The sequence below is a fragment of the Carlito syrichta genome, unplaced genomic scaffold (genome assembly GCF_000164805.1).
Source record: "Carlito syrichta isolate Samal-C Ts95f unplaced genomic scaffold, Tarsius_syrichta-2.0.1 Scaffold301168, whole genome shotgun sequence".
Taxonomy (NCBI): domain Eukaryota; kingdom Metazoa; phylum Chordata; class Mammalia; order Primates; family Tarsiidae; genus Carlito; species Carlito syrichta.
This window is the reverse complement of record NW_007245264.1, coordinates 94,391-222,749: the sequence shown is the minus strand read 5'-3', so window position 1 is coordinate 222,749 and position 128,359 is coordinate 94,391. Positions and strand designations below refer to the sequence as shown.

Below are 128,359 nucleotides of genomic sequence, written 5' to 3'. Positions count from 1 at the left end.
TAGGGTGGGGCCAATAACAAGGGTGGCTCCTGATCGGAGGCTTGCAACTTTGAAATTGGCGCACTGGGGAAAGCTTGAAATTGACACACTTGCGGGAAGTTGACGGGTGCGGGAGGTGCGTAGGGAATTGTGCTTGCAGAGGCCGGACCGAGGGCCTTTGTTCTTCGGTGTGTCGGCGCCATTTTGGGAGCCGCCCCTCTGGTCGCTTCCTGCACCTTTCAACAGGTGCACCAGGATTGATTCAACTCTGTGTGTGGGTTCACAGACAGGCTTAAGCTGAATCTCGAAGGATGAGTTTACTTTGGCAGTCCTCTTAGCATTTATGCCTCTCTGATTCCTAGTCTCGGGGAGAAGAATCTGGTTGGACTAACACATTCATAGTTTGGATACAGGCCTCACTGGTCATAGGTCTACTGGATAACTCTGGATGCTCACATTCGCCATAGTCTGCTGGGGTAGGGATGGGAATGCAGTGACATCACAGTTGAAATAGAACCAATGCTTCCCTCCCCAATAGAGTTATAGACCAGGCAGTGTGGACTGTGCAGGATGTGGTTGACATAACTAGAGATTGTTTTAGAATCAGAAAAAAGACTAATCATAAAAGACTTTTTCCATTTTGAGGACATGGGAGCTATGGAAGAGAGGCGTTACTAGGTTGGTTGTTTGCTTCAGGGATCTGCATCTCATCTTTCCAGAACTTAAAACAGCCACTAAGCTCAGTTCTGGTTTTTCTTTGATACTGTGTAACTTATTGAATAATTTTTTATCCACTGATGTGAAATGCCACCATTGTCAAATATAGAAGTCCCATGACTATTTCTGTTTTTTAAATTCTGTACCAAAACAATTAGTGCTGTTTTGATATTTAATAGGGCAAGTATTAACCCTTTGCGCTCAGATGTCTCCCCTCAGGGGCATAAGAAATTGTTGGTGATTATACAGGACAAACTTATGCCAGTGCAGATTTTTCAAAAATGTATAGTTTTCTTGAAATTTTCCATTCAAATTGCACGAAAAAGCAAATAAAGAGATGGAATATATTCTGAGATGTATGTAGCTGGCATTACAAATAAAGAGATGTGTGAAGTGCTTTCATAGTGGTGGCGACAAATTCCCAGTGCAGCAGAATATACCACATGTTTACTGACAGATATTACACTAGTATTGTCCTAGCGAAAGAGCTAAAGTAAGATGAAGTATCTTATTAGTACAGTCAAATCAACCAAAAGGGAATACCAGCACAAATAAAACAAAGTTTTTAACAAAAAAAAAAACAAAACAGCATATAGGAAAAATAATCTTATGCTTCTTGCTTAGAAGGGCAAAAGTGTCTTTATAATTCTCAGCACTTGGAATCATGCAGATGAAATCTACCACAAAGATACTACGTGGTGAAAATACTGTATCAGCCAAAAAGCCTGAAATGATTCTAATATTTATATTGCAAATATGAGCGGTGTGGATCATGAGGATCGGTGTGCTTCTACATATTTTTTGTTTTGCAAAAATTTTTTAAATGGTGGAGGAAATTATTACAAATATGCGTTATTAACTCCTGTATACTGTCCTAATCATCACCAGAAAAAGAAAGAAAAACTTTTGTCTTCCTTTGAAATTTGTGAAGCTTCTCATTAGTCAGTTGAGAAGTGGTTTTCAGGAAACACAAGTGTGTCCTTCCACATCATCTTTGAACAACTGACTGGACAATAAGGTACATATTATTAATGTAGGAGGAAGAAAACAAGACGGCATTTTCTGCTCTAATAGTATATAATAGAATAGAAAAACACCAAGTGGAAGAAGTCAAACAAATCACTGTTGGACAACATGTATCAATAATCTTGCAATGTGTGTCAGTGACTACCACATGTTAGAAAAATATAAGATATACAGTTTTGATTTTGTTGTCATAAACAAGTCTCAGTGTCCACAATTCCATTATAAGCCAAAAATTACAATAAGATAATTGATTTCAGTGCTGTACTATTTAATATGAAGTGATTCGTTTTTCACATTTCATAAAAAAGTGCAGTTGAGTTGCTGGTAGGTGATCTGTGTGATGTCTCTGGGTGAAAAGGGTTAAGTATTCTTTTTCTTAAATTTTACTAACTAATCTTATACTTTTTTCTTTTCAAGTAAATGTTAAAATCAATCTATCAAGTAACCATATGCAACAAACATGTAAGAAAAATCCTAGAAGGATTTTGATTGGGATTGTATTTGGTTTTCAGGTTAATTTTGGTAGATTATATTTATCCTTTCCACTCAGCATAAGTCTGTCTTTTTATTCAGGTTTTTTTTTTTGTGTGTCTGTCAGCATTTTACACACACACACACACACACACACACACTCACACACACTCACACACTCACACACATTCTCTCTTTCTGTCTCACTCTGTCGTGTCTCATTTGCACTCACATCACACACTTAATTTGGGTGTATTACACGAAACGTTGTAAAGTTGCTTTTGCTATTGTGAATAAGATCTTTTTCTGTTTCATTTCTAACTGGTTATTAATAGTATATAGGAGAACTATCAATTTTTATTATTTACCTAATATCTAATTATCTTAATGAATTCTCCTGGTTGAATATTTTTCAGATGATTCTTTTGGTTTTTTTTCAGATAGCCACTTATGAGCACATGATGATTCTGGCTCTTCTTTTTCAGTATTCATACCGTCCCTCCCTTCCTCCCTCCCTTCCTCCCTTCCTTCTTTTTTTTTGAATTGTTGTCTCACTCTGTCACCTAGGCTGGAGTGTGGTGGCATGCTCACAGCCATTGCAGCCTCCACCTGCTGGGCTCAGGCAATCCTTCCACCTCAGCCTTCCAAGAAGCTGGAACCACAGGCGTGTGCCACCACACTCAGCTAATTTTTTGTTTTATTGTAGAGACAAGCTGTCTAGGCTGGTTTCAAATCCGTGGACTTAGGCAGTCCTCTTTTCTCAGCCTCTCAAAGTGCTGGAATTACAGGCATGAGGCATCGTGCCTGGCTTTTTTTTGTTGTTAAATAATTGCATTGGCTAGACTGCAGTGCTGTCCAGAAGAAATGCATTGAGAGCCATAAATGTGAGCCATATGTATAACTTTAAATTTCTAGTAGGCAGTTGATTTTAATACATTTTATTTAATGTAATATATCAAAAATATTTTCATGATAATATAATCAATATAAAGATATTAGTGAGCTGTTTTATGTTCTTTTTTTAATATGAAGTTGTTGGAGTTCCATTTGTGTTTTACACTCAGAGCACATCTCAGTTTGGACCAGCCACATTTCATATGCTCAATAGCATTTGTGACTGGGCTAGTGGTTACTGTGTTGGACAGTACAGAGTTAGAGCCTTCTTTTTTTTTATTTTTGAGTTGGAGTCTCACTCTGTCGCCCAGGCTGGAGTACAGTGGCACACTTATGGCCACTGCAGCCTCAACCTGCCAGGCTCAGGCAGTCCTTCAGTCTCAACCTTCCAGGTGGCTAGGTGCCGGGTTAGAGTTAGAGCCTTCTTAACGATGTACTATAATTATGATCACAATTGGCCTCTTTGTCTTGTTTCTTACTTGAATATAAATTGCTTTTCAGTATGATATTTAATGTTGGTTTCTGATAAATACAGTTTTAAAAGTTAGATGTTTTTGTTTTCAAGTAAGAAGTTCCTTTAAAAGTTAATAATTGAGGCCAGTCATGGTGGCTCATGCCTGTAATCCCAGCACTTTGGGAAGCCAAGGTGAGAGAATTGCTTGAGTTTAGGAGTTTAAGACCAACCTGGGCGCTACCACGCCCGGCTGATTTTTGATTTATTGTAGAGATGAGGTCTCGCTGCCCAGGCAGGTCTTGAACCCTGGGCTCTGGCAGTCCACTCACTTCAGCCTCCCAAAGGCGCGGGATTACAGACTGAGCCACCGAGCCCGGCTTTTGACTCTTTTTTACCTCTTTGCTTTTGCTTTCGGCAACCTCATTTTTTTTTTTTTGAGTCCAAGTCTCATTCTGTTGCCCAGGCTGGAGTGCAGTGGCATGCTTATGGCCACTGCAGCCTCAACCTGCTGAACTCAGGCAATCCTTCTGCTTCAGCCTTCCAAGTAGCTGTAGCTACAAAGCGCGCACCACCACCCACAGCTAATTATTTTATTTATTGTATAGATGAGATCTCACCATGTTGCCCAGGCTGGTGTTGAACCTGCAGGCTCGGCAATCCTCTTGCCTCTGCCTCCCACAGTGCTGGGATTATAGGCATGAGCCACCACACTCAGCTTTCAACCTCATTTTTTGAAAGCCAATACAATGACTTTTAGTTTAATAATTGCTAAGAACTTTTTCTTGTTTTATTCCTTATGTATAGCATCTTCTATATAAACTATTCTTGTTTCCTAGATAGCCTCTTATCCCTGTGAGAATATTAATTACTTATGTTTAAAATTTTCCCTTATTTCCTACATTTTTTTTCATTGAAGGACCTTTTTTCTGCTGTTTGCGTTTGTCTCTTTTTCTTTCATAATGATAGTTTTTCAAAAATATCAGGAGATTCAGAACTTTATCTTTTACTTGCATTTTTAGTTTAGAAACAGTTTTCCTGTTTCTTTTTGCACCAATAGAATCTCCACACTGCCACCGGATTTTACATTATGGAACACAGATCTGATTATGTCATTCTCCTGCATAAGAATCAGATGACTCTTCAGAGGCTTGGGTAATGTCTCAGCTGTGTAGCACTGCATTCACAGTGGCTGTGAGGGACAGCATTTGGTTCTGAGGGCTGCTGCAACAAATTACCACAAATTTGGTGGCTTGGAACAACAGAAGTTTATTCTCTTATACTTAATAGAGACCAGAAGTTTGAATCAGTGTTCTGGGCTGAAATCAAGGAATCAGCAGAGCTTGGCTCCTCCCAAAGGCCCCATGGAAGAATCTGTTCTTTGCCTCTTCCAGCTTTCAGTGGCTGCTGGCATTCATTCCTTGTATCAATCCAGTTTTTCCAGCTGGCATCTTCAACTCTATCTCCTCCATCTTCACATCTTCTTCTCCTCTGTGTGTGTCAAATCTCCTGCCATTCTCTCCCCTCCCCTTTTTTAAAAAAAAAATTTTTTTTTTTTTTTTTTGAGTTGGAGTCTCAGTCGCCTAGACTGGAGTGCAGTGGCTGCTCCCGGCCACCGGAGCATTGACCTGCTGGGCTCTGGCGATTCTTCCGCCTCAGCCTTCCAAGTAGCTGGAACTACAGGTGTGTGCTACCACGCCCGGCTAATTTTTTTTTTTTTGATTTATTGTAGAGATGAGGTCTCGCCAAGTTGCCCAGGTGGGTCTTGAACCCGCGGGCTCAGGCAATCCATTCACCTCAGCCTCCCAAAGGCGCAGGATTACAGGCCGAGCCACCAAGCCCGGCCCCCTTTTTTTTTAAAGTAGAAGTCTTACTCTTGCTCCCAGACTTGAGTGTAGTGGCACAATCATGGCTACCATAGCCTTGACCTGCTGGGTTCAGATGATCCTTCTGCATCAACCACTCAAGTAGCTGGAACCACAGGTACGCACCACCACACCCGGCTAAGTTTTTGATTTATGAAGTAAGTTTTTTGATTTAGATGAGGTATTGGTGAGTTGCCCAGGCTGGTCTCAGGCCCTTGGACTCAGGTGGTGCTCTTGTCTTTGCCTCCCAAAGTGCTGGCATGACAGGCGTGAGTCACTGTGCCTGGCTTCCGCTACTCTCTTATAAGGACACTTGTGATGGCATTTAGGGCCTACAGGATAATCTAGGATCATCTTCCTGTCTCTGTATCCTTAACTTAATCACATCCTTAAAGATCCTTTTTCCAAATAGGTAATGTTTGCAGGTTCCAGGGGTTAGGACCTGATACCTTGGAGGTCATTATTCAGTCAACTACAAGTACTTAAGAGTCTTCTGAATTTCCCTTTTCTTGTGTATCTCCTTGTGCTTTTACAAATACTGTTGTTTTTTTGAGTTGGAGTCTCACACTGTCAGGCTAGGTCAGAATTCACTACAGCCTTGACTGGGACTGTGGCATGTGTCACCATACTCTGCTAGTTTTGGGATTTTTTTCTTATTCTTTTTTTTTTTTAAGACACAAATTTTGCTATGTTGCCCAGGCTGGTCTTGAACTTCTGGGCTCAAGCAGTCCTCTTGCCTTGGCCTCCCACAGTACTGGGATTCCAGGTGTGAGCCATTGCATCCAGCCCAAATACTGTATTTAAGCCTATAATTACTCTCTACTTGGGCAAAAATGTATGCATCAACTCAGCTCAATGATTTTCTTGACCTTCTTCCTCCTAGAAAGAAGTCTGCATTTGTCTGTTTTCTTAATACAATCTGCACTTCTCAAATAGTTTTGCCATGTTAAGATTTGTCAGGCTCTACCACTTGCCGGAGACCATCTCCAGCCAGGTTCAGGGTACCCCAAAGGTGGAGACGGCATCGGCTATTGGAGGGAAGAAGAAAGAGAGAGAGAGAGAGAGAAAGAAAGAGACTGGACTCTGGTCTAGTGCAGAAGTGATGTGTGTTATTGGGAATTACAATGGATCTTTTATATACAAAGTCAGATGTGGGAGGGGCGTCCCCCACCCACCAGAAACCTTAATCCATGAAAACTTAATCAATGATTGCCTTTAAACCCTTTTCATATGATAATCTTAAAATCCCATAATGAAGGATAACCTAATCCATGACTGACATGTTCTATAAACCTTTTTTATCCTAAGCTGATTGATTTATGCCAAGTTAAACAATTCTATAGAAGCTTAAGTATTTACTTTACAAACGAAAGTGTCCCATCCCAGAATGTTTGGAATGTGGCCCAGTCCAAAGTTCACAGTGGGCTACCTGCAAGTAACCCAGCTGCATTCTTTCAACAAAATGGCTGTCTTCTAAAACTATATTCTACAATTTACACCTTCAATAAATCCTAAGATCATGACCCAGAAGCCTGTGACCAATACTAAGGCTCTTAGATGTGACACGAGTTTGAATTATAAGTTGTGTGAAAGCCAGATCTGCAGTTTGTGGAAGAATGGGAGCAATGAGCTTCTAAAGTTAGCTTGTGTCTCAGAGTTTTTATGTTTTGAGCTCACAGGAGCTTAATCTGGTTAGTGCTGAGTAGAAAGGGGGAGGAAATGGGGTCAATAGCTCCCGAACGCATCCTAGTGGTCTCGGGGTCAACAGCCCTTCCTGATCCCTAACGCTCAGTGGGCCTCCGTGGCCGGCTCCCAACAACCACTGGACTAGAACTTTTTGAGTACCATAGTCTCATTCTCAGAATGAGAAGCATCAGGTCTGGAACTGAGTAGGCATTTAGTAAATATTTGTTGAAACTCTTAGCATTTATTGAGGGCCAATTAAATACCTAGGATCTGTCATACCATTTAATTAACAGAACAAAACAGGGTATAGTAAGTGTGCACATGTGCCAAAGTTTCTCCAGGGCAAATTTCTCAAAAGGGATTTTCTAGGTCATAGGAATCTACATTTTCAGCTTTTGCTAGCTGCTGCCAAATTGCTCCCCCAGCTGGCTACACTTCCCCAGAAGTGCCTGGAGCTATATCCTATTTCCTATATCTTTACCAGCACTTTTTTTTTTTTCATCAAAAATTGATGGGGGAAATGATACTGTTTTAATTTGCATTTCCTTGGTAAATGGCGATGTTGACTTTTTTTGTAGTTTATGGACAGTGGGTAATTTTTTTGGTGAATTTTCTGTTAATATACATAGACTGCCTTCTATTTTTTAATTTATAGAAATTCTACAAGGGCTTCAAAATCCCTGCTCTTTCTTATTAGCTATGACCCTGAAAGGTTCATTCATCTATTTAAAGGGATTAAAAAACATCTTAGAAATGTCCCTGTTAATTTCTTATGCCAGTTACTTCATATGCAAATAAGGATAATAGCATCATGTATAAGCCATATTTAGGTGCTTTTTAAGGTCTATCTTCTTAAAAAATTAATACATACTTAAACATTAATAGTGAGGCTATATTGAATTGATTCAGAATGCTTAGGTTTTAGTATAAGTTAATAACTCTGGTTTGGACTGATGTTAATATATGTCTTTAAAAAATGACCATGTAATGATAGCTAACCTGTTTGTATCACAGGTGATAGAGAAAAATTGAGCTAAAGTATAAAAGTGTTTTTTAAACAATATATCACTGTATACACCTTGGAAATTATTATATTCTTTACTGTCATCATAATGAGTAAATCAACTCAATCTTTATAGCATACTTTGTTTCTGAGTTTTGAATGAGCCATATTTATTTATTTATTTATTTATTTTTAAATTGGAGCCTCATTCTGTTTCCCAGGCTGGAGTGCAGTGCCATGCTCACAGCCACCGCAGCCTCGACCTGCTGGGCTCAGGCTATCTTTCCATCTCAGCCTTCCAAGTAGGTGGAACTACAAGCACATGCCACCACGTCTGGCTAATTTTTAGATTTTTTTTTTTTTTTTTTTGTAGAGATGAGGTCTGACCAAGTTGCCCAGGCTGGTCTTGAACCCATGGGCTTAGGCAGTCCTTTCTCACCTTGGCCTCCCAAAGTGCAGGGATTATAGGTGTGAGCCACCGTGCCCGGCAGGTCTTATTTTTTTAAATATAGACTATTTTTTAGTGCAGCTTTAGGTTTATAGCAAAATTGAGAGGAAGGTACAGAGATCTGCTATATACTTCTTCCCCCACACAGGTACAGATTCCCTCATTATCAACATCCTCCACCAGAATGATGAACCTAACATTGACACCGCATTATCACCCAGCATCCATATACATTGGTGTTGTATGTTCTATGGACTTTGATAAATGTTTAATGGTTTGTATCTACCATTGTAGTGTCATATAGAACAGCTTTACTGCCCTAAAAATCCTCTGTGCTCTGCCTATTCACCCCTCCCTGCCCTAACCCCTGGCAACCACTGTTCCGTAGTTTTACCCTTTCCAAAATATCATTTAGTTGGAATGCAGCTTTTTCAGATTGGATTCTTTCACTTAGCAGTATGCACTTAAGTTTCCTCCATGTCTTTTTGTGGCTTGTTAGCGCATTTCTTTTTTAGCACTGACTCGTGTTCCATTGTCTGGATGTACTATAGTTTATCCATTACCTTCTGAAGGACATGTTGTTTACTTCTAAGTTTTGGTAGTTATGAATAAAGCTGCTGAAAATATTCATGTGCAGGTTTTTTTTTTTGTGGACTTATTGACTCTTGGGTAAATAAATACCAAGGAGCATGGTTGCAGATCATATGTTAATAGTATGTTTAGTTTTATAAGACACTGCCAATCTTTTAAAGTGGCTCTACCATTTTGCATTTCCACTAGCCACACCACTGGCATTTGGTGGTGTTAGTGTTTTGGATTTTGGCCATTCTCATCGGTGTGTAGTGTATGTACCATACTTTTTTGGAGAAAGATTATATGATAAAATGCCATTTGCTAGTGTAATAGATGATGTTTCCAGAAAAATTTACCAGAAAATTTCCTTTGAAGTTTAAACGTAAAGTATCTCCAGGAAAAAGTTGGTATTTGGCTTCGATTATCTAGATTGTGAATAGTAATACTTGTTTTCTTTTTGTGTTTTGGCAGGTATTGTCACAAAGACACTCTCTTGAAGTCACTAGTACCTCCTACCATTGTCAACTGGTAAAATATTTTTTATTACAAAATATTTCTTTTAGGCGTAAAATATATTAGGTTAAAGCCAGTTACAACTAAACTGATAAAAAATTGAAATTCTTCCCCATTTTGTGATTGTAGAATTGTAAAAGTTATGAGAAATTAACTTCATACTTATTTTAATTCCATGAAAACCCATTGAGACATTAAACCATGTAATTTTGCAGTATTATCTACTTTGCTTTCTTCAATTTGAATTTCATTAAATATCTCTGCAAAGGGATTTGAACTCCGTAGCCTCTTTATTTTGAAAAGTTTAGCACTAATTAGACTTATTAATGTTTCAACATCTGATGGTCATTTTAAATTTGTGTTAGTGTTACTGCAAACTTCTTTTTTTCTTTTTTCTTTCTTTCTTTTTTTTTTTAGAGACGAGGTCTTGCTGTTATGACCAGGCCTGTCTTGAATTCCTGGGCTGAAGCAGTTCTCCCGTCTTGGCCTCTCAAAGTGCTGACTGGGATTACACAGCCTACTATAAATTTCTAACTGGACATTTTAATAGAAGTTGTAAGTTCCAGTCAGGAAAGCAGCTGAATAAGTGGTTTTAGAACTTTAGTACATTTACTTATTCTCAGTATTGGGCCCTTAGGACACTTGAAGAGGGAGAAGGACATCAGAAACTGGGGGTCGGAGGGTAGTATATGGGAAAAAGTGATATGGTACAGTGACAGAGCTAACTTTTTCTGTGTTATAATTTTGCCTAGCTTCACCAGGTACCTGGAAATGGAGAGAAAATGCATAATCATTGATATATAGGTTAACCATATGATGAAGTAAAGGGAATGTCATGAACTACTGGGGGAGTCTGGTATTTTGAATTCTGAAACTTAGAACTCAACCCATTCACGCTTGGTAGCTGCCCATGTTAACAAGTCCTGTGACTTAAGTCCTGTGATGTAAAAACTGAAGCTGATTCACATGTTTACATGTCCTTTGTGTAATTGTTGTATTGAAACATTTTAAATTAAAAAAAATCTGGGGGAGCAGATTGATTACAGATTTTTTTTGTTGTTGCAGTGGTATGATCATAGCTCACTGCAGCCTCAAACTCTTTGGGCTCAAGAGATCCTCTTACCACAGCCTCCCAAGTAGCTGGGACTACAGGCAGGTGCCACCCTTGCCCAGCTTATTTTTGTAGAGACAGGATCTTGTTATGTTGCCCTGGCTGGTCTTGAACTCCTGAGCTCAAGTGATCCTCTTGCCTAGGTGTCCTAAAGTGCGAGGTGATTATGAGATTTTTATATTTGTTTTCATGCTTTTAGTAGTCCATCTAAAAATGGCATATGGAATTTGGAAGAGAATATTAACAAATGTAATTTTTTTTTGGGTTAGGATCTCACTCTGTTATCTAGGCTCAAGTGCAGTGTCACAGTCATGGCTCACCACATCCTTGACCTCCTGGGATCAGGTGATCCTTCCACCTCTACCTCTTGAGTAACTGGGACTACAGGTGTGTGCCTCCACACAAGGCTGATTTTTTATTTTTTAAATTTTTTTGGTAGAGGTGTGGTCTTGCTGTGTCATCCAGGTTAGTCTTGAACTCTTGGGCTCAAGTCCTCCTGCCTTGATCTCCCAAAGTGCTGGTATTATAGGCATGAGCCTCTATGCTCAGCCTGAAATAGAATTATATATGAATAAATTTAGATTTTTATCATAGCTACTATTTAATGTTTTAAATCTGTTATGGATTCATAGCAAGTTCATTACTTTTTTTCCTTGATGTTCAATTATATTGATAATAAAAATGTATCCTGTCAGCGATTTTTTTTTTTTTTTTTTCTATTTTGAGTTGGAGTCTTACTCTGTCACCCAGGGTTGAGTGCAGTGGCACAATCATGTCTACTGCAGCCATGACCTGCAGGGCTCAGATGATCCTTCTGCCTCAGCCTTGCAAATAGCTAGATATACAGGTGCGAACCACCTTGCCTGGCTAATTTATTTATTATTTTTTATTGTAGCGATGAGGTCTTGCCAGGTTGCCTAGGCTGACCTTGAACCCTTGGGCTCAGACAATCCTCTTGCTTCCTCCTCCCAAAGTGCTGGGATTACAGGCGTGAGTCATGGTGCCTGGCTCTGTCAGTGATTATAGTAATTTATATTAAATATTTTATAGGTTAGATAGGTTTTGATAGCTTTCAGTACTTAATTACTTATCTTGATGTTATAGTGTTCCTCATTCAGATGGTAGCAGGACATGTTATCTATATTTATATCCTTGCAATAGAGAGATTATTCAGAATGTTTTCATTTGTATGTGAAAATGACCTAGATTAGATGCATGGAAGGAGACAGGGACAGTAACAAGTTTGCTACTCCTTTGGTTTAACAGAAAAGGCTTCTTAGAGTTGGACCAAATGTTTCTCATAGTTATTTAAGGTGAATCTTCTTTTTTGTGCCTTCTATTTTTAAAATGTAATCAAGTTTTTGAACACTTTTGGAAACGTCACAGAGGTCAGAGAATGGAGGTGAGGAGAGGGAACAACACTGTTTATCTTCTTAGTAGCTATGATTTTGAAACATGTTGTTGGAAAAGGTTTTTAAGTGGTAAAATGAGAATTTGTGGGAGGAAGAAAATATATTATGTAAAGAATTAAAAAGGAAAAACAAGGTAGATAATAATTGAATAAAATGTAAGACTAAATACCGACTAAAGGAAATATTGCATGTTTAAATCCTTTTCTTAGCTATTTAACCTTTAGGTAGTGCATATGAAGGTCATGTAATGTTAGTTATGATGCAGGTAATTTATCCTGTAGATATTTTCTCAACATTCTTGCAAGTTCTAATTATGTATGTTATTTGGTTTTCCTTAAGCTTGTTTTTTAAACTGATTTTCATAAAATATAGATAAGAAACTGGGTTTGGAAGTGAGAATGGGAATAGAGGAAGAGAAAAGCAAACACCTAAGGGATCTTAACAATAAATTCTTGAAATTAGAACAAAAGCTATTCTGGATAGACTTGGATTGCAGAATTATTCTAAGCTATTGTAGCTCTTATTTATACATGGAATAAGCAGCATTTTAAAATCATCTTGAAAATCTCACTTTAGAAATTTTAAAACTTTTACATTCTCAAAGGCTAAACTTAAAGAACTATCTTCTCTCAGACACACATTTCTCATTATGCAAACATACTTTTCTCATAAGCACATTTACTTTTGCTAACATTTTGTATGTTTGAGACTGTTACATTTTGTCTCTGGCCTTTGAATTTTCTTTCTCTTTTTTTGAGTAAGAGTCTCACTTTGTCACCCAGGCTGGAGTGCAGTGGCACGCTCACGGCCACCGCAGCCTTGACCTGCTGTGCTCAGGCCATCTTTCTGCCTCAGCCTTCCAAGTAGGTGGAACTATAGGTATGCATATCACACCTGGCTAATTTTTTTTTTTTTTTTTTTTTTTTGCGTCTCAGTCTGTCGCCCAGGCTGGAGTACAGTGTCATGCTCCTGACCACTGCAGCCTCAATCTGCTGGTCTCAGGTAATCCTTCCATTTCAGCCTTCCAAGTAGCTGGAAACCACAGGCATGCACCACCATGTCTGGCTAATTTTTCTTGATTTAGTGTAGAGATGAGATCTGTCATGTTGCCCAGGCTGGTCTCGAACTATAGGCTCAGGCAATCCTCTCACCTTGGCCTCCCAAAGTGCTGGGATTATAAGCGTGAACCACTGCGCCTGACCTTTTGTTTTTGTTTGTTTGTTTGTTTTTTAAAATTTATTGTAGAGATGAGGTCTTGCCAAGCTGCCCAGGCTGGTCTCGAACTCCTGGGCTCAGGCAATCCTCTTGCCTCTGCCTCCCAAAGTGCTGGGATTACAGGTGTGAGCCGTTGGATCCAGATGAATCTTCTTTAATTTTATTTTTTATTTTTCCCTGGGCAAGAAAATAAGTAAATTCAAAAGTGAATTTTTTAATCCAGCTGAAACATTTTTTAAAATTAGACTGTTCACTTTTCTAGGTATAAGTTAATGCTAAATGTAGTACTTAGCTGGATTGAGTTGGAATTATTAAGACCCTGGCATATCAATCAGCCAGGTTGATGTCATTATGTAACGCAATAGTTTATACTCTCCTGAAATAGCTGGTTGTTGTTAATCATTTTGTAGGAAGTGATTGGAATAAATAAGGAATAGTACTAAAACGGAAAAGAGTCCTGTTCAGTATATATTGTCTTAATATAGTCAAGGCATTGAGTTCTTGGCCACTTAGTGCAGATAGGTAAATATATCAGAATAGTGCTTATTGACTAGTGTTACTAGGGCCTAGTTTCTCTGTTCGATCGTGTAGGTAACATAATGATGACAAAACAGGTCTTTCTTCCTCCTCCTTCATGAATCAAACTTGAACAAAATTCTAATATAAAAAGTTATACTTCTATAGAGAAAACTTCTCTTGGATATAATAGAAAGAGCATAAAGTATTAGACATGGGAAAATATTTTTAGTGTGCGTTATTTATTTTACTTTAGAGTTGTGGGATACATGTGAAGATTTACTGCCTAAGTAAATTGCGTGCAGATGAGATTTGGGCTTCTAGTGAGCGATCTCTCCCCTTGGTAGTGGACTTGGTTCTTAGGAGGAAGTTTTGTGCCCTTTATCCCTCTTCCTTCCCTCCCTCCTTTGGCAACATATTCAATGTCTGTTGTTCCCACCTTTGTGCATGTGTGTTCAGTGATCCGGGCCTGCTTGTGAGTGAGAACATGTATTACTCAGTTTTTTTGTTTCTGTGATAGATCACTTAGAATGATGGTCTACAGCTGCATTCATGTTGCTGCAAAGGACATAATTTTATTCTTTATTGAGTTGGAGTCTCACTGTTACCCAGATTGGAGTGTGGTGGCATGATCATGGTTTATCACAGCCTTGACCTTCTGGACTCAGGTGATCCTTCTGCCTCAGCCTCCTGAGTAGCTGGGACTGCAGGTGTATGCCACCACAGTCAGCTAATTTATTTTTATTTTTGTAGAGATGAGGTCTTGCTATTTTGCCCAGGCTGGTTTCGAACTCCTGAGCTCAAGTGATTATCCTGCCTCAACTTCCCAAAGGACTGGGATTATAGGTGTGAACCACCACACTCAACCGGTTTTGTTCTTTTTTATGACTGCATAGTATTCTACCATGTATATGTACCACACTTTCTTTATCCAGTCCACTTTTGATGGGAGTCTGGGTTGGTTCCATGTTTTTGCTATTGAGAATAGAGTTGCAATGGACATAGTTGTACAGATATCTTTTTGGTGGAATGATTAAATAAAAATAAATTTCTAACCATCTCACTGAAGCTCTCGGAGCCAAATCTCCAAAACTGATTAACTAGCTAGAGATGCTAAATGGAATAGTACCAATTCCAAATACAAGATAAGTATTATTATTACTCTTTTTGCTTACTATTAACTTATATTGTAACAAACTTTATGCCTAGACATATGACTTCAGCCTCTTCTAACCTTAAAAACCTTAAGTTTAGTAAATGTGAATTGGTAATGATGAAAATAGCAGCTGAGATTTGTGTGCATGTTATGAGGCCTGCCCTACATACTTTTACATGGCTATTTCATCCTCATAATAACCTTATAATACAGATATTCTCTACCTTTACAGATGAGGATTGTGAGCCTTAGAAATGTAATTTTCCGGTGGGGTGCAGTGACTTAAGCCCGTAATCCCAACACTTTGGGAGGCCGAGGTGAGAGGAGTGCCTGAGCTCAGAGGTTCAAGACCAACCTGGGCAACTTGGTGAGACCTCATCTCTACAATATAACAAAAAATTAGCTGGGTGTGGTAGTGCATGCCTGTAGTTCCACTTAGTTGGAAGGCTGAGGCGGAAGAATTGCCTGAGCCCTGCAGGTCGACGCTGGGGTGGCTGCTGTGAGTGTGCCACGGCACTCCAGCTTGGGCGACAGAGTGAGACTCTGACTCAAAAAAAAAAAAAAAAACAAAACAAAACAAAGCAAAACACACACACATAAAGAAATGTAATTTTCTAAAGGTGACATTTTTAAGAGCTAAGTGTCAAACCCAGTCTGTTTGGCTCACTAGCATAAACTCTCATTAAGAGTACAGTTGAATTGACTTTAATATCTTCAGAATCAGCAGGATGTAAGAAATAATCACAGTTAAAAAATATCCAGTGTTTTGTTTCTGTGATAGCTCACTTAGAATGATGGTCTTCAGCTGTGTCTATGTTGCTGCAAAGGACAAAATTTTATTTTATTTCTTTGAGTTGGAGTCTTACTCTATCACCCACCTAGGTACAAGTTGAGTATTGCTTATCTGGAATGCTTCGATTAGAAGTATTTTGGATTTAGGAGGTTTTTTTTTTTGATTTTGCAATATTTGCATAGACTTACCATTCCTAATTAGTGTTTTGTGAGGTATTTGCTTTTGTCACAACAGTTTTATAGTAAAAAACTGAAGCTTAAGGATGTTAAGGGAGTTGTCTCATGTTAAACAATGATTAAAGGGAAGCCAGTATTAAACCCAGAGCTTATTGTTGTAGTCCTAAAAGGAGGGAATCTCTTGATCATTTAAAAAATGTAATCGACAGCCGGGCTCGGTGGCTCAGCCTGTAATCCCGCGCCTTTGAGGCTGAGGTGAGTGGATTACTTGAGCCCGCGGGTTCAAGACCCGCCTGGGCAGCGAGATCTCATCTCTACAATAAATCAAAAAATCAGCTGGGCGTGGTAGCACATGCCTGTAATTCCAGCTACTCTGAAGGCTGAGGCGGAAGGATCGCTGGAGCCCAGCAGGTTGAGGCTGTGCTGGCCGGGAGCGGCCACTGCACTCCAGTCTGGGCGACAGAGTGAGACTCCAACTAAAAAAAGTAAAAAATAAAAAATGTAATCAAAATAATGTTATAAATGGTAGCACCTTCAGTAGATTATACAAAGTATGTAAATAAAAGCAAGTATCTGTCTGCTTTGAAACTGCATAAAACATAACTTTGTACCCAAACCATCTATACTAACAATTAACTTATTCTTTTTTTTTTTTGAGTCAGTCTCACTCTGTCTCCCAGACTGGAGTGGCAGTGGCACACTCACAGCCACCCCAGAGTCAACCTGTTGGGCTCAGGTGATCCTTCTGCCTTAGCCTTCCAAGTAGCCGGAACTATAGGCACGTGCTACTATGCCTGGCTAATTTCTTGATATATTGTAGAGACAAGGTCTCACCAAGTTGCCCAGGCTGGTCTCAAACCTCTGGACAATCTTATTCTTTTTCTTTTTTTTGAGTTGGAGTCTCACTCTGTCACCCAGACTGGAGTGCAGTGGCCGTTCCTGGCCACCGCAGCCTCGACCTGCTGGGCTCCAGCTATCCTTCCACCTCAGCCTTCCGAGTAGCCGGAATTATAGGCATGTGCTACCACGCCTGGCTGATTTTTTGATTTATTGTAGAGATGAGGTCTCGCCAAGTTGCCCAGGCCAGGTCTCAAACCCGCGGGCTCCCAAAGTGCTGGGATTACAGGCTGAGCCACCGAGACCGGCCGACAATCTTATTCTTAACTGGGCAATCCACTTGCCTCGTCCTCCCAAAGTTCTGGGATTACAGACTTGAGTCACCGCGCCTGGCACAACTAGCTTTTATACCACTTTTGCATTTTCCAAAAGCTCTTTATATCTGTTGCATTTTTTGTTTTATCCTTTAATTTTGTGCATTAAATGATGACGTACATGGGGAGATAAAGGTACAAAAAGTTATTTAAAAAGAACAAATTTAACTTGTGGTAGAGCCTAAGCTATAATTAGTTTGCTGACTCCATGAGATGATTAATTGTAGAGTGATCAGCTCTTCCTGGTTTGCCTGGGACTTTCCTGGTTTTTAGTACTAAAAGCCTTGTGTTCTGGGAAATCCTGCAAATAAATCTTCAGCAAACCAGGATAGTTGGTCATCCTAACTGTAACACTTTGTGGTAGATTGGGGATGGGAGTAATGTTGCTGTATAAAATACAAAGCATCCAGTTAAAATTGAATTTGTTAAATCTGGCAGCTTTAAGGAGGAGTGAAGGGACATTTCAGTGAGTAAAAAGTCCACTTAGCTGCTTTTGTGTGTGGGTCTTAACGTCACACATTTATCTACTTAAGGGAGCACCATCTGACAGTTTCCTTTTCTCTGAGGCACTTGACTCTTGCTCTTTCAGCTGTGTGGAGAGAGATGCAAGAGGTCAGGATGAATGTATGAAACCAGATTGTGTCCAGTGTGTTAAAGCTGGTGTGTGTGGGTGGGAGTGTGGTGGGCATGGTGTGGGAGGTGGTTTGAAGCAGTTCTCCTTTACTTGGCTGGAAACTTAACTCAGATCTGAGATTATAATATCTCACCAGCAAATTCTTTCGGGGCACTTCTATTAGACTTTAGACTGTATATTAAAAAGCATTTTTTGTTGTTGTTAAGGTAGCACATTCACAAATGATTCAAAAGTGAAAAGGAAGCCGGGCACAGACTCACATGATGCAAAAATGAAAAGGAAGCTGGGCACAGAGGTATGTGCCTGTAGTCCCAGCTTACTCAAGAGACTGAGGAGTTTGAGTCTAGCCTGGATGACATAGTGAGACCCCATATGTCATCTCTTTAAAAAAAGAAATGAAGGGAATGAAAGGCTTTCCCTATCCTCTTCTTGGACTTGTTCATTTACTTACCGTGTAGATCATCTAATCTGGTTTGATTGGAGAAAGTTAGAAATTTTTGAAATGAATCTTAGAAATCTTCTTCTTTTTTTTTTTTTAAAGCAGGAGAGCTTGGGTGAGGTGGCTTATGCCTGTAATCCCAGCACTTTAGGAGGCGGAGGCAAGAGGATTTTCTGAGCCCAGGGGTCCGAGACCAGCCTGGGTAACTTGGTGAGACATCATCTCTAAAATAAGTTAAAAAAAAAAATCAGCCGGGTGGTGGTGCATGACTGTAGTTCCAGCTGCTTGGAAGGCTGAGGCAGAAGGATCATCTGAGTCCAGCAGGTTGAGACTGCAGTGGCCTTGAGTGTGCCACTATACTCCAGCCTGGTTGAGAGTGAGACTCCAACTGTAAATGAATGAATGAATAAATCAGGAGAACTCTTTTTCTACTGTTCTCCCAAAGGATTTTTTTAAAAAACTTTATTTTATTGTAAAGATGGGAGGGGTACAAGCCAGGGTTAGGTACATAAGTAATGTATGTGCAGATGAAGTTTGGGCCTCCAACTGGTCCTTACTTCCCTTTATTTAGGATCAGATACCCACCCCTTTCTCCTTCCTCTGGCAGTGTCCCACGACTGCTGATCCCTCCCTTGTGCTTTTGTGATTAATGTTCAGGTCCCACTTATGAGTGAGAACATGTGGTATTTGGTTATTTGCTAGAGCACTGAGTATGATAGACTTTAAATCCATCAAAGTTACTGCAGAGTGCATAATTTTGTCCCTCTTTATGGCTGCGTAATATTTACCACTTTTTTTTTTATCCAGTCCACTTTTGATGGGCAGCATGGTTGGTTCCATGTTTTTGCTATTGTGAATAGTGCTGCAATAAACATATGTGTGCAGGTACTTTATAGAACGATTTGAGTTCTTCTGATTATATTCTCAGGAGGGAAATTACTGCTATCGTTATAGAAGGTCAATTTCTAGTTCCTTTAGATGTCACCACATTATTTTCCATAGAGGTTGGACTAGTTTGCACTCTCACCAATGGTGTAGAAGTGTCCCCTTTTCTCCACACCCACACCAGCATCTATTGTTTTTTGACTTAATGATAGCCATCCTTACTGTAGTGAGGTGGTGTCTCAGTGTGGTTTTGATTTACATTTCTCTATTGATTAGTGAGGCAGTCATTTTTTCACGTATCTGTTGACTGCTTGTATGTCTTCTTTTGAGAAGTGTCTAAGTGTCTTCTATTCATGTCCTCTGTCCTTTTTTTGGTAGGAAAATATAGTAGTTTTTAAATTCTTTTTCTTCTCTCCTTAAAATTTTTTTATTTTATTTTAAAGATGAGGTGTGCAATTCAGGATTAGGTGATTAGGTATATAAGTACTCACCGTACAGGTAAAGTTCCTGGTTTGAGATCAGGTGGCACCCTTATTGATGTTATATTTCCCTCCTCACCCCCCCCCCCGCATCCCCCGGCAGTTTCCCCCCACTGCCAATTCCTTTCTTATAGTATTATGAATGATAAATGTTCAGGGTCGGCTTATGAGTGAGAACATGAAGAACTCAGTTCTTTGTTTCTGTGGTAGATCACTGGTAGATTCTAAATCCATCGAAGTGGATTTGGAAATCCATAATTTTGTCCTTCTTTATGACTGTGTAATACTCCCTCGTGTATATGTACTAGTCATTTTTTTAATCCAGTCCACTTTTGATGGGTAGCACGGTTGGTTCCATGTTTTTACTATTGTGAATAATTCTGCAGTAAACATGTGTGTGCAGGTATCTTTTTAATAGAGTGATTTCAACTCCTCTGGGTATATTCCCAGAAGGGGGATTGCTGGGTCATATGGAAGGTTGATTTTTGGATCTTTTAGGAATCATCACACTGTTCTCCACAGGGATTGTACTAGTTTACACTCCCACCAACATTATAGAAGCGTTCCTTTTTTCCCGGCATCCACTCTAGTGTCTGTTGTTTTTGAGTTATTGATGATGGCCATCCTGACTGGAGTGTGGTTTTAATTTGCATTTCTTTGATGATTAGTGAGGCTGAGCATTTTTTCATGCATCTGTTGGCTGCTTGTACGTCTTCTTTTAAGAAGTGTTTGTTCATATTTTTTGCCCACTTTTTAATAGGGCTGTTTGTTTTTTTTTTTTCCTTTCTGTGGTTTCCTGTAGATCCTGGATGTTGTTAGGACTTTGTCAGATATACAATTAGCAGATTTTTTTTCCTATTTTCTGGGTTGTCTCTCTGTTCTCTTGATGTTTCTATTGCTGTGCAGAAGCTTTTCAGTTTGATGAGGTCTCACTTGTCTGTCTTATCTTTTATGGAGTGTGCTTTTAGGGATTTGATCAAGAATTGATTGCCTACTCCAATATGCATAAGGGTGTCTCCTGCATTTTCTTCTAAGATTCTTATAGTTTGGGGTTTTACATTTAGGACTTTGATCAAAGGGGGAGTGGTTTTTTTTTTTTTTTTTTTTTGAGTAGTAATGTCACTCTGTCACCCAGGCTCGTGTGCAGTGGCACGCTCATGGCCACCACAGACTCAACCGGTTGGGCTAGGTGATCCTTCTGCCTCAGTCTTCCACGTAGCTGGAACCACAGGCATGCCCCACCAGTTAAATTTTTTTGATTTATTGTAGAGACGAGGGCTTGCCAAGTTGCCCAGGCTGGTGTTGATCCCCTGGACTCAGGCAATCCTCTTGCCTCTGTCTCCCAAAGTGCTGGTGTGAGCCACTGAGCCTGGCTGGGGGAGTATGTTTGAATAGAAGACAAGAGTTTCTCAAGTCACTTAAATCTTCATTGTTTGATGGTTGTCAGTACTTCTGAATCAGTTTTGAGAGCACTAGGCTTCAGTAGAATATAATCTTGAAATTGATTCAGTTGAATTACATCAATTTTAATTGTGAGCAAATTAAGATTTAGTGACCTGTTCCAGATCTTATAGGAATTGGCAGTGGAACTGAGTCTAGTGTATGTTTATATGCATGTGTGTTTGTGTTTAAAATTCTTGTTTTGTATCAAACTTAAAGGCATATATATATTCCCTTGTCTAATTTCTCTGTTTTTTATTGATTTTCATCCAGAAGAGGGGATAAAAGTCTTTTTTTTTTTTTTGAGTTGGAGTCCACTCTGTCGCCCAGACTGGAGTGCAGTAGCCGCTCCTAGCCACCTAAGCCTCGGCCTGCTGGGCTCCGTCGATCCTTCCACCTCAGCCTTACAAGTAGCTGGAACTACAGGCATGCGCTACCATGCCTGGCTAATTTTTTGATTTATTGTAGAGATGAGGTATCGCCTGCCCTGGCGGGTCTCGAGCCCGCGGGCTCAGGCAATCAGCTCACCTCAGCCTCCCAAGGCGCGGGATTACAGGCTGAGCCACTGAGCCGGCTAGTCTTTTTTTTTTAAAATAATGTCTCTTTATCAGGTTTGAAGAAATCAAGGGGACAGTATTTGCAGTTCAAGGAGAATACTCAAGAGTCCTGCTGTTATTTCAACTATCGTAATAAAAGGATTGGAAATGTTTAAAGGTTATATTGGATAACTAAAATTTTAAAAGGTAGTTGTCTCTGTTAATCGGCTTAATCCTTCCTCCCCTTCCAATTTATATCTTTAGTGCCAAAATAACATTTTCTGAGCATGGAGTAAATGCATACTTAATAGTTTTCTTTTTTTTTTTCAATAGGAGTCTCACTTTGTTGCGCAGGCTGGAGTGCAGTGGCACGCTATGGCCACCACAGCCTCGACATGCTGGACTCAGGTGATCCTTCCACCTTGGCCTTCCAAGTAGCTGGAACCACAGGTGTGCACTACCACGCCTGGCTAAGTTTTTGATTTATTGTGGAGATGAGGTCTTGCCAAGTGCTGGTCTCAGACCCCTAGGCTCAGGCAATCCTCTCGCCTCCACCTCCCAAAGTGCTGAGATTACAGACGTGTGCCACCGTGCCCTGCAATGGTTTTCTTAAAGTGAGGATACCAAGTTATTTCCTCAGAAAAATTCTTAGTTATAAAGTGAAACTTTATGTAATCCAGATGGTAATATGACTACATCTTCTAATAATGTCTTTAATCATCTTTGCTGTCCAGCAGTTTTTTGATCACTTTATTGTTATATTAAGGAAGTACTTGCATGGAATAATTACCTCAATGTCAGCCTTGTGGTCATTGCAATGTGGTATAGCAGGAACAACTGTGGGGTCAGAGTTTAAATCTTCAGAATTGTTGAAAGCATGTGTTAATATTCAGGGATTTAGAAAGGGAAAATTCTTTGTCTTCGTTAAAGAGTGAGAACCACTGTGTTATCCATAGTAAATTGGCCTACATGTTGATATTTATAAGAATTTAAAACAACTTTTTTAATCTTTGAGTTTGGATTTTTTGGTGGGGCGGCAGCAGTCTATATAGTAAGTGAATGTTTTAAACCATTGTCCTAAACTGATCTGTATTTTTATAATGCTTTTAGCCTGGAGAACCTGAGAACCTGATTAACCATGTTAATCAGGACCAAGGTTCCCCTCTAAAGAATCGCTTTCCTGAGAGCAAATACTAGTCACTGATTGCACTTTTCATTACAACTCTTCAGGGGCTAGTTCTAGGAAGGAAAGAGTTCTTTCTACCCTTCTTGACCTCCATTTCTTATTTCACAATAAAAACTTTGGATCATTCACCTGGGACTATTTCAGTTTCTGTAGAATGTATGTGACAGTGACAAGCTTTGTGGAAAGGCAAATATCAAAAGTAATGTAGTGAATGACTCTTTTTTTTAACGTTATTATTATCTTTTGGCTAACGATGAAGTGTTAACTCCCGAGTTTATTTAGGGAGTGTGGGGGTATTAAAAAGTTTGGATGTGCTTTGGAGAGACACTAAATTAAAATTCCACCGCTCTTGCTAGCTGTAAGTGCCTTCGGGCATGATCTTTTGATGTTGGGTTTTAATATAAAAATCTCCCTCACAATGCTTGCTTGGTTGGTACTTAGAATTGTTTCCCATTTATTGTAAACTTGGTAAAAAATTCTAGGCATGTTTCATGCTAGCAAATACAGATTACTTAATATCAAGCATGGTGCAGTCCATTCATTTATACTTCAGTAGAGATAAAATGCTAAGCAGCATATTTTTTGCCCACATATGAACAGTTATGTAATGTTGATGCATGTGTGGGTGTTGTAGGCGGAAAGGAAAATACGCAGTTGGAAATCAGGTTGAGTAGGGGGGCAGAATTAACCAAGAAATAAATTGTGGAGTATCAGGATGCCCTGTCTGGAGCATTTGTTGTTCCTCCCTTCCTTCCTTCCCTCTGTCCTAGTTTCCTTCTTCTGCTGCCTTGAATTTGTGGGAGCATTTCCAATTATGGAGTTTCCTTCCCTGCCCTGAAAGTTGAGCTTTTAGGTCTCTTTTTGTGATAGAGGTGGGCATGAAAGACCTGCTTGCTGTATTAGTAGAGTGTGACTATAATGGCTTTATGGACCACCTCCGTCCGATTTCCCCGCCCCCCCCCATATGCCTTGGGTTCTGAGGGTAACTCCCATCTTCTTTGTTCAGTCCACCACCTTTCACCTTCAACCTTTGTAGAGGTTTATTTCACAGGTCTGCTGATTTTGAATTGAGGTACCATGCTACATCTCTTCTGAGCTTAAGAGATTCTTGAAATGTCTACCTCTGTCTAGGTATCTGCAACCAGGTGTACGCTGGTAGAACCATTTACTGTGTTAATATGAACATGACCCCTTGACAACCTGCTCACTCCATTTTTCTCTTACTAAAACTGTCATCTGTCAGAAGCTTTTCATATGAGAGTTTGTAGCAATGTATATATATATCTTTTTAAAATAGGGAATTAATATAGGTGGTATGATTATTAATACTACTTCTTAGTAACAGCTTAACATAAAGTTTTAACATCAACTTTATGCCCTCTGGAAGTGTGTCATTTGAGAGTGATTTTGTAGGTGTACATTAAGCTCCATTACTTTAGGTACAGTTGTTTCCAAAAACTCAAGGTCTGTCTTCAGATTGTTGTTAATGACACAAAACTCTGTCTGCCTTCCTTTTCCTTCATTCTTTCCAAATCTCTTGTGATCTTTCTTTCAAATGATGGCGATTACACAGGGAAAATATTTTCCTTAAAACAATTTATTTATAAAACACTGTATTCTTGCATGTTTTAACTTCAGTCACCTTCAAAGTACTCTTCGTTTGATGCAATACACCTATCAAGATGCTTTTTTCACTGCTCAGAAACAGTTTTTGAACTTGTCAATTTTGATGCCTTTTAGTACTTTGGATTTTTTTTTTGTTTCACCTCTTCACATCGGCAAAATGTTTCCCTTTGAGGACTTTTTTCATCCAGGGAAACAAACAAACAAGAAAAGCAGCTTGGCGAGATTAGGTGAATAGGGCAAGTAGGGCATGGAGGAACACCTAGCGCACAGTGTGGACAGGTGTGCTTGTAAATTATCCATCATGAAATGGGTAAACACACTGAAATATTCTCTGTCCTCAAATTCATTGAAGCTGAACACAGCCTCTCCCAACAATGCTAGCTGGTACACTGATACCAATGGGTTCCAGCAGGGGATTTTTTTTTTTTTTTTTTTTGAGTTGGAGTCTCACTCTGTCACCCAGTCTGGAGTGCAGTGACACACTCAACGGCCACCGCAGCCTCGACCTGCTGGGTTCATGCACTCCTTCCACCTCAGCCTTCCAAGTCGCTGGTACTATAGGCATGAGCCACCATGCCTGGCTAATGTTTTGATTTATTGTAGAGATGAGGTCTCCCCAGGTTGCCCGGGTTGGTCTTGAACCTGTGAGCTCAGGTAATCCTCTCACCTCAGCCTCCCAAAGTGCTGGGATTATAGGCGTGAGCCACTGTGCACGCCCAGCCAGTTCTGGGTTTTTTTTGTCCCTCCTTGTTCTTGATTATTATGATTTAAAACAATTGCTAGCTAAAAGGTACGATGTAGTGCTGCCCATTGAAAACGGACTGGATTAAAAAAAAGTGTTACCTGTACACAGTGGAGTATTACACAGCTATAAAAGACAAAATTATGGACTTTGCAGCAGTTCGAATGGGTTTAGAGTCTATAGTACTTAGTGATCTATCACAAAAACAAATAGTTGAGTACTACATGTTTCCACTCATAAGTGGACCCTGAACATTTATCATAATACTACATGAGAGGGATTGACAGTAGTGGGGTTACTGCTGGGGAGAGGTGGGGGGAACGAGAGGAGACATAGCATTAATAAGAGCACCTGATCCTAAACCAGTTGAAGTGAGGACCAATGGGAAGCCCAAACTTCACCTGTATGATGACCACTTATGTACCTAACCCTGAATTGTACCCTGTATCTTTTAAATCAATCAATCAATAAAAATGTAAGGTGTAGATAACTTTTTGGCATAATGTGACTGACAATTTACATAGAACATTTGCAAAAACACATTTTAATTGTTTGAACCTAGCTGTTTATCTCACAATTTGATATTTTAAGGTTTTGTGTTTGTTCCCTCTTTCATTGTATAAATATTGTTAGGGCATTGTTTTTAATTGCTATTAAACTGTAACTCATCTTGTTTTTAATTAGCACTTCTGAGGATATAGTGAAATTGACAGTTGTTATATTCTTCATGGTGAATTTACATATTTCGGTACTTTCTTAAATTTAATAATGTCTTAAAAACCTTGACTTTTACATACCTTTTTCTGTAGTCAGACATAAAACCATGCATACCCATGTATACTTCTCCTCCCACTCCCCACAAGGTTATCATGGAAGTCCTTCCAAGCTGATGCATGTACATGGAACTTGTTTTTAGTGGCTGCATGAGAGTCTCTTGTATGTGCTTCTGCCTTTGCTACCCCCTTCCATGGCCATTCATTCTCCCATTCTCCCAGGCGACTGTACGCTTCTTTCTCCTTAATTTTCACCCGTTCTTTCTGCCTCCCTCTCATCCAGTGATTTTGTTTATTACTTTGAGAAAATAGAAGCACCCAGAAGACAGTTTTCTGTAAGCTCCTATTACTGTTTCTGTCCACCCACACATTGATGTCCCTGTTCCTTCTATGTGGGAGTTGTATCCCACCTTCTCTCCTACTCAAGAGTGTGGCTCTCTTCTCTTTCATCCTTTCCTTTCTTCTGCTGGGCCTTAGCCATCAGTCTGCAGACAAGCTGCACTATCGCTTTTCTTTAAACACAAGAATTTCCATTGTCCTGGCCTATTACCTGTCATGCTTCTTTTTGAGCGCTCTCTTCAGTTTCTCTTCTGGTTCTGAACCCTTTTCAGTTGAGCTTTCATTCTTTCAGCCTTTTTGTAAAGAGGCCTTTACATGGTCAAATCCAGTGTTTCGTTCTCAGGCTTCATCTTTTTTTCTTGGTTTTTTTGTGTGTGATGAAATAAACACAATACTTGTTTATAGTGTACAATTGTAAAGTGTGATAGTCTTTAAGTGTACAGTTTGGTGGCATTAAGTATAGCTACATTGTGTGCAGTGCTTAATATGCACTTGCTTTTCTGTTGAATAGTACAGGAATGTGGAGGGTATGTGCGTTTTTAAAAAATACTGCGACATCATTTTCTTTTGTAGGCTCTGGATATTGTAGTCTTTTATATGTTTATGAAACTATTGGATGAAAATTGATGTGACTTCACTTTAATCTTGATTATAAATTAAGGAAAACATTGCCACATATAAACTGTTTGCAGTGTCTCTGTTTTGGCTCTCCTATATATATTCTTAACCCAATTTTCTTTGTGTTACTTGACTTTTTAAATTTATAAAGCTCTTTGTATATTTTGTTATTATTTTTTTTTTCCAAGTCTTGTTTTAAAAGTTGTGTCTTACCATAAGCAGAAATGTTAAATCTGTACAGTTTGTATAGGTGAATAAAATTTATTTTATTCTGAGTTTTGAAAAATATGGGTAGTGTGGGTCATACCAGATATTTATAGCAGTAGTTCTCAAGCATTAGTATACATAAAAACCACAACTGCTTTTTAAAAATGAGCCTGCTAGCCGGGCTTGGTGGCTCAGCCTGTAATCCCAGTGCTTTGGGAGGCTGAGGTGAGTGGATTGCCTGAGCCCGCAGGTTCGACACCCGCCTGGGCAACTTGGCAAGACCTCATCTCTACAATAAATAAAAAATTAGCTGGGCATGGTAGCGCGCGCCTTGAATTCCAGCTACCTGGAAGGCTGAGGCGGAAGGATTGCCGGAGCCCAGCAGGTTGAGGCTGCGGTGACCGAGAGCGTGCCACTGCACTCCAGTCTGGGTGATAGAGTGAGACTCCAACTCAAAAAAAAAAAAAAAAAAAATGAGCCTGCTACTAGAGTTTTCAGGTATTAGGGTGATAAGACAAAAGTCCTCAGTTATGTCTGAGGACTCATTTTAAATAACCTCCAAGGTAATTCTGATATGATCAGTTCTTGGAACACATTTGAGAAATGCTGCTGTAAATCTACCATCTTTGGAATACTATGGTATTAGCAAAGCAGTAGACACAGAGGTGAGAGAAACAGAATAGTGTTTAGAAATGCATCCAAGTGTGAATGAGACGTTATTAATGAAGATGACATTTTGGTTAATTGGGAAAAAGGTGGTTTATTTAATAAATGGTTTAGACAGTTTGAGAGGAAAGAAGTTAGCTTTTGTCCTCACTGTGTAGAAAAATAAACCTAGTGATTGAAGATCTAGACAAATTAGACAAATACTAGAAAAAAATACAGGAGACTGTTTAACCTGTTGATGGCTGAGGCTTCCTTAAATTAGATTAAAATGTTAGACGGTATGAAAGAAAGGACTGACAGATTTAACTCTTCTAGTTTACTTCTGAAAGTTGATACTTGTTTAAGGTGTGGCCACATAAAAAAGTACCCACAACTAGTTTTTAGTTCTCAAGATTTTTCAGAGCCACTTTAGCAAATAGAATACACCTGGCCAGATTTATTACTTTAACTACTTTATCTAGAACATTTAAAAAAAAAGTCTCAACTCAAAAAAAAAAAAAAGTCTCAGTTATGTGGCTGGTATGTCTACTCTGTATTTGACACCATTGAGCACTTAACTCTGTGGCTCTTTCCTCCTTTGACTTTTGCAGCATTGCCCTCTTCCAGTGTCCTGTTTTATTGCTCTCCTCAGTGGGATTCTCTTCCTCCCAGTCTTGTGGATTGGTTTCCTCCCAAAGTTTTCAGTCCTTGAACTTGATCTTGGAGATTTCCTATGTGTTCTTTCTGGGTATTTCTATCCTTCATCTCATTACGGCTCCAGAATGTGTGCTTCTAGCTCTGATCTCTCTTAAGTTTCCTAGGTTATGTATATTTGTATGACTCACAAGCATCTTAAACCCTTATTTTCAAGACTGTATTCATCTCCTTTCCACCAACCATCCAACCACCGACCAGCTATTTCACTTCTTGTATTTCTAAGTTGAAGACACCAAAACCATTTTTTTTCTTCTTGCATTGCCACTGCTCTAATTCATGACTTAATTTCTGTTCTGTGTTCAGATACAGAAACCACTCTTACTATATGAGGCAGAGAGAGAGAGAGTTTAGTTGTTAGGAAGTGTTAGGTCACACTCCTAGTGGGACCTCCAGAATATTAGGTTAGGCCTGCCAGGGGTGTGGGTATCTGGTGATCCAGTGCCACGAGAAAGATGCAAAGAATTGCACAGAAGTTAAATTAGAAAATATAGTTTATTTAAAAACTAAATTAGAGAGGGGGTGGAGGGGAGAGGGGGTGGAGGGGCAATTCACCTCCCCAAGGTAGGGGAGGGAGGCCAGAGCTTAAGAAAACATGGCCTGGGCCGGGCTTGGTGGCTCAGCATGTAATCCCAGCACTTTGGGAGGCCAAGGTGAATGGATTGCCTGAGCTTGTGGGTTCAAGACCAGCCTGAGCAACTTGGTGAGACCTCATCTTACAATAAATAAAAAAGTAGCTGGGCATGGTAACATGTGCCGGTAGTTCTGGCTACTTGGAAGACTGAGACAGAAGGATCACCGGAGCCCAGCAGGTTGACGCTGGGGTGGCCATGAGCGTGCCACTGCACTCCAGCCTGGGCGACAGAGTGTGACTCTGGCTTGGAAACAAAACAAAAACATGGCCTGGACATCACTCAAAAAGCATATGGCCACATCATAGCTTAGCAAGACAGTGGCCGCTGGTTGCTAGTGTTGAGTCCTTTTAATCCTTCCTTTTGATGGGGGAAGGTTATTAAAGTGATTGGGTGGTGGTCTGCTCCATGTAATCACGAAGGGGCAGGTAAGCACAGGCACTGATGTCAGGTGATGAACAGCAGGCAGATGGGTGGGTTAGTCATATGATTGCTGCCATGGTGGTGGGCTAGATGGGAGGAGACAAGGGGAGGAGTTTTTCCTGCAAGAGACCTGTCAGACGTTTTCAGTCTACAAACTCCTTAGCCAGAAGGTGGTCTTATTGTCATTTCTATGACTTTGGCCCTCTAAGGGGTGATCTTTAACCTTCCGCCTTCAACAAGGAACCTGGAAGTTTCTTATTATGCTAAACCGTGAATTGAAAGGTTGGGCTGTTTGTAATCCCAGCACTTTGGGAGCCTGAGCTCAGGGTTTTGAGACCAGCTTGGGCAACTCGGTGAGACCTTGTCTCTACAATAAATCAAAAAATTAGCTGTGTGTGGCGGCACATGCCTGTGGCTCCAGCTTCCTGGAAAGCTGATGCGGAAGGATCGCCTGAGCCCAGCAGGTCCATCCTGGGCAACAGAGTGAGACTCCTACTCAGGGAGGGAGGGCTCTCCTTGTCTTGCGTTGATGGAGACGGAGATTTGTCCAGGGGGTAGGGCAGTTTGCCAATTTAGCCTGCAGTAAAATGTCTGAACGCTTCCTGCAAAGTTGCCTGTTGGAAATTTATCTATCTGTGTCTAACCTGTGCTAGATTCAAAGCATGTCAGTCTAAGCAAAACTGACTATGCTGAGATAAAAAGTGAGCTAAGTATATTCTTAAGATTCTTGGGATCCCTCCTTTCAGGAAACACTGGAGGAATAGCTGCAGCCTTTGCCACCCTCGAAGCTGCTGGCTCAGTCACACCTCCTTAGCCTTCTGATCTAGGAGTCTAGACTTGTTTCTACTTTTATCACAGTTTCTTGCTTCTAGCTTCTGCTGCCTTTGCATTATCTTCTACATATAGTTATTTTCTGAAATTGTATTTGTGTACATTAGAATGCAAATTAAGTTCCATTTCATGGCATCAAAGAGCACAATAGTTGACTTTGTTATCTCCTCATCCCTACCCTGCTCTTCTGGTTTGCTTGTTTTTTGAACACATGCTGCTTTTGGTACTTGGTCAGCCTGAGTGGTATCATCTCTTCAGTAACCCCCCTCCTACCCTTACTTTTCTCCCCTTGCCCTCACTCGTACTACTTGGTCCAAGACTTCTCAGAAAATGCTAGAACTGGCCTCCACTTTTTACTGTACATGCTCTTGCTGAAGCACTTGTTTATACTCTGTGATTGATACTTACAGTTTTAGCTCATATATTTAGGCCTGTGATCCATTTCGAATTAATTTTTGTATGGTGTAAGAAAGGGGTCCAACTTCATTCTTTTACATGTTGATATTCAGGTGTTCCAGCGTAATTGGTTAAAAAGATGATTCTTACCTTTTGAATTCTTTTCTATACTGTTGAAATTCATAATACAAGAATTTATTTATGCACTCTCAGACCTGTTCCATTGATCTTTATGTTTGTCCTTTTGCTAGTACCACACTGTCTTGATTACTGTTGCTTTGCAGTAACTTTTGAAATCAAGACATACGAGTCCTCCAAGTTGTTTTTGAGAATTGTTTTGGCTGTTCTGGGAACTTTGAATATCCATGTGAATTTCAGATTAGGCTTAACCAATTTCTGTATAAAAGCCAGGTGAGATTTTGATGAGGATTGTTTAGGGATGCTCCCTTTCCTTCCCATTGTAAAGGATCTTGACCGACACCCCTGTAACAACATGTTAACTAGTGAAAAGTGTAGCGTTTATTTGGCGCACTCCTGTGCATGGGAGTCGCAAAATAGAAACTCAAAAAGAGGCCTCCTGGTTGAGGCTTAAATGCTCTCTTCTTGGGGAAGAGGGAAATGGACTAAATAGGCCTGCTGGGGCTGGAAGGCAGAGGAACAAAGCTTGTCTTATTATGCAGATAAAACTCCCCAGGTAATCTGAGCTGCCCTGGGATGAGTAGATGTAAAGTCTGGGCTTTATGAGGACTCGCACTCTCTTCTCTTTTTTGGCGGTTGATCTTTTCTGGTTATTTGATGAGATTTCTAGGGAGGGAGGTCTTAAGATAGTTGCTTTTTTTTTTTTTTTAAATGAGTGAGAGGAGCTTTCTTTTTCAGATAAGGAAATTTCAGAGAATCTCTCCCTGATCTTGGGGAGGGGGAAACAAGACAAGGTTAGAGGGGCCGTGATTCTGAGGCAGCTTCTAAGGCTTCTCAGCATGTCAGAGTGCCAGTCTTTGGTTTATCGCTTTTTGAGGCCCAACAATTGGTTGAATCTGTATATCAATTTTAGGAATGTTGCCATTTGAATCAAGTCTTCGTATCTACAAACAGGGACTTTTTCTTTGTATTTAGTTCTTCTTTAATATTTTTCAGCAATGCTTTGTAATTTTCAAAGTACAAATTTTGAACTTCTTGTTTTATCTGTTCCCAAGTGTTGTTTCTGGTATTGTAAATATAATACCAATGTGTTTTTGTAATTTCATTTCCTAGTCTGTAGAAATACAGTGGATTTTTCTGTATTCATCCTTAAAGGGAGAAACCATTTCTCTAGTCACAACACTTCTGATCACACGTGTGACTTTTCTACACCAAGTTTTTCTCCAATTCTCTGGGCAGCCATCTGACAATAACTACCCAGAGTTATTGCAGATCCCACAGGTTAAGGACTCAGTTCCACAAGACTGCCTCTACTTCAGATGCCAGTCACAGGTAGTGGGTCTCCGGATTATTCATGCTTCTGCCTGACATGGCTTTAAATTGGGGATTTCCCATGATCCCCTGCTCAAGTTTGACAGTTTGCTGTAATGAATGCAGGGAAATACTTTGTCTACCAGCTTATTATAAATCACACAGATGGACAGACAGATGAAGAGGTACATATGATGAGGTCTGGAGGGATCCCTGTGGTATGGGCTACCCTGCAGCATGTGGGTTTTTATGGCTTTCCTGATACATGGGCACGATTGAACTAGTCACCAATGGCCAATGATTTAGTTAATCTCCAGCCCTTTTCTCCTTCTCACACGTTGAAGAGTGGTGTCGAAAGTTCCAGTCATCATTCATATGGTTGATTCCTTTGGCAACCAGCTCACATACTCTGAGTTAAAAGAAACACTCAGACCAGGCGCAGTGACTCATGGCTGTAATCCCGGTGCTTTGGGGGCTGAGGCCAGAGGATTACTTGAGTCTAGGAGTTCCAGACCAGCCTGGGCAACATAGCAAGACCTATAAAAAGTGGCATGTACCTGTGGAGCTAACCAGGAGGCTGAGACGGAAGGATTGCCTGAGCCCAGGAGGTCAAGGCTGTGATGAGCTGTGATTTTCCCACTGTACTTCAGCCTGGGGGATAGAGTGAGATTCTGACTCTAAAAATAAAAAAAAGTCAACAAACAAACTTTAGACAAATTAAATTTAGGAGAGTTTAACCGAACAATGAATGATTCATGAATCAGGCAGCCCTGAACTAGCTTAGGTTAAGACATACTCTACCTCTGCTACTTGGACAGAGATTTATGAACAGGAAAAGAAATGACTTACAAAAACCTGAAATGAGGTACACGTTAGGTCACAAATCCCAGTAGGGAGGGGCCTCCAAAATGTTAGATCAGACCTGACGGGCTGTCTGGGATTTGGTGCTGTGCAAAAGATGCAAAAGAATTGCACATAAATTAGATTGGAAAATACAACTTAATTTAGAATGTAAATTTTAGAGAGAGAGAGAGAGAGAGAGCAGAGAGAGAGAGACAGAAACTCACCTCCCCAAGGTAGGAGAGGGGGCCAAAGCTTAGGAAAACGGCCTGGCCATAGCTCAATGAACACATGACCCAGCCATTGCTTGACAAAGCAATAGCAAATAGCTGCTTGAGGTCGAATGCTTTTAAACCTTCCCTTTGGTGTGGGACAGACAGGTCTTTAAGGTCATTGAGTGGTGGTCTTTTTCAGTCATCCCCATGAAGGGGCAGGTGAGCACAGGTGCTGTTATCTGGTGATGGATACCAGAGAGGTGGGTGGGCTAGTCACATGATTGCTGCTATGTTGATGGGGTCTGTGTCTTGAGGGGCTGATTAGGTTAACTTGTTTACAAAACAAGCTAGGGAGGGAGTTGTAAAACAATTATCATTAGCTGCCTCTGAGAAACTGCTTCTATCTTTGGCTAGTGATAAGAGGGTAAATTGAAGTGAACTGCTATAAAAACATGACAGAACCAGACAGTGCTAAAATAGCTGCACATTGGGTTTATCGACTCCATCTTGCGTCCTTTCAGTACAGAAACTGCTGGGCTAGTTGCAGTCCGGCATTTGCCTTATTTGAACACAGTTTGAAAAGTTGACTGCCTTTGGCTGAAACTCGATGATTGGCACAAGCATAGATCACAGTCTGTTTACATACCCACTTAGGTTATAGCTCACACTATATTTGGCAAAATCTCTAGGTCGAACTTAAAATGTGTAAGGAGCAGCTTTAGACTAAGTTTGACAGTCATCTCAGTAAAATCTCTGGCATCCTCTCCAGTAAACTGGATTTCCCCTCTATTGCATTGGCCACAGGGAAAGGACGTCCAATTGGAAGGGCGATCAGGTTTTTTTCAATGGCTAAAGAGTGGAGAAGGGGTGCTCATGCTCTAAAGGCACCTTCTCCCCAAGCAGGTGTGGGAGTTTTAAGGAGTTGGGTGCAGGGCAGGAAAGGTATGCAAACATGAGCAGGGTGGATGAAGGAGAGATTTGTAGCATTATGATGATTTTTAATAATAACACATATTTAGTATTTGACTTAATAAATTTATTTAATCATACATTTTAGCATTTTAATGTTTAGGTTTATAATTATATGCAAATGAGCTAAAGATAACTGGGGGTCACGTGCTGTAGTCCCCATTGGTCTGCACTGAACACCTGCAACAGGTCTGGATCTCCCCAGGTGTCGGGCAAGGGGGTCATGCAGCCATTTGTGGCATTCAGGCCAGTCAACCTGGCTTCCTTAAGCAGATGTACTTGTAGATAGGGACTACAGAAAAACTTGAAAGTTTCCCCAGGAAGAGTGATTTGGGAAGCTCTGTGCAAGTGAGGCTACATGCAGGTCAGAATTTTTAAGTCTGTGATAAGGCATTAGCTACAGCAAAAATAAGACATGAGAAATGACTGTCTAGGCTTCCTGGTGACAGTATGGTTGAAAGGGGTTTATTATGACTAACAAGACTCTCCTCTTACCCTATCACTCAAAAATGTCAAGGGTTTTAGGAGCTCTGTGCCAGGAACCACTGGGATGAAGACCAAAATTGTGTTTCTTAGTGTATCATAATATCACAGTCTTATATCCTGCAGCGTTTCTGACCCCTTTTTATTAGTTCCAGCAGCATTTTAGTGAATTCCTTACGATTTTTCTGTATACCTGGTCATATTGTCTGTGAATATAGTTTTGTAAAATACTAACATTATTTTGAATTCAAATTACCAACCTGAAAAATTAGATATTTCATTCTCTTGGGCTATTAGAGTATACATATTCTTTGCAATTCTGATTTCTTAGCTATAGCAAGACCACTTGTTTTCATTTTGCCATTTTTCTGTACAGAGGCCTTCAGTGGCTACCATGACCTTTATGACAAAAACCCAAATTCTCTAGAACTGGTCTCCAGAGTACAGCAACACGTTGTCAAAGAAAACATCCTGGAATGGTGAACAGAACCTGGGCCTCAACTGGGAATTCTAACGTCTCACCACCTGGACGAGCAAATTTGGAGGTGTTCCCTAACTTGTAAAATTGAGTTGGAATTTTAATTTTTAAAGCATGATTTCCTTTAGTTTTTGAATATATTTATGATAGACATGTCTTGTCCATTAAGTCTGACACCTGGGCCTTCTCAAGGACAATTTCTGCCTGCTTTTTCCTTCTTTGTATGTCATACTTTTCTGTTGATTTGCAGGTCTCATAATTTTGTGTTGCAAACCAGACATTTTAGATAATATTTTGTAGCAACTCTGAATACTTCTCTCTCCTCTTCCAGGACTTTTTGTTGTGTTGTTTGTTTAGTGACTTGGCTGGACTATTTCACTGAGGTTTATTGCTTCTATCCAGTGTGCACTCTGATATTGCTCCTCAAGAGAATGCACCCTTGGGCGCCCACATAGTCACCCTGAGTGGCCCTCCTCAAGGGATGTTAGCATGTTTTGGCAGGGCTATCTTTATCTCTCCCTCTGATCTCCTTGTTAAGTAAGCTTCTGCCTCTATAGGTATCACACCCAGCAGTTGTTCTTCACTAATTGCTAACTGATTGCTTATTGTTTTGGGCAAAGCCATATATTTTTCCATGTGGGATCCAGTTAGATTAGATGCCCTTTGTAGGGGTTGTGTTTGAGGCCAGTCTTGAAGTGTATCATGAATCTTGGAGGGTTCTTCTTAAGTTTGTCTCTCTCTGGTTCTCTGTTGAACTCCTACTGTAATTGGTTGACTCTTTTTATTTTTTTTTGAGTTATAGTCTCACTCTGTCGTCCAGACTGGACTGCAGTGGCATGCTCCGGGCCACTGCAGCCTCGACCTGCTGGGCTCAGGCGATCCCTCCACCTTAGCCTTCCAAGTAGCTGGAACTACAGGCACATGCTACCACACCTGGCTAGTTTTTGATTTATTGTAGAGATGAGGTCTTGCCAAGTTGCCCAGGTGGGTCTCAAACCCGCAGGCTCAGGCAATCCACTCACGTCGGCCTCCCAAAGCGCTGAGATTACAGGCTGAGCCACTGAACCCGGCTGGTTTACTCTTTCTCTTGTTGCTGTCCTGGAGCTAGCAACCTCATCTTTTTTTTTCTTTTTTTTTTTGAGTTGGAGTCTCTGTCGCCCAGACTGGAGTGCAGTGGCTGCTCCCAGCCACCGCAGCCTCGACCTGCTGGGCTCCGGCGATCCTTCTGCCTCAGCCTTCCAAGTAACTGGAACCACAGGTGTGCATAACCATGCCAGGGAAATTTTTTGATTTATCTTAGAGACCAGTCTCGTCAAGGTGCCCTTGAACCCCTGGACTCAGGCAGTCCTCTCTCCTCTTCCTCCCAAAGTGCTGGGATTACAGACATGACCCACCGTGCTGGCTAGCCAGCCTCATCTTAATTGCCCACCACTAAAGTCTGCATAGTTTGCAACAGTGCCATTGGGCATGAACTTCTCCATTGTCTGTTCCAAATAAAGTCAGTCTTCTTAGATCTTGCTAAGGAACTCTCCATTCTTGAAGCCTCCTTCTCCAGTTTGTGCAGAACCTCTGTGCCATCCTCGAGCTGGAGCAGGGACAGGGACTTGGTTTTCTTGGGGTTACATCTCTGCTCTGTGAGTGGTGTGCTAGGCCATCAATGTAGCCATCAGTCTTCTTGGATTGGTGCTTCTTTGCCTGCACGGAACCTCTGCCTTATAAGAACTGAGGTAAAGATAACCTGAGCCCAGTGTTTTTGGCCTGCTGCACCTGGGGTGGAACTTCTGCCCTAAGAGTGGGGACTGGGCGAAAGAAGGAATTCCTCAGATCGCTTGTCCAGCCACACTTGCTGGAATAGAATTTCTATACCTCGGCAGTGGGGGATGGGAGATGGCAAATACTGACTACTTACTTCTCTTGGGGAGAAACTATAGTCCCGAATTTGGATCTGGGAAAGGTAGTTGGGTAGTAGTTAGCTTCAGTTTTGTTTCTTCAAGAATTGTCTTGTTTAACCCATCTCCCACACTAGGGCTGCTTGCCCTGCCGAGTGCTCTTTCCCGCAGATAAGCAGGGTGCACTCTCTCTCTTCCTTATGCATCTCACTTCAGGTATCCCGTGCCTAGAGCACCTCTAGAGTGCCCCAGTCACTTGCGTTTCCCTCACTTGGGTTTATTTTTCCTCATAGCATTAATCATCACCTGGCATGTATGTGTGCATACATTCATACACACATAGCTGCTTTTCTGCTTCTCCCCAGTGAATGTGTAGGTTCCATGAAGGTGGAACGTAGGCCATTTTGTTCACTGTTATGTCCTCAGTACTTAGAATAGTTATCTAATGGTAGATTTTCAATGAATCTGATGAATAAAAATCACAGAATGATTGCTTGATGTCAGGAGATCAAAACCAGCATGGGTAATGTAGTGAAATCTCATCTTTACAAAAAATAAAAAAATTAGTTGGGTGTGGTGGTGGTGCAGGCATGTGGTCCTAGCTACTTGGAAGACTGAGGCAGGAGGATCTCTTGCTCCTAGGAGTTCAAGACTGCAGTGAGCCATGATAGCACCACTGTACTTCAACCATGGTGACAGAGCAAGACCCTGTCTCTGAAAAAAGAAGAAAGAAAGAACAGATTTCACTGCTTTCTTGCTTCACAATTATCCTGCCTAAAGTGAAAAATATGTAGAGCCACTGTGGAAAGTACTTTTTGTAGGTTTAACGACTCCTGTTGCTCACAGCTGCCTAGAGTGAGCATGGGGCTCACAGGAGAGAGCACATTGATTATTTAGCACTGGCTGCTTAGGGTTGTGAGGGAGGAGGGCGTGGCATGTATACAAAATACTTTCCATCCTTGTGCTGTGAGATGCTAAAGAACAGGAAATGAGCGCACTTTCTTCATTTCTGATCTTGTTCCCTTTTTAACTCCTGGGAGATGTTTGTGAATACTTGGGGTTAGGTTGGAAAGGCCACCTGTTGACGGTATGATATGAAAACTTTCTTATAATTTTATTGTTAATAGGTGTGATATAAATGAGTCTTTTAGAACTATCACGACATTACGGGGGGGGCAGTATACTACTAGCTCTGCCGATTGAAGACAGTCTTCATTTGCCTCTGTAATAGAAATACTTTTTCTTTAAAATTATTTTATAATGCTTTTGAACTAATGTCATTTTTTTCCCTTCTAGATTTTTGCTGAAATCTCTGAATTCTGCTTTTGAGCACTCATGAATAACCACGTATCTTCAAAACCATCCACCATGAAGCTAAAACATACCATCAATCCTATTCTTTTATATTTTATACATTTTATAATATCACTTTATACTATTTTAACATACATTCCATTTTATTTTTTTTCTGAGTCAAGACAAGAAAAATCCAACCAAATTAAAGCAAAGCCTGTAAATTCAAGACCTGGGTCTGCATACAGATCTGTTAATAGTTTGGATGGCTTGGCTTCAGTTTTATACCCTGGATGTGATACACTAGATAAAGTTTTTATGTATGCAAAAAACAAATTTAAGAACAAAAGACTCTTGGGAACACGTGAAATTTTAAATGAGGAAGATGAAGTACAACCAAATGGAAAAATTTTTAAAAAGGTAAGATGATCTTTCACTGCTTTTGAATTTTCTCAGAACAAAATATACTCTGAGAAATGACAGTGACGGACAAGCACAGGCAGCTTCTGTTGGAATTTGCTGATGTTGCAGGAGAAGCAGTATAGGAGGGGGATTAGACTATGCTCTCGTCTCTTTCTGCACTTGCCAGCACTGATTTTATTCTGAATTTTTTGAAAGACATTGAGAAGACCCTCTGGTGAGGAGCTCTTCTGAACATGGGTCTACCTGGGCTTAGAATAGAATGTCGGGGAGTTTTGGGTTTGAAACCATAGTTCTTGGTTTCTAGAAATTCCTGAGTTAGCTGGGACTACAGGCATGTGCCACCATGCCTGACTAATTTTTAAAATTTTCTGTAGCGATGAGGTCTCGCTGTTTTGGCCAGGCTGTCCTGGAACTCCTGGGCTCAAGCAATCCTGCCTCGGTCTCCCAAAGTGCCAGGATTATGTGTCAGCCACTGTGCCAGTCAGAATATACTACATTTTTACGTGCTGAAATTTTCTACTCGTCTGCCTTCTCTGTGACTCTCATGGTATATCTAAAAGATACTCATTTTTGTCTTTTGATCTGGTATGCCATTTGAATTAAAAAATTGGGTTCTCTTATTTTTAGTCTAAGCATATATAACAAGTTTTATAGGAAGGCTGATTTTTCTCTAGTATCCCATACATATTATAAACATTTTTCTGTGCCTAGTACAGTAAGTCCCCAGCATACGGACACGTTCCAGTTTGGAAATATGTTTATACGTCCAATTTGTTGGAAGTCCAATGAAGTTAGCCTAGGTACCCAACTGACACAATCATATAGTATTTGATTTATTTAACAGGCTATACTGCCACCTAGTGGGGAGAAATAATGCATAAAATAACACGTTCACAGCATGAAGTAGAGGACTTACTGTACTATATTTCCGTATTGTTCATTATTTATAGGAGCAAACTAGTTCTCTGTTATGTAAAAAGGAGAATAGCTTGTGGTAAATATGAAATTTCCTCTTATGAACTCATGTATCAATATAGTTAGACAGAATACAATCCTAGAGTTATCATAGTTTTTCCCTAAATGTTGCCAGATTACATAGGAAATAGGAGGGACACAAGGAAAATCTACCACCCAACTGTGTGTGTGTGTGTGTGTGTGTGTGTGTGTGTGTCCTGCCTGCCTTGACCATGGTATCTTTGTATTAATTGATTTCTCAACAAAGCATGCCATATTTGAATTCATAGAAGTTAGAAAATGAGATAAACTGATTTTATTATTTTATTTTATTTTAATTTATTTTTGAGTTGTAATCTCACTCTTGTCACCCAGGCTGGAGTGTGGTGGCATGCTCACGGCCACCGCAGCCTCGACCTGCTGGGCTCAGAGGATCCTTCCGCCTCAGCCTTCGAAGTAGCTGGAACTACAGGCGTGTGCCACCACACTCGGCTAATTTTTTGATTTATTGTGGAGACAAGGTCTCGCCAAATTCCCCAGGCAGGTCTTGAACCCCTGAGCTCAGGCAGACCTCTTGCCTCGACCTCCCAAAGTGCTAGGATTACAGGCTTAAGCCACTGTGCCCGCTCTGACAAACTGTTTTTAGTCAGTAACTTTCTGTCTGTAGTATGTTACTGTGAGGTTTTATTTGGTACAGGAAATTTTGAATTTCCTTGTTAGAAGATCTACTGTTAGCATTTGCTGTCACATTGGCATTTGTGGTTCATCATATTTGGTTCAGAAGGCTCTATCTAGTCCTGGTCTCTGACATGGAAACATGTTGTATTTTTCTTATCTAAAATTAGGTTCATTGGGAAAGTAGAATTAAATTTTAGGTTTTTTAATAATAAATGAAGCAGATATTTTCTCATGTCCTTACTCAGGAAGAAAGTGTGCCACAGCACTGGCAGCTGAGACTTGGTTTCTGCTGTGCTTGTCTTGCAGCTGTGGCAGTGGTCTGTGTATATGAGTGGTTATCCCAGTTGCATGTTAAATATGCTGGGCTCTTTAATTTTCCCCCCTCCATTCCCTGATACACCCATCGAATTGCAGCAGTACTAGCATCTGCCTGGGATATTGAAAAGTGGATTAAGCTGAGTTGCTTCTGCCCTTAGTGTCTCCTAACTGATCAAGCTCAGGAGAGAGGTCAGAAGACATATTTTTGATGAAGTGTATCTTTTTTTTTTTTTGAGTTGGAGTCTCACTCTGTCGCCCAGACTGGGGTGTAGTGGCTGCTCCCGGCCACCACAGCCTCGTCCTGCTGGGCTCTGGCAGTCCTTCTGCCTCAGCCTTCCGAGTAGCTAGAATTACAGGTGCGCGCTACCACGCCTGGCTAACTTTTTGATTTATTGTAGAGATGAGGTCTCGCCTGCCCAGGCAGGTCTCGAACCCGCAGGCTCAGGCAGTCCACTCACCTCAGCCTCCCAAAGGCGCGGGATTACAGGCTGAGCCACTGAGCCTGGCTGATGAAGTGTATCTTTAGGAAATAGATCATTATCTTCAACTGGAAAAGAACGCTAATGATGTGGCAGTATCTAAAACATTTTAGGGAGCAGATTTTTGGGGGTTAACCCTAAGATATATCTGGTGGTTGAAGCAAAGATGCACAAACTTTATTTTAAATAAATGAATGTTGAGGCTTTGTTTTCCATTGAGCTTCATAAGTGAAAGAAGATAGAGTGGTCCCCAGCTTCCCCAAGATGAAACTTTCTGGGGCCAAAGAGAAACAAAAGGCATTCGTGGCATGGCAGGCCTTTTCAGGACTGCTGTGTCTGTGGCAGAATTAAGATTTGGAGTATGGGTTACTATCACCAGATTCCAGTTTTCTCAGCATTAAAAGCATTGCAGTAATGTCTTGGAATGAAGAACCGTAAAGTGATTGATTTCAGAACAACTTTAAAATACATGTGTGTCTTAAATAGAACAAAGTTACAAGAATAAAAATAGCAGAAACAGAAAAGAGCATGAGGCTGGTTCAAATATTTTGTGAGTTGTCAGAAACACTTTGAATTTTTTCTTCTGTATTTTACACACATTAGAGAGAAGAGAATAAGAGAGATTATGTAATTGTAGTGCTTACAGAAGACTTTGCTGTGACATTCCTTCTAAATTGACCCCAAAAGAGGCTGGACATGGTGGCTCACAACTGTAATCCCAGTACTTTGAGAGACTGAGGCAGGAGGATTGCTTTAGTTTAGGAGTTCGAGACCAGCCTGAACAACATAGCGAGACTTCGTCTCTACCAAAACAAGAAAAGAAAAATTAGCTGAATGTGGTGGTGTGTGGTGGTATAAGCCTTGTAGTTCCAGCTACTCTGGAGGCTAAGGTGGAAGGATTGTCAAAGTTCAGGAGGTCGAGGCTGTGGTGAGTTGTGATTGTATCTCTGCACTCCAATCTGGTTGACAGAGTGAGACCCCAACTCAAAAAAAAGAAAAGTAATGGTCTCTTATAGTTGTGGTGCATGTTTAACAAGTTAACCATTGAAATGTACTTAGTACGTAGTAAGCACTAGTAAAGGTTAACTGCCCTCATCATAATTATTATTATAAGTATTTCCAAGCATCCACATCTCTTGAATATTTTCACTCCCTAGGCCCATCACAATTATTTTTTTCATAATGATCTTTAGTTGCAGAGAGAAAGGTTAAACGAAGCCAGGTGTACATTGTTAAAAAAGACAGGGGAGTATATAATTATGAAATACTTCTATTCCCAATAGTGAAAGTTAAAAAAGTCCTGATGCTTAAAGAGGTTTTCAGTATGAACAAGATCATCACCTGGAAGTGAGGAAGTGAGGGCAAAGGATGTTTGTGTAGAGAAAAAGCTTCAAAACTATTTCAGAGGGTCAGAAAACGAGTTTACCAAAATTTATAAAAAATTTACATATTTAAACTTCCCAAAAACCCCAAAATTTATTTATAAAATATTGTGTGTTTATTCTTACATATTTAAACTTCAGTCACCTTCAAAATACTCTGATGCAATACACCTGTCAAGATGCTTTTTCCACTGCTCAAAGCAGTTTTTGAACTTGTTAATTTTGGTTTCTTTTACTGCTTCTGCTGTTTTTTATTTCTCGTCTTCCACGTTGGCAAAATGTCTCCCTCTGACGTCATTTTTCATCCAGAGAAACAGAGTTGCTTAGGGTGAGATCAGTTGAATAGAGGAGGTGGGCCATGGGGGTCATGCCATTTTTGGTTAAAAACTGCTGAATATTCAGTGTGGTGTGGGCAGGAGCCCTTGTAATAAGCAAATGCATTGAAAGAATCTCAAAAAACATCATGAAATAAGCAAATGCATTGAAAGAATCTCAAAACACAAAACAAATTCATTGAAGCTGAACGCAGCCTCTCACAACAATGCTAACTGGTAGATTGATGCTGATGGATTCCTAGAACACTTAGCTAATGGGGGAAGCCTGTCCTCCAAAAAAAAAAAAAAAAAATTGTGTTTTTTTGGGGGATGGAGGTCCCCTTGTATATAGGATTGCAGGATGCTGCAGTCTATAGTTCTGGATTTAATAAAGTCGGGTGTTTTTCTGCAGCAGTGTTCAGTAATACAGGCAGGTAATAAATAGATGAGTTTAATCTTAGTTTGGGCTAACTATAGGGACCAAGTTAGAGTTAGAAACTTTCTTCAGCACAAGTCAGATGAAATTACGGAGTGGGTAGCATCCTCTAAATGTTATCTTTATGAGAAGGATAATTACTAGCAGTAATTATTCAGTGGTTTAAGGAATCAAAGAAATGCAATTCGTATTTTGGTCTGTATTTTGTTTTCTATATATGAGGAAACAAACTTGAACTCATGATTTGATTTATTTGCCATATGGTGGCATCACTGCATGAGCTTACGTATTAGGATTATATATCAAACAACTTTTCAGTGCACACACATTCTTTGAGATTTATAAAGCCTGTCATTTAGATTATAGAATCTAGAAGATAACTCATTCTTATCTTTGGCATGTAACATTCTTAATTTTTGTAATCCAATTCTTGCACGTTTTGGCCAAATTCTCATCTGTCTTCTCACCCCCACAGAGCTCCTTTAGAAGTCATTGGAGCTCCCTGTGCTGAGCATCTCGTGGGGGTGCAGAGCAAGGTGAGAGTTTGGGACCACTAACGTTAAATAAGTATCATCTTCAATACAGTTTGCCTTGTCCATCAAAATAAGACTTTCTTCTTAAATCTGTCATTGAACAGGACACTAGATGGCAGCATTTATCCTTTCTCACTTTTATCTTCACCCAACCTCTTATTTCTAGAAATCTCTTAAATGTTGTTTACATTTTTAAAAAAGAGTATTTTGGGATGGTTTTAAGGTGCATGAAATGTTTATTATGGACACAGCCATGTTTGGGAATTATCTGTATATTTTTTCAAGAGGAGGAACTTTTTTTCAATCGTTATTAATTGGGGATTTATGATCTCAGTGAAGTTGAAGGAAATCTTTAAAGACAAAAATATGTTAACCACCTTGAAAGGGTGATTATTACTAATGCAGGCTGACTTCTGATAACACAAATAAAATGTTGAAAGCCTGAGGGTGCCAGTAAACATTTAAGGCTTGAACAGAGGGACTTTAATGAATAATATAACAAGTCCTCACCTGATTGCATAAGTGAGACTTGTTGACTTTGTTTATCCAGAGTTTGATACAGCAGTTCAAATTGAGCAGCCATAAATATTTCTATTAGCTTAGGGTAGGGCCAGTTTCTGTTTTTGGATCATATTGTATCTATCTGCTACTGAAATCTAGGAATTCCTAAGTAGAGGGAGAGTAAAATTTTGGTTTCAGTTGTGCTCATTCAAGGCTGAATTTTAAATTAACACCTAAGTCATTTAAATAGATGAAATCTATAAGTGAGTTATTTGTATGTGATTATTTGGCCAGTAGGTTGACCTTTAAGAGTCCACCAAACTCTTGAGTATTTTTGAAAACCAAAAATAAAGCCCCCCCAATTACGTTTTAAAGTATTCTATGATTTGAATTGTCATAGATGTCACCAAATAGCTAATTTTCAAAATAGATTTTTCACTTTAAGCACAATTTTTAGCATTTGGTTAGGGAAAAGCTTTATGCAAACTTAAGTTTCTAGTTTGTCATAAAATTAGGAACATATTCTGATTTCTTTCTGTAAGTTAGTAAATTGACTATATTATAAGATATTTGTATTTTTTTTTTTCTATCAGGTTATTCTTGGACACTATAATTGGCTCTCCTATGAAGATGTCTTCATTCAAGCCCTTAATTTTGGAAATGGCTTACAGATGTTGGGTCAGAAACCGAAGACCAACATCGCCATCTTCTGTGAAACCAGGGCCGAGTGGATGATTGCTGCACAGGCGTGTTTTATGTATAACTTTCAGCGTACGTAGGTTTTCTTCACTTCTAAAAGAAAGCTTTTTATTATAATACAATCTCAAGAGGTTAAAATTCTGATATGAATTTTCACCATGCATCTGATTAATAGAGAGAACTCATTCTTATGGCTTGGAATTTTTGGTTTATTTTGGAAAAGGAACCGGTTGTATAACAAATTGTGTCAGTCAGTGTAGTGAGAAGGCTTGAGCCTGTTCACTCATTCGCAACCACTGATAGGAATTTATGTCATTCCAAACCCTGTCCCTGGTTGCTGCTGCCGTGAATTCACCTTATTGCGGAAGGCTGTCTTTTTGGCTTTCTAATCTGATTAAAAATACAAAGTACAGAATGCTAGTCAGTGGTGTCTGAGGCAAGTACTGGTTATGTCTGCAACTTTTGACTGTATTATGAAAAGGGTGACCATTTAGAAAAGACCATTTCACTTGTATTTAACGACAGAAGTCTGTGGCAACCAGCTTCAGGTTTTTAAAAATATCACCCACTTTCAGTATTAGGAAAGTGAAAAATCTGCTGGTCGCTAATTTAACAGGGGACTTTCCAGGTCTGGGGAGCTAGAACTAGACCACACTTAGGTTTCATTGCTCTGCTATCATTTCTCAGATTTCCCCTTTAGAAGTGACTGTCATTTTGTTATGTCACTTCTGTCAGTCACTACAGTTGACTTCTAAAACATGTTCATGCTGAACCCTTGTGCACTTCAAGGTAGTAGGTTAAATATAGAGCATTTTCATATTATAATTTTTTGAGTGGTAATGGTGGTGGCTCAGTCTGTGAGATAGTTCTGGAATTTTAAGCTCAGAGGTCTTGGTGCCAGAAATTGATGATAATTTTGGATGTTGTCTCATCCTTCAGGTGAAACAGAAAATATACTTCTACCATATTTTTTGCTGTCACTGTCTCCACTTTTTCTTTTAAACAAGCATGCCATTTTTATTTTCACTGGCTTGGATTTATATTATGTTTCTTTTGAGAAGTTTTAAAATCATTTTAAAAGTCATTTCATTTCTAACTTTTGAATTGGCAGAAAGAGATATCCACATTATTATTCACACTGTGTAATTTTAGCATTTCTAAGAATATTTTTCTTTTGATATTTTTGCCTTACAATGAGCAGTAGTGCTGCAACTAGTTCGTGCTGTTTTTTGACGTATAATACCTAAAATCTGACATTCAGTTTGTCATTTTATTGGTATATGTTCTGTATTGGTATATGTTCACATTTCAGTACCAGGTATTAAACAATTAAGATTTTGAAATTTTAGAAATCTGTTATAACTCTTTCCCAGTGTGATAGTCTCAGAGTAACATGTGTAGGTGAAACAAAATAAAATGAAAATTTTCATCTTATAAGATTGGAAATCTTGGTGACTTTTTGGGGAACTGTAGGTAGGTATAACATTAATTAACATGTTAAGATATTTTCTAAAAACACAGTAGTTTCCTATAGACTGTGAATTTAATAATTGAATAGGTTCAGAATGCTTTATTAGGATTCATATCCACTTTCAGTGACTTTATGTACACTGGTGGTTCCTGAAATGTTTTTGACTTGTTGCTTCGTTTTCTTGTAGTTGTTACATTATATGCCACTCTAGGTGGTCCAGCAATTGTTCATGGATTAAATGAAACAGAGGTGACCAACATCATTACTAGCAAAGAACTCTTGCAAACGAAGTTGAAGGTAAGGTCTATAGTTAACCTAATAACTGTTTGATACTTTAGACTTATCAGTGTCATGAGTCTTGTTACTTTTATTGTTTTTTTGAGTCTACCTCCGAGGTTCAGATGATCCTTACGCCTCCTGAGTAGCTGGGACTACAGGTGCATGCTATCATGCTTGCCTAATATTTTGATTTTTTTGTAGAGATGAGGTTTTGCTGTGTTGCTCAAGCTGTTTTTGAACTCCTTACCTCAAGCAGTTCTCCTGCTTCAGCTTCCCAAAGTGCTTGGGATTTCAAGAATGAGCCACCATGCCCCACCATGAGTCCTGTTATTGATACTTAGTTCTTTTTTTTTTTTTGAGTTGAAGTCTCACTCTGTCGCCCAGACTGGAGTGCAGTGGCTGCTCCCGGCCACTGCAGCCTCGACCTGCTGGGCTCCGGCGATCCTTCCGCCTCAGCCTTCCAAGTAGCTGGAACTACAGGCGTGTGCTACCACGCCCGAATAATTTTTGATTTATTGTAGAGATGAGGTCTCGCCAAGTTGCCCAGGCGGGTCTCGAACCTGCGGGCTCAGGCAATCCACTCACCTCAGCCTCCCAAAGGCACGGGATTACAGGCTGAGCCACCGAGCCCGGCTGATACTTAGTTCTTTATAACTTCTGAATCCTTAATATCTTTGTAAGCTTTTAAGAGTAGTATACTTTATTCCTTTCCTTTAGAAAATAAAAAGTGAAAGTAAAAAGTATATTCATGTTTAAAGAGTCTAGCATTATGCATTGTTAATATGCTTCTGTCTAAATTGAAGGAATTTGTAACTACTTTTTCCTTTACTGCACTCATCTATTTCTAATCTACTTTTAGTAAATTTGTATAATTTTCAAGGGTTGTATTTTAAACTAGTAATTTCTTTATTTTACTTCTGAATCTTTGAGTAATTGTGAGTTAACAGAATTTTTTGAAAGTTAAAAAGGGAGACAAGAAATTATAGTAAAAGGATTTCTTTAGTCTCTAGACAACTTTCTATGAAAACAAATATCTTTTTAAACAAGTTTACTTGTGAATTTCCTCTTTCTTCTCCCATAAGTTTTTATTTATTTATATATATATATATATATATATATATATATATTTATATATATATATATTTTGAGTTGGAGTCTCACTCAGTCGCCAGACTGGAGTGCAGTGGCCGCTCCCGGCCACCGCAGCCTCGACCTGCTGGGCTCCCGCGATCCTTCTGCCTCAGCCTTCCAAGTAGCTGGAATTACAAGCGTGCGCTACCACGCCCGGCTAAGTTTTTTTTTTTTATTTATTGTAGAGATGAGGTCTCACCAAGTTGCTCAGGTGGGTCTCGAACCCGCGGGCTCAGGCAGTCCACTTACCTCAGCCTCCCAAGGCAAGGGATTACAGGCTGAGCCACCGAGCCCGGCTTCCCATAAGTTTTTATTTAGTCTTTTGAAAACATGAGGGCTTTTGGTTTCTCTGTATTCAAGCAGCCTGTGTATACATGCCCTTTTTGTAAGGCAGTATCCCTCTTGATTAGGGTTTTACCAAAGTATAGGGATATACACAGTAAATCTAGTGGTGTAAAATAGTAATTTAATTCAGACCAATATTTCTCCATATGAAAAAAGTGACATTAAAGTAGAGCACCCTTTCTTCTTTCTGAGACAAGACATTAATAATTTATTGAATGTAGTAAATTACTTTTCTTATGTCCTGAGCTATTATTGCTAAACTGTTTGAAAGGTAATGAGCGTGATCAGTGTTTGTGTATTTCTAGGATATCGTTTCTTTGGTCCCACGCTTGCAGCACATCATCACTGTTGATGGGAAGCCACCAAACTGGTCTGAGTTCCCCAAGGGCGTCATCGTGCATACCATGGCTGCGGTGCAGGTTCTGGGAGCCAAGGCCAACATGGGTATGTCGTTCTTTCCTAATTCCTTACATGTGTTCTCTGGAGTGACCGCATTCTCAGAATTATGCCAAAGAGTTCATCCTGAAATTGGCATACCAACTGTCTAGACCATCATTGACGAAGGTCCCTCTAGGTGTACTTTACCCTTTAAAGAAAGGTTTAAGGACAAATACAAACATTAATTTTTTATGTTCTAAAAACAGTATTTATTTGAAATTAAAATGCTTTTCTTTTACATTATTCAGTTTTGCTTTAAGTTTAATAATGTCATTAAAGTTGGCCTGTAGCCGGGCTCGGTGGCTCAGCCTATAATCCCGCGCCTTTGGGAGGCTGAGGTGAGTGGATTGTCTGAGCCAGCGGGTTCGAGACCCGCCTGGGCAGCGAACCTCATCTCTACAATAAATCAAAAAATCAGCCGGACATGGTAGCGCATCCCTGTAATTCCAGCTACTTGGAAGGCTGAGGCAGAAGGATCACTGGAGCCCAACAGGCGAGGCTGCGGTGGCCGGGAGCGGCCGCTGCACTCCAGTCTGGGTGACCGAGTGAGACTCCAATTCAAAAAAAAAAAAAAAAAAAAAAAAAGTTGGCCTGTAAATATTAATAGGTAGAGCGACATAACTTGGAACCCTCCTTTTATTCCCACCCAACTCTCCCCTTCCTAGAGGAGACAGCCTTCTTCTACTAGCACACCTAGGCATACTGGCTCTAGAAGTGCCTGCTGCCAAATAGGTGTCAGAAATGTTAATGAGTATCGTAGTGTTTAGAGAGATTGCAAAAGTTTCTGGAATGCTGGGACTTTATTTCCTCTGTTGTTGGAAACTTAGTGATGGGGGTTATGCTGGCATTCATTTTGGGCATGTTGGATTTTAGGTGCTGGTGAGACATTCAAATGTGGTATCAGTGGGCAGTGGCCATATATGGGTCTAGTACTCTGAAGTTACATTTGGAATTACGAGATTTGGTAGCTAAAAGCAGTTAGGTTTAATTGTAGCTGTGGAGTAGGTGAGATTACCCACAGGAATGGTTGTCCCAAAGGCCACTGAGGACTAACCAGAAAGGAAAGACGAAAACATGTAGTGTGTGGCTCATGGGAGCCAAGAAAGGAGATTGATGAGTTAGCAGCAGAAGCAGGTGCTTAGAGAGGTCAGATGACATAAGTATTGCAGTTTCCAAGAAGTGGTGGTGAGAAAGGGCGCTAGAAGTTGAAGGAGTGAATGGCAGATACGGAGAAAAGACTTCCAAATGAAAACAGTTTCAAGAAATACATCTGGACGAGTTGGAGAGATGCATTCTCTTGGGAGCATGTTTAAAGGGGTTTTTTTTCCACACTTACTTAGACTTCTGAGTGGTTCTGAGAGTAGTTTAGGCATATCAGCAGCGTCATCTGTGACCTATTTCTCTTTGTCCTTCTGCTCTGTCATCTCTGTAGCATGTTGCCTACTGTCCTTAGGCTTGTAGCCTTATGAGTGCGAGTGGGTTACATTGCTTTTTAGTCCAGGAAGCTAACCAAGTTAACTTCACTGCTGTGAAGCGGTGGGTAGTTTTTAGCAAATATCTAGTTACTCTAGCCCAAACCATATTTCTTAGTTGAATTACTGGAATAGCATTTTATCTCCCTGATTCCTGATTCCTTTTTTCTTTCTGTTTTTTTTTTTTTTTAAGTTGGAGTCTCACTCTGTCACCCATGCTAGAGTGCAGCGGCATGCTCATGGCCACCGCAGCCTCGACCCGCTGGGTTTAGGCGATCCTTCTACCTCAGCCTTCCAGGTGCTGGAACTGCAGGCGCATGCCACCACACCCAGCTAATTTTTTGTAGAGATGAGGTCTCGCCATGTTGCTGAGGCTGGTCGTGAACCCCTGAGCTCAAATAGTCCTCTTGCCTCCGCCTCCCAAATTGCTAGGATTACAAGTGTGTGCTGCCATGCCCAGCTCTTTTTTTCCTTTCTAAAGTTAGAAAGCCACACAGCAGTCAAAGTGGTCTTGTCACAGATGATGACAAGCCCCCTGTTCAAAATAGTATTGCTTTCTATGCAGAGTGAAACCCAAAGTCCTTAGCCTGGCCTCTAAGGCCCTATGTGTGGCCCTGGCAGCCACTTCACCAACATTTCCTGTCTCTCTTCCTCTTGCTTACTACATTCCTGCCACACGCCTCTCTGTCTTTAGGTAGGCCAAGCACATTCCTACCTTAGGGCCTTTGCACTTGCTCATTTCCTTCCAAAAACACTCTTCTCCCAATTCCAGGGTTTTCATGGCCCCCTTCCTCACTTTATTTGGATCTTGGCTAAAGTAACAACTCTACCGAGAGATGTCCCCTGACTCTTCCATGTAAATAGCACCTGCTATCATCCTCTCACCTTGTCTCGTTTCATGTATTTTCGTAGATTAATCTGTTTGTCTATCCCAATAGAATATATGTCTTACGTGCAGAGACTTGATCTGTTTTTTTGACCTCTGTTTGAGTATAATCAATATTTGTTGTATTGAGTTAACAAATAAATGATTATGGAAAAATTGATGATATGGCTGAATTTCTCAAAAGTATATATTTTTTCTTCAATACAGAAAACCAACCGCATAGCAGACCATTGCCCTCGGATATTGCAGTAATCATGTACACGAGTGGCTCCACAGGACTTCCAAAAGGGGTCATGATCTCACATAGCAACATTATTGCTGGTATAACCGGAATGGCGGAAAGGATTCCAGGCCTGGGGTATGTCGTAGGAAAATAACACTGAGTTGTTCAGTATTTATGTCTGTTGTAATGATAACATTTGTAATACTATATTTTTAACTGTCTTTATAGTTGTGAATCCCTTAACTTAAACTTATTTCAATCAGCTGGTATCGTTGCTGCTATAGTTATATTTCTATTTAAATACAATTCACATGAACAGATAACTTAATCTGTCCAGTAAGTATTTATTGAACTTTTGTATTCAGTCTGATTTTTCTTGTTAGGACGAACTCCAGTGGTAGCAGGGGAGAGTATAATGGAGTGGGAAGGAGACTGATGGAGGGTATCAGATGAAGTTTGAGGGACTGTCAAGGGAACGTTGCCAGAGAGGGAATCGTATTCTGATGATGAATGTGGTGCAGTGGTTGGATATTTATGCCCCAAATTACACACACACGTACACACATGTACACACAAATGCATGCACATGCGGGCGCACGATCACTATGGGACTGAACTTGGGAGGGAGGGAAATTTCTCTTATGTGTGCATACATTTCAGGAAAAATTAAGACCAGCAGTGTCCTTATAGGTTTGCCTCAGAGTGTGGGGCCAGTTCTTGAAATATGCATACATACATATTTTCTTATATATTAAGATTAAAATGTATTATTTAATCCTACTCTTAGAACAAGAATCTCTTCTGCAAAGTCTCTTGTAGAAGAATTCTATTCGAATTTCTGTCTGAATTCTTCTTATTGGCAGCCCACTAGAACTAAAGACCATTTCCTCCTTTGATTTCTTCTGTCCTTCAGAGGAACTCTTCATTTATTTTTTAAGCCTCTATTTCTTCTGCCTTAGCACTTTGCTTCTTCAGCATTCATAATTCCCAAGTGCCCTTTAGTAGGGCTAGAAACAGACTCCCTTCTTGAGAGTATCTACCTCTTCACTTCTAGGTTGAGCTGTAGTTCTTTTTTTCCTTTCACATCCCCAGTGTCTGTCTGTTTCTGTCTATCTGTCTCTCTTACATATACACACTCTCACGCTGTCCACCAGCAGATTGATGCCCCGGGGGTCCTTCCATGTGCCTTCAAGCTGGTCCCATTATAGGTCTCTTTTGGCCAAGACAACACCTGACTGTTGCTTCTTCTGTGTCCCTTTTCTTTTTCTTTTAGAGAGGAAGATGTGTATGTTGGATATTTGCCTCTGGCCCATGTTCTAGAATTAAGTGCTGAGCTTGTTTGTCTTTCTCATGGATGCCGCATTGGTTATTCCTCACCACAGACTTTAGCAGATCAGGTAAATTAAATGTCTGTGACTTGAAATACCAATTTATAATTATTTTTAGCACATTTTTTTTTAGTCAGTAGGACTATTTTGTAATGGTGATAGTTTGTTATTTTAAAATAAGCTTTTTCCTTTTAAGTGTTTCTTAGGAGATAAGTATAATATAATGATGAATTTATAGTAAGCTTTTTGATCTAAGAATTGCATTGAATTTTAAAAGTAAGGATCATTTTGTATGGATCACTTTTTTTCTCCATTTCATAGTCTTCAAAGATAAAAAAAGGAAGCAAAGGGGATACATCCATGTTGAAACCAACATTGATGGCAGCTGTTCCGGTAAGAATTGACTATTATTTAATATTGAGTACTAAAGGTGTAGTAACCACCACTAAAGCATTAGTGCTAGTTAGTAAAAAAGATGTTGCTGACAAGCTAGTTTATGTAGGATTTATTTTTTAATTGATTATCAATATTATCTTACGCTCTACAGGATTTAGTCAATCTTGTTTTAGCTTATTTCTTTCTGTAAAACACTCATTTTCAGCTTCCATGCAAAATTATCCACTAAGTAACTTCTTGTTAAAATCATTTTCATGTTATCTGTTTGCTGATTTGTAGAAACTTGAAGCACAGCATGAAAAAGGAGGGAAGAATTGAGATTACCACCCCCTTCTAAGAAAATTGTATAATTATCTCCTGAGTCTTCAGGGAAAGTTTGGTTTAAACACCATAAAAAGTGACAGAGAAGTTGGTGCAAACTTGATTATATGAGAAGTACTGTGCACCCTAATGTGATACAGGGGCCTGAGAAAAGATAAGAGAAATGGGACAGCAGTGATTTTCTGACTCCTCCTAATGTAGGCTTTCTGGAATTATTGTCAGATACTTGAGTGCTTACATCAAGCATAATTACATAGTTATTTCAAAATCAAATATAATCACTAGTTTTGAAGTTTCTGTTACGTATGATTATAGTTTCCTAAGTAGTACCCTACTTTAAATTCTTAGTTCACTTAAAAATTACATATAATTTTAAATTGTAGGATAAAATTATTTTAAGTCATTAAACAGACCTGAAAAATTTCTTGGATGCAGTATTAAAAGATAGTCAAACAAAAATCCAAAAAAATCTCATGGTCCTTTTTTTGTGAGCAAAGAGTGTGTTATTCTGTATGTTTGTAAGATAAAATTAAGAGATTAAAAAAAAGCCTTTTCAGATGTTCATTTATTTTGTGAGTTAACTTTTCAGTTCAGGATAATTCAATAAAAAAGTAATTTAATGTGAAGAATCAGTAATGGTGTATTCCTGCCATAAGGCTTTTGTGTCTTTTTTCTTACTATTCATATGCATATCTAGATATATTTTTGCTGCTAGAATTGTTTTTGCAGAAACCTCATTTTTAAACTAATTGTGGCTTTATTTTTAAAGTTTGGTCCTGATAGGATTCATCTTTTAAAATGCTTAATATTAGCCGGGCTCAGTGGCTCAGCCTGTAATCCCGCGCCTTGGGAGGCTGAGGTGAGTGAATTGCCTGAGCCTGCGGGTTCGAGACCCGCCTGGGCAACTTGGCGAGACCTCATCTCTACAATAAATCAAAAATTAGCTGAGTGTGGTAGCGCGGACCTGTAGTTCCAGCTACTTGGAAGGCTGAGGCGGAAGGATCACGGGAGCCCAGCAGGTCGAGGCTGCGGTGGCCGGGAGCGGCCACTGCACTCCAGTCTGGGCGACAGAGTGAAACTCCAACTCAAATAATGATAGCAGTAGTAATCTGATGTTAAGATTTGAGTAAGGGCAGCTGATAATCATTATTAACTATATTAACTCATTTTTATCCTCATAGGAAATCATGGATCGGATCTACAAAAATGTCATGAATAAAGTGAATGAGATGAGTAGTTTTCAACGCAATCTGTTTATTTTGGCCTATAATTACAAAATGGAACAGATTTCAAAGGGGCGTAGTACTCCACTGTGTGATAGGTAAGTAAAGACCTCCCCTCTTTTCCTCCCTTTCTCTTCCCTTGACGTTTTGCTCATTTAGTTTACATCAATAGCCCGGTTAATTGAGATACTTATAATTATTATAAAAAGTCAAAGGGACTCTTTAAAAATCCATCCTGTGTAAGAATGTGAGCCGTTAGAAAAGAACTACACTGTTTTTTTAAAAAAAAAAATTCATTTATGATTTTGCTATTATTTAATAGTTTATGTTTTTTATGAACATTTAGATAATTTTGTTTTGAAAAATATTTTCTCTTGTAAATTTATTTCAACTTGAATATAAAATGGCAAGTAAATATGATTAAATGTATTGTGTTTAAAGTTTTAAATGATCAGTTTTATTCCAGACCTGTATTTTTGTACTGTTAATAGAGTTAATAGTTTTATGATTTATTATAAATAGTTTAGAAATTAGAAAATGAAAGTATGGCATGTAAATTATTTATTATGAGAATATTAATTTAGTTTTCAGATGCTTCACATTATTTAGATCTTTATAAGTTTTTTTTCCTGCCTTATTTAAGTTATCTCTTCATGAGATATGTTAGTTCCCTATCCTCAGATCCTGCATCTGAATTGAACCAACCTCAGATAAAAAATATTCAGGGAAGAAAAAAAAAAACAATAAAAAAAAAATGCAATGAAAAAGGCCAATGAAACAATACAACTCTTTGCATTGTATTAGGTATCATAAGTAATCTAGACATGATATGAAGCATATAGAATGGTGTACTTAGTTTATATGATATATTACACTATTTTGCATAAGATGTTCAACTTGAGCATCTGTGGATTTTGGTATCTTTAGGACTGGTACAAGAAACGACTGTATAACCTACATTGAGAAATCCTTTAATATTTTCTTTTAAAATAGCTGCCATTTAGTCTTAACCTTTTTCAAAGTTTGAATTTTTAATTTTAAAGACTATCCTCCCCTTTTAAAATCAGAATAGTAAGTAGACTGTATTTTGTTTTTGATTTTTTTTTTTTTTAAAGACGGGTGGCAGGGGGTGGGGTGTCACTACGTTGCCCAGGCAGGTCTTGAACTCCTAGGCTCAAGCAGTCCTCCTGCCTTGGCCTCCCACAGTACTGGGATTGCAGGTGTAAGCCACTATATTCAGACTTTTAAATTAGTGTATTTTCAGAAACATATCGATTAGATATTTAAATTGTTTCCCCCCTCTTTTTTTTCCCTTTTAGTTAGATTCTCTGTCGTCCAGGCTGGAGCACAGTGGCCAACTGATGGTCACTGCAGCCTTGACCTGCTGGACTTGGGTGATCCTTCTGTCTCAGCCTTCCAAGTAGCTGGCACTACAGGCATGCAGCACCATGCCCGGCTAATTTTTTGATTTATTGTAGAGGTCTTGCCAAGTTGCCCAGGCTGGTCTTGAACCCCTGGCCTCAGGCAGTCCTCTCTCCTCCACTTCCCAAAGGGCTGAGATTACAGGAGTGAGACACTGACCCAACCTTTTTTTCCCTTTTAATGCCTTACAGATAATTTATCATTTCTTTTTCAATGTAAACGCTTCAAAAGTTGAATTAGGGAAACCTTAAAAAAAAAGCTAGATTGCTGTATACAAATACATACACATTTCTTTCTTTTTTTTTTTTTTTTTGTGAGTTGGAGTCTCACTCTGTCCCCCAGACTGGAGTGCAGTGGCCGCTCCCGGCCACCGCAGCCTCGATCTGCTGGGCTCCGGTGATCCTTCCGCCTCAGCCTTCCAAGTAGCCGGAATTACAGTCATGCACTACCATGCCTGGCTGATTTTTTGATTTATTGTAGAGATGAGGTCTTGCCAAGTTGCCCAGGCAGGTCTCGAACCTGCAGGCTCAGGCATTCCACTCACCTCAGCCTCCCAAAGGTGCGGGATTACAGGCTGAGCCACTGAGCCCGGCTAGAACTTAGAATTTTTAAAAATTTAAGATTATAAGTAGTGAGTCAAAGGAATCTTCCAAATGGGCTGTGTGACTTGGATAAGTCACTTAATTTCAGAATCTCTTGTATCAAAATTGGGAGATAAATGTAAGTGATTTGGAAAATCTTGTTCAGTTTTAAAATCCTGTTATTCCCTGATTCCCTTTGTTAAAGCTTTGTTTTCCGGAAAGTTCGAAGCTTGCTAGGTGGAAATATTCGACTTCTGTTGTGTGGCGGTGCTCCGCTTTCTGCAACCACACAGCGATTCATGAATATCTGCTTTTGCTGTCCTGTTGGTCAGGGATATGGACTTACTGAATCTGCTGGGGCTGGAACAATCACAGAAGGTTAGTAATGTCCATAAAATGGAGCGTCCATCAGGCTGAGGTACAACTCCTGGCATTTTGGGGGGGATGGGCTGTTTTTTGCATATATGTTGGAGAAGAGTAGTTAAGGTGTTCATGTGGCAGAATAATTATAAATTTCAGGTACTGTGATTATCGGTATCAATTTTTGGACTGTATTAAGTGCATAGTCAGTAATTCATCTAGAGAAGTTTTTGATATTAAACTATGATATGCAGTGTTAAAATCTATTTTTTTTTTTGAGTTGAGGTCTCTGTCACTCAAGCTGGAGTGCGGTGGCATGATCACAGCTCACTGCAGCCTCGACCTCTTGGGCTTAGGCAGTCCTCCTGCCTCAGCCCTCCTGAGTTGCAGGGACTACAGGAACATGCCAGTTGTTTGATTTTTGTCTTGTGTAACTGAGGTCTTGCTATTTTACCCAGGCTGGTTTCAAACTCCTGGGCTCAAGCAATCCTCCCATCTGGGCCCGCTAAAGTGCTGGGATTATAGGTGGTGAGCTATTGCACTTAGCCTAAAATCTTAACATTATAGAAAATAAGCTTTAGTAACAAGAGTTGACTATTTTGTATGTATTCAATTTATCACATTAACTATTAAATTTCTTTTTAGGTAGAAAATTTAAGCTGTTTTTGTCTAGTTGTGTAGGTAAGATATATTAAGGCTCAGATTCAGAAATGTTTATGGGGATCTCTGTGTAAGTTTGGAGAGAAACTGGATTTAAGTCTAGAGAATATTACCACCAGAGTTTATCATGGTGATGTGATTGATAAGGGGATGCACCACCTAATCAGTGGTTCCTGGAATGAATAGCATAGTGCCTCATGTGTCCTATTTTTAGAAGAAAGTTATTTTGCCCTCTACTGTTAGATAAAGCTATGCTTCTCCTACTTGTATTTTCTAGATACTGATAGATACTCAACTTATTAACTGATCATTTTTCCCTGTTTACTTTGAGTACTTCTGTGCAAGGTTTATGTTGCATTAGTTCTTTAAGTTCTATATATTTTTTATATTTTTGGAAGCATTTAAAAAAAATTTTTTTTTTTGAGTTGGAGTTTCACTCCATCACCCAGACTGGAGTGCAGTGGCCACTTCCGGCCACTGCAGCCTCGACCCACTGGGCTCTGGCGATCTTTCCACCTTAGCCTTCCGAGTAGCCGGAATTACAGGTGTGCACTACCATGCCTGGCTGATTTTTGATTTATTGTAGAGATGAGGTCTTGCTGCCCAGGCGGGTCTCGAACCCGGGGGCTCAGGCGATCCACTCACCTCAGCCTCCTGAAGGTGCGGGATTACAGGCTGAGCCACCAAGTCCGGCTTTGAAAGCATTTTTTTAAAAAAAATTTAAAATTGTTTTAGAGACAGGGATCTCTCTTTGATGCCTAGGCTATATAGTGCAGTGGTGCTGTCATGGCTCACTGCAGTCTCGAATTCCTTGGCTCAGTGACCACCATGCCCAGCTAATTTTTGCATTTATTTTGTAGAGATGGTGGGGGGGTCTTGCTATGTTGCTTAGGCTGGTTTTGAACTTGTGGGCTCAAGCAACCCTTCTGTCTCAGCCTCCGAAAGTCACAGCCTCACAGGCATGAGCCATGAGGGGAGATTGAAGAGGTGTTTTTGTATTGCAAAGCTATGAAGCCTGATAAGAAAGTGAAACAAGTGTAAACTATTGTGCTCCACCATCCTTAGAGTCGACAGACTCCTGAACTGGGCAGCTAACTTCTTAAATGAGTGAAATGTGGGCCCTGATGTAAGGAAAGGTGTTGGGTAAGACCTACATGCTGTGTGCCATTTCACAAATGATGTTATGTATGTTTGTCAATCATGACTCCCTGAATTAGAAACTTTGTGAAGGGAAGAATGACAGAGGCGATAAAGTAAATGTTCTTTGCCTCCACCTAGTCATTATTTCTCAAGCTCTACACTATTGATATTTAGGTTGGATGATTTCTTATTTGTAAGGGGCTATCCTTTGCATTGTAGGATGTTTACCAACATTCCAGACCTCCACTCACTAGATGCTAATAACACTTCCCCACCAGTCATGACAACTAAAACCGCCTGCAGACATTGCCACCTGGGAAACAAAAATGCCCCAGTTGAAGACTTTTGGCCTAGGGATTAGTAGTTTATAACTAACTACAAAGTGACAAAAATAATTATAGATTTATAAGATGTTTTAGGACAGAAAACATAGAGAAAAACAATGGCATTGAAATGTACATTTGACAGTGAGACCAGACCCAATTCTAATTTTCAGAAATTGAAATTGTATAATATTAATTTAAGGTTGCTAAAATTTAAGCTTGTCACCCAATTACAAGAAACTAAGTAATAACTGAATTTCACTTTGAATTTTCTGTGAATTGCTCTGGGACCAGGTATTCTAAAATGTTAGTAGAATCAAGAAAATCCATTAGGACAAAAGCATATAGTAAAGATATGAATGGAACATTATGGACTAAATACTGTTATTGGTTGTTGAATGCTTAATAAATAAAATGTAGTATTCTTTACAAAGAAAATATGATGGGCAAGGATTGATTCTGGGGTACCTGGAGTAGGGAGGGCCTGTCTAGCAGGGGCTATCAGCTGTTGCTGTGCCTGAAATGTTGGCTCATTGTTGCTGTATGTATGGTTTTCTGATTTTTAAAAATGGCAATAATTAATTTAGATTTGAAGAAAAGAACCTCATTGTGAAACAAGCAGGACGACTGTGCAGATCTTACAGCCTGTGGTTCACTAGTTTGTGATTTCTGCTTTTAAGGATTCTCTGGGGATATTTAAGCTTTGGGATAAATCATCCTTTTTGATAATTTAGAAAAACAAAGCAATTTATTAACAACTGTTTTCAAATTCTTTTTTCTCCTCATTTCCCCTTAGTGTGGGACTACAATACTGGCAGAGTGGGAGCACCATTAGTTTGCTGTGAAATCAAATTAAAGAACTGGGAGGAAGGTAATAAACTCTTTTAACCACCGAGTGTCAATTTTTATAATACTAAACTTTAAAATTAGAATTGTTCTTCATTTCCTTTTTTATCTTACTTTAGAATATAAACATCCACAAGTGCTCATTTTTGTCTTTTATAATGTTATATTTTATCTAGAGCTATATTAATTCCTTTATTTTGCTTGTTTCAAAGATGGTTCTGAATAATTATAATTGTACTTATTTTGCTTATTATTTTATTTCAATTAAGAATTATGGCAAAAACATGAGAAATGTACTAAGTGAATAATGTGAATAAATTAAGAGCGATCAAAACTTTATTTTTTAGAAGCAAAATCATAAAATATATTCTATGAAATTGAGGACTTTTACATGTTTTTTCTTTTTTCTTCTCCTTGGGGCTTCAACCTTGTATTATGAGAAGGAAATTTTCACTATCATTCCATAAAAGTCTGTTGTTTATGCCATTTAAAATACTAATCACTTTTTGGCCTGGTGCAATGGCTCATGCCTGTAATCCCAGCACTTTGGGAGGCTGAGGTGAGGGGATTGCCTGAGCCTGCAGGTTCGAGGACAGCCTGGGCAACTTGGCAAGACCTCATCTCTGCAATTAAAAAAAAAAAAAATTAGCCGGGCATGGTAGTGTGCACCTGTAGTTCTGGCTACTTGGAAGGCTGAGGCAGAAGGATCACCTGAGCCCAGCAGGTTGAAGCTGGGGTGGCCTTGAGCGTGCCACTGCACTCCAACCTGGGTGATGGAGTGAGACTTTAACTCAAAAAAAAAAAAAAATAATAATAATTACTTTTTTAAAACTTATTTGATCCTATTCAAATATACAAATTATGATTTATTGAGATGCACATTTCTTTTTACACAGAGTAAAGATTCTAAGGCTTAGACGTCATTTTCCAGCTCTCTTTGGCAGAATTAGTGAAAATGTTCAATAAATTTAAGCTAGGAGTCATTTTTAAATTATCTGTAAGAATAATCTTCTAAATGTAGAGTAATTTGATTTTATGCAGAGGTTTGTTATCAAACATGGCTTAGTACTTTGATCAATTTGTTAGCATCATATTTAATATCCTATAGATTCTTTCAAACAATTTAACTCTGTTGTGTTTGCAATTTTATAAAGTAGAGGATGTCGGATTTTAGAGTGTCATTTTTTTGTTGGCATAGTAGCTTAAAAGCATAAATGTTTATTGTTAGCAACTGAAATTTTGCATCTAGTTTTAAACTGGTAAACTTTGTTCATTTATAGTATCTGCCTTGTTTTCTTTGGGAAGGTGCTAACTAGATTAAGATATTCCTATTTAGAAGCTAATAGTTTTAAATTTTTATGTGTTACGTATAGGGATAAAAGTATAGAATTAACTCAAAATTATTCTGTTTATTAGGTGGATACTTTAATACTGATAAACCACACCCCAGGGGTGAAATTCTTATTGGTGGCCTAAATGTGACAATGGGATACTACAAAAATGAAGCAAAAACAAAAACTGATTTCTTTGAAGATGAAAGTGGACAGAGGTGGCTCTGTACTGGAGATATCGGAGAGTTTGACCCTGATGGTTGTTTAAAGATTATTGGTGAGCCATCTAATATTTTTTTGAAATTGAATATTTCTGAAATAGTTTTACTCAAGAGGTACTGTATATGTAATGTTGGAATAGACTGTGGCATCATTCTTGGAATACACACATTTTTAATGTGGACTGTGGAATTTTTAAGGCCTGACATGTTATGAGTTCTCAAGTGGTTCAACAGCAGTGTCATTTTTAATTATTGTTAGATAACTCTTAGTCATTCTTTCTTGCTTCTGTAGAGAATACTCATTTTTGTGAATTCTTTGCCATCTGGAGGTTAGATAGAGCTCTCCTGTCTGAACTGTGCCCTGGCCTTGCCCGAGAGAACAAAAGAAAGCCCGCCAGCTGAAGTACTAGGACTTACACGGGGCAAAAAATACTTTTCCCTGCTTCTCCTCTTAGGTTCCTTTGTTTTCAGTTCATGGTATTTCTGTTCTGATCATGCTAACAAGAAACCTGGAAGGAGATGAGAGACACTTCAGTCAGTTTCCCATACCGATCTCAATCCCACTAATTTATCTTATGAGATATGTCTCGAAGTAATATTCTCTTTTTCTTTGTCCCTCTTGCCACGACTGTAGGTCAGGTTTGAACCTTCTGCCACCCGACCACAGGAAATTCCTTTCTGTAGCCTTGCTTGTCCTCCTTAAACACAACCCCCTCGCCGCTGCTATGTGCTTACTCTTGTTGCAGCCCTTTAATGACTCCTAGAAGCTCAGTTCGGGATGCCCCCCGCCCCCCCACCTCTCCACCTCCCTTCTCTCTTTTGCTGCTGAAATTCGACCTGGCATACTTCTGCCCTTCCCCAGTGCTGCTTCACGTGGCTACCTCTCACTCTTATGACTCAGCTAGGCCTCCTTTGCAGGAATTTCTTTCTGAGTCTACAGGTTGAAGAGTTCATATTAAATCGAAGTAACCCTTTTTTGCATTATGGATCATCTCTCCAGGTAGAACATGAACTTGCCAGTGTCATTCAGTATCTTCTTCACCTGCCTGGTATTCATGAATACCAAGAACATACCTGTTCAGCAGAACATACCTGAAGCCCTGACCATGGGGTCCCTTAAATAGAAGTTAAATGTTTTTCTTTTAAAATAATGTGTTAACAATATAAAAAAATTAGAGCCTAATTTTAGTATATTCTGTTAAGTTTAGCATAACTATTAATGCTTAATTTAGCAAAGTTTTAAATGATTTGATAGCAAATTACTAAGGGTATAGCCAGTATTTGTATATATTGTTATTAATATTATTCTTTTCAATGTTTTCCCCTCCCCACTTTTCTTCGTTTTGCAGATCGTAAAAAGGACCTTGTAAAATTGCAGGCAGGAGAATATGTTTCTCTTGGGAAAGTGGAGGCAGCTCTGAAGAATCTTCCACTGATAGATAATATTTGTGCATATGCAAACAGGTAAGAAAGTGGAATTTACGCTAACTTAGAGCGTTTGGTGGTGTTGTAAGCGTTTTCTGCCTGTGTGGGCCTTCTTTGTAAAGTTATCTGAAAGGCTCTTTCTTCTTATCTGTTACCTCGGGAAGTGGCCTCCTTCTCATCACAGCCATTGACTGATATTCCCCTCAACATCTTTCTTAGTGTCTCTGTTTTATGCTTGACATCTCACTGCAGTGTCCTGTGTGTTAGGGAGGTGAAGAAAACAAAATCTTCCTTCCTGATTCCTTGGTACTTCTCGTTCCCTGTCTTCCCACGTGGGAGACTTCACTGAACCAACTCAGAGGAAAGGGGAGTAAAGAAGGGTCAGCGAGCAGTACACTGTTAAGTACTTACTCCTTGCTTTCAACTGGAGCCTGCTTGTGACTCTTGGCAGGGCTGGGGGCCCCTCATAAGTTCTGCTCAACTAGGGCTTAATGCATATGATTGCTAGCTCATGGTGACAGAGAGCCAGCAGGGACCCTGTCTACAGCAATTGTCATGATTCTTATGTGAAAACAAAATCTGGTATCGGAAAAACCAATTTAGAGAGATTTTGGGGGTACAGCCCAAGTTAAAGATGAACTGCATTGGTTTGTAAATGATTCTCTCCTTTAGCCATCTAGGATTTTTATGTTTTAATGATGCTGCAGTTCTGGATTTTACTTACATGATAGTAGCCAGAACTATCCTCTTCCTGATGGCATGGTCATTTTTTCAAGTTCCTGTTTAGTGGTTTTCAAAGAGTACTTACCTTCATTGGGCATATTCAGAGTCCCTCTGTTAACACAAATTCTCAAGATAACAGCAGAAAAAATAAATATAGTCACATTATTTTGATTTGCCAAATTTCTTTAGAGACAGTTTTTAATTTATATTCAGTTTTAGTATTAAAAAATCTGCTGCCAAGAACTACTGATTTAAGATGAATTTTCTAATACTGGTAATTTCCTTCTAAAAAATGTGCATGACACTGTTCATAATAGAATAAAACTGGCATTTGCTTGAAATAAATATGCCAATACCAGATATGGCACGTGCAGTTTTTTAATATAGTAAAGAGTTAATTACTGTCAGTGTAATCAGTGACGGCATTTAACACAGTATACCCTTTTGTTCCTTATTTAAGTTATTCTTTGTATATTTCAGTTATCATTCTTATGTCATTGGATTTGTTGTGCCAAATCAAAAGGAACTTACAGAACTAGCTCGAAAGAAAGGACTTAAAGGGACTTGGGAGGAGCTGTGTAACAGTTGTGAAATGGAAAATGAGGTACTTAAAGTGCTCTCTGAAGCTGCTATTTCAGGTGAGTGTTCTGTTAAACTGTTTCTGAAAACTGAAATGGAAAGAGTACTTAACATCCATTTAACCTGTGTATTGTAAAGCTTAGGATACATCATTTCCTGCTCAGAAACCCTTTCTGCCATTAGTAGATGGAAGAATATATTAAAAAGTCCCCTGATGTGCAGGACACACATCATCCAGTCTCACCAAACTGATGTTCTCTGCAGCCGTTGCTTTCTGGTTGACTCTTTCTCTGTTTATCTCAGCTGTTCAAGGCCCTTCTCACTTTCCTGGCCACAACAGCCTACAGTGAATGGACCAAAAGACCTTTTGGAACGTTGTACAGTGTGTAGTATACTGGTAGTTGGTGGTACTTATATTCTATGCCCTTTTTTGTTTTGGTCCAAGACTAGTTTAATATTGTTGGTTTAATAAAAACAACTGTGTCTTTTGAGTTGTTAAGTATAAGCATGCATTTTTATTCTATGTGGATATGTTATATAAGAGTAAGAAATATGTAAATTAGCATTTTAACCAAATGAAATCATTACTTTGGTTTTTTATTTTAACAGTAATTATGTTTTGTAGTATGTCAGCTTGAAGATAGTTTCCAGCACTTTTAGGTAACTTAAAACCTTGAACTGATGCTAAATTGAAGTAATTAATGGATATTCATTAGAAACCTTTATCAGACTGGGCGTGGTGGATCACACCAGTAATCTAGCATTTTGGGAGGTGGGGGCGAGAGGACTGCCTGAGCCCGCGGGGTTCAAGACTAGCCTGGGCAATATGATGAGATCTCGTCTCTACAATAAATCAAAAAATTAGCTGGGTGTGGTGGTGCACGCTTGTAGTTCCAGTTACTTGGAAGGCTGAGGTGGATGGATCACCTGAACCCACCAGGTTGAGGCTGTGGTGGCTGTGAGCAGCGTGCCACATCATTTCAGCCTGGGTGACAGAGTAAGACTCTGACTCAAAAAAAAAAAAAAGAAACCTATATCATTTCTAAATAAGGTGACATTATGAAACATTAAGCAAAATTTGAGGTTAATATACTTTGATATTTATGTATACATTTTAGCAGCTTTATTGAGATATAATTAACAAGATATACAACTCACCCATTTAATGTGTACAATTAAGTGACTTGTAATATATTCACCAAAGTGTACAACTATCACCACAGTCAATTTTACAACACTGTTATCACCCCAGAAAGAGACCCTGTACTCTTAGCAGTCACTGTTATCCCCAAGCCCTCATCCCTTGGCAGCCACTAATTGCCTTTCTGTCTCTATAGATTTGCCTGTACCATAGATTTTGTATATGTGGAATCGTACATTACAGGGCTTTTTGTGACTACTTGTATTTTACTTAGCATAATGTTTTTGAAGTTTATCCATGTTGTAGTATGTATCAATGCTTCATTCCCTTTTATTGCCAATTAATACTTTATTATATGGCTAGATGCCACATTTTATTTATCCATTAATTGATGCAAATTTGGTTTATTTCCACTTTTTTCTCTTGCCTCTGCCGCCCAAAGTGCTGGGATTATAGGCGTAAGCCTCCGTGCCCAGCCTGATATAGGTTTCTAATGAGTATCTATTAATTACATCATTTTAGCATCAGTCCAAGGTTTTAAGTTACCTAAAAGTGTTGGAAACTATCTTCAAGCTGACATACTACAAAACATAAAAATGCTGCTATGAACATTTGTGTGGAAGTTTGTGTGTGGACATGTGTTTATTTCTTGGGTAGATGCCTTGGAGTGGAATTGATGAGTCATATGCTAACTTTGTGTTGAACCTTTTGATGAACAGGAGACTATTTTCCAAAATAATATTTTTTTCTGAATGCTTTCCAAAATGATGGCACTATTTTACAATTTCACCACTGATGTATGAGAGTTTCTGTTTCTCCATGTTCTTGACAAAACTTGTTATTGTTTGTCCTTTTGATGCTAGCCATTCTAGTGGCTGTGAAGTGCTGTCTCATTGTGGTTTGATTTGCATTGCCCTTTTGGCTAATGATGCTGAGCATCTTGTCATATGCTTATTGGTCATTGCGTATCTTCTTCAGATCTTTTGCCAGTTTTTAAATGGTGTTGTCTCTTTATTATTGAGTTTTATGTGTTCTTCATATATTCTAGATACTGTACAAGTTCATTATCTATATGTAATTTGCATATACAATTGACTGTGTATCTATGGGTTTTGTATCCAGGGAGTCAACCAACTGTGGATAGAAAATATAAAAAACATACAATAAGAATCACAAATTAAAAAATACAGTATAATAGCTATTTACATAGCATTTACATTGTATCAGGTATTACAAATAATCTAGAGATGATTTAAAGCATATGGGAGGATGGGTGTAGGTTATATGTAAATAGTATGCCATTTTATATAAGAACTTGCACATCCATGGATTTTGGTATCTTCTTGGATCCTGGAACCAATTCCCAATTCCCTGTGGATACTGAGGGGCAGTTGTACTTTCTCCCTCCCATTTATTTTGGAGTTGAGGTCTTACTTTGTTGCCTAGAATGGAGAGCCATGGCACAGCTTACTGCAGCTTCAAGTTCATGAGTTCAACAGATCTTCCCTCCTCAACCTCCCAAGTAGTTGGGATGCCAGGCGTGTGCCACTGTTATAGCCGAAGTGTGAGAAAGGAATTGCCACACACTGAGAATCTAATTATGAGTCCTTTGCTAGCTGGTGGTCGAGAGCGGACTTATGTCCAAAGAACTCTTGACCCCTGAACAGAGTAGGTAGGGGGTTTATAATGGCAAAAAACCACAGTTTTATCACAGTTGGGGGGGAGTGCAAGCAGGATATTTTCAGTTACAGAGCAGTTTATCTGTTAATGGTTACAGAACAGTTACAGAATGGCTTATCTGGGTTTCCCACCAAGCAGGATGTGATTTATTGTTTACTGGAAGGTTGGGGCAGTCATATGGAGGAGGGATGAGAGGAGGAACTGAGAGACTAACATGCTAACAGTCATTTCATTCCCTCCTTTTAGTTGTTCATGAGTCAAAGCATTGACTAATTTATTATGGGTAAGGGGTTATAATGGGCCCGCATATATATGTGTTTTATAGAAGTGATTCGTTGTTTTACAAACCGAACTGTTTAATTTAATATACAGGGCCCGATGAGTAGACCGAGAAGGAGGAGAAGTAGAGGGCCATCCAGACCTGTAATTAAGGTAGTTAGCCATGGGTTTTAATTAAACAAGGTTTGAAACCAGGGTTTCTTTTCTTTTCTTTTCTTTTTTTTTTTGGTCTTCTGTTTAAATTTTCTCGAACCTCTTGGAGGGTGTATCTAATGACTCCTGATTATTGGCATAGAAACAGCATGATTTTTCTAATGTTACACAGAGCCCTCCTTTGGTGCCAGCCCCTTCTTTGAAGGTAAAAGAGAAGAGAAAAGTTTACTTCCCACAGACAGGAAGTGGGCCTACACTCTAGATTAGAGTGTGGCTCCGTAGCCCCCCCGAAGCCCTGGAGATGTTGCAATCTGGTAGATGTGACAGCCGTGACTTTCTTGTTGACCACTTGTGGATGTCTTGGAGACCTTGAGGGTGGTGCTGGTCACCATGCACTGAGGACACAATGGGTCAATACTGGTCATGTTTGAGAAGTCTGGATTTCTAAAAAAGACTAATTATAATAGGCCAGTACTTGTTGTGCTTAAGGAGTCTGTTTTTCTGAAAAGACAAAGTTGGCAAAGTTAATTTTTACCTAGAGCATGTATTTTTCCTGGACATAGCCTCAACTTTTTCATCATTGTGTTAGGGTTTAGGAACAAGATTAAAAAATAGCTTCCCACTCTTGTTCTGTCCTTTTATTCCCCACTCCTGCTCTTGGAAATATTCTTATGATTCTGAGAAATGGGGCAAAGATCAATTTTCTGTAACTGCTTCCTGCTGAGGTGGCACCTTAACTGAATACTATTTGAATTTAATAAAACACTGAGCAAGAGCATAGGCAAACATTATTAAGCAAACAATGATGAAAAAAGTTATTGCTTTAGAAACAATGCTGGAAGAGTGAAAGTAGTCCCATACGTTATATGTATGATTAGCTAAGGCCTTTAATTTATTAATGTAAGTTGAAATATTCCCTTGTAAATTACCTTTACTTGTACTTTAGCAAGTAAATATAGCCACTCTGACAAAGTCTGAAGAAAAATTGAAAACATTAGAGACATGTGGTTAGGTTGTAGCTTAAATTGCAGGAAATAATAATGAACATGATAATTTAAAACAGGTAAACATTGGCAAGAGAAAACTGTCCGCTTTGTTTTTATAATAGGTCTGATATACTTTCACAACGATTGATATGCTAGAGCGTGAAGCCCAGCTTATTTTGTTATTTATCCTATGTTGGATTAATAATAATCCTTGTGTCTGGTCTACAGACAGTTTAAGAGGAGGGTGTGGGGCAGATGTGGTTTCTAGGGCTTGTTTTTGTTTTTTACCCCACCCTAGAGAGACTAAATTGAGAACTGAAGAGTTTATGTATTACAATTTTTAAAAGCATAATGTTACAACACAGGATTATAGTTCATTGAAAGTTACTTTTTTTTCCTCCCCATAAACCTTTAGTATACCATTTTTAAACATGCTTGAACCTTTTATTTTTGTCCTGTACTTTTTTCTTTTTAAATAACCAGCCATTTTATTACAGGACAAAAATTTATTATATGAGTTTTTTTTTTTAATTATAAAAAAAAAACTTTAATTTTTTTTGGAAGCTCAGTTTCCTAAGTAATTAAAAATCTTTCAAGCCATAACAGCAGTTAGAGCTGGAGAAAAAAGTTATAATCAACATAATTATATACCAAGATTTCTTTTATAAATTCCTTTTCACGAACCTTATCCTGACTTTCATATTCCATTGACGACATGCTTGGAATCTCTGTTTTGCCCTGCATTTTTTTTTTTTTTAACATAACCAGTCATTTTATTTTGGGACAAAATTTTATTATACAAAATTATTTTTTTCTTTATAACTTTCTTTATTAAAATATATTTTTATATCTATAACTTTTTTTACTTACTGATTTTTTCCATTTTTAAATAAATATTAAAAAAATAATTTACTGATTATATAAAATAATTTAAAATTTTAGTGAAAACATAGGAAATAGGAAATTCTGAAGTGCCTGTTAGATATTAGTGTTTTTAGATGAAACCCTTTATATAATTTTAGAAACATTTTTTATATTATAACTTTTTTAATTGAAAGTAACCCAGACATTTAATAAGCTTTTAAAACAATTTTAAGATTTTTAAATTACATGAAGAGCTTACCCATACCATTGTTTTATTTATATATATATATATTTTTTTGAGTTGGAGTCTCACTCTGTCGCCCAGACTGCAGTGCAATGGCCGCTCCCGGCCACTGCAGCCTCGGCCTGCTGGGCTCCGGCGATCCTTCCACCTCAGCCTTCCGAGTAGCCGGAATTACAGGCATGCGCCACCACACCCAGCTGATTTTTTTTTTTTTTAATTTATTGTAGAGATGAGGTTTCGCTGCCCAGGCGGGTCTCGAACCCGCGGGCTCAGGCAATTCACTCACCTCAGCCTCCCAAAGGCGCGGGATTACAGGCTGAGCCTCCGAGCCCGGCTTTTATTTATATTTTTAAAATTCATTTATAGCAGTTTGTTTAATTACTTATGAATAATGCTGAGATTTTAGACTAGGCTAGTTATTACTTTAAGTTATTTCCTGGCTAATCATTTTTTAAAGTCTGTGAACATCAGGTGTTATAAGTAAGAACCTTAAAGTTAAATACATGAGCATTTTGCTGGTTATTCAGAAGGTTTAGCTGGTTTTTTTTGAGTTGGAGTCTCGCTCTGTTGCTCAGACTGGAGTGCAATGGTACGCTCCCAGCTACCTCAGCCTCAACCTGCTGGGCTCCGGCGATCCCTTCCGCTTCAGCCTTCCAAGTAGCTGGAACTACAGGCATGTACTAGCATGCCCAACTAATTTTTGATGTATTATAGAGATAGGGTCTCGCCAAGTTGCCTGGGTGGGTCTCGAACCCCTGGGCTCAGGCAATCCACTCGCCTTGGCCTCCCAAAGTGCTGGGATTACAGGCTGAGCCACCGAGCCCAGCCCTTCCTTCAGTTTTAAATGAGTTTTTAATGTTTACATTTTAGTTAGAACTGGCTGAACTGTATAAGAAAAACAAAGTTTTATTATTTAACCTTGAAACAGTGATCTTACCTTAACACCAGAAGCTTAGTTACTAGCAGATTCAAAGCAGGGAGAAAGAGAGAAATAGAGTTTAAAAGCCTCTATTGAATCCTGTAGTTTCAGGTTAACTATTTAGACTTTGAAATTTATAATTTGTTAGACCTTCATAAGTGGCCACCATTTGTGAGCCAAGTGTTCTCTCCTCTCTTCAGAAGATAGTGCACCTGCTTTCTAATGGCTTTCTGGCCATCACAGTGGACAAGGTCCAGGAGGTTTTAGGCCTCTTTGGGGCAACTATGCTTTGGGGCAACTATGTCCCCACTGACTGTACCCCTAAGCAGTGGACACTATTCCCTCAGCAGATTTGTTTTTACCAGGTCTTTGATGGATGCTTGAAGTTTTGGTCACTAATCATGACTGCCAATTGGGGTGTCTCTTTGGCCCTCTGGTTCTGCTGCCCTCCATATTGGCACTGTTTTGTTTTTTTAATGCTTTGGCTGAAAAAAAAAACCCTTAAAATAACCTTTTTTAATAGGTTATACATATGAAACTTTTAAACCACTTCTCTGTTTGTGACAGTCTGATGCAAAATCCTTTAGAGTGAACAGACCACATGGATGTGTAATGATCTGTCCCTACTTATTTATAATTATGAACAGGCAAAGTTGTTAAAAACCCTTGTAAATTACTAAATTGTAATCTTTGTTGTAAGGTGTGGACAATTAGGTGAGAGTGATCAGTTTCTACCCTTATTGTGCTCACACAGAGTACCCAATATTTTATTTATCTGACAGGACAAATAACTTAGTAAAAGTGACTTAACCAGATGGGAATGGCCAGTTCCCAAACATTATCATGTCATGCAGGGTGTTTAGCATTTAAAGCTTTACCTATCTTATAAGAGGGTGCTAGTTAGGCACAATAGGCGATTTAACATTTTATTTATAAAGTACAACTTTAGTGAGGCTGATATAACAAACAGTGGTGTTATTTAGCACTGATGTGTTAACATATGGTAAAGTTGGAAGTAAAATTTAACTGGAGCACTTGTATGTTTGGTTGGCAAAACAGATTAAAATTACAATTGAACTTTTTTGTAGCTAGTTAACAGGATTAATTTACATGATCCCTTTACTTTCATCTGGGAAGAAGGTTGATATAGTCCCAGTTTAGATATAACTTGAGAGAGATTTATTATAAGAAAGACAAACAAGCAAGAACCCCGATATCTTTTGAGAGAGGGGCGGCTAAGTCAGCAGGGTCGGTATCCTCTGATGAGCCTGTGGACACTGGGATCCGGGGAGCCAACACAAAAATATGATGGGAGGAACAGATATCTAGGTGGCGAGCTAACTCATAAAAGGCCTGAATATATGGGACAAATTAAGCTGCAAAAGGGTGTTAGGAGCTAGGGAGCCACCCTCTGGCCAGGTTTTGTCATCCCCCAGCATATGTTATGGATGATAAATGAGGGATAACTCAGTGGAGGTGCAGAAAGGCATGCTGTGCAGCTGTTGAAGTTTCAAGATTCTTCGTGGAGTCGCTTTGCCAACCAGAAAAGAAAAGAGTAAAGAAACCAAGCATTTTGTCTCCCACCTCTCTGGGTGCTGGCGGTCCACTTTCTTTTGGGGACCGTCTTGCCTCCCTGGGGAGTAGCCCTAGGCAGAGACCATTAGTTGTCCTCCAAGATTCAGCAGAAAACTTTTTTTATTATATGGTCCAGGGGACTGGAGGGTTGAGAAGCCTGTTGCCCCATATTGTTAAAACCAGTAAATTGCTGGAGGCACCTGATGAGGATCAGACCTTTAACCTCAAAGAGATAAGTAAAAAAACCCAGAAGTTTCTGACCTGATGATCAATCCGAAAGTGTAGCAGAAGCAAACCCTGTAGCTAAGAGCACAGCAAGAACGCAAATGAAGGAAAGGGGCCAAGGTCATAAGCAATCAGAAGTTAAAGCGGGTACCCAAACAGAAACCAGATACTCAGCTGAGACTCTGTTCAGTCAACGTCTTGGCTTTAATGAACAGAGTCTAAGGAGCGGCCTCGTCAGGCTCCGTCCTCCTTAACAGAGTTGTGGCCACATACAGAAAACAGATTAAACAGATTCTTAACTGCCTAGGAGAATGCAGATGCAGGAATTTTTAAGGCGAGAGAAAAGCAGTGATAGTTCCTTCTCCCTCCAAACCAGATGAGAGGTTATGGGGCCCTGGAATGACTCAGGGGGCGCCTCCTCTATAATATCTCCACCAAGCTGGGGAAAGCCGGAGCCAGGCTGCCTCCCAAGTTTGTGGTAAAAGCCAAAATTAAAATAATTCTTGCTGAGGCCTCCAAATGTTATAGCGGAAGTGTGAGAAAGGAATCGCCACACGCTGAGAATTGTATTTTGAGTCCTTGACTAGCCGGCCGTTGAGAGCAGACTTATGTCCAAAGAACTCTCGACCCCAAACAGAGTAGGCAGGGGGTTTATAAGGGCAAAAACCACAATTTTATCAGAGTCGGGGGTGCGGGGGTACAAGCAGGAAATTTTCAGTTACAGAACAGTTTATCTTGAGCAGTTACAGTATGGCTTATCTGGGTTTCCCGCCAAGCAGGATGTGATTTCCTGTTTACTGAAAGATTGGGGAAGTCATATGGAGGAAGGATGAGGGGGGAACTGAGAGGCTAACATGCTAATGGTCATTTCACCCCATATTCGGCTAATTATTCGATTTGTTTTTGTAGAAACAGGGTCTCACCATGTTGTCCAGGATAGTCTCAAACTCACACAGCCCTGTCTCATCCTCTCAAAGTACTGGGATTATAGGTGTGAGCCACCACACCCAGCTGTTTTCTCTTATTTTATTTGTTGGCTTTAATTTCTTGGTGGTGGTCTTTGAAGCACAAAGTTTTAAATTTTGATGAAGTATAGTTTATCTCTTTTTTTTGCTGCTGTTTTTGGTGTTATTTCTAAGAAACCGTTGTTCAATCCAAGCCAGACACTTCCCTGTTTTCTTCCAAGAGTTTTATTGCTTTAGCTCTTACATTTATGTTCTTAATCCATTTTGAGTTAGATTTTGTGTATGACGTGAAGAAGGTATTCAACTTTATTTTAAGCGAATCTGCATCAGTTGGGATTACATGAGGAAAACAGACCAGTGGGTTATATGTGTGGTGACTGACTAGGCAAAGCCCAAAATCTGTGTAGCAGACTGTCAGAATGACTAGGCTGGACTAAACTCCCGTCCATAGGAAGAATTTTTTCTTGTTTGGAGAAATCTCGCTTTAGCTCTTAAGGCTTTTCAAATGATGGAATTATGAGGTTATCTAGAATATACAAAATTCCTTAATGCCAACACCTAGATTAGTGTTTAATTGAATACCTGGGGACTTTAACCTTAAGTTGGTTGATGTATAAACTGGAACCATCACAATTCACCCTTGTAAATGGCATTCATAAATAACTCCTTAAATGATAGTTAACTTCCACATAAAGATAATAACAAGACAGGCTCAGTGGCTCACGCCTATAATCCCAGCACTTTGGGAGGCTGAGGTGAGAGGATTGCCTAATCCTGTGGGTTCGAGACCAGCCTGGACAACATGGTGAGACCTCATCTCTACAATAAATCAAAAAATTAGCTGGGCATGGTGGTGCATTCCTGTAGTTCCAGCTACTTGGAAGACTGAGGCAGAAGGGTTGCCTGAACCCAGCAGGTTGAGACTGCAGTGGGTGACACAATGAGACTCTGACTCAAAAAAAAAAAAAAGACAGTAGCAAAGTCAGACTTTTGCCTACCATAGAATTATCCTCCATGCAACTTTTTTCCAAGAAGAGGACACAAACCTCTTGCATGCTTTTTTTTTTTTTTGGCGTTTAAATGTGTTTTATTTTTAGACAACCTACATGACATGTTTTTCTTAAAAAAACAATACCTCCACTCCAAATAAAACGGTCACAACAAATGAAGTTCAAGATGACATCAGTCCATTTGTCTTAGATCCTGGTGTTGTGTGGATGACAAGCAGCAGCCAGTTATGATGACAGGTGATAGATCCAAAGTAATTGCCAGATTTGTTACTGTAAAAATAAGGAAAAGCACATTAATGTTTTCCCTCATAGTATTCAGCATTCCCAAGATACAAATGTATTCCCCAATTCAATCTGGGCCGCCACAAAGACAGACAGAAAGCGCAGGGATTTCTTTCTTTTGCATCCTGGTGCAATTTGCATGCTTTTTACTCTTTTCCTTTGATAACCTAACTTAAATGCTCTGTGATACAAAGTTAGCCATTATTAATATATCTTAATGATAGATGATAAAGCAATATAGTAAGAGGAATGAAAACAAAATATGTGTTTAACATATATACACAGACATTCATAACAAAATAAGGAAAAAATATTAAAACTGTTGAAGTCCTCCTTTCTCCAACTGGTCATGGGATTTTGCTGTGTTTATTTTTCTAAAGCACAGGTTTAGATGTTATAATTGTGTACTTAAGATAGTTTCGAGTCAAATTATAGAGTGCAATTTGAAAATAAAATAAACTTAAGTGGTCTTTCATCACCCACTGTCTTCTTCTTTTATATGGGGGCTTGCTGTGTTTCCCAAGGTGGTCTCAAATTCCTGAGCTCATGAGATTCTCTCGCCTTAGCTTCCTGAGTAGCTGGGACTCTAGGCATCTGACTCTAGCACTTGGTTTTTAATCTCTTCACATTTCAGTGGTGTCAGGCTCCATCCTGTCCTTTAAGTCAGTCGTGTAATATGTGCATTACTGATGTTGCTCATAGTGTTTTTTTCTTCTTGGAAACCACTCCTGAAAATAATTTTAATCTTTAAAGACTCAAACTTTGCGTGTTATTTTCATGTTCTCTTTTACAAGTCCAGAGTCAATCTATCTAAGGCACCTTATGCTTTTAATTTAGTGCATTTCTTTTTTTTTAAAATGTAGTAAAAAGCACATAATATTAAGTTTACCATCTTAATCATTATAAGTGTACAGTTAGGTAAGGTTAAGTATATTTACATTATTGTGCAGCAACACTCTAGAACTTTTTCATCTTGCAAAACTGAAACACCTGTGCCCACTAAACACTGATTTCCCTTCCCCTGCCATTAGCTCTTCTACTTTCCATTTCTATAATTTTAGCTATTTGAGATATAGCATATGAGTGGAAACCTTTTGTTACTGGCTTATTTATCTTAGCATAAAGGTACTATGTGATAAGATTTCCTTCTTTTAAAGGCTGCATAAATTCTATTGTATATATATGTCACATTTTCTTTGTCTGTTGACCTATCATTGGACATTTGGGTTGCTTCTTTTTTTTCTTTTCTTTTTTTGAGTTGGAGTCTCACTCGGTCGCCCAGACTGGAGTGCAGTGGCTGCTCCCAGCCACCGCAGCCTCGACCTGCTGGGCTCCGGCGATCCTTCCGCCTCAGCCTTCTGAGTAGCTGGAATTACAGGCGCGTACTATCACGCCCAGCTGATTTTTTGATTTATTGTAGAGATGAGGTCTCGCTGCCCAGGTGGGTCTCGAACCCGCGGGCTCAGGCAATCCACTCACCTCAGCCTCCCAAAGGCGCGGGATTACAGGCTGAGCCACCGAGCCCGGCTGGGTTGCTTCTATCTCTTGGCTATTGTGAATAATGCTGCAGTGAGCATGGGTGTGTAGATATAGCTCTTTGAATTCTGCCTTCAGTTCTTGGAGTTATTCCCAGAAGTGGGATTGTCAAATCATGTGGTAAATCTAGTTATAATGTTTTTAGAACTTCTATACTGTGTTCCATAATGACTATATCAATTTACATTCCCACCAGTAGTGTCAAGAGCTCCCATTTCTCCACATCCTCACAAACACTTTTTGCTTTTTGCTAATAGCCGTTTTAAGAAGTGTGAGGTGATATCTCGTGTTTTAATGTGCATTTCTCTTTTTTTATTATATTAGTCATCTTTTCTATGCATGTTGACCATTTATGTATCTTTTTCAGAAAATCGTCTATTCAAGTCCTTTGCCCATTTTAAAATAGGGTGTTTTTTTTTTGTTGTTAAGTTGTAGAAATTTCTTATAAATTCTGGATTTTAATCCCTTATCAGATATATGATTTTCAAATATTTTCTCCCATTCTGTAGGTTGTCTCTTTACTCTGTTGATTGTTCCCTTTGAGGCACAGAAGTTTTTAAGTTTGGTGTAGTCCCACATAGCTATTTTTGCTTTCATTGCCTGTGCTTTCAGTGACATGTCCAAGAAATCATTGCTAAATTCAGTGTTGTGAAGCTTTTTCCCTGTGTTTTCTTCTAGGAGATTATGGTTTTAGACCTTTTAATTTAGTTTTTTAATCCATTTTGAGTAAATTTTTGTATATGGCATACTGTAAGAGTCCAGATTTCTTTTTTTGAATGTGGATATCCAAAGAAGTGACTGTCTTTCCTCAATTGTGTAGTCTTGCCACTCTTGTCAAAAATTATTTGGTCATATATATATGCAGGGGTGTATTTCTGAGCTCTCTATTTTGTTCCATTGGTCTGTATATCTGTCTTTATGCCAGTACCTACTGTTTTGATTACTGTGGCTTTGTAATATGTTTTGAGATTAGGAAATGGAGGTGTCCAACTCTGTTCTACTGTTTCAAGATTGTTTTGGCAATTTCGGGTCCCTGAAGTTTCTATGTGAATTGTAGAATTTCTTTTCTGTTTGTGCAAAACATGCCATTGTAATTTTGATAAGGATTTCATTGAATCTGTAGATTGCTGAGTAATATGGACATTTTAATAATATTGAGTCTTTCAGTTTACAAGTATGGGATGTTTGCATTTATTTTTATCTTTAAAAAATTTCTTTTAGTAACATTTCGTAGTTTTCAGTATGCAAGTCTTTCATCTCCTTGATTAGGTTTATTCTGAAGTATTTTATCCCTTTTGATGCTATAGTAAGTGGAATTATAATTTTTCAGGATGGTCATTGTTGCTGTTCAAAAATGTATCTGATTTTTGCCTGTAGATTTTTTTTCTGGGATCTTTTGTTAGTTTTACATTTTTGGTGGATTTTTTGGGATTTTTTACATATAAGATTATATCATCTGCAAACAGATAATTTGTGTGTCTTTACAGTTTGGATGCTTTTTATTTTTATTACCTTACTGCTCTGTGTTGAATGGCAGTGGTGAGAGGGGGACATTCTTGTTTCTGACATTGAGGGAAAACTTTTATTCCTTTGCCATTGAGTATCATATTCACTGTGGGCTTTTCATATAGCTTTTATGATGTTGAGGTAGAAATCTTCTATTTCTAGTTTGTTGAGGGTTTTTATCATGAAAGTGTCTTGAGTCTTGTCAAAATTTTTTCTGCATTAATTGAGATGATCATGTGGTTTTGAATCTTTTATTTTGTTTGGTATATACACTGATTTTTTTTTCATATGTTGAAATCAGGTGTAAATCCCACATAGTCTTGATGTATAAGTATTTTAATGTACTGTTGAATTTGGTTTGCTAGTATTTTGTTGAGAGTTTTTGCATCAATATTCATCAGGATGTCAGTCTGTAGTTTTCTTGTGTCTCTGTCTGGTTTTGATATCAGAATATTACTGACCTCATAGAATAAGTTTGGTAATATTTCCTCTCCTTCAGTTCTTTGGAAGAATTTGAGGAGGATTGTAGTTAATTTGTCTTTAAATATTTGGTAGATTTCTCCTTTGAAACTGTACTGTAAATTTTAAAAGCTTAATAGATTCCTGACAGCTTATCATCCCTATAAACAGACTATGGGCACTGCACCTAGGTGTGCCAGTGTGGTAAGGCTGGTTCCTGCCACAAGTTCTCCGTTCTTGCCCTTCCCTGTGATCTAATGGCATTCAAATACATCAGTGAAATTCCTTTATGCTTTTGGCTTGTGTACGCCACCCTGAGTCCCAGTAAAGGTACTTGGTCATGGATTTGCACTCTCGGCTCCTCCACTTGCTTGGTTGAGTCCACTTTTCAGGAACTATATATGCCTCCAGTGTGGTATGTCTAATATGGGCTGCCTCCTTCAGGACCATAAACAATAACGTATTTCACTTTCATAACACTTCGCTATGGTGTTATTCCATGTCTGCATTTGACCCATCATCAAAAAAGCCCATTTTGAGTAACAATTATTTCTTAACAGCACTGAAGCCATCTGGTTCTAGACTTCTCTTTGCTAGGAGGTTTGATTACTGCTTCAATAGCTTGTTATAGGTCTGTTCAGATTTTTTATTTTTGTTTTTTTGTGTGTGTCAAGCATCTCCCTCTGTCTACCAGGCTGGAGTCCAGTGGCATGGTCACAGCTCACCACAGTCTCAACTTCCTGGGCTCAGGATATCTTTCTGCCCCAGCCTTTTGAGTAACTAGGACTGTGATTTCTCTTTGATTCAGTCTTGGTAGGTTGCATGTTTCTAGGTGTGTTTATTTCTCCTAGGTTACTCAATTTGTTCGCATATATTTCTTCATAGTAGTCTCTTGTTCTTTTCATTTCTATGACATCAATTGTAAGAACCTCTCTTTTTTTCCTAATTTTAGTTATTTGAATCCTCTCTTTTTTAGCCTAAAGTTTTATCAGTTTTATCTTTAAAAAAATCAATTGTTTAGTTGATTTTAAAAAATTCTTTTGGATTATTACTTTTTAAAAATCTCTGCTGTAATATTTATTCCTTCTGCCAGTTTTGAGTTTAGTTTGTAGTTTGTTCTTTTCCCAAATTCCCTTGTGATTTTGTCTTTGACCCATTGGTTGTTTAAGAGTGAGTTGTTTAATTTTCACATATTTGCTTGTTTTCATTTTTCTTTTGCTATCAATTTTTAGTTTCGTTCCATTAAGGTTGGAGAAGATAATTTTATATGATTTCAGTCTTCTTAAAGTTGTTAAGACTTATTTTGTGGCCTAACATGTGGTCTGTCTTGAATTCTGTTTCAGATATCCTTGAGAAGAGTATGAATTTTTGTAGTTGTTGTTGGAGTGTTATGTGTATGTCTGTTTGGTTCATTTAGTTTATAAAGTTTTTCAAGTCCTCTGTTTTCTTATAGATCTTCTTTTTGATTATTCTACCCATAAGTGAAAGTTGGGATATTGAAGTCTCTTTTTATTGTATTACTATTTCTCCCTTCAGTTCTGTCAATATTTGCTTCATATACTTAGGAACTCTAGTGGTATGTGCTTATGTATTCATAACTGTTATATCTTCCTGGTGAATTCGGCCTTTGATCATTATATAATGTCCTTTTTTGTCTCTTATGAAAATTTTTGTCTTAACATCTATTTTATTTACGTATGATCATCCCTTTAGGTTGATATTTGAAAGGAATTCTTTTTTTTCATATTTTCACTTTTAGGCTGTGTCCTTAGATCTAAGGTGAATTTTCTGTAGGCAGCTTATACTTGGATCTTGATCTTTAAAAAAAAAAATCCATTTGGCCAAGCTGTCTTTTAATTCGGCATTTAATCAGCATTTACATTTCAAGTAAGTACTGACTGATAAGGACAGACTTACTAGTTCCATTTCGTTAACTGATTTCTGTGTGTCTGGTGACTTTTCCTCCTTTGCTCCGTCTTTTGCTGTTGTTATTTTGTTACGACATGCTTTGATCCCCTTATTTCTCTTTCACAATTACATAAAACATCTTAAAGTTTTAACTATTTTGAACTGATAGCAACTTAATTTCCATCTTATAAAAAAACTCCACTTTTTTACATCCTTGCCTCTCATTTAATGTTATTATTGATGACACCAACACCTGTTTTTTATTGTGTATCCATTAAGACAGATGTGTAATTTTTTATTTATTAAAAAATACTATACCAGATTTAAATGTGATTTCTGCATCACACTACTTCAGAATTCTATATTTGTCTGTGTGTTTACCTATACCAAGGAGTTTTGAAGTTTCTTAGAGTTTGTGTTTTTTGTTTGTTTTTTAAAAAACAGATAGGGCCTTGCTCTGTTGACCATGCTGGAGTGCAGTGGCATGATCATGGCTCACTGTAGCCTCAACCTCCTGGGCTCTAGCAATCTTCCCACCTCAGCCTCCCAAGTATCTGGGACTACAGGTGCATGCCACCATGTTTGCCTAATTTGTGTGTGTATATATATATATATATATTTTTTTTTTTTTTTTTTTTTTTTTTTTTGAGTTGGAGTCTCACTCTGTCGCCCACACTGGAGTGCAGTGGCCGCTCCCGGTCACCGCAGCCTCGACCTGCTGGGCTCCGGCAATCCTTCCGCCTCAGCCTTCCAAGTAGCTGGAATTACAGGCATGTGCTACCATGCCCGGCTGATTTTTAAAAATTTATTGTAGAGATGAGGTCTCGCTGCCCAGGCGGGCTCAGGCAATCCACTCACCTCAGCCTCCCAAAGGCGCGGGATTACAGGCTGAGCCACCGAGCCCAGCTGTGTATTTTTTTTTAAAGAGACGAGGTCTTGCCACATTTCCCAGACTGGTCTTGAAGTCCTGATCCTCCTGTCTCCTCCTGCTGAGATTACAGGCCTGTGTTACCATTTATTGTCCTTTTACTTTAACCTGAAGGGCTCCCTTCATTATTTTTTGTAGAACAGGTCTAGTGGTGTTAAACTCCCTCCGCTTTTGTTTATCAGAGAATGATAATACGTAAATAAAATAGATGTTAAGACAAAAATTTTCATAAGGGACAAAAAAAGACATTATATAATTTTTCCTTAGTTTTGAAGGATAGGTTTAGGTTACAGTATTCTTGGTTGGCAAGTTGTTTTTTTTTTTTCCTTTCAGTATTTTGACTGCTACTCCTCTCTAACCTGCAAGCTTTCTTCTGCTACATCTGATGGTTCAATGGAAACGCCCTTGAATGTGATGAGTCATTATTTTCTTGATGCTTTTGGGATTCTTTGTGGCTTTTGACAGCTTGATTATAAAAGTGTCTTAGTGTAATTCTCTCTAGATTTATCTTAATGGAGTTCTTTGATCTTCTTTAATTTATACTCCCATTTCTCTTCCCAGATGTTGGAAATTATCAGCCATTATTTTTTTCAAATCTGCTTTTTGCTTCATTCTTTTTCTGGAACTCCTATAATGCATGTTTTTCTACTTGATGGTGTCAGTAGTTTCTTTAGGCTTTCTTCATTTTCTCTTTTTGCTCCTCTACCCTAGTAATTTCAAAAGCCCTATCTTTGAGTTCATGAATTATTTTTTCTGCCCAGTCAAGTCTGCTATTGATCCTCTAGTGAAATTTTCAGTTCATTTATTGTGTGTATTAGTTCCAGAATTTTTATTTGATTCTTCTTCTTTTTAAAATCTCTTTGTTTAGATTCTTGTTTTGTTCATACATTGTTTTCATGGTTTTTGTTTAGGTGTCTATCTGTGCTCTCTCATTGAGCAGTCCTATAATAATCATTTTGAAATAATTGAGCAGTCCTATAATAATCATTTTTTGTAATTCATATATCTCCATTTCTTTAGGAGACATGGTTTGATTTCTGGAGATTTAATTTGTTCTTTTTGATAGGCCATGTTTTTCTGTTTCATTGTCTTCTTTTATTTTTTTGTTGGGACTTAGGCATTTGAAAAATTGGCTTCCTTTCTCAGGTTTTGTATTGGGAAGATTTTGTCTAACCAGCCCTGTATAGAGATTCTAGAGCCATCTTAAACCTGTTCTGAGGCTGTGTCTGAGCTCTCTGTGTGGGTATCAGCGAACTGAATGGTTTGCAGGTTTCTACTCAGGAACTCCCCCTGAAGTCTGTGTTACTGTGGCCTCACTGGTGCTGTAGTAAGCCAGAGTACTTACTGGGGCTTCACCTAATGTTTGTTTGTGATATGCAGCCTCTGGTGCATGTTAATCAACCTCTGTTCTTGACAGCTCCAATCATGGTGCCCTGTTCCTGTTATTGCTTAGATTCAGGTAAAACAGAAATCAGACTCTCACACCCCAAACATTAGAACATTGGATGTATATTCCACTCCTTTTCTTCCCCAGGAAGAAGTCAGAAGTTGGGGGTTTTCTCCCTATGACTCTGCACTTTGCTGAGGAGAGGGACTCTGGCAGGCAAATGCCACCTATTTTCTACCAGACATTGATTCAGTTGGTTTCATGCTCTCCTGGAATGTAGGAACCTCTTAACTGGTTTCTGAATTTCTTACACAGTCAACAAATAGGTCCGTGTGTTATTGTTAAATCTATGTCTCTGTGGGGAAAGGAGGGACTCTGGGTTTATTCTTTTCTTTCATCTTGCTGATGTCACTCCTCCTTAGCACATTTTTTTTTTGTATGTTATTATGGCTAGGTGTTTGCCTCTCTCCTTGTTAGATTGCATATCACTTGAGCAGAAACAATTTTTATTTTTAAAAAATGCTTAGTAAAGTGCTTTCCACAAAGTCATGTTTTAAATATTTGAATAAATGCTTAAAAACTAAGTCTTACTAAGGACACATATATTTTTAAATTACATCTTCATTTTAACCTCCCTCAGATGCTTTTGTTTCCTTCCTTCCTTCCATCCTCCATTTGCTACGTATCTGCTGGGTATTGGCAATGTGTTAAAATAGTGAACAAACATTCTGTTTCCACATAGCTTACAGTGAATATCCTGGTTCAATGGCAAGATTCTCTTAAAGTCTATTATTTTTAATTCTGAAGTAATTGTGGTCTTTTAGTAAATTCAAGGAAAACAAGTAGGTGTAAAAGAAAAATGAATTATTATTATTTTTTTTTGTCCTGAATCCCAGTCCCTAGAGGTACACGGTTTACAGCTTGATTTGTCTTCTTCTCATCCTGCACATATGAATGCATATAAGTTTATCCAGCCTGTACTGCAGCTTGTCTTTTTTTAAAACCTAATAATATACAGCCATGTGCTACATAGTGATGTTTCAGTCAGTGATGGACTGCATGTGTGACAGTGGTCCCCTAAGATTATAATACCATATTTTCACTGTACCTTCTCTGTTTTGATATGTTGAGATACACAAATACTTACCATTGTGCTACAGCTGCCTGCAGTATTCAGTACAGTCAAGTGCTATGCAGGTTTGTTAGGCTCTTCCAATTAGGTTGTGTAAGACACTCTGTGATGTTCTCATGACAATGGAATTGCCTAATGATGCATTTCTCAGAATTATTGCTTTTACTAAGAGAAGATGCACGACTGTATTGAATACTTATATAAATATAACTCTTTCTTTTTTTTTTTGAGTTGGAGTCTCACTCTGTCGCCCAGACTGGAGTGCAGTGGCATGCTTCCGGCCACTGCAGCTTCAATCTGCTGGGCTCTGGCGATCCTTCCGCCTCGGCCTTCCAAGTAGCTGGAACTACAGGCGCGTGCTACCATGCCCAGCTAATTTTTTTGTTTTATTGTAGAGATGAGGTCTCAACAAATTGCCCAGGCGGGTCTCGAACTTGGTGGGCTCAGGCAATCCACTCACCTCGGCCTCCCAACGTGTGGGATTACAGGCTGAGCCACTGAGCCTGGCCATAACTCGTTTTTAATTATATTCCATTTTATGCCTATACCGTATTTTGTTTAATTCTATTGATGGGGATTTGTATACTAGAATTTTGAGAGATAGATTGCCTAGAAGTGAGATTAATGGACCACTCATGCATTTTGATGGGTACACTATTTGCTAAAAATTTTAACTGTACATTTTTAATGGCTTTGTGTTTTCTTTTATCATCTTAGCAAGTCTGGAAAAGTTTGAAATTCCAGTAAAAATTCGTTTAAGCCCTGAACCATGGACCCCTGAAACTGGTCTGGTGACAGATGCCTTCAAGCTGAAACGCAAAGAGCTTAAAACACATTACCAGGCGGACATTGAACGAATGTATGGAAGAAAATAATTATTCTTTTTTGGTGTCGGTTTGCTACAGTGAGCTCAGATCAAATAGGAAAATACTTGAAACGCATGTCTCAAACCGTGAGGCAGACTCCATTCCTCATATTAAATAAACCTAAACTGTTATTTCTCATGACATCACCATTTTTAACTGACAGGATTAGTAAAATATTAAGACAGCAAATTTGTGTCTGTCTCTTCTTTGTTTTCCCCCTCCTCAATTCACTTTACCACCTATAACTGTGCTTGTCAGTAGGAGAATTTTTCTGAATCATATTGGGGAAGCAGTGATTTTAAAACCTCAAGTTTTTAAACATGATTTATATGTTCTGTATAATGTTCAGTTTGTAATTTTTTAAAGTTTGGATGTATAGAGCGATAAATAGGAAATATAAGAATTGGTTATTTGGGGGCTTTTTTACTTACTGTATTTAAAAATATAGGGATATCGATGTGAAATTATGTAAATTTCAAATGCTTATGAATCAAATCATTGTTGAACAAAATATTTGTTGCTATGTAATTATTGTCTTGTATGCTTTTGGGAGAAATAAATACACCCGTACTTACGTTTTAAGACATTGAGATCTTGTGAATATATGCCTGTCAGTGTCTTCTTTATATATTTATTTTTTATTAGAAAAAAAATGAAGTTTGGCTGGTGCTGCATGAAACAAAATAGCAGGAGAGAGTCATGATTTAACAGTAAAGGCAATAAATAATACAGCAAGCATAGTATCAATGGATGATTAGTCTCTAATAGCTTGCCATCAAAATGTTCAGTATCTTCTACTTAACTGTTTGAAATTAGGAAAATATCCAAACTTAAATGGAAGCAATTCTGAAAGGGTAGCATTTTAAGAACAAATAATGAAAAGTTATTCTCTATTTCATTGACCATATGTACATTGAGTTGTCTTTATTTATGAACACATTAGTCATGGAAAATTATTCTACTCCAAACTCTGCTATTCTACTTTTAGTCTAGATATTTACTTATATATCTCATTTCAAAATTAGGATTTTAAAAACATAGTACACACTGGTGTTTGTGAGTTTGTGTGTGAGAGTGTCAGTGGTGGTAGATTATTTAAAAAGAAGCACCTTATCCGCTTTTAAATTAAAAAAAAATTTTTTTTTGAGTCTGGGATTTCACTTTGTCACCCAGACTGGAGAGCAGTGGCATGATCATGGGCTCACTGCAGCCCCCCAAGTAGTTGGGACTATGAGCACATGCCACCACATCCAGCTAATTTACCTTATCCTTTCTGCCATGATCTTTCTACACTAGAAAATGAAATAATTTACGGTGTGTTTGATAACAACATTCTAAGATACATGGGAATCTAACTTGGTAACAAGATGAGTTAAGATTTAATGTATAGGTTTTTATGTTAGTGTAGAAGTTATTTGTGATTTTAAAAAATTGAAACATAGTTAAGTCTTTTCATGTGCATTGTTGGTCTGTTGTTATTTCTGGATATCAAGAGTAATATTCCAGCAATTCAGATGTGCTCAAGTCAGGACTAAAATCATAGGCTTCACATAAAGATGTGAACATAGGTCTGTGTAAGATAGTGGGTAAGGAGCCAGGACCATGTTGTTCTTGGTCACATCACAAACATTATGTCTGGAGACATTGCAATACAGTGTTTTGTTTTCAAATATTCTTGTATATTTGTATTATGTTTTGAATACTTCTCTCTTTTCATAGTTTAAGTTTCAATGTTTGGGACAACTGCAAAAAGTAAAAATATAAAAGAAAGTAAATGGAACTTCTATCAGGATGCTGCGATCTAAAAATTAAATCAGGGTTTGTAGCGAGAATTTGTTTATGATGTTTGGTCTTTAGGATAATTGCTTTCAAGTGATTAAAAAAATGTGGTTAGAAAGAAAGCTTTAATGCTTCAAAGGAGAGAGAGAGAGTGACTGGTAATTGTGGCGCGAAATAGTGTCAGATGAAGATGTAGCTTATCATCAGTTCATGATGAAAGTTGTTTCTTTTGAGAAACATCTAATGAGGCTAGTTGAATATCTAATTTATTTGTTTTCTCATATGATTAAATTTTGTTATTTTCAGTCCTAAAATGTTGGATGCCAGGTGTCAAATGCCACAGTAGAACATGAAATTAAATAAGTAGACTTTCATTTCAAACAGATTTCTGTAAGCCAGACCATCTTTAGTGACTTAAAAAATAATACCTTAACATTACCCTCTGAGAAAAAAAAAATTGTTCAATCAAAAAAAAAAAAAATCCAACAATTGTAATTCTGTGATATAAGAAGTACTAGTTTAACCAGGAGATATTTGGGGAGGAAAACTTTTAAAGAGTTTCAAAGTAAATTGTTAAGTCTAATATGAATACCTGAAAATAGAATATAGATCCTAAAAGAATGGTTCCTAAGAACTATTGCTTTCTGGAAATAAGCTATCAAGCTTTTTCTTTTACAGGAAGTTTAGTGGTTTGTAGCATATAGACTGTTGGACACCTGCATTCATTTTTTCACCCCTCCCCTCTGATATTTTTCTTAGCTTAAACTTTGTTCAAAAGTTTTTCCTGACACAGAACAAAACTAAAAGTGGTATCTACTGTCTAAATACTACTTTGCTTTTCATTTGTGGAGTTGATATTCATAATGTTCTCTAAAGCTTGTGGTCTTTTTCAGCAATGTTTAAGCTAAATTAATCTGGTATAACTTTGTGTTTGCTGCTAAAATACTCAAGATTTTGCAGTTTTTAAACAACTAGTCCCTGTGATACAACTTAAATTTTAAAACAAATCTCGATAAGTGGGCTCCTTTTTAGGGTAAGAATTATGTACATCTGTGATGTTTTAAAAGGGGATCCACTTTTAAACAGTGTACATACTGGACTACACTGAAATGTAATGCATCCTTTCTATACTTACAATTGATTATTCACTGTGAGTTCATTTCCAATGTATTACTGGTTATTGCTGTTTTCTGCCTGAAGATGTGTACATCATAAAGATGCTACATAGCTACTTGGTCTGGACTATTTATTTGTAATTTGACATGTTTGAAGAATAAAAATGTGTAAAAATTAAAGTTTCTGGTATTAAAACTCTTAATATCTTGTTTTGTTTTTTAAAACTTCCAGTAAGTCAGCCTTAATCAGCATTCTTGAAATACTGGTTCAAAAGGAGTTTGGGGCATTTTTTCTCTTGGCCTAGCAATCATTTGGAAGGGAACGTCATTCTAAAAATACTGTTATTAATCTATTTTGCAGCTTTCTTGTATTCTGACTTTACCATAACCCTTCCTGAATTGCTCCTTTCCACTTCTCCCTTTCCACAAAAGCTGCTGTCGGCATTTTTTTTTTTTTTTTTTTTTTTTTTTTGAGTTGGAGTCTCACTCCGTTGCCCAGGCTGGAGTTTTTTTATGTTTAGTCAAGGCAAGCTACAAGTGAGGATTTCTCTGCATTGACCACATTTGTGGAGTTTCTCCAGTATGAATTCGTTGTTTACTAAAGGATGAGGTTATGGCTAATCCTTCACATTAATTATTCTTTAACTTGCCTGTTGAATAAGAGAATCAGTCTTTAGGAGACTTTAGAAAACTTTACCAATACTTTACGGTTATAGGATTTCTTGTATGATTCTTCACATGTTGAGGCAGCAGTTCTCAAACTTTTCAGGACCCCTTTATGCTTTGAAAGAAATTACTGACAGTATTATTTGGGACGCTGGAAAGATTTCGTTTATGTCGCTTATACTGATATTTTTAAATGCCACAAGCTCTTTGTTGTTTCTAGAGTTTGTACTTTACCACAAAACATGTAGAATGTAAATCATTCACTTTGATTTTTCTTAATGAACATTATAATGTTACAAAAAAAAAAACTATGAGGGACAAAGGAAAGGAATTCACAGGAAGGGGTGACCCCTAACTTCCCACTGAGAAAATAAAATCATAGCTGTGTGAACATAGCTGTGAAAGACCTGTGATAAATGGGAAGTCTCGTATTCTTCACCAAAGTAGAAATGTGCTGCTCTGAAGCTCCCACATGATGTCAGCTTCCCAGCCCCACTGTCGACTACTCTCTTGGCTTGAGTAATTCCACAAGAGCCCAGGGATCAGTCCCTTATTCTGCCGGGTGCCCTGTCTGCCCTGCATAATATCTCCCTGCTCAGCTTGTTGACAGCATTCTCACCTACTTGAATATTTTCTGCCTTGAGAGCATTGGGGCTAAACCAGAAAAAGTTTCCACAAATGCAAGGAAAGATGGCCATTCTGTAGCCATGGCCAAAAGTAGCCACCAGAATTTTCTTTTACATTTGTTCAGCCAATTAACACCTCATCTCATTTAGTAAAGCATGGTGCACCAGACGCTGAAAAAACTCTCCTATGTTTTGCCCATTAATTCCAGGAATCTGTCCTTAGAAAATACTTGACAGGCCAGGCACAGTGGCTCACGTCTGTAATCCAGTACTTTGGGAGGCCAAGGTGAGAGGATCACTTGAGCCCAGGAGTTTGAGAACAGCCTAGGCATCAGAGTGAGATCTTGTCTCTACAAAAAAATAAATCAGGCAGCTGTGGTGCATGCCTGTTGCCTCACCTACTTGGGAGGGTGAGGCCGAAAGATCTGCCTGAGCCCAGGAGGTGGAGGCTGGGGTGAGCAGTGATTGAACCACTGCACTCCAGCCTGGGTGACAAGAGTGAGACTCTGACTCAAAAATAAAATAAATAGATAAATAACTGAAGTGGTGTGAATTGAGATTGTTTCCACAAAGACCCTCGTTGTGAAGTTGCTTATAATAAAGCATCTATTGGAAACAATTTAAGTGCTCAAAAGTAAAAATACAGTTAAATATTGTAGAACATCCACTTGATTGTATAGGCAAGAAAAATGCTTGTACAGCTTTTTATGTTGTGAGGATTATTTCATATAAATTATTTGAGGGGAAGAAAATGGGAATCAAAATTCAGTAGACACTTCAGGTCTTAAAATGTGTGTGTTATGTGGATATTTCACAGAAAAGTTTTGAAGAAATGTGCCAACATTGACAGAGAATTGTAACTAACATTTTTTTCTTCATACTTTCCCTTTTAAATTCTTTACATTGACTTTACTTATTCCTGCAATAAAAATTCAAGCTTGTGTGAAGAAGACTACTTAAAATATGGGACATAAGCTTTAACATTTTTTTGTTCTAGCAATATTATCAATTTTGAAGAAACAGTATTGTAAATGTCTCATGTTCCATTCAAGAAGTAACTAAAAACCCTTTTATTTTCTAATCTCATATATCTACATATTTTTTGAAAGTCCTCTTCAGTTATACCCTTGTTTATCAGTTTATCTCTGTCCTCTATACATGCATTTTTTTTCTGGTAATTCTTTCCATGCTCTGCATGTCTGTCTTATCTTTTTTTTTTTTTTTTGAGTCAGTTTCATTGTGTTGCCCAGACCCTGGAGTGCAGTGGCACGCTCACGACCACTGCAGCCTTGACATGCTGGGCTCAGGTGATCCTTCCACCTCAGCCTTCCAAGTAGCTGGAACCACAAGTGTGCACCACCATGCCTGGCTAATTTTTCTTGATTTATCGTAAAACTGAGGTCTCACCAAGTTGCCTAGGCTGGTCTGGAAACCCTGGGCTCAGGCTATCCTCTCACCTAAGCCTCCCAAAGTGCTGGGATTACAGGAATGAGCCACCACACCTGGCTTATTTTATTTCTTTTACTTTTTTTTTCGAGTCAGGGTTTCACTCTTGCCCAGGCTGGAGTGTGGTGGCATGCTCATGGCTCACTGCAGCCTCAACCTCTTGGGTTCGGATGATCCTTGTGCTTCAGCCTCCTAAATAGCTGGATCTACAGGTATGAGCCACCATGCCCGGCCAATTACTTTGAGTATTATTATTTTTTTGTAGAGCCAAGGTCTCACTATGTTGCTCAGGCTGGTCTCAAACTTCTGGTCTCAAGCTATCCTCCTACCTCAGCCTCCTAAAGTGCTGGGATTACAGGCGGGAGCTACAGCGTTTGGCTTTATTTTCATGTTCTTAATCTGATTTTTCTCATATTTACTGCTTCATTTAGGGGATCTTGGCCCCTACACAGCTCTTTTCTGAAATCTCACATGTCCAATTTGCCATGTGCTTTTCCCTTCTCCTTTTAAATGTAGAACTTTATCACTGTCCATATGATAGTGATAAATATATCCGGATGATATATTTTCTTTAGATCATCCATTTAAAAAAGAGGAGATAATTTGCTAATTTTTTAAAACAGCTTCCACTTTTATTCTATCTTTTTCCCGAAAGTTACCCAATTCTTGTTTGCTTTCTGATTGTCTTTATAAGAAGAGATTAGGACAGACCTACATAGAAGGAAGACTGTGAGATGAAAAGTCAAGGAGAGATGTCTCAGAAGAAATCAACCCTGCAGACACATCTTGATCTCATACTTCTGGCCAACAGAATTGTGAGAAAATAGATTTTTGTTGCTTAAGCCACCCAATCTGTGGTGTTTGTTGTGGAAGCTCTCACAAACTAATACAGACAATAATTAGATTATGTTATTGATTCTGTACCTTGCCTTTTTTATTGTAAACATATGTTGGATCTCTTCCTGTGTCATCATGCATAAATTGGCCTAATGAATAAACAGTCCTCATTTGGGAGGCTGAGCTGAGAGGATTGCCTGAGCCCACAGTTTCAAGACCAGCCTGGGCAACTTGGTGAGACCTCATCTCTACAATAAAAATCAAAAAATTAGCTGGACGTGGTAGTGCATGCCTATAGTTCCGGATACTTGGAAGGCTGAGGCAGAAGGATTGCCTTAGCCCAGCAGGTTGATGCTGGGGTGACCGTGAGCATGTCACTGCACTCCAGCCTGGGTGACAGAGTGAGACTTCAACAAAAAACAAAAAACAAAAACCCACAAATAATCCTGTTAATGACTGTGTAGTATTCCACAGAGTGGGTGTTTTATAATGTACCTAACCATTCTGGGCACTTAGGTTATTCCAAGTTTTACTATTAGAATCAGTGTGATGACATACAGCTTTTACTGGCATTTTTGTGCATAAATGAAAACTCATCTACAGGATAGCTTCCTAACAGTGGAATGACTAGATCAAACTTCAGCAGTTTTGTAAGCTATCAGACTATTCAATTGTCATTTTGCTTTAAATATATGTGTGTGTGTGTATATATATATATATATATATATATATATATATATATATATGCTGACTTCTCAGATACATTTAAATTCCTGAGGACATGGTGCTTTAGCAATCTTTTGTACCAAGTCTAGTGTCATATGTCTTTCTTCCAAGAAATTCTGAGTGAGAGTTGGCTATAGTATTCGTTTTCAGAAGTTAGCCTTTAATCCCGGCTGAAATGCAGGCAGCAAGGGGAAAGATTGTGTGCCGTGTGACCCAGGCAGGTCTTGTCCTTCTGAGCCTCTGTGGACCCTTTGTTAGGCTTTTGGTTGTGTGCATCCTTCTTTCTTTGCTCCCTCCCCTTCCTCCCCTCCCTGACTACAGATAATAATTTAATATGCCTTCTGAGTCATTCGAGGGACTGTTTTGTTCTGCTGTTTCCCAGGAATACACTAATAATGAGTCAAATAGAAATGGAGTGTGATGTAAAATCTGAAGGCAGCTTTGCGTTTGCGTGTCGTCTTCTCTGTGGCATTTACAGGAAGCAGCAGGGCTGCGTGGGGGTGACTGATGCTGCTGTCAGCGACCAGCGACCACCCTACTCTCTTCTGTAAATCAGCAATCTATGGTGCCGTCCACCACACAGCTGACGCGTACCAGCTCTGGGCTTCCTGTTGTCCTGAAGTGGCACAGACACAGAGCCTCTCTTGGACACAGTGATGACGTCTACTGTGGCGGCAGCGCTATCTCCCCAGGTAGGGAGGTTGGAGAAGGCAGACTCGCCAGGGCAAGGCCCCTATGGACACTAGTCACTGTGTGTCCTTAATGTTGAGGCTGACAATTAGGTACAATTACGGATATGTGAAAAAAGGACAGTTTTCAATTTTAGCATCGGTAACAAGAATTGCTTTTTGAAATTTATTATTGGTGTCTCCCTCCCCCCCCCCAGTCCTTCCTGCTCTTTCTTTTGCTTTAAAGATACAGGAGGATGATCACTTTTATTGGAAATACCTGTGGAGAAGCCATGCTCTGCAAGACATTAGCCATCCTCAGGCTTGTGAGTGCTGCAATAGTAACGGTTCAAACAGACTTTGCTAGGTCTTTGATGCATGTTACCTCCATGAGTCCTCGTGACAGTGACACACAAATAGCGTCCTTATTCACATTATTTACGGATGAGGAATCTAGGGATTACAGCGGTTAAAGGAATAAGTGACAGAGCTGGGTTAGAGCCCCAACAGTCCAAAGCTCACTGCAAATTAGTTTATTTTTTATTTTACTGTTGTGGGGTACCTGTGAGGATTTGCTATATAAGTAAATTGCATGCAGGTGAGGTTTGGGCTTCTAGCGAGCCCTCTCTCCCCCTGGTAGAGGACAGGGTACCCAGTGGGTGGCTGTGTGCCTCTTACTCCAGTGCAGTCTAGTTTGATGAGTTTGATCTCCCAGAAGAGTTGGCAGCTGGAGGCTGTCCAGCCTCTAGACTGGGACTCCAGCTGCCAAACCTTCCTGAGCCATCCTACTGGTTCCAACTTGTTGACTAACTCTAGACCCCTCCTCCCTGTCCTAGTGCTTTGCTGACATGTGACGCTCACATTATTTTGCCCACCTAGTTTGGGCACCTTTTTGGACTTGCCCCAGTGTCCAAGCATGGCGCTACCTATCTGTCCTGAACAGTTGGTGGCAACACTCAGCTGCTGGCTCACTGTCTGCCCAGCCGCCATGCCAGGTACTTTATAGAGAAGCAGGTATAAATGAACATGGTGGATACATGAAGGCTGCTATATTCTTAGAGTGAAGTTTTGTTAACTTTGACTTAGAGCAGGCAACAGAATCATCCTGTTCTTGATACTTCAGTCATTCTGGCTATTTTTAGTTTGGTCTGCATATTAAAATTAGGGTCACATTTCCAGCTTCAGTTTTCCGTGTAGGGCATTTCTTTTTAAAAAATAGTTTAACTAAGGTGTAATTTACGTACCATAAGAGTCATTTGAAGTGCATAATTCAATGATTTTTAGTAAATTTACACAGCTGGGCAATCATCACCATAACTAGTTTTAGAACATTTTCCTCACCTCACAAAGATGCCTCATGCCCACTTAGAGTTACCCTGGGGGCTACTTTCGCTCCTTCCTGTCCCTTGGCTCTGGACTTTTAAATAATTTTATAGGGAGGTGGACAGAATTTGCACATGGACCTTCTGGTCCCTTCCCGTTAACCTCCAGCTGTGGTGTCAGTTCTGACTGGTGTAGGGCATTGTTGCTAATAGCCTGGATATTGGTTCTCTCAGCCTCTCCTGGCTTCCGATGCTGGCTCATTCGGGTGAACTCAGACCCGGCGGTCTGTCACCTGGTGACTTCCCCTAGAGCCTCCTGACATGGGTCTCTAAGGGAGCACTGACACCCACTGACACCCAAGCAGGATTGCCTCCTTCCCCAGCCCTTCTCTGGGTTCCTTGCTCCTCGATGGGGAGATTCCAGGGGGAGGAAAAGATCACTGACTGGCATGACCTTAGCGACTTCTGGCAGCCTTTTCTGGGCCACTGTTATCCTAGACCTACCACCATGCCCACGCCCACCTCTGTGCTGGGGAAATGGTGGCGGTGGTATTCAGCTTCCAAGGTGTCTCCTGACTCAGGGGACTGCACTGCCATCTTTCCACAATCTTTCCGGTTTTGGTAACTCTGGAGGGGTTCGCCAGTCCCGCCTACAGATGAGATGTAAATGTATCCTCCTCACCCTGGGAGGTGAGTCCAGGACAACATCCTGGGTTTCTATGTTCCCTAGACACCTTCTTTCTGCCCACTGTATGTATTTATTTAATTTTTTTGGTTTGCAAAAGATGCCAGTGCAGACCTGCCTCATAGGAATTGCAGTGTGGATTGGGATCCTCACACCGGGAAATGGACTGCTTGAACTGAGAGCCCTGGGGAACAGAGTTGCTTCTGTTTGGGTCCTTCACCTTCTGTTTGGGTTCTTCACATTACCAGTGTTACAAGCTCACGTCCAGTCCTGAGGCTGAGGAAGACTGAGGCTCAGAGGCATTAAGCAAACTTGACATGGTCACACAGCAGAGATTACACACCAAGTAGGTCTGACTCCTGACTTGGGAGTCAAGAGGAACAAGGACGAAACCAGCAGCTACCTATTTGTCAACACCAGGGAAAGAGATTAAAATGATGGTACAGTTCTATGATGGAATATTATGCAGTCATTACCATGTATCTATTTAAAATATTTGAGTATCTGCTGCAGTTAGAATCCATGGCTAAATTGAGTTTATAAATGCTTGAGTGAAAAATTAAGAACAAGTCGGGCACAGTGGCTCACGCCTGTCATCCCAGCACTTTGGGAGGCGGAGGTGAGAGGATTACCTGAGCTCAGAGGTTCAAGACCAGCCTGAGCAACATGGCTAGACTTCGTCTCTACAATAAATCAGAAAATTAGCCGGGTGTGGTGACACTGCCTGTAGTTTCAGCTCCTTGGAAGACTTACCTGAGCCCAGCAGGTCGAGGATGTGATGGCTGTGAGTGTGCCACTGCACTCCAGCCTGGGCGACAGAGTGAGACTCCAATTCAAACAAAGAAAAATTAAGAACAGTGTGAGCTATGTAATACACATGCATTCCACAGAGCTCTGCACATGACAGGAACCACACAAAGAGGAGAATGGTGATGAAGGGAATGAATTCTTTTGGGGGGTGGCAGGGGAGGAGGTCTTGCTCTGTTGCCCAGGCTGGAGTGCAGTGGCACAATCATAGCTCACTGAAACCTCAAAGTCCTGGGCTCAAGCCATCTTCCCATCTCAGTCTCCTGAGTAAATGGGACTACAGGTATGCACCACCACACCCAGTTAATATGCATCGTTTTTCTTTCCTTTTTTTTTTTTTTGTAGAGACAGGGTTTCACTATATTGCCTAGGCTGGTCTCGAACTCCTGGCTTCAAGCGATTCTTCTGCCTCAGCCTCCCAAAATGTTGGGATTACAGGAGTGAACTATCATACCTGGCAGGGAATGAATTTTAAAAGTACTATTGATAAATGTAGATATGACATAAACAAAAACATGTCACTAACTGAGGAATATGGCTGACTCAGCTCTTTCCACCTTTAAAAATGTTAACAACTAGAGTGATGCTTATGATGAAATTCCCTAAAGCCAGGAGCATCTAAAGGTATAATATATAAAGCACAGTCTGATCCCAATTTTACAAAAAGGCACATATAAGTGTATACAAATGTAATAAAAACTAGGCTATCATTTTCTGATTTAAAGCTTTCTGTATTTTCCACTTTTTTTGTTTTGTTTTGTTTTTTTGAGTCGGAGTCTCACTCTGTTGCCCAGGCTGGAGTGCAGTGGGAAAATCACAGCTCACCACAGCCTTGGCCTGCTGGGCTCAGGTGTTCCTTCCGCCTCAGTCATCCAAGTAGCTGGAACTACAGGGACGCGCCACCACGCCTGGCTAATTTTTTGATTTATTGTAGAGACAAGGTCTTGTCAAGTTGCCCAGGCTGGTCTCGAACCCCTGGGCTCAGGCATCCTCTTGCTTCCGCCTCCCAAAGTGCTGGGATTACAGGTGTGAGCCACTGCGCCTAGCCACATTTTCCTGAATGAACTTCCTTCGATGGTTTTGAAATAGGAGAGGAGCAAACCTAAAGAGCAAGGGCGTGCTCATCTGGCAACTGTCCCCCAGAAACTGCATTTACTGTGTTGTAAGTTCCTTTATTGTAAGGGACCCCAGTCTCCCTGGACCGGTGTTTAATACAGATTGAGCTCTAATCTGATAACCAGCCACAAACCATAATCATATCACTGTGTCACAGTGCTTCAGCTTTCCTAGGTAATACTTTTCATTCCATTTCTTTAAAAAAAATTATATTTTTAAATAATTTCAGACTTACAGAAAAGTCGAAGAAATAAGAATTCCAATATGCCCTTTATGCAAATTCTTCCAGTGTTAGCATTTTACCATATTTGCTTTCTCATTCTTTCCATTTTTTTCTGACCCATTTAAGACTAAGTTGTAGACATGATGCTCTTTTAATCCTAAATATTTTAGAGTCTGTATCCTAAAAAAAAATGACATTATCGTGCATGACCACAATTGCCCCAATCAGTGAGTTAACAATTATATAGTGCTCTTTTCTAACCCATAGATTTTATTCAATTTTTTTTTTTTTTTGAGTTGGAGTCTCACTCTGTCACCCAGACTGCAGTGCAGTGGCTGCTCCCGGCCACCGCAGTCTCGACCCGCTGGGCTCCGGCGATCCTTCCGCCTCAGCCTTCCGAGTAGCCGGAATCACAGGCATGCGCTACCATGCCCCGCTGATGTTTTGATTTATTGTAGAGATGAGGTCTCGCTGCCCAGGCAGGTCTCGAACCCGCGGGCTCAGGCAATCCACTCACCTCAGCCTCCCAAAGTCGCGGGATTACAGGCTGAGCCACCGTTATTCAATTTTTTTTCCAGCTGGCTTATTAATATCCTTTCAGATGAGAGAAAAATAGAGAAATAAATAAACCCACCTCCCCTGGGGCCAGGATCTAATTAAGATGCTAGTGTTTTCATTCCTAGTTGGGGCGTGGGGCATTGCTTAGAGGCCCTCTCAGGGACCAGCATTAGCAAATACATATATGTATTCACACACACACACACACACACACACACACACACCCCTATATTACTATCTATATCTGTCTTCCTACCATTCATTCATTCATTCATTCATCCTACAACCTGGAGTTCATACTGCTACCTCCAATACTAGCCCAGCGCCCCACCGGCTTCATTCTGGCCTTCCTTCTCTCCATGTTTGTAACACTGTTTGATTAATTACTTAATTTTAAATATTTTTGAGTTGGGGTCATTCCATTACCCAGGCTGGGGCGCAGCGGCACAATCACGGTGCACCACAGCCTCGACCTCCTGGGTTTAGGTGATTTTTCCGCCTCAGCCTCCCGAAAAGCTGGGGCTACAGGCACACGCCATCACGCCCGGCTAATTGTTTAAATTTTTTGTAGAGATGGGTTCTACTATGTGGCCTAGGCTGATTTTGATCTCCGGGCCTCAAATGATCCTCTTGTTTTGGCCTCCCAAAGCACTGGGGTTACAGGTGCGAGCCACTCCGCCGGGCTTTAACGCCCTTCTTCAGCAATGAGAAACCTGGCTCCCATTTTCAGAGTGTAGTCACTCAAATGCTCAGTCCTAGAACACATAGAAAGTCACTTCAGAATGGCTAACCATGCCACTGTGGAAAATGAACATATAAACTAGAATTCAGTATTTGTTTGCAGTTCATTTTTGTCTTTAGCTTGAGGGGATATGGTCAAAATTTTGAATTCAGAAGTTACTCGAGTGTTTAATTCCCTGCAGTGTGTTTATATTATTCACTTGGAATAGCTAGTCTATTTCTTCTTACTTTCAATTTTCCCATTCCTTCTCATCTCTCTCCCTCTCCCTCACCCCCATTTATTTATTTGAAAATTTTATTGAATATGTGGAACATTATCAACTGGTTCTAAAAAGTCATCATTATATGAAAGGGTATACTCAGGACAGCGTCCCTCCTCACTCCCTCTTGTCCTGCACCCATCCCCTAATCCTTTAACTCTCATTACTTCTCACCTCCTGAAGGTATCTGTATCAGTTAAGGCTCTTCAGAGAAATGGAGCCAATAGGAGGTGATCCATGATTGCTTATGGGATCTGGCTCACAGTCACAGAGACGGAGATGTCCCACATGGTGTCATCGGCAGCCTGGGGTCCCAGGCGAGCTGGTGGTGTATTCAGTCCGGAGGCCTGAGAAGGGGGTGGGAAATCTATATTTGGATTTCTGTTCCATTATGAATTTATTTCAGTATGTGGTATAAAGTATAGATTTAATTTTATTCTTTATTTAAGTGGCTAGTTAGATATTCTGGTACTGTTTATTAAAAGGTCAGTTTTGCCCTAGTGATTTGAGATGCTGCTTTGTTTTATGTGGCATTTCCATATGTATTTGGGTCTATTTCTGGACTTTGTATTTTATTTCTCAGTTTATTTATCCGTTCCTGCATCAGTTTATTTATTTATCCATTCCTGCACCAGTATCACACTGTTTTACTTATGCAGTCCTTATAGTATCTTCCAGTGTCTGGTAGGGCTAGACCTCATTTGTAGGTTTTCTTTTTCAGTGTTTAGTGGTTGGCCAGGTGTGGTGACTCATGCCTGTAATCCCAGCACTTTGGAAGGCCGAGGCAGGAGAATCTTCACTTGAGCCCAGGAGTTCGAGACCAGCCTGGGTATCATAGCAAGACCTCATCTCTATAAAAAATTAAAAAATGAGCCAGGCATGGTGGCATGCGATTATAGTCCCACCACCTCAGGAGGCTGAGGCTGACGGATTGCCTAAACCCAAGAAGTTGAAGCTGCAGTGAGCTGGGATTGCATCACTGCACTCCATCCTGGGTGACAGAGTGAGACCCTGTCTCAAAACAAAAAACAAAAAAAACCCAAAAATCCTTCTAGCTCAGCCTCACAAAGTGATGGGATTACAGATGTGGCTGGCCTCCAGACTAATTATATAGTACTTTATATCTTTCTCATTCCCCTCTCTGCTTTTACCTGGAATTGGGATGTAATGGCTGGAACTCTGGAAGCCACAGGGTGACTTTGAGAATGGCCATCATGCCTCAGGATAGCCCAGACTGCCGGCCCCCTGGACATTTTTAGGTGAGATAAAAAAGAAATGTTTATGTTGCTGTTGTCTGAACTTTCCAGTCACCTGCAGCCAATCTTAATTCTTTTTTTTTTCTCCTTGAGTTGGAGTCTCACTCCATGGCCCAGGGTGAAGTACAGTATGCTCACGGCCACCACAGCCTCGACCTGCTGGACTTAGGCAATCCTTCCACCTCAGCCTTCCAAGTAGCTGGAACTATAGGCACATGGTGCCATGCCTGACTTTTTTTTTTAATTGTAGAGATGAGGTCTTGCCAAGTTGCCCAGGCTGATCTCGAACCCCTGGACTCAGGCAATCCTCTTGCCTCTACCTCCCAAAGTGCCGGAATTACAGGTGTGAGCCACTGCGCCCGGCTAGCCAATCTTAATTCTAATGGAACATTTGTTTCCTCGTCTGTAAAGTGATGATAATACTCTACCTCACAGTGTTGCTATGAGAATGTTAAATGGAATAATTTATGTTTTAAAAAAGGCTGCACATAGTAAGCACATTAAAAACCATCTCCCCTGAGTGCTGTGAGGTTTGGATGAGTTCCATATCTACAAACCCTTTGCAAGTTGTGGATGGAGGACCAACACCTACCTGTGCTTTGCACCTGTCCTCTTTCTTCTTTCCAAAATCTTCCATGATCACTAGTCCTATTTTTTCTTGAATAGTCAACATCTCTCTTTCAACTTGACTCTTTACTATTGATTTTAAATGTTGTGAGTTGTTCCCCTTAAGTTAAAACTGTCCTTTGGCCCCTCTGCCTTTCTCCTATTCTTCAAAGTGAAACTTAAAAAAAAGTCTTCTTTTCTGATGCATCTGACAATGTTGGCTGTCTACTCAGATCCTTGGAGCCATGTCTCCTGTGTGTGTCCCTGCCTCCCCTCCAGGGTGGCTTTATGCCTAACACCCAGGACTGTGGCTCACCGAAGATGACCCTTGGGCTGCTGGAACCACTCTGCTCCCACCTCCAACCCTCCACAGATCCAGAAGGGCCTGGAAGTTACTCCAGGTAATTCCAGTACATTCCAGAAGTTTCTAGAATTTCCTTAGGGTAACCAATGAGGGAATATATGAAAGCCATGCTCCCTTACCTCAGGTTGGGACAACTCTGAGCTGTAACGGACACCCTAGAGCCTCCCGGATTTCCCTCTCCTGCCTGGCACTTTCTTAGGGCATTTTAATCAATCACTTGCACTTGAATGCTTGTCCTTGAGTCTGTGTCTGGGGAACCTAGCCCAGGAACACCTGATCTCCATTTCCTCACCTCTTATTCACTTGTCAACTCATGAAAGTCTGGCTTCTGGCCCCATCACACCAGGGAAGCAGCTCTTGCATATAACTCCAGTGCCACTATGTCACTAAATCCAGTGCACACGGCTTAGTTCTGCCTTCCTTGACTTCGCTGCACCATTGGATGCCACAGGTCTTCCCTGGTGACCCTCCCTGGCTTTCCCCTGCATTTCTTGGCCTTTCTGCAGCTTCCCCTGTATAGGGTTGTGCTCTACTAGTCAGCCATCGAAGCCGAGAGAGTTCCCCAGGCTCAGTCCTTTCTTCCTAGGTGATCTTACCAAGCACAAGGCTTCATTGCCACAACACATGGGTAATCACACACCTCTGCTGCAGCACCGTCTTCTCCGAGTGTCAATCTAGTGTCTCCGTTTGCTAAACATCTCCACCTGGATGTCCCTAAAGGATCTCCAAGCTAAATTCATAATAACCTTGTCCACAAAAGCAAGCGTGGTCCTTTTGTACTCTGGTCTAATGTGATGAATGCAGCTGCTTTTCCATGTGACTAGGACCTGGGAGTCACACTGGACTCCTCCCTTACCCTCACACATATAGCCAGCCAGGGCACTCCTGTCTGGTGCCCTCTGAGTCTTTCTTAAATGATTCACTTCTCTCCTCCACCATGACTACCATGGCTACCACCACGACCACTATTATGACCACCATGACCACTACCACTGCAGTCTCATCAACAACCTTGTCGATTGTGAAAATAGCCTCCTCATGGATCTTTCTGCCTTCATTTCTGTGCTCCTCTAATTTTTTCCCACACTACTGCCTGGCTGATCTTTCCAAAACATAAATTTCATTATGCCTTATGAAAACAGTTGTGTCGAGATGTAATTCACATACCACACAATTTATCCATTTAAAGCATACAACTTTTGATTTTTGGTACAGTCACAGAGTTGTGTAAATATCACCACAATCTAATTATAAGACTATTTCCGTCATCCGCAAAAGAAATGCAGTGCCCATTAGCAGTCGCCGCCCATGGCCCCCCGTCCTCAGCTCTAGGCAGCTACGAACCTACTTTCTGTCTCTATGGATTTGCCTATTCTGGGTATTTCACATAAATATGGTCGTATAATGCGTAGTCTTGTTATGACTGGCTTCTTTTCTTTAGTATGTTCATCTGTGTTGTCATGTATCAGTACTTTTGTTGGCTAAATCGTATTTTATTCTTATTGTGCACATCTTGTTTATCCATTAATCACTTGATGGACATTTGGGCAGTTTCCAATTTTTGACTATTATGATCAATGCTGCAATGAACTGTGTACCTTTATGTATAGATACATTTTTATTTCTCTTGGGTAGATACCTAGGGATGGAATTACTTGATCCTGTGGTTAATCATACCTCTTTTACAAACTTTTCAATGGCATTTCTTGACGCTTAGGATAAATTCAGTCCCGTGGTGTCCAGGTTTCCTCATCTACCTTGCCAGTCGTCCTCTCTGTGCTCCAAGACTTTGACCACATGGCCTTTTTTTGGTCTTTTGTCTTTACTAAGCTGTAGATTTGGACATATCTCTGGCATTCCATCCTTTCCTCCCTTGCCTAGGTAACTCGACTTGTCTTTCAGATCTCAGCTTCCTCAGGGAGGCCTTCTCCACACTCCCTGGTTAGATTACACTTCCATTTTTCCATACTGTAATGCTACCATATCCCAACACATGGGTAACCCACACACCGGTGGATTTTAGATACTAAGAAGAACAGATACATGGTTGCACTGGGAGCACAGGTCTAGCTGCCTTCTGAGTGTGGAAGCTTCCTTCTTCCAGTTTCCTAAACTCTGGGACAGGCAATCTCTTCGAGGTAGATCGATCCTAGAGCAATAATGTCAACCCCTGGGTGATGGTGGTGTGGGAAGGTCTCCCCCGGATCTCTTGCAGACTGGACAGAAGGACATTTCCAGGCTCTGGGAGCAGTGTCCCACCTCGAGTCTCATCTCGGAGCTGCCGCGCAGGGTTAGATGCACATCCTGGGGGGCCACTGTGCTGTGGACTGTGGTCCGCAAGGAATAAGGTCCTACATCCCACCACACTTGACATCTGACAACTCACCTCCTCCTGTTCCTTCTCTTCCTGTTCCACGTGTGCTTGTACGTCTTTCCACCTTGACTCAGGCTGGGGTCTCCAAAAGCAGACCTTGAGATGAGGCTGTGTGTGCAAGTGACAGGTGGAGGATGTACCCCCAGATGCCCAGGAAAGAAAGGTGGGGAAAGAGGAGCGAGGGGAAGTCACGTGTGGCTCTCCAACATCCACACAAGAAAGCTTCCCCCAGTCCCGCGGGGGGCCCTGGAGTGTAAGTCTCATCACAGAGACTCTGAGCCAAGAGCAGGGACCGTGTGCTACGTCCCTGCCACATCTCTGTCACATTCGTCATGGATCAAGGCCTGTGGAGCGGAGAGCACAGAGTTGCCCAATTTCTGCTCCCTGCACCTCATTGCAAACCCACCCAGGAGCCCAGGGCCAGCCTCTGCAGAGCTGCAGGTGCAGCTCTTGGAAGCAAAACTGCAGGAAACAAAATAGTATGTGCAAAAATGATATTATAAAAAGAGACCCAAGGAAGGAGCATGGGCAATATTCACTATTTCTAGAGTGTGCATTGTGGTTAAAGGACAAGGAGGAGGAGTTCTTGTGCGGTCCCCAAGCCCCACCAGATAAGCTTGGCTTCTCCTTTAATTCCACTGGGCACAACCCAAGTACAGACCCCATGCCTTCATACAGGAGCCATAGGCACAGTTTCAGAGGTCTCATTTCTTCAGACTGTCCCAATGGCTGTCAGCTTCGTCTTCCTCCATTACTCTGTTCACCATGTCACTTCCTTTTCAAAAATTCCCTATGGCGCTTCATTGCTTTAATGATATACTCAGAACTCTTTGACCTAATATTTTGGGCCTCTGAAAATAGCCTCAACTGACCTTTCTAGTCATGGAGTACTCTTTTTGTATTTTGTTTTATTTTTTTAGTTGGGGCCTCATTCTGTTGCCCAGGCTGAAGTGCAGTGGCACGATCATGACGATCATGGCTCACAGCAGCCTCAACCTTTTGGGCTCAGGTAATCCTTCCTTCCTCATCCCAAGTTACTGGGACCACAGGTGCACACCACCATGTCTGGCTAATTTTTTGATTTTTTTTTTTGTAGAGATGAGCTTTCTCTATGTTGCCTAGGCTACTCTCAAACTTCTGGGCTCAAGTAATCCATCCACCTTGGCCTCCCAAAGTGCTGGGATTACTTGAGAACATTGCACCTGGCTGATTTCTCTTTTTAATCGTGAAGACCCACCAGTGAAGTGAATGAGTGAGAGACTTTGAGGCTGAGGCCATCATGGGTGTGAATTCTGCCCTAGCATTACACAGCTGTGTGATACCACATCAAGGCACTGCCTCTCTCCTAGGCAGAGTGTCCTGATCCATAAATGAGAGCTGTGAAATAGTTGTGAGGATTCCACTGGGTACAGCATAATGGGATTTACAGCAGTGTCTGGAGATGGCAATGCAAAGGAAATGGTAGTTGAATCTGAATCTACGCAGTTTCCATGGGCAGGCACTATGTTCTTTTCTGGCTTGAAATCTTTGCTTGCTGGGCTTTGTACCCTCTTTTTTTTCCCCATTGGTCAGGATCTTGCACATCCTTCAGGGCTGGGCTGAACACTTCCCTCTTTTGTGCCAACTTTCCTTATTACCTGAATACTCAGTGATCAGTCCAACTTCTGAATTCTCATTGTCTTGTATTATGTCTTTGATGGTTTCTTCTGCTCCTATTTTATTTTTTTGTTTCTCTTTTTCTAGTAGTCCCAGTAGATGGATACTAGATCCACAGACTGGTCTTCTAGGTCTCTTATTTTTTCTATCATCTTTTTTTCCTCTCTTGTTTCTTGGATCTATTTTTCTGGGAAGCCATCTTAATTTTATTCTCCCTTGTAATGAATTCTTTTGTTTGCAGTCATTTAAAATTTCCAATAGTTCTTTATTTTGGTCTCTAATTTTTCCTCTTGATATAGCATCTTGTTTTTGTTTTATGGGTATAATTACTTATTAGAATTTCTTTTTTTGAGTTCTACAGCCTATTTTATTTTTATGTTGGTAGGAATCATTTAAAAAATTGTCTCTATTCTGAAATAACTGGTTATCCTTGTCCTTTCAAGTTGAAGTGTGAGACAGTAACAGGTCATGCATGTGGACAGGACTGTCAGCTACATGACTTTGCCTCTGGGAGATTAAGAACATCCTAAATGCCAGGATGCAAAGATGTTTTAGAGGGACCATTTAATTTGTTTTAAGGAGGACCCTCTGATGATTAGACTGGGGAGCAAAGTGGGGTGGGTGGGTGAGGTGTCTGGTTTCCAGGTGTTCTGAGGGAGGACAGTGGGGCAGAGCAGCAGAAGTCCACATCTTCATCTCACTGCCTTCATCATTCCTTCTGTTTCTAACTGCTGAGCCATATCAGGATTTGTCAGAGTAGATGGGCTTTTTCCTGGAATATGTTCCCTCCCATGCAGACTCAAGGCCGTGGTTCCTCTGATCTACTCCATCTTACTATGATTTCATCCATCTTTCAGTCATTTTTTTTTGAATTTTCATCCAGTGACAGAACCTCCCTTTATTCTAAGGGGTTAATATCTTAAAAAAATTTCCTGATGCCATTTTAATGAGAAGTCAGCTGGGAGAGTAATTATTATTATGATTTTTGAGTTGGAGTCTTACTCTGTCACCCAGACTGGAGTGCAGTGGCATACTCATGCCACCGCAGTCTCAACCTGCTGGGCTCAGGTGATCCTTCCACCTTAACCTTTCAAGTAGCTGAAACCACAGGTGGGTGCTGTCATGCCCAGCTAATTTTTTGATTTATTAAAGAGATGAGGTCTCGCCCAATTGCCCAGTCTGGTCTTGAACCCCTGGACTCAGGCAATCAATCCTCTCACCTCCACCTTCCAAAGTGCTGGCATTTCAGGTGTGAGCCACTGCACCAGTGAGAGAGGAATTAATCACATGCTTTAAAACTTGCATTTAGAGCTGGTATTCCCAAGTTGTATATTACTTATTTAACTAGCTATTCAAATCAGGACAGTTTTCTATTTATGGGACTAGATTTTTTAAAATGCACAACTAGATTTTAATTTAGTATGGGGGAAAGAATCATGTTTTATTATTTGTTTATTTTATGGAGATTAAGCCAATATCTTTTATGTGGTACTTGCTCAATTAATGTCTATTAGCCGAGTTGGCTTTTACATTCAAGCTCTGCCACATTTCTTTTTGTTTCACATTTTTATCTGTCCTCAGAAATGTGATTTTTCATAGAACTGACTCAAACATCTGGAGAGCCATTGGATCTCTGTTCGATGGCCTTTTCTATTTTTAGTCTTGACTATGCACTTCAGAAGGATTTGAAAGAGATGAGAAAAATATTGTAAGTGCTCTATGTGGAGAGATTTCATATTCTGTAATTTGTCTTCAAAGTTTTAGTCTTCTTGGCTTACTTTCCTTCCAGGTAAACACATAACTTGGGTGTTTTATTATCCCTTGTCTTTCGCTTTCTTTTTTTTTTTTTTTGACTGGGGAATATAGGTTATTTCCTTTTGTAGTTTTCAGAATTTTCTGAGTTAAGGGACAGTCTTTCCTTCCTTCCTCATGGCTGTGATGGGGATTGCACATGGATGTGCACCCTTGCCTGTGACCCCTTCCCACCCTAAGTGTACTCTAGTATATGTTGGACGTTTTTTTCTTCAAAAGAAAGCCAAGTTGGTGATTTCAGTTCAGCCAAATAAAGACCATCAAGCAGAGTGTGTGACATGGTCCTTAAGTCCCATAGGTCACATTTTTGGCAAATAGCTGTATCCTGTAACTATCAAGCCCATGATGTCTAGCTTACCATCAAATGCATGGCATTTTCTTGGCCTTAAAATGTTCCATCTTGATTAAAACTGGAGGAAAAAGAGCCATTCTTCCTCATTGCCAATGAATAATTTTTAAAAAGTTACATCATGGAGACTTTTCTCATTGGACTATACAAGAGGAGAAATTACCTGCTCTGCTGGAATCTCTTGGGAGAGACAGCTGGTCCAGGATGTGATCAGTTCATGAGGAAATCTGGGAGATTCCTTTCTGCTTTGTACTGTGCACTTGAGAAAATTCATTGTAATTTTTTGTGTGTGTGTGCTTTAGTAATCAATAAAACTACCCCGATTAGTTCACAACATCTATTCAACATATTTTTTGCACAGAGTAAAATTTAACAAAATACATAATTCAACAAATTTAGAGTTAGACAATAGAGTAGAAAGAACATTGACTTTTTGGGGGGGTGCTAAGAAAGACATAACTCTGAATAGTAACTCAACATCATTTTCTTTCTATCTATCTATCTATCTATCTATCTATCTATCTATCTATCTATCTATCTATCTATCTATATGTGTCTATCATCTGTATTTTTAAGAGACAGAATCTCACTATTTTACCCAGGCTGGTCTTGAACTCCTGGGCTCAAGCAATCCTCTGCCTCAGCCTACTGAGTCTCTGGGATTACAAATGTGGGCTACTATGCCTGCTTTGGATTTATCTATTATTGTGGTAAATATATATAACATACAATTTACCATTTCAGCATTTTAGAGGTGTGGCATTAACATGACATTAAGTATATTCCAATGTTATGCAACCATTCACCACTATCCATTTCCAGAACTTTTTAACCATCCATACCCACTAAACACTAACTCACCATTCCTCCCTCCTCACAGCTCCTTGTAGCCTCTATTCTACTTTTTGTCCAAATGAATGTGCTTACTGTAGGTACCTCAGTGAATCACGCAACATTTGTCTTTTTGTGTTTGGCTTATTTCATTTGTCATAAATATTTTCAAGTTTCATCCATGTTGTAACATAAATCAGAATTTTATTCCTTTTTAAGACTTAATAGGAGTCCCTTGTTTGAATGTACCACATTTTGTATGTTCATTCATCTGTCCATGGGTTGTCTCCATCTTTTGGTTACTGTGAATAATGCTGTTATGAACATTAGTGTACTAATATCTGTTTGTGTTCCTGCTTTCACATCTTTTGGGTATTTATCCAGAAGTGGAATTGCTAGATCTCATGGTAATTCTATGTTGAACTTTTTGAGGAACAACCAAACTGCTTTTCACAGCATCAGCGCATTATTTTACAGATGAGAAAAATGAGACTCAGAGAGGTAAGTTACTAGCTCCAGATCACATAGCGGGCCTCTAACGAGTTATGAAATTGAGGTATTTAATGTGCCCAAATGATGCTTCCCATAAACACAACCTCAGTGAATGTTTATTCTCTTCCCTTTCCTTTCTGATAGTAATGGAGAAATAGTTGCTGAAAGTTTCAACTTACTTGTAAGTCCACACTCTTTCTTTCATTTTCTTAATAGAGATCACAAGAGCAAACAACTCCCCTAATCTTGACTAAAATGATTCAAGAACTTTCTCACGCCTTGGAAGTGCATGCTTCTTTCAGACAGCTCATCTGCTAATTACAAATCATTGTTCTTTCTCCACAGTCTTTCTCCAGGTAGACTTCTGTGGGTGTAATTAAAATAGTTTGAGAGTCACGAGAGTAGTGGAATTGCTGTGGAAATTATTGGGACAGAGAATTTTCACAATTGTAGACTGATCTGGCCTCTCCTCAATCCCAACACAGGATGGAGTTAGTGAGATAACACCACATATAGATAGGCCGAGTAGGAGGGAACCTGTAAGGTGTGTGAGGTTGAATTCAGAGGCTGGGTTGGCCTTTCATTGTCACTAGCCCACTCTGTGGCATTAGCCTTCATACTTTCCTTCTGGGTGACAAGTGGCCCTTCTTCTCTGCCCTCATTCTCCCACACCTGTCTCTGATTGGCTGTTGGTCGTTTGGGTTGGTATGATTGGAAATCAAGCCGATACCGTTCCCAGGAGTCCTGACAGTGGAATAAAAGGCATATTCCAGAACTGCCAACAGGCTAGTGAGGGTGGGCTAGTCTCCCACGGTGCTACAGAATCATGCCTCTAGGACAGTCACTTTGGGTGTTGAAGTCTGGTCTTAGCCTCAGAGTTTTCTGATTCAGGCAGTTAGAATGGAGGCTGCTACTGTGGGAAGGACAGTCTGGGAGAAGTCAAGCCTCAGGGAACCTTCAGTTCTCTCCTTGCTGGGCCAGGAGGACATTTTTTCCTGAAAAAGTGAGAATCACCAATTTAAAACACTCTCAGCCAAGAAGAGTTTGGGAAGACAAGGGCTGGTGAGAAGAGGAGATAAGGAATTCCTTTTGGGCTTGGGAGAAGACATCAGTAGACAGAAGCTTACACACACACACACACACCCATGCATGCTTGGGACGCAGGAGTGTCCAGCAGGTGTAGTCCCAAGCTGTCCACAAGATGGTGCAAAAACCTTGCTCATAGCCTGTCCAAGGGAAACGCCTCTGAAGAGTGAGCTGTAGCTGGTGCCAGACTCCTGGTAAACCGATCAACTGATTTAGAGAGTAGGATGAAGCCTTCACCGCAGTGAAAATACCCTGGACATTTTAAGCACTCTGACTGAATATTGGATTAAAAATGGGTTGAGTGCTTAATAAATGAAATGAAATGACAAATGTGTACAAAAGCTCTTTGTACGGTGCCAGCCTGGACAAGAGATCTGTGTCAGACACGAGGCGCAAAAGGAGACCTGAGTAAGACGCAGTGTGGGGTGACGCAGAGCATCTCCTGCTTCTAGAGAACTTTGAAGGCTAACTGGGGGTTCAGCTGTTCATCACACTGGGCATTTGCTGTGGACAGCGGTCATGTGCATGAAGAGTAGTACAAAAAAGTCCTAGCTTTTACAGAGCTTGTATCAGACAACAAATCAGATACAGAAAGTCATGTGTGTGCCAGATAGTGATAACGGCTGTGGGAAGAGCCAGGCACGGTGGCTCACGCCTGCCATCCCAGCACTTTGGGAGGCAGAGACGAGAGGAGTGCCTGAGCCCAGGGGTTTGACACCAGCCTGGGCAACTTGGTGAGACCTCGTCTCTACAATAAATCAAAAAATTAGCCAGGCGTGGTGGTGTGAGCCTGTAGTTCCAGTGACTTGGAAGGTTGAGGTGGAGGGATCGCCTGAACGCAGCAGGTCGAGGCTGTGGGAACTGTGAGCATACCACGGCACTCCAGCCTGAACAACAGAGTGAGACTCCAACTCAAACAAGCAAACAAACAAACAAACAGACAAATAACGAACTGTGGGAAAAATATTAAAGACAACAAGTGGAGGTGGGGGGCTACACTTTTAAATAGAATGCTCATGGAAGACCTCTCTGGGACGGTGACTTTTCAGAAGACCTGAAGGATTGACGGTGCAAACCATGGGATTTTAGAAGACCTTTCCAGGCAGAGGGCACCACAAAGGCAAAGGCCCAGGGGTTGGAAGGGGCCTGGAGGACTCAGGGAAGACCAAGGAGGCCTGTGTGGCTGCCAGGGCGTGTGAAGGCAGAGGGCAGGATATGAATCAGCAAGATTCTGCTGGGGAAAGAGTCGGGGATTTGGGAGCAGAGGGATCCTAAGAAACCTTGTTAGATGGTGTAAGGACTTTGGCCTTTACTTTGGGATCGGTGGAAGTCGTGGAGGGTCTGAAGAGAGGCGTGGCGTGACTCGACTGCATTTGAGAAGGATCGCTCTGGTTCATGCACTAAGAAGGGTACACAAGCAGGAGCAGGAAGACCAGGTAGGAGACGACTGCCACATCTTAGGTGAGAGAAGGCAGTGGCTGGGGCCAAGGGGGCGACAGAAGAAGTGGAGAGATGTGGTTAGATTTGGGGTGTCTTTGTAGCTCACAGACTTGAAGGTAGATTAAGTGAGGGTTTGGGAGGTAGAGAAGGGTCAAAGATGGCTTCGGGGTTATTTCCCTGAGCAGCAATGTGGATGGGATGGCTGTGAACTGAGACGAGTTGGAGGAACAGGTTTTTTGGGGGCAATGACCAGGAACTCCGCTTGGGCTATGCTGAGTTTGGGATGCCATGTGGAGGTATTTAGATCCATGAGCTTAGAATTCAGGGGCGGGGCTCAGGCTAAGATACACATTTGGGAGTAGCAGGTCTGTAGACGACTGTGAAGGCATGGGCTGGAGTGAGAAATGGGGAGAGGAGAGATGAAGTCCAAGGATGGAGCCTGGGCGTGTGCCCATGTTTAGAGGATGCGGAGGGGTGGAGGAGCCAGCAGAGGTGACTGAAGAAGACGGGCCAGTGAGAAAACCTGAGCCTGAAAAACGTGACATCCTGGAAACCAAGGTAGAAAAAAGGCCAGGGAGGGGAGAGAGGTCTCAACCGTAGCACAGCCGATGTCTAAGGCTGGATCATCCTTTGTTGCTGAGGACTGTCCCATGCATTGTGGGATGCTTAGTCGCGCCCCTCTCTTCTATCCACTAGAGGCCAGTAGCACCGCCCTCCCCATTGTGACAACCACAAATGTCTCCAGACATTGCTACACGTCCCCTGAAGGACACGCTAGCCTCTGGTTGAGAACCACTGCTCTAACTCAAGGCCTGAAAGAGCTCAACTTGTGGTGAAGGGAGCTCTGCTAGCTAAGGGCAGGGGAAACTGCTGGAGAGGCTGACACATTTGATTTGAACTTTGAAAGTTGGGTCAACTGTTGACAGAGAGTACCTGCAGTAGAGCGGGAAGGCAGTTCAGCCAGGGAAAAATCCCTGACGCTTGAAAAATGTGGAGACCAATGTCTCCTTTTGGAGTCATAGAAGTAGTTATATCGTTTTTATCATCTCTTGCCTTAGGCACAGTCATGGTTTCCATGACATCTGTCTTTCCAATAAAGGAAGACTGGAGGTTAAATGATTATTTCCTCCAAAATATAATTTAGGGAGATTTAGGCATGACAATGCATGTTATACTACTTTAAAACTGTAATTTAAAGAAGAAAAACTGCTCCCCTGTCCTCCTCCCCTCTCCCACCTCCTGCCTCTGGCAGCTTTCCAAATAATATATGAGAAACTTGTCTTTACTCCAGTTCCAGATACAAGATCAGATAGTTTTTTTTACTCCATTGGACTATAAAAATAATTTATTGCTTGGTTTAAGTTTGATTCAAAATCTTTCCTTTCCTTCAACACACACACACACACACACACACACACACACACACACACACACACACACACAGAATTGAAATATAAAGCTCTATTTTTTTCAACATCTACTCTATGGGTACATTAGGAGGTTTTGCTGGGATTTTTTCTGGATGGTTAGCCAATATGTCCAGAGGACAAACTCATGTTGCCAGTATAAGAATCTCAACGGAAAAAGTCTTCAGGGTGAGAAGGGGTAAACTAGGTTCCACTTTGAGAGGAGGGAGGTTTTGATACAACTCAGTACAACCCAATTTAAGTAGGAAGTGTCAGGATTTTGGAAGAAGGGAGGGACTTTCAAAGTACAGGAGCTTGGAACTCCTGGGCGAGTAGAAAGGAATGGCTATCAGTGTCACATTATGTTCTTGGAACTGCTGGGTGAGCTTCCTGATGGCAAGTTACAAGGAAGAGAATTAGTTAATTAACTTGACATTCAGATGCAGGGCCTATTAATCTGGGCATGAAAATGGCCGATTTCAGGGGTTCTTGAGGCTGTTTGCTCATCACAATCATCAAGGATAAAGGACAAGACTCTCCTAGAGTTTCTGGGTCCTGCCATAAGGGGTTAACTCAATCCTGCTGTAATTTGTAAAAGTTCCTCAGGTGATCCTTACTAGCCCTGGACCCCACATTGCCATTTGGGAGTTTTTTTGCCCAGTTTTAATTAGAAATGAAGGGGCTCCAGGTCTAAGACAAGGAAGAGGTTCTGAAACTTTGTGAACCTGACTTTTTTTTAAAGAAAGTCAACAATTTGGTATCTAAATGAAGATGGTAAAATCTGACAGATACATGACTGAGAAAATGGATTTTTGACTTTTTGTTGTAAGGAGACTTCTGCTGAGCATGTGGCAAACTTTTCCCTTCCTGTTTTATCCTTCCACGTGTCTTAGCAAGGAGCACTATCATCCAGTACGATGGTGCCCTGGAAATGACACAAGTGCCTGGGTCAGAACCAGTAGCTGAGACTCTGCTTGCCCGATCTTTATGTAGATTGATGTGTGTTTGTCATTGACATGAAGTGATAGTGGCTTGATGCCTTTTTTGAGGTCTATCCGCCTCAACGAAATGCCTGTCTCTCATAGTGCCCTCTTCAGAGTGGCCCTGGGGAAAGCTGAGAGTTTCCCAGTGAATAGTTGCTGCTTCTCCATTCCTTTTCATTAATAAGTGAACTCAGATAGCAGAGGATGACTGTCTTGTGTCTGCCATCTCTGTTTTTATGGCAACGTCCCAGCACCAATCCAAGAGATCCTGCTTTGCCAGCAGCAGAAAGAACAAGGCAAATGGAGGATTCAAAGATCTTGGCTTGTTTGGGAACCATAAACAAACAATGATGTGTGTTATTTAAAAAGTGTTTTCTCTGTACAATTTTAATGGCTCCCTGCTAGGTCCTCACTACGCTCGATAAAGAGTTGCCTTCTGAGCACGCAGGAGGAGATCTGTGCATATGACCAGCTCATCTGTGGTCTTCCTCCATCAATAGGAATCCCTTTTTCTCTCCCAAGATGGAGTAATGACTTCAAAGTGGCTCATACTCTATAAAGACAGATGGTTCTGTTATAAGAAATTTCAGAGGCGAATAAAACTCATCATGATATTAGCTGATTTCTGTTAGTGCTTCATCAGGAACTAGACACCACATGAAACCTTTGCATGCCTCATCTCATTTAATTTTCTCAACAATCATGAGATATAGGTATTGTTATTATCACCATTTTACAGATGAGTAGAACTGAGGCTTAGAGGGGTTAAGAAACCTGCTTGAGGCTGGTAAAGGGCAGAGTCAGGAGTCAAGCAAGGTCTGCTTAACTATGAGTTTATGTTACTAAAACATCTTGGCTCTGCTGCCTTGTATGAGCTTTAATACAATCACTGCACAGCAAGGGCATTGAATCCACATGGAGTTTGGTCAGTATAGATTCCTACACATCTCACCAAGAACTCCCATCCGAATGTAAAGACTGCTGACTTCAACATGGCTGTTGTGGGAGCGGAGGAGGAAGAAGAACACAAGAGGATAAAATTCTTTATTCCTCCTGCCTTACTGCATCTTCCATATTCCCATATAAAGGATCTAGCAAAGAATAAAATAACTCATCTCGTTTTTCATCATCTAATCGCTCCAGGAAATCAAGTAAAAGATCAAATCCTAAACACATCAATATTATTAGTCATCACCATCAGGGGCTTTAGCCCATCAGGTAACATCAAACTCCTGACATGTCAGTGATTTCTTAATGAGCAGCTTGTGACTCATAGCCAAAGAAGGGGAGAGAAGCTCCGAGACCCTGCCACCGTCCTAATTGCCAACTGAGTTGCTCTCAGAGGGTACGCTCTGTGGATTCTGAAAACCTCATACTGCCACCAGCCATTTCATGATCACTCAGGAAACTTTCAAATATCTTAAAAGATGTTACTTTCCTGTGTTATTTCCACTAAAGAGACCTGAGGGCAAGACGACCTTGCCTTCTTTCTTCAGAAACTCTATCTTTGTCCTTTACTGGTCGCTATTTATTGCCACAGGACTGTCTTCACTTCTCCTTATTTCTCTGAAATGTCTTCTTGAATTTTAAGTGCTTCATTTCTACCTCTCTCGGAGAAGCAACAATGCCTCAGGCTCAAGACAGTATATTTGGGTACAGTTGGATGCCTGCAGGGTGAACCTCACCTTTTAGGATGGGCTTGGGGCCCTGGGCATACCTGCTGCATCCCTCCAACTGTACAGCCACTGGGGAGTGGGCTGTATAAGATGAAAAGACCTGTTTTTTTTCATCCTCAGGGTGTTTTTGACCCAATGTGGCGACAAAGAAAAGTATACAAAATAAACATGATGCAAGGAAGAACAAAAGGAATGTCTTAAGAAAGATTTTTTTTTTTTACCAAAGTGCTGGTCAACAGAGCAATGATGAGGTTTTTAAATCTTGAAAGAAGAGCCTTACCTCTTATAAAGGGTTGTGGCCTGCAGGCAGCCATTCTGACATGGGAAGTGCAGCCAGAAGCCAGAAGCCAGAGAAGTGGAAAGAATAAAACAGGAATTTATGCTGAGAGGGGCGGTCAAATACTCATATTCGGCAGGTTGTAGGAAGACCTATGAATATTCAGAAAGGAGAGGCATGAACGTGCGTGATGGACTAACATGTGTACAACATATGTCCCATGTTCACTTAAGGGTGGAGTCATGTCATTTACATGTACTGCAATCATAAAAGGTGAAATAGAGAACTTGAAGTCCCTCTGTGTGCAGCCTCCATAGACTGGCCAGACCACTCCGTCATTGTCATCGGTGGTCTCTTATCAGGAAGAAATGCTGGTGTTGTGTCAAAACCGTAGAAGGAAGGGGCAGCATCAGGTGGTTGGCTGATACCTGTGGAGTCGTTTGGAAGGGCTGGTTTCCGTTTTTTGTTTTTGTTTTTTGAGTTGGAGTCCCACGCTGTCTCCCAGACTGGAGTGCAGTGGCCGCTCCCGGCCACCGCAGCCTCAACCTGCTGGGCTCCGGCGATCCTTCCACCTCAGCCTCCCAAGTAGCTGGAATTACAGGCGCACGCTACCACGCCCGGCTGATTTTTTGATTTATTGGAGAGCAGAGGTCTCGCTGCCCAGGCGGGTCTCGAACCCGCGGGCTCAGGCAATCCACTCACCTCAGCCTCCCAAAGGCGCGGGATTACAGGCTGAGGCTTAACCCTTAAGGAAGAAAGGCTTAACCCTTAAGGAAGAAAGCCAAATGGTGGTTAGTGAGAAAGTGGAGATAGTGAGGCAGTTTTTAAGATTTCTCTGGGATCCCCTTGGCCAAGATGGGGTTCGTTTAGTCAGTTAAGGGCTTGGGATTTTATTTGTCATGCTATAGAAATTAAGAGAAGAAAATGGGTATTTTCATACAATGTCCTTCGGATGCACTGCACAAGTCCCCTGCTTTCAAAACTCCTATCCAGGAACTAAATGCACTATTAACCCCGAACCCAACCTGATTCTAATTCTCTCCTACAACCCAAGTTGTTTCACTTAACCATAGATGTTTGTTAGTATTGCCCCTGTTTCATTCAACTCCTTTCTTTTCTGCATTTGGCATGGAGACCCTGAAGGTCACCTGGTTGTTTAGTTCAGAAAGGTAAATGATCTCTCTTTAGGCAGAAACAGCCAGTGGATGGGTATTTCTAATGGGCCTGGAACATTCTTCCCACGGGTCCCCAGCTTTTGTGGATTCTGACAGTGGTGCCTGGACATAATATTCAATTTACCTTACATGGAGATTTGATGCTTCTCCAGCAAGTCTTGACATAACTCAAATACTTCTAAAACTTGTAAAAAAAAAAATGCATTTTTTGTGTACATTATTTCTGCTAATGATGCTGAAGGGTCTTTCCCCTCCATCATCCTGTCTCCATCTTTCTTTATCTGTGTGAATCTAAAATAATCAAAAGGAGCAAAATCCAGTTTTAAAGAGTTTACTCAAGTGAAAAGCTGGAATAGCCACCCAGGAGACACAGACTCCAGAGAAATGGAATCAGTGCTTGAAGTCAAAAGTTACATTCTTGCTTTTATAGGCAAAAAACAGAAGTTTAGTAGGATTATGACATTTTCTATGCAAGACTGGTTTATGAGTTAAAATAATTTAATCAGTTATAGTTTGTTTTTTTTCTTCAGCTTGTTTTCATATCCCTTCCAATTTAAAAGAGTATATTTAACATTCCATCTTAAGACAGTGTGATAGCCATGAAGTTTTTTGTGAGAAAGGGTAAGAAGGAAGTTGATCTACACTGAAGATCAACAGTAAAGAGGGAAGAGGTCTTCTCTGGCATTGTTTAGTCATTTGCAATATTTTACAAAACAATGTTGGTAAGGAAGAAATATAATCAGTGAAATGATGGTTACGGTTACCTAGGTTACTGCTGCCTGTCACTTAACTCAGACCCCATAATCACATTCCTTTAAAACTCAAAATAACTTAGCGTCCCAACAGTTCAGGTTTTTGAATTCCATATTTTCACATCTGGGAGTCACTAAGAGCTACTCCCAACTGTCTCCTCGTTCCTCCTTATTCCATTTCCTCCCCTTCTCTGAGTTCTTTTTCACAGTCTCCTTTGCTGGTTGCCTCATCCTTCCCTTCTCATCCTTAAGTGTTGAAGTCATCAGCACTTGCTTCTGGACTCTGCCTCTGTCTCTGAACCCACCTGTGCCTTTCAGTCATTTCCCTGACTGAGTCCCCCATTACTTTCTCCCTTACTTTGTAAAAACTGAAGTAGGACTTAGTTGCACTGAAGTGCAGACTTCTTTAGAAGTGTAAAATGTTTCTTAAAAAAAGAGAGAGAAAGATCATGCTTCTTATCTATTATGTGATGAGTTTTTGCCTATGTGTACACCTATATAGTTGCCACCTAAACCAAGGTTAGAGCATTTCCAGTCTCCAGAAATGCTCCTGTGTAGACCCGCCCAACCAGTAGCCCACTAGGGACACTCCATCCTCTATTCAGATCTCTATCACCATAGGTTAGCTTTGCTGACTTTTGGACTGAATATGAATGGAATCAGACAGTATCTACTCTTTTATATGTATTTTCTTTCACTGAATATTATGTCTATGAGATTCAAACATTATGTGTATTAGCAGCTTTTTTTTTTAAGAAAGTGTTTCACTCTGTTGCCTAAGCTGGAGTGTAATGGTGCAATCCCAGCTCACCACAGCCTCAGTCTCTCTCTTTTTCTTTTTTGAGTAGCAGTCTCACTCTGTCACCCAGGCTAGAGTGCAGTGGCATACTCAGGGCCACCACAGCTCAGCAGGTCCAAGTAGCTGAACTACAGGAGCATGCCACCACCTCCAGCTAACTTTTTGATTTTTTGTAAAGACGAGGTCTACCAAGTTGTCCAGGCTGGCCTCAAACTTCTGGGCTCAGGCAATCCTCTCATCTCCATCTCCCAAAGTGCTGGGATTACAGATATGAGCCACCATGCCCAGAAGCCTCAACCTCTTGAGGTCAGATGATCCTTCTGCCTCAGCTTCCTTGAGTAACTGGGACTATAGGCATGTACCACCAAGCCTGGCTAATTTTTGTATTTTTGGTAGAGATGAGGTCTCATTATGTTGCCCAGGCTGGTCTCAAACTCCTGGGTTCTAGTAATCCTCCCACTTCGGCCTCCCAAAGTGCTAGGATGACAGGCGTGAGCCACCACGCCCTGCCCTGTACTTTTTAATCTAAGTGATTTCAGATACTCCCTACTGATAGCAGTGTCTCATGAGCATGAGAACTGCAGTAGGGGGGAAGAGGAAAATTACAGATAGAAATATAAATAACACCAAATCTGCTGACTATAGTGGCTTGGGAATTCCAAGGGAGTTTGAGGATTTTGAGACAATCTCATGCAGTGATGAGTTTGGTAAAGTCTAGCCAGAATTGTTTCCAGCCAGATGATCCTTTGAGTCCAATGGTACTATAAAATTGTGGGAAGTTCTTTTCCTGGGAGAAGGCCATGTCCACATGTCAGTGTCCAGTGCCCTGGTGTTTTTGAACAACCTGATAATTTAGACTGGCACTGGTTATTTTGAGCAGAGATGGGAACTTGTCCTCCTGGGACCTGTAAGTTCCTGTGAGAAGCCAGTGGATTTGTCTATGCACTAGACACTTAGACTGCATGAATACTGTATCTTGCAAATGTGTTTACTGCTACTTTTGTGATCTACATAGATGCTCTTCTAATTAGTACACATACTCGCACATATATTAAAAGTATCATTAACTTCATTGGTTCCTGATATTTAGATAGTTTAGATAGTTTTCAATTGCATGTATATATGTATATATGCATATGGATATATATATGTATATATACACGCATACATATGTATATATCCATGCATATATATTATTTACACCACAATTTATCTGCTCATGGATGGCCACTTAGGTGGCTATTGTTTTTTTGTTTGTTTGTTTTTTGGAGTCAGAGTCTTACTCTGTTGCCCAGGCTGGAGTGCAGTGGCACACTCACGGCCACCACAGCCTCCACCTGCTGGGTGCAGGCAATCCTTCTACCTCAGCCTTCCAAAAAGCTGGAACTACATGCACCATCACGCCCAGCTAATTTTTCTTGATTTATTGTAGAGATGAGGTCTTGCCAAGTTGCCCAGGCTGGTCTTGAACCCGTGGACTCAGGCAATCCTCTCACCTTGGCCTCCCAAAGTGCTGGGAGTATAGGTGCGAGCCACTGCGCCTGGCCTGGTGGCTATTGTGAATAGTGCTGCAGTGAACGTGGAACTGCAACTCTCTCTGAGCTACTGATTTCATTCTCTCTTTCATACACACAAAATGGCAAGTAGGAGAGATGATAGATGTATGAACTAATTTGATTGTGGCAATCATTTCACAGTATATACATCCATCAAAGCATCATGTTGTACATCTTAAACTGATGCAATTTTATTAGTCAATTATACCCCAATAAAGCTGGAAAAAATAAATAAAAGGAGCATCCTGTCAGCTCTCTCTGTGGGGTGGCCTGACCTAACAGAGTCGCTCTCTGGCCAATGTGCATGTGTGTGTCCCTGCTGGAGGCCGCAGCTTCTCCTTCCTGACCAGGGGAGCTGGTTCTCATGAGACATTACTATCCTTGCTGGAATATCTGAAGTGGCTTCTGCAATGTTCAAAGGCTTCTGCGACAACTTCCAACCTACCTCTAGCCCTTCTACCTAATTCAGCTCCAAAGAGTATCCTGAGTTCTGTCTTCTCTCTTGTCCCAAGACCCTCACCTTCTTTAATGTGTGCCTAAGGGTGTCTCCAGGCACTAGAGAGCCCCTGGGCCTTTTCTACTCGTGTGTTAAGTCTGTGTTCACAGAGTGAGGCACATCCAGTGGAGAAAAAGAACCTGCTCTCAGCTTCATCTGCAGAACTGGGCCTCTTTAGTCTGTTACAAAACAGATCACCCATACAAATTGCCTGGAAAAAGATTGAGAATGGGGGGCAAAACCAAAACAAAGCAAGATAAGACAAAAGATAAATCTATGATAGGGTCTTGAAGGCAGCGAGTTTCTATTTCTGGTTCTGGGGCTCAGACATTAATTTAAGGGAATTTTTTTAAAGACTTAAAATCTCTTTGTTGTAAGATTAAAGAGAATTTTCCATATAAAATAGAATTAAAAGCTTGGGTTTAAAGGGGGCAACATTATCAACTAGTTTTCTTCCATTGGCTGCATCATCAATATTGCTGAATCCCTGGATCTAAGAGGAAACAACTTCTAAGAATTCTTGTACTTTCAAGCCCTGTTTCTGCAGGGACACTGAAGCCACAGGGAAATCCAGAGGCCACCTGTTTGGCTGGTGGAGGGCACTTCAACCTTTGGTTCTGGGTGTAATCACTTTGCTTTTCACACATGACCTGGCAGAACTGATGCAACCTCAGCACATCACACAAGCAACTTGCATTTGCAACAGACTGTACTGTGTTTTTCATCTCTTTTTGCTTTTGCTTTTCCTTCAATCCTGAAGGTGGACTTGCCTGTTTGGAAAGTATCGGAGAACGAAAGAGTCTTGAAGCCATAACAAGACGGCCTGCAAAGGGATCAGGCTGTATTTTGATTAAAATGAAGATATTAAGATTTTGAAGCCTTGTTTATCTATCCGGGTTCCAATTAAAAAAATGTAACCATCAGTAGACATCTTCTGATCCCAAGAAGCACACATGATGAGTTCTGGGTCACTCACCTTCCCACGGCGTCCTCCGTGTTCCCAGAGCTTTTGTTGCTCTTAGCAAGTCTTAACAAAAACCACTTCCTCTGGATGGCTGCCCCTGGCTCCTGTTTGCGAGTCTTCCCAGCTGCCCTTTTAAAGTGCTCCGACCATCCGCCACTGTCCCACTGTCTGCCTTCCCGCTACCTGCTCCCTTAAAAACTTGACCTCGCCTGTCTCCTCTTAAAGGTGAGGAGTAGCTACAGGTGGAGAAATACGTAGTGTTATGCTTTTTTTTTTTTGACTTCCAGTACATCTGAGTGCTTCATTAAGGAGGACATCAACTTTGATCTTTCCTCTCAGCAAAGTGCTTTAAATGTGAAAGAGTCTTTTCACAGAGCTCAGGACCTCTTTGCATCATAACCTTGGAGCCATTTCTGTGTAGCAGCGAGACCCCCTCACCCCACAACACACATAGCATTGATGGCCTCCTCTTTGAAGCTGATCCATGTCTCTGACTCTCTCCCACCTTGAACTTTCAGCGTTGTCTTTTTCACTGGCCACCCTAGAGCCTGATGATCTGAATATAGATGTGTATAACGATAATGCTCGTTGCTACATGGCTGACTTTGTTCCATGCAAGAGCAATGGGATTGGTATTGAGGATAAAAGCTGGAGCTCTGGAGTCAATGTGCCTGAGAAGAATTGGGAATTACTAGCTGTGTAACCTTGAGCAAGATAATTAATGGCTCTGTGCCTACTTCTCTGAAAAATGGGGGTAGTAACATAATCTACTTATGGGATCCTTGAAAGAATTACATGAGACAGAACTTATTAAGAATTTAAGATAGTTTGTGGCATATAGTAAATAGTCAAAAATGTTAGCTAGTAGTCAAAACAGAAGTAGTGAGAGATGAAATTACATTTATAAATATCACTCAAGTCTGCAAACTCCCAATGTGTCTGAGATATCCGTCCTCACTATCCAAATCTAGTTACTACTTGTACCAAGTAAGAAAATGTCAGACCCCAGGCTCTGTCCTTCCTTCCTCCATCTGTGAGGCAGCTATGTGGTTGCCTTTCTTCCTTTCTTTTTTCTCTAGGTATCAGTGGTCAGACAGACAGTGTATCCTACACTAGGACTTCTCATATGTACACAGGAATCATTTGGACGCCGGAGCCCAGCAGGTCGAGGCTGCGGTGGCCAGGAGCGGCCACTGCACTCCAGTCTGGGCGACAGAGTGAGACTCCAACTCAGAAAACAAAAACAAAAAACAAAACAAAACAAAAAAGAAAAGTACAGATTCCGATCAGGTAGGTATGGGTTGAAGCTGAGATTCTGCATTTCTTTTCTTTTTTTTTTTTGAATTGGAGTCTCACTCTGTTTTCCAGGCTGGGGTGCAGTGGCACACTCATGGCCACCCCAGCGTTGACCCGCTGGACTCCGGTGATCCCTCTGCTTCAGCCTTCCAAGTAGCCTGAACTACAGGTGCGCACTACCACACCCGGCCAATTTTTAAAAATTTATATATTGTAGAGATGAGGTCTTGCCAAGTTGCCCAGGCTGGTCTCGAACCCGTGGGCTCAGGCAATCCACACACCTTGGCCTCCCAAAGTGCTGGGATCACAGGCTGAGCCACCGAGCCCGACCGAGATTCTGCATTTCTAATAAGTTTGCAAGTGCTGCCGTGGCTTCTGCTCTGCTACCACATTTTGAGTAGTAAGGATCTATACGATGGATGAGACCTGGACGAGGGAGAACCCATATGGATGAGTACTGGGTGGGAAAGAGCCCGTGGAGCGGCTCAGCTGCACTGGCTTATATATAGTGTTTTAGATGTAAAGATGGACTCTTACTAAAGGATCCCAAAATGGCCACATATATTAGGAAACCCTGTGACTAAGGCCATCTTGTTTTGGGCTCAGTCTTTGTTTATTTTTGTTTAAGTTTAAATATATGTATATTTTGAGGGAGTCATAGCTAACTTTATATAGGAACTCAAATATGCTTTTTTTTTTTTGAGTTGGGGTCTCACTCTTTCTCCCAGACTGGAGTGCAGTGGCATACTCATGGCTATTGCAGCTTTGACTTGCTGGGCTGGGCTCATGTGATCCATCCGCCTCACCCTTCCAAGTAGATAGGACTACAGGCGTGCACCACCATACCCAGCTAATTTTTTATTTATTGTAAAGACGACGTCTTACCAAGTTTCCCAAGCAGGTCTTGAACCTCCAGACTCAGGCAATCCTCTCGCCTGCTCTTTCTAAAGTGCTGGAATTATAGGCATAAGCCACCATGCCTGGCCCAAATATGCATTTTCATAGCAAAGTCAGTCACAGTAAATACAGGTAAAATATATTTCTGAAAAATGATTCAGATGTACATTTTAAAAGGAAAGTTATAATCTTCCCCCCAGCACTTCAAAGTTTTAGGAATACGTGATAGAAAGTTCTTTTGACTCTGAGGTCCTGCTTTCTTCATTATCCCCTCTTCTGTGTTTGTACAAACCACACATCCATACCAATATTTTCAGTTGGCTAAAATTCTAACTTTCTAAGGATTGCAGTTCTGTACTGTTACTGTAAGAGGGACTTGAGGGAGGTGGACAAGGTTAGGGACAGGAAAGGAGGCCCTTCCTGGTAGGCAGCAGCAAACTACCACTGGAGCAAGGTCAAGACTTTCTTATTTTGCAGTTAAGTGTCATCAACCCAGTGATTTTCAGAGCATGCCAGCAGCTCTGAGTTTCCTGTCCCATGTCTCCATGTAGTTTTTTGAGATTTAATTTTCATCAATCAGATGCCTCGGGGGCACACACTTTTGTATGCTAGGCTAAAATTACCACAGGGAAATGAATTTAGAGACTCTTTTCTAGACTAAGACAGATTTGTGATTTGCAGAAGAGTCTAGCTCATCTTTGTGATGGCACTTTTCATGTAGGTAGGCTTTGTGGTCCATAGGTCTCTGGTTCATAGTGCATGGCTGACTCGGAAGGGAGACTCTATCCATGAGAGTAGCCAGGAGAGTTTCACAGGGCCCAGTCCATCTGGATGCAAGACAGCTCTTTCTTCAGTCTTTGTCTGTGTGGACCCATTCTGCTACTGGACCGGATATGCTGACATGAAATCTGGGCTGTGGTCATATAAAAGCACAATGACAGCAATGTGCTTTCTGGGTGTTGGAGGACACAGACAGAAAACAGTTGACTTCACCTTGAGATGAGTCTCATATCCATGAACCTGTAGACTGTATATTTGTGAAAATGAGTGGAAGGACTTCCGGCACTTGACCTCAGTTTTGTTACACTTTATATTATTAGCAGCAGAGATTCAGGCCAGAAAGCTGGATTCTTGTTTGTGACCTTGATAGGATGTGCTAACATTATTTATGTTGCAATGTCAGTGATTCCTTGACTTTATGAGGAGAATGTCCACTTAATCTTCTTCCTTAAATGCAAATTATACACTTTACTAAATTTTTCTGTCCATGGGGAGAGCCCCACAGTTTCCACTAACCTGATTAAACTCTTATCATATGTATGTGTCTTTTCCCTTCTATGTTTAAATCTTTGAATTGTATGGGATCCTAGGAAATGCAACTTTATATACTTTAGAACCTTTTGCATCTTTTATTTTAATTAATTAATTAATTAATTAATTAATTAATTTTTTGAGTTGGAGTCTCACTCCTTCGCCCAGGCTGGGGTGCAGTAGCATGCACGTTCATGGCCACCCCAGCATCAACCTGCTGGGCTCCGGTGATCCTTCTGCCTCAGCCTTCCAAGTAGCTGGAACGACAGGCACGCGCTACCACGCCCGGTTAATTTTTGATTTATTGTAGAGATGAGGTCTCGCCAAGTTGCCCAGGCTAGTCTCGTCAAACCTGTGGGCTCAGGCAATGCACTTACCTCGGCCTCACCTGGGATTACAGGCTGAGCCACCGAGCCTGGCCACATCTTTTATTTTACTAGAAACATGCAACACTTAAATATACACAAAGTCATATCCTATTAGATTTTGAATATTTTATATGCTTTTGTCTGATTTGAGACCAGAACACAATGGATCATTTTACTATCAGTCCCTCTTGAGTTAAAAACTGCTTTTAGCTTGATATATTTACTCTTTCTGTTCTTTGTCAATACATAAATGTGATTAAATAACAAGACTCAACTGAAATAAAGTGCCTCACCTTTTAGAATGTTTTATGTTAGTTTTATATCATTTTGTGTGTTACAAGTATTTGTCTAAACATTTTATTTCTCAGAGCCCTTTGAGATTCTGATAGGCTATGGATGCTCTCTCTCTAGAAAAATACACACACACACTCACAAGCCATTTTGTCCTGGTTCTTAATCACTCATCATTACTGGGTTATATTAACTTCTTTATCTGTACTTTCCTGTTTGTTGTATCACTGTCTTCCTATTTTTCTTATATTTTCTCACTTATTCATTCTTTCAGTAAAGCTATCATACAGCTATGAGCACAGTACTAGAGGCACATGAAATATTGAACAACCAACTCTACCCTGGGATCCGAGAATATTGCAAAGAGGCAGGATGAACTTGGAGCTGTAAATTGAGAGAGATTATCTGAAGTTTCCGAGCAGAGTAGACAGAGGAGAAAGACTCCAAATTAGATGAAATGCCTGTGTCAGGCAAGAAAGTATGGACATTTGGTGAAAGTCCAACAAGAAGGGGGAAGTAGCAGTAGAAGAAACCGGGGCTGGGGTTGGAGTAATGGAGAGAACAGCAAATATCCGTGATAATGAGCATAAGGAGGCCTCTTGTTCTATATTGAAGTTCCAGCATCATAAACACAGTAGGTGTTTCTATTCCTTCGTCTGGAGCTTTATTAGTACATGGAAATGTCCCATTTGAAGCCAAGAATAGTCTCAACCCCATAATGATATTATTTCTAAAGCTACAACCTCAAAACTCTTGAAAGGATAGCCAGTGTCCAATCTTGTCTTAGTCAGTTTGGGCTACCATCACAAAATACTTTAGACTTGGTAATTTATAAATAATAGAAGTTTATTGCTGATCTTTCTGGAGGTTGGGGAGTCCAAGATCAAGAGGCCAGAAGACTCAGGGTCTGGTGAGGACCTGTCCTCAAAATTTGGCTGCTTCTATATGTCTCTCACATGGCAGAAGGGGCAAACAGGCTCTCTCAAGGCTTTTTTATGAGGACAGTAATCTCATTCATGAAGGCAGAACCCTTACAACCTAATCACCTCCCAAAGGCCCTACTTCTTAATATACCACGTTGGGGATTAAATAGCAGCATATGAATTTTGGGGGGCACATAATCATTCAGACCACAGCAAATATTAATTTATGGTAGTTTGAAGTCTACTCTCACATTCTAAATGGGTTGCCATTGTCATGAACAATGAAACCATTACCATGACTTTGTCACTTTGTGTGGAAGAGCTTATTTCTGGTTTAGAACAAGATAGTTTGAATAACGATAAAGAAAACACACAATCCTTGCCTTAGGATACAGGCAATCTTTTGTGTGATTCTTTTTTTTTTCTTTAAGTCAGGGTCTCACTCTGTCACCCAGGCGGGCGTGCAGTGGCATGCTCACAATCATCACAGCCTTGACCTTCTGGGCTCAGGCAAAGCTTCCCTCTCAGCCTTTCAAGTAACTGGAACTACAAGTGCACATCACTACACCCAGCTAATTTTTTCTGATTTATTGTAGATATAAGGTCTCATCAAGTTGTCCAGACTGGTCTTGAACCCCTGAGCTCAGGCAATCCTCTAACCTCCGCCTCTCAAAGTGCTGGTTTTACAGGCATGGGCCACCACGTCCAGCTGTTTTGTTGGATTCTACATCACAATAATTGGCGGGAAAAAAGTTACCTTGGGAACAGAATAGCAAATAATGTGAAACCCTCATCGCCAAACCCATGCCACTGCCTTTGTTCAGACCCTCACCGTCTCTTGCTTGGACTTTTCAATAGCTGCCTGGTTTCTCTGACTCTGGTCTTACCCCAGTTGCATTATTCGTGGTATTGTAGCCAGAGAGCTCTTTCTAATATGCAAATTTGATCATAATGCTTCCTAACTTAAATCACTTAAATGTCCCTGATTTCCGTATGGCAACGTGCAGACCACTAAATATAGAGCACAGGACCCTCCATGTCCTGACTTTTATCTACTTATGTTCTCTCGTCTCTAGCACATATCGCTATTGAATGAGGATTTCTGAGTACCTAAATTATTTTTCAACTTCTCATCTTTTAAAATTATTTTCTTTTATCTTCATAAGTTCTTTCCTTTTTTGTCAGGATAGAGAAATATTATTCATCCTTTAAGAACCAGCTTAAGTGTCCCTTCTTCCAAGAAACCTTTTTCAATATCTCTAGAGACAATTAAGAGCGTATTTCACTGTATTCCCATAACGCCTTGCTCCTATTTGTATGAAAACCTTAAGGCACAAAAACAAATTATTTATAACATCAGGAGGCCCTGGATGGTAGCATTTGGATTTGGTTCACCTTGATATCTACTGCACAAGGCTGAATATAGAGTTGGTATGGATAGTTATTGAGTGGGTGAAAACACAAACATCACAAATTTATTGTTGTGATGAGAAAGTTATCCTTTTTTCCCCCTCCTAAGAATTCTTTTCCCATTTACTTTGGTGAGAAAAGGGTGGAGGGCTACAACAAAGCTTTGAGGGGACAGAAGAGAGAGAGGGAATTAGAAGAGATTACAGTATAGAGAGTAATAGTTGAGACAGAAAGGAAGCAAAAACAAGACTTTCTTTTCTGTTAGTACATCAGGCTCAGTTCCAGAGAGGAAAATCTCCATTGGTTTTCAGAAAGTGAGCTTGAGTTCCCAGTCTGGCCATGTGGCAGGGCAGTGTCTCTCTGTCCCTGCTTCTGAGAGAGGAGAGAACATGTGAGGTCTCCCTGTACAAAGTTCAGAAGGAACTTGGGCATCCACACTCCAGCTGTCTCTCCGTTCTGTTTGTTTTCCTTTGCATTCTCCCTCCCAGCACTTAGAAACCTTCCCTTTCAGCCTGCTCAGCTGAAGATGACCAGGAAGCATAACCTCAACAGCCCCAAGAGGCCTTTGGGGCCCATTCAGCCTTCCAAGGCTCCCAATCCAAGAGCTAGATTTTAATTGTCTTTCACTGAAGACTCATTTTGCCTGAGATCTACGCATCTGATGTCTTGGCAGTGCTTGGTAGCCATAGAGAAAACTGCTGACTTTTCTAGTGGCGGGACCGAGTCACCATCCAGGGAAGCAAATGGACAGCGGTGCTGTTGACCTGCCTAAACATGGGAAAGCAGGTTTGAGGGAAGAATTAGTGCTGTGTGCTTTTACCCTTCCTGATGTGAATGCAGTCTGGAAAAGATACTCTTGGAACCTTAGGAAGAGGATGTCATGGGGGAGGCAAGAACACATGGAACCTGGCTGCCCATATCCTTGACAATTACCTCCCCAGGAAATTGTGCTTCTGTATTTAGTTCTGAATGTAGAAGCTACCTCATTCACAGTAGATTCTGTCTGTAAAGTCTTAGTGTGGCTCCTCTTCTCTGTCCTAGAATGTCTAGACCAACTGTCCTCTTTTTAAGGCCTAGCTCCAAAGGGGCAGAAGTGAAGGAAGGGGCTCAACCCCTCACCTAAAGCTAGAATATGGACAAAAACTGGTTAAAGAAATTGTTCAGGGTACACCTATCTGTGTCATGAAAGTATTAACATCAGGAAGCAAAGCTGTGAGGAGAAGTATTTCTGAGAGAGATACTAGAAAGGGATAACAAACAACCTGAAGGGTTTAAAAGGAGACAGTGAATGATGCTGCTCACAGGATACTCTTAGTCGCATTTTAAAAACTGATAGACATTCTATTTCAGCTGCTAGTTGGTAGTTTTCTGCTTCTTTCTTTCACTGATGCCTTAAGACCCTCCTTCCCCAGGGTCTTAATCTTGATAAAATTGCTCATTCCTAGAGATGGCTCAGGTTCCTTCTCACAAAGGGAAAATAAGAATTAAATATTAAAATATTCAAATGTATGTTTTATCCATAGGGTCACCAGACTCAAAATCTACCATTAGTAGGACATTCTGACCAGAGTGTACTATCCTGTCGTCATCTAACTAGCTACCCATAAACAAAAGATCATATTTTCTTGGGCTTTACTACTTCAGAAGTACTACAGAAGCTGGGATGCAATGAAAT

At 40.2% G+C, this 128,359-nt stretch overlaps 1 protein-coding gene across 2 annotated transcripts; it reads left to right on the top strand.

Annotated features, from left to right (window-relative positions):
* Positions 1 to 9,589: 9,589 nt before the first annotated feature.
* ACSL3 (acyl-CoA synthetase long chain family member 3) lies at positions 9,590 to 84,452 on the top strand. Of its 2 annotated transcripts, none has more exons than XM_008054764.2 (16): positions 9,590 to 9,641; positions 35,094 to 35,262; positions 38,381 to 38,797; positions 44,989 to 45,166; positions 46,753 to 46,862; positions 48,626 to 48,764; positions 51,324 to 51,474; positions 52,613 to 52,736; positions 52,989 to 53,060; positions 54,566 to 54,705; positions 56,816 to 56,988; positions 59,890 to 59,964; positions 61,356 to 61,547; positions 62,841 to 62,955; positions 64,120 to 64,277; positions 84,115 to 84,452. In XM_008054764.2, the coding sequence occupies exons 3-16, from the start codon at positions 38,420 to 38,422 to the stop codon at positions 84,270 to 84,272; spliced, it is 2,163 nt and encodes a 720-aa protein (XP_008052955.1). In that variant the 5' UTR covers positions 9,590 to 9,641; positions 35,094 to 35,262; positions 38,381 to 38,419; the 3' UTR covers positions 84,273 to 84,452. The 2 variants fall into 2 exon arrangements, with proteins under 2 accessions (XP_008052955.1, XP_021566434.1); XM_021710759.1 differs by lacking the exon at positions 9,590 to 9,641 and adding an exon at positions 10,138 to 10,181.
* The last annotated feature ends 43,907 nt before the right edge of the window (positions 84,453 to 128,359 follow it).

Bases quoted from the DNA above. Each gene is read 5' to 3' on its own strand.
- ACSL3 (XM_008054764.2), top strand. From the start codon at position 38,420: ATGAATAACCACGTATCTTCAAAACCATCCACCATGAAGCTAAAACAT. The intron at 48,765-51,323 runs GTATGTCGTTCT...TCTTCAATACAG, and splicing joins GGGAGCCAAGGCCAACATGG to AAAACCAACCGCATAGCAGA. The intron at 52,737-52,988 runs GTAAATTAAATG...TCCATTTCATAG, and splicing joins CACAGACTTTAGCAGATCAG to TCTTCAAAGATAAAAAAAGG.